Source organism: Patiria miniata, unplaced genomic scaffold (genome assembly GCF_015706575.1).
Source record: "Patiria miniata isolate m_02_andy unplaced genomic scaffold, ASM1570657v1 HiC_scaffold_24, whole genome shotgun sequence".
Classification (NCBI taxonomy): Eukaryota; Metazoa; Echinodermata; class Asteroidea; order Valvatida; family Asterinidae; genus Patiria; species Patiria miniata.
In genome coordinates, this window is record NW_024037063.1 from 590,872 (window position 1) to 706,393 (window position 115,522).

The 115,522-nt window shown below is 41.7% G+C and overlaps 5 protein-coding genes across 9 annotated transcripts; 4 read left to right on the plus strand and 1 right to left on the minus strand.

The window, feature by feature from the left end:
* The first annotated feature begins 9,843 nt into the window (after nucleotides 1-9,843).
* LOC119731790 lies at nucleotides 9,844-11,118 on the plus strand. Its single transcript, XM_038205063.1, has one exon. The coding sequence runs from the start codon at nucleotides 9,844-9,846 to the stop codon at nucleotides 11,116-11,118; it is 1,275 nt and encodes a 424-aa protein (XP_038060991.1).
* Nucleotides 11,119-16,238: 5,120 nt separating this feature from the next.
* LOC119732483 lies at nucleotides 16,239-33,698 on the minus strand. The gene is made up of 8 exons (XM_038206011.1): nucleotides 33,261-33,698; nucleotides 27,302-27,536; nucleotides 25,043-25,201; nucleotides 24,368-24,591; nucleotides 22,752-23,420; nucleotides 22,435-22,589; nucleotides 21,662-21,875; nucleotides 16,239-18,802 (listed from the first exon to the last, which is right to left on the minus strand). Exons 2-8 carry the CDS (start codon nucleotides 27,519-27,521, stop codon nucleotides 18,236-18,238), a joined length of 2,208 nt encoding a protein of 735 aa, XP_038061939.1. The 5' UTR covers nucleotides 27,522-27,536; nucleotides 33,261-33,698; the 3' UTR covers nucleotides 16,239-18,235.
* Nucleotides 33,699-45,909: 12,211 nt separating this feature from the next.
* Nucleotides 45,910-83,485, plus strand: LOC119732427 (adhesion G protein-coupled receptor L4-like). Of its 5 annotated transcripts, none has more exons than XM_038205939.1 (25): nucleotides 45,910-46,067; nucleotides 50,963-51,040; nucleotides 63,377-63,496; nucleotides 64,816-65,133; nucleotides 65,491-65,850; nucleotides 66,018-66,074; nucleotides 66,634-66,771; nucleotides 68,135-68,259; nucleotides 68,754-68,981; nucleotides 70,221-70,431; nucleotides 70,922-71,071; nucleotides 71,299-71,365; nucleotides 71,972-72,134; nucleotides 72,739-72,788; nucleotides 73,579-73,702; nucleotides 74,407-74,516; nucleotides 75,709-75,808; nucleotides 76,543-76,705; nucleotides 77,495-77,561; nucleotides 78,126-78,186; nucleotides 78,735-78,820; nucleotides 79,817-79,943; nucleotides 81,400-81,556; nucleotides 82,487-82,773; nucleotides 83,274-83,485. In XM_038205939.1, the coding sequence occupies exons 2-25, from the start codon at nucleotides 50,989-50,991 to the stop codon at nucleotides 83,352-83,354; spliced, it is 3,402 nt and encodes a 1,133-aa protein (XP_038061867.1). In that variant the 5' UTR covers nucleotides 45,910-46,067; nucleotides 50,963-50,988; the 3' UTR covers nucleotides 83,355-83,485. The 5 variants fall into 5 exon arrangements, with proteins under 5 accessions (XP_038061867.1, XP_038061866.1, XP_038061869.1 ...); XM_038205938.1 differs by having other exon boundaries at nucleotides 45,912-46,067; nucleotides 82,484-82,773; nucleotides 83,274-83,484; XM_038205941.1 differs by lacking the exons at nucleotides 45,910-46,067; nucleotides 50,963-51,040; nucleotides 63,377-63,496 and adding an exon at nucleotides 63,569-63,697 and having other exon boundaries at nucleotides 82,484-82,773; nucleotides 83,274-83,483.
* A 3,655-nt stretch (nucleotides 83,486-87,140) lies between these two features.
* LOC119731683 (ubiquitin-conjugating enzyme E2-17 kDa) lies at nucleotides 87,141-97,807 on the plus strand. The gene is made up of 6 exons (XM_038204890.1): nucleotides 87,141-87,295; nucleotides 88,693-88,756; nucleotides 91,280-91,311; nucleotides 92,087-92,164; nucleotides 93,373-93,478; nucleotides 93,938-97,807. Exons 1-6 carry the CDS (start codon nucleotides 87,272-87,274, stop codon nucleotides 94,075-94,077), a joined length of 444 nt encoding a protein of 147 aa, XP_038060818.1. The 5' UTR covers nucleotides 87,141-87,271; the 3' UTR covers nucleotides 94,078-97,807.
* A 592-nt stretch (nucleotides 97,808-98,399) lies between these two features.
* On the plus strand, nucleotides 98,400-110,571 carry LOC119731682 (kelch-like protein 2). The gene is made up of 12 exons (XM_038204889.1): nucleotides 98,400-98,520; nucleotides 101,255-101,377; nucleotides 102,129-102,357; nucleotides 103,348-103,523; nucleotides 104,118-104,214; nucleotides 104,402-104,668; nucleotides 105,647-105,764; nucleotides 106,532-106,729; nucleotides 107,515-107,616; nucleotides 108,401-108,529; nucleotides 109,000-109,140; nucleotides 110,086-110,571. Exons 2-12 carry the CDS (start codon nucleotides 101,283-101,285, stop codon nucleotides 110,256-110,258), a joined length of 1,725 nt encoding a protein of 574 aa, XP_038060817.1. The 5' UTR covers nucleotides 98,400-98,520; nucleotides 101,255-101,282; the 3' UTR covers nucleotides 110,259-110,571.
* The last annotated feature ends 4,951 nt before the right edge of the window (nucleotides 110,572-115,522 follow it).

A 115,522-nucleotide genomic window follows, 5' to 3' on the forward strand; every position in this document is an offset into this window, starting at 1 on the left:
CATTGAATTTTCCCGGCGCCTAGCGCCCTCCGGAAACATTTTCGCTGCGCGACAACCCCTGGTCTCGAAGCTAAAAAGTCATAAAAGCTCGGGTTGCGAAATAAATTTTTTTAAAGGCTATCGCGGAAAAAGTCGAGGGGGGCGGATTCCGTCCCCCCCCCGGCCCTTTTAGGGTTAAATTTCGTGAGAAACCGTCAACAAATAAAAAATTCTTTCTAGAAAGGGCGCACCGCATGCAAAGACGTACGTACGCACGCCGTAAAATATTCGTTCAATAGAGGGCGCGCCACATAAATAGTGGTCTCAACAGCGCATCAACACGGATGCTGCACAATTGAACGAAAACTGAACAAACTCGTTTCCGATGAACTATTCAAGAAATACAAAATGGATTAAATTGAAATTTCGTGCAATTAGTTTTCACGATGTGTAGCATAAGTAGTTCGAATGGCGTGAGAAACCGTGGAGCTATAAATATAATATGATCGTAACAATCTAGTGTTTTAAACGTTAAGAATCCATGTTGACTTCCATTGGGATTGTATTTGTCGCGATTTAAACCCTGTATTGTTACGGTCATAATAGCTTGATTAATTGACTTTTTTTTATAAAATTAAATCTTTTGATGTCAAACATCATGACAAATAAGTGTACGAAAATTCATTTTAATGGAATGCGTATTTCTTGAGTTATTGGCCCAATATCGAGTTTGGTGGTGGAGATCGAGACCACTATAATGACTATAGTGGCTTTTTATTTGCAAAGGAGTGTATTAATTTCATGAGAAACCATCAAACAATAAAAAAGAGCATACCCGAAACAAATATAATATTTAAATGTGAAAACTACAAACCAAATGAAAAATGAAAGTCAACGTCCATGGAAAAGTAATAATACACTCGTTGTTTGAGCAATAACCCGAGCTCACCAGATCCAGAACACAATTTTTTTTGGGGGGGGGGCAAAAAAAAAAATGTGTCCCCCAAAAAGTGGGTCAAAAAAATTACGGGGTAGTGTTCGGGGTCCGAAAAACCTTTGGATTCTAGATGCTCTGTGGTGCGATCTGAGACAATTATTTCTGACCACTTTAACCAATGTTTTTGGAGATAAAAATGATGGTGTACTCATTGCCTGCCTTTATTGCGGCGTCACATAAAAAAAAAATGGTTTCGTTTTGAATGGGGCCATGGACCCCTATGACTTACTTTTAAAGTTGGTATATGGCCTACGTGCTAAATTTTCTAGCTTGCTTTTGCAGGCCTTTATATTCAGTTTAAATATTTGATTTTAAATGGCGCGCTGCGGTTCAGATATTTCGCTCACTAGTCAGATCGAATTAGGAGCGTCCCGCTATTATTTCCAAAGCTGAAATTAATTAATTGATTGCTTGTCATAGGCCGATTTTTTTTTTAGTGCGATGTCTCATTAGAAAGCTCATTAAACTAATGTAATGCTAGAAAATTATCAACTCAGTTTGAAAAATTATCCTTCAAGATTCCATCCCCAAAAACCACGTATACACTAACTTTGTAAATAAATATCAAAATCTCAAAATGTCCGATGAACCTCCTCACTTTTTCACTGTGGTACTACATGTCAAAATTATGTCATATTTTTTTATTCTTAATTAAATAACCATGTTGTTTATCAATGGAATTCAACTAAACGTTCATATCATGTCGACAAGGCACGACAAATCATTGTATGGGGGAGAGTTTCATCAGCTTTTTTTTTCGAGAGGGTAAGATTTAACGCTTTACGAAAAAATACTCCCTTTCAGAGTCGAAACAGCACCGCAGGAGACGGCGGCGGAAGGCGCGTGCTGCGGCCGAAAGCTTCTAAACAAAATGCAGGGTCACCCCCGATGTCATAGCACACCAACTCGATCATGTGTTGCGCGAAACGATAGAGGAGGTGCAGGCACTGATCCAGGGGTGAGGGGTGTTTTGGGTCAACCCCGCCCCCCCGCCCCCCCCCCCCGGTACCGCCTTTTGATTTTCGGAGGCCAAGACTAGTGTCCGGAGAAAAACCTTGTCTACAGTTCAGATTTTTTTTGCCGATGAACCCCGCCCGCCCTGCAAAAATTCCTGGATCCGCCCGTGGTGGGGTTTGGCGGGGGGGGGGGGGGGGGTTCAGGTCCGTCAGATCATCAGGCCCGTCAAATACATAATAACCGCTGCAGAATAGCTTTACTTTTTTGTGTCATAGCAGGGGAGGGATTCGACCCCCCAAAACCTCCTCTGGATCCGCGCCTGCATGTAACTGACAGTAAAAAGCAAGTCGGTAAAACTAAAAGCCCCATGTACATGTAATGGTTTTCCCCCCCAATTCAATCCTTAATGTACATTCTTGTACCACTTGACTTTGCTTTTCATTTTGTATTTCCAGTTGTAATGGTGATGGGGTTTTTTTTCTTGCGTTTTTTCCCCTATTTTGCGAATTACTATATTTGTTGGGAATGTTCACAATTAAAGAAACGTTATTGAAAGATGTAAATAATGTTTATATTACAATGTACACCTTTATTTTTTTCCCCCGGTATCATATGGCGTCAATTGGAAATTGCGCCATTAAAGGAAACATGCAGTCCAAAATTTTCATAACGTATTTTATTTTATATATACATTCATTTATGTGTATTAAATGTGAAATAAAAGCAGAACTGGTTCTGGTGTACGTTTAGTGTGGTAATTTGCCGTCCAAAATTGAACCCCCCCCCCTTTTTGATTTTCGCGGCAACTCCAAATGAGGGCGCTGTTCATGACATAAACAAAGGCAGAGAAATCCAGGGCCCGTAAATGACGTCTGGGTACGAGACGGATTAGCGAAGCTACTGTGCTGTGTGTATGTGCAGCCGCCGCGTACCCGTACGTGGCATTATAAAATTATGCACACGTACGAATGTGTCTACATGGGATATGTACAGTACACGTGGACGTGCCACGGTGCCACCGTTGTCGAATGAACACGACGACCGTCATGACCGTAAAAGTTCCGAAGACCGTCCTCTTCTTTCCTTAGCGAATCCGATGAAAATGGTACAGATTCGTCCGATTCGAATCGGAGTTCTAATGATTCAGACACTGACTCGATGTTTCTTTAGGGGCATGCCCAAGTTGCTGTACAGACCAGCATCAAAGCACGACGGCTCAAAGTGCAGCGCAGAGGGCAGCGAACTCATTGGGCCCGGACCACTTTGCTCTGGTATTTACCTTCACTTTGGCTCTCCAAATGCTCCGATATTTCGGATTTACTGGAAATGAAGGCTTACTCCATCCTTGGTAGTTTTGCTACACCCAGCAGCCACACACCTTGTCGGCATGGCCGAAAATCGGGTGTTATTTCTCCTCGATTCCGAACGAAACACCAGAAAAACTTTCAGTGCCGCAATGTATATGTACATGTATTATGAAGCACGCCGCAATGCCGGTGCCCCCGCGAAGTTTTATGTTAATGAAGCTTCCCTTTGTGGGGCGGAGTAGTTTGACCAAACATGTTCACAAATTATTTTCCCCCATTTATCTTAGAAAATAAACACCGCCATACACAAAATATTGTTAAGAACATCATCCTTTATTGATTTAAGCAAAAAAAATGCAATCAAAAATTTATTTCATGTTCCCTTTAATAATGGTAGTCATATTGATCGAACAAAACTCCTTTTTAATCATAGTCAATTATGATTCATTGATTCATGACATAGACCTCTGTTTTCTTTTTCAAAACTACCGTACATCTGCCGAGCAGATGTAAAAATCAAACTAAACCAAAGTATAAAAGATGGAGGATTAAAAAAAAAATCAAAAAGTTATGTGCTAGTCAAGCTTTCAGGGATCGGTCTGAGCCATAACAATGCCCCAGCCAATCCCTTAGTTCTCTTCCGGGATCTCGGCGTTCCCGACCAATACACACTTCCTTCCCTATCCATCCATGTAACCCCGGAGGGCCAGGCACCATGTAAAAGCAAAGAGCTAAGGGAGGAACAGGGCGGCACCCTAAGCCCTGATCCTCCGAGTGGACCACATGCCCTGAACCTGTACGAAGGCGCCAACCTGGAACTCGCGGACAGTACCAGCAGCAGTGCTTACCGATTAAGCTAAGGTACCGTTGGTATTTTACGACGGGAAATTAAACATCTTATAATGACTGAACGAGTGCGATTAAAACCAAAAAATGCCCCGAGGGGATTCGAACCCGTGCCCCGCGAGAAGCGTGGACAACGAATCTAACCACTAGGCCATTCGGCTTTCTTAGAAACGTGGAACATTGGTGGGTCCATCTGTTTAGGCTCCATGGACGAAGTTGACATTTCGGACAATAATGAGCCCACTGTTTTCATTGCTTTGGGAAAGCATCGCCAGTACGTTTCGTTACGCAACAATGAAAACTATTATTATGTAGGCCTTTTTTGAAAAAGACATCAGGCGTGCAGGGGCGGATCCAGGTTTTTGGCGGGGTTTTCATGCTAAGCAAACAACAGCTTCATTCTAATCACGAGCAATAGGCCTATACATCACGTGGAGTTTTGGTAACCTGCTTTTTATAAGCCAGACTTTTTTTGTGCTGAGCAAATGTTTATGCTTAGCAGCCCCATGAAATTGGGCCCAGGTCTCGGCGGAGGTTTGCTATAAATTTGATGACAATATTTTCCGCTTATAGAAGTAGCAGTTTCAAGACATTGGGCCCTGGTTGTCAGCAGCCACCGTGAATCTGTTGTCTTCGATCACCACAGATCATTCATCGGCGGACCCTACATAGGCCTAATCTCTTTCCCTCGAATAAGACAGTCTTGCCCATCTCTCGTGAGTCTCCTGCACGGTGGTGCGAGAAAGGCCCCACTAGCGCTGATTGCGTCTCCTCGCTAACTGACAACCCAATCATCTCCATGCATAGTTTTATCGTCTGGACTCCGGCTAGACTAGACTCAGACACTCAACCCCCTTCTCGGTGTCATTACCACGATTCTCATTAGCCTAATATAGGCCTACTACTGGGAGTGGGGACATGACTGCATAGCACACCCGGTTGGTCTTCTTCTGTCCTGGCCAAACGGTTTGAAGGAATATATAAATGTTCTTACAAATATCTGTACGGTAGTGGGATAAGTTCACACATAATGTAAAATGTAAGATAATCATTACTGTCAACCAGTTACAAAATCAATTTGGGAGGTAAGAAGGTATAGGCCTAGGCCTACGGTTGCCTTGATTATTTTGGGTCGTTAATTTTTAGGTTTCTTTTGGGAGGGTTTTTTTTTGGTCACGTTTCTTTGATTATTGTAAAGTAATTCTATCAGATATAATGTCTTTTATAAATTGAGCGTGGAATTTAAAAGCCATTACTTTTGATGTTCTAAAAATGCGTCTATATAAATAATGCTTGAGAAAGCTTAATCACGCAAATTTTGAAATCCCGTGTTATACTTCAATGCATCTTACGCGTCTTTATCTACGGGCTTACCCTCTAAATACAAGATGTGTGTGTTTTTTTTTACTAAGTCTCGAATAACATTATATTTCTTAAGTTTTAGATTTGGTTGAGGGGATAGCGGTTCCCTGACAAAATGAGTCATAAAAAATACATAGGCCTGGGGCCCGACACTCAACAACCCCAACGTCCAAACCAGACGTTTCATCTTACCTCTGGTACCAAAAATACACCAAATGCTTCTCACTGGGTTACATATTCAGAAGATTGTAGGGCCCAATGTTTCCATATTTTGGTTACATTTTATGACATTCTTGGTACATTTTACGGCACCTTTAAATAAGCAATATGCTTGAGAACATGGTCTATACAAAAAGGCACTGCACAGTTTTCGCAAAAAAAAGTGAATAAACAAAAAGAATCTGTTAAAACAATTTACGGAAAATTATGCTTGCCAATTCAATTTGCGGTTTTATAACTCATAGCCCTTTACCGTCTGCTATACGATTGTGTTTGCATTGAATTATTTAATTACCCCAAACTAAAAGCCCTGTTATTCGGTATACGTTATGGCCTATATTCGTTGTTCTGCGAGTATTTCCTCGTGGAGACGATGACAAAGAAGATGATGATGACGGTGACAAGTACAATTTCTTCACTTTGGAGACAGGGAGAGTTTGACGAGGCAGAACCGAGGCAGCAGATGGCACTGGGACGGAGATGAATCCCTCAGCGCCATTAGTCCTGACACTCCACCTCGACCCATCAATTAGGGGGCCCCGCAGCCGCGCTGGCCCCCTCGCCCCCCGGTCGTGAGTCTGGTCCGGACGCGCTTGCTTCACCCACCGTATACCCTGCAGCGCCCGTCCGTCAACCGCGCACAACACACGCCGCGCGCACTCGAGCAGACTATACCCCGTAATTAGAGCCAACATATGCTGCGGTAATGCACTGGCGGTCGGTCGGCCGACTCGGAGCTAGTTAGCGGCGATCCCGGCATATGCTGTGTCATCTTGAGCAACCCCTCTGCTTATACGGCATTGTGTCGATTTTTCCAGTCTCACGTCGCTTGTCGAGCTATACTTTAAACTGAAGTTCAATCACGATTTCTGCTGATTTGACACAGTTAGTTGCCTGGGATTGACCGGAAAGGTCACTCGTTGTATTGAAAAGAATCTCTTCTCATCTGATGTGAAAATACAAGCCAATTTGGAGGGCTTAGCTTTCAATCAGTTGTGCATGTTTAGCGAGAGTCATTCTGAAATTCAACTCATCTTTGGCGAAACATATACTAACGGTGAAAGTGCAAGGACAAATCAAAGACGTGAAACGCAGCAGGTTCAAAACCCAGGAAATTATTAAATTAAAAGAAAAAGTCGGTTACGGGCAAATTCCGTGCATTACAACGTGTAAGGTATACCCTACAGGCTCTGAACATTAATTCGTAAGGTAGGCTACAGAGCAAAGGCTCGGCAGATTAGTTTGCATAAATATATTTTCGTTGCAAAAAGGAATACAAAATGTACAATTTTTGCCGATTGCATTTTTGTTCCACTGCCAAAATTATCGCATGTAGGCCTAGTTTGCCGAAACCGACATATTTCAGTCACTCTCAACCATCATTTAAATGAAAGGTTTTTTGATTGGACGTCAAATTGTCATCTCAAACGCGGTTAACAAGGCACGATCTGATTGGTTGAGGTCAAACATTTATAAGATGGCGACGGCGCACGCGCGTGTTGACGGCCGGCCGACGACAAAAACGCAAAACTAATCCCCCGCCCGGAGACCCGCTCTAAACCCCTCTCTTTTTTTGACGCGTAGTGAAGTGCATGCAATATCGTCTGACACTGATAGCACGGATTCACTTTGTATAAAGGAAGCATATAGGCCCCCAAACCAATCATCAGTTACGGAGATGAAAGCTTGAGGGCACGGTGCACTCAGCTGGCAGACCGATAAAAGCTAGCAGCGGATTCTCCAGCACTGACAATCTGTTCGTACCGGCCGCTGGAGTTGGACTATCTATCAGTTCATCACTGCTCGACGTCCGCGTGGCACCGTATTTGGCGGGAAATAATGCGATCGTTAGCATACATTTTCAGCTACATAGTTTCCTGAAACGGCAGTGGAAATTGTACCAATCGACTGGAAAAGTATGCCGAGCAGCAATAATCTTCAGCCAATCTGTAGCCAACACTGACAAGGTTGAAGAGGAGATTGCGAAAAGGCATCGCCACAAAATCGCATTTTTTTCACGTCAATTGGTGTTGGGAAAATGTCCAAGGGAGAAATAGGCCTACATACGAGTTTGAGCTTCTGAAGTGCCCTTGTTTTGAAGAGTTTGTGCGCCGTTAAAAAGGTACCAAGGATTTCGTCATTGGAACTCGATTGATTATTACTTGCCATCGACATCCGCCAACTCCTGTGCTGAATGTTACACGGATGTCTTCATTGCATAAAGCGATTTTAAACAGTGATCGCATTTCCGACGGTAAGTTACACTTGAAAAAGTTGAAAATTATTACTGCACAATGATAAGAAAAGACGAATACGTCTTTGTATTAAGGACTCGAAAGGACAACATCTGCAGTTGATATGCGCTGGCGCTTGCATGTTTCTTTCAAAAAATATGTTATAAGATAAGAGCAAACGTTGAGTCTGAAAGTATACTGCTCCTTGGCCCAACTCCTTTTCCTCGCGTCTGGAAAGGGACCGTCGATTTATATGATGTAATTGAACAATGATGTATTGTTATTCAATTCCTGATGAATAACGACCTTTGCTCTGACGTATTGGAAACAAAATCATTATCAAGGAACATATTTACATGAAATGGATTGACTGAATTTTAAAGGGAATATACAACATTATTTTGCTTTTGCTGTAATTTTCAGAAACGGATAGATTTGGGGGCCAGTATTTTACAGCAAATGTTTTATACACTGACCTGTTTAAAATTGTGTGTTCCTAGATACTGGGGAAAGGGGAACAATATGCTGTTCTTGTAGTCCTGACCCTACTTCAGACAAAACGAGGCAATTTATAGATGTCGGGGAATTGTCAGGTCAGGGAACAAGACTAGCTGGCTTGCTAATTTCAAAGGATGCTTGAGACTATTATTCGCTTACATTCAAGTAAGGTATTTTCATAATGATTCGGTAGTTTTGTTTTTGATGTTTGCAAATGTTGTATATTACCTTTATTTGACAATACCATTTTAAATTTGGTTTTAAAATGTATTTTTTTATACAAAAAATAAGATTGTCATATTATTATTACGACGTAATCAGTTATAATTTTCAGACGATGAAAAATGAAACACGCTACGGGTGTCCCGTATAGGCTGAATTAACTATTAATATGTCATCGCCACACGAGGCGGTATGAGTTCCGACTTGACACTCGCACAACATGTGGTAGGTGGCGAAACGCGCCCAACCGTTACGCCGTATACGCCTCTCTTTTTTCCTTGCGATAGCGGATGGTACATTATAGTGGATGTCAGGGGGGCTAAACGCGTTTTCATCACTGTCTCATTAATTAATTACGTGTAGATGGTGCGGGCATAGTTGTAGTCATGTTTTGTGCTGGGCTACTGCATTGATGGATTTGAACAGTCTGCACGAGGCGGTATTGTCGGGCGAGTATTTCACATCTTCAGTTTGAAGAGAGACGTCGTACCCTGTCATAACAACTCAACAACAGAAATAACTCAACAGCAGAACACGACAGCGTAGAACGGTGAAAAAAGAAGGTCACAGTTAAGGTACCGGTGTATGGATGCAAAAAGCGGGAAAAACTGCAAAACCGCGCCGACACGGCACGTTTTTGATATTTCACAAACACCGTCCAATTTAAATAGACCATTACCATGTTGCAGCTATCTTGATTTTTCCCATTCACATCAACGTAACCAAAGCGAGGCTGAAAGGAAAAATAGTCTGGTTCCCTTTTGCACAAGAAAAACATCATTCAGTACTGTTATTGCATGGACACAGGGAACATGACTGAAATGGTGGTAGCATGATAAAGGTATAATGTGAGCACTCGTAACAACGGAAAAGAGTGCAGATGTTTCGAAATGAATTATATCTTGGCTACCATAAATGTACTTCTTCAAAATTCGTTACCAGCTTTGGTAAGGTTGGTGCCAGCAGACTGTATCTTTTCTGTTTGGCGCCACCAATTGTTTCCGTAGGGATTCAGTTTGAGAGTTTGAGACTTGAAATCTTAATCACCATCAGTTTGAATTGTTTGTTGTTGTTTTTTTTCTTTTGCAGATCTAACTTTTGATGAGCCGGTTGATCAATAACACGGACAAAATAAATGAGGCCTGGGCATCGTATCAAACATTTTGTTCGGATTACGGATATGAAGCATCGCTTTTTGATGGACTAGGAGTAGGAAGGAGCCATGGAGTTTGCACTGAGAAGTCAAAAAGCTAGAAGTGCATCCAATTTTGATCCAATGGCTAACAAGCCTACGGAAGCGGAGACTTTCTATTCAAATCACATGATAGCGAGACCACTGGCGCTTAAAAGCAAGGAGTATATCGAAACGTCCACAAATCGCTCGGAAGGTGAGGGATCTCCAGGGGAGGCGTGGACAGCGGGCGGACATCGGTTGCCAAAGAAACTCCGCACCGGCCGAGCGCCAGAAATGCATTCTACAAATTCTCACAGAATTACTCCGGGCTTGGAATCGTTCGGAAGCGGGGCAACCGACCCCGGAAAACGAAACAACCTTGTTTCCCTGCCAAGTAAAAGGCAGATGAATGATTCTCGCGGTGTGAGCAGTCCGCAATTAACGACCTCTGCCGTCGGTTCTGGCGACCCCCTGAAAGCGCCCCCTGCCGGCCAAGCCTATGCAATGCCAGCCCAGGTCTCGGGAAAACGCAGCGCATTTCGGGAAGTGCCCAAACGTCACAAGATGCCTGCCCAGGGCCCACAGACATGCGCAAACGCAACACAGCTGAGACCACGTGATGGGAGAGCGTCACAAGTGGAGAGGCTTAGAAATGACTTTAATTTCTCCAGATCGGAAATGGCAGTGTCCAAGCAGTTTGTACCTAATCAGCCGTTCTATGACACTCAACACTTACTAACAATGCATTCTGCATCCAGCATACCTCACCAACACTGCAGCGGGATGGCACGCGGCAAGGAATCCCCTGCATCATCTTTTCATCCCCTGAATCGTCGGCCACCAGTGGCGGATTTCCAAAACCACGCACCAGGGTGTGACCTGCTGAAAAATATGAAAAGCAACTCGGGTCTGTGCAAGGAAACATTTGCCATGCAGTTTGGCTCCTTTCAAAATGGCGCCCACGCCGAGCAGTTTTCTCCCTTGCCGTTCGCATGGCAGCAGCCGCTGGTGCCCACCAGTGTTTTACCGCTGTCACCCAGCGTGCCCGGTCGTCAGTACGACAATTGGTGCGCCAAGTGTAACGCCAGTTTCCGGATGACCAGCGATCTGGTGTACCACATGAGGACGCAGCACAAGCGGTCCTCGGACGGGATCCCCAGAGGGGGCGCTGCAAACACCTCGTCCACATCCGGGATATCGGCTGACGGTTTTCGCGGGAAGCGAGCCGAAGAGAAGCTCAAGTGTGAGCGTTGCGGTGAGACCTTCCGAGAGCGCCACCATTTGACGAGGCACATGACATCCCACAACTCGGATCATGAATAGAGAAGAAGAGACAACGACGACCATTGGCAATCATTGTGGATCACGTGTCCACGAACTAACCAATCGGTTAACAATTTCATAATCTCTGTTTTCAGTTTTACTTGAAACCTCTGAACCTCAGATTTGTCTAAGGACTCTATGTCAATGTCTCAATGCAAGATATATGGATGTGTTAGAAAAAATGGGATGATTGACGGCCCGCGTATCAAAAATGTCTGTAGACGTTGTTTGGTGTTTTCTAAAGGGTAATTGTACAATCGTGCACACGCTGTGAAAGAACTGGTTGAAATAAAAATATTATTAGATGGATTTGAGAATTATTTTCCAGATTTTCTTTTCTGTAGGTGCACTGTGACAGCCTTTACCCCTAACACTCAGTGGCGTAACTACTGGGAGGGGCGGGACCTCCCCCCCCCCCCCTTCAGTGCCCCTTGAAAAATGTGTGCACCCCAGGTGGCCCTCCCTCCCCCGGAACTTTAACCTACTAATACGCCACTGATTACACTCCTCTTAAGTGCCAGTTTTCACATTAACAAGGTCTCGTGTAAAACGTTTTGTAAGAGAGCTGAAGCAATGGACGTGTTAAGGGCAAGTGAGTTCGATCAAGGACTTATATGCCCTAGTTAACCATAGTTCGACTAACTCTGATAGAACGCACGCTAGTCTACGATGATTAGACTATAGTCTAGTCGACTATTCAGGACCAGCCTACCACGGCTGATGGCTGGTTATCAATAGCAAGTTTTTTTCATAGCATAGTGCAGAGGGGACAACTACATGTAGGGCCTATCAACAAAAATGGCGGAACTTAAAACCAAAAACTGTGAGTGCTAAATTTAATTGTCATTGAATAGTTTTCCATGTTAGTTTACGATTCTGTCACTTTTGTCACCGTTGTACAATAGTAATGGCAATTATGCAAGGTGTCCTAATAACTACACACTCGTATTATTTTTGTAAATAAACAGAGCGTCAAGTGTTCAAAAATTCTTTATCCGATGTGCGACCGCCATTTACTCACGGTCGTTGACATGGCAATAGTTCGACAAGAGCCGTTCGCACTTCAACTTCTGTGCGCATGTGCTAAGTACGTCAACCATTTAGTCCTTGATCGAACTTGCCAAATTTAGCGTTAACCATTAGTCCTTTATTGAACTTGCCCGGGCTAATTTGGCGTTTGTAGGCCTTCGGTACAGCGCCCCCTTTCTGACTCGCCAGCAAAAAACACGCGCCTGACAAGTGGAATAGCGTCCTCTTTTGTCAAGAAATAAAAGGAAACTGCCCGAATTTGTTTACTTGAAGAATCGGTGCACCCTATAATCGGCGAGTTCAAGAATTCCACATCAAGCCTTACCAAAATCCCTTGCGGTCGAGAACATTGAATCTAAACCTATAAAGTTCTCACACAATTACAACCCCCCCCCACGACAAAAGTGTTAAGTCGCCAATTTATATAAACCCCTAAAATATGTCAACACCATTGTAACAATCATTTGAACATGTAATTAAAGACATAATTGTGGTCGAGAAACCGAGTTAATATTGTCGCCCTGATATAACAGACTTCCTTTACTCGATCGTCGTCGGTCGGAAGTCGAATTCCCCCTTGGCCGTGTGCAGCAGGCGACACCACAGACCGCGGGCTAGGCCCGGCCTGCCGACAGCTTGTCATCACATCGTTGACACAACTTTTTAACAGCTAAAGGTGAGCCCCCAAACACCCAATTATAAGCAATATTCAGACCCCTAAACCGCAGGTATTTTATCAGGGCAAATATGAATTACACAAGGGAGTTGGTCGATAGCATAATATTTACGAGATCGAGAACGCTAGATAAACCACAAGGACGACTTTATCCGCAACCGAAAATGGTTTCCGACCGGAACTGTGAATATCTCTAACTCGCAAAACAAACAGAAAACCTTTTGGGAGGGTTGACATTTTTCTTTTAGGAAAATAAGTGATAGTATTATCACATTAAACGTTTATTAATTTTCAGAGCTGAAAGTATACGGCTGTTTGACGAACAGTTTTCTTTAGATAAACGTCATTCAATAGCTGAAGAGTTCTTCTCATCATGGCATCAAAAATGTTGTGGCAAGCAAACGACTTTGACTTTTTATGGCATTTTCAAAGAAATAAGTTGCTTTATACAACTCTTTCCTTGTTGCACCAAAACGCCGTTCGAAAATAATGAGAAGAACATGGAGTTTTAGGCTGAGTGGCGAGCGAATTCATTTTACTTTCCACGGTTAAAAAAATTTTTTTAAAGCATATTTTGACAGGTGCCAAAAAACCACGAATTTTCAGTCCCAAATTTGCCCTCTTCAGACTTATAGAGCACAACTATCATGAAACTGTTGTTGTACAGGGTGCTGCAAAAAGAAGGAAACCCACTTTTGACAGCAATTTTCACCTACTTGTTGAGCATATTAAAAAAAAAAAATTCAATTTAATGGTATTTAAATATCAATCTTTAAACATAAGTGCCGAAAAATTTATTGCAAATGCATATTTTGTCTCTGAGAATAGTTGAAAAAATTCAATTGCCAAACATGTTTGTCCACGGACGGCGTTATTCCATCCACTTGACTTAGCTCCGGAGCTTCAGTTTAAGACAAAAAAAACACTACACTAGACTTTAACACACGTGGACAACAGTGATTTTGGTGACTTGTATTCAAATTAGCATAATAACACTATTCTTGCGATTTTTGTAAAGATTTTTTTTGTACCACATAGGCTTATATGGTTGAAGAGCTGTACTTCACTACATTATAATAAAAAAAAATCAAATAAGTTAAGTAAGTAGGTTAAAATTCCCGTCAAAAGTGGGTATCCTTCTTTTTGCACCGCCCTGTTAAATCGAAAGAAAGATTTAGAACTGGGACATCTCTTTGGAAGGGCTAATTTTTTTTATCCGCCCTCGATTTCACGCGAGCTCTCGTATAACTCCAAGTTTTACCACAACAACACGGTTTCTTGTTGCGTGCTATGTTGTAAAAGCAAGTATTTGGGTCGAAGCGACACTTTTACGAGGTTTCGCCACACCGTAAATTTCTCACTTGGTTTTTTTTCCGGAGGAAGGAAATCAAAATCAGAACATGCCCAAAAGACAAAACCCACCAGTGTACGATGGTGGAATTATTATGGTCGTGATTGATCGACTTGCTGACACTTATGTCCCAAATCGGTCATTAGAGTGCTGAAAATAAACCCAACAATTTATGTTTGGCCTTGGGGTTCCAAAAACAATGGTCGTGCTTTAAACAAACAAGCTTGGCTTAGATTTCTTTTTTTGGGGGGGGGGGGGGACCTACAAGTCCATGTTAGCCCATCCTTAAATCACACTAGACTAATGTGTCAATTTAGAATAGTCAGTCAGCCATTACGGCGGATAGTTGCAGAAATTGTGCGTTTGATGATACAAGCATGGCATTTGGAAGTTGGTACACAGTCAGAATATGTTTTCTGAAAGATATTTGGCTATAGGGTCATCGCAGATTTGCCCTTTGACAAAATATTGGTAAAATACCAAGCACTGTTGTACCTCTGCCTTGAATACTGTATTTTCATTGGCCTAGAACGTTCATAAAAAATCATGGCACACTCCCTGTGGGATATCACGTACGGTACGTGATATCCCTATGTGCTTTGACTTTGTACGCAGTGGCGTCGCCAAGGGGGGGCCAGGGGGGGCACGTGCCCCCCCTGGAAAACCTAGTGCCCCCCCCGAGTGCCCCCCCATCTGAGATTTGGGTTGGTAAAAAAATATATATATATTTTGTTATATTCAACTCCCATCATCTGAGTTGGTTTTTCATAAGGACAAAGAAGCACAGTAATTCGTATTTTCTTCAAATGAGCTGCAAATGTGGCACCATTTTGCATCTAGCCCATCCTCCGTATGCGAAAATTTTCCAAAGGGGAGGGGGGGCACCCCCTCCCCTTAGACCCCTCCCCCAGGACGGCGATCCGTATCCACCTAAGTGCCCCCCCCCCCCCCATCAAATGCTGGTGCCCCCCCTGTGCCCCCCCAGACTGAAAAGTCTGGTGACGCCGCTGTTTGTACGTAAGGTACGTACGGTGTGAAACGCTTGTATCTGCTTGGTACCCACGCTATTTTCACCATATTTTCACGCATGAGTGGGAGCAGCGAATTGGCAGACGATCAGCTGTTTCGAGCACGCGACATGCATGTGAGCAGTGACGTTCGAGTGTCATGATGTTGTGTTTACTGCTTTTTGTTTTCGTGATTTTTACATGAAAATTCGAAGAATGCAAGACAGAGGTAAAACAAAACAACTGTTGACTGCTGTGATGTGGAATATGACGTTTTGAACACCCTCGGGGCACATAATCACCCTCGGCTTCGTCTCGGGTGCTGTGCGCCCCTTTCTCGGTGTTCAAAACGTCATATCCCACATCACAGCAGTCAACAATTGTTACATGGCGACCATTTTCAAAATGGCTGCCATTACTTGTTATTCAATCTAACTTTTGTCACTAGACAAATCTGCGCTGGCCCTATTATATAGCCAAATAGGTTTCTTAAAACACACTCTGACTGTGTGCCAAATGTACGTGCTTGTATCATCAACGGTACAATTCTATTTCACCTATTCGCCCCACTGGTAAGTGGTATTCCCTAACGTGGCGCACTTCCACGTTTCCCCGACTTTCCACATTCAGTTTTGCCAAACTTCTTTGTTGAGAAACTTCAAATTCATTCCGAGTAAAATAATGGTACTACATGTATTACCTTTATAATGTTTGCTGTTGAACCTTTGTGAAAAAATTCAGTGTCTTGAAATTTAGTCCGAAATTCAAAAACGGTGGAGTCCGCAAATTGGACACAAAATCGGCTGAGTGATCCCTAAGGTGGCGCACTTGAATAAATCCCGGCAAATCCGAAGTTTGTAACGGGTAGATAAACTCAAGATTTATGAACAGGAATAAATTGCATTTTGCTCTAGCAAGGCGTGCTAATCAAAGCGAAAAATCAAAGTGCGCCACGTTAGGGGCCGCGCAATGTTAGGGTACATCAACAATATGGTCCTACCAACACACGACCAACACAAAGAAACCATTGCCACACTCACACAATTTCAATGTCGCCCATATTTTCCTTTAAAAGGTATATTATAATACACAAGCCTTGTATAGTCACATAATAAATTACAAAATTATTTAATTAAGATAATAATGACATTCATAATTCCTTAAAAAAAAGAATTCATATAAATACAGGTACTGAAAGATAGTGTGTCGTGTAATGAAACAGAGAGCTTTAATCTATATACATGTACATTGTTTTAAATAGTCTCGCCTTCAAGGCGTTCTTTTTTTACTACGAAGCAGAACGAACACTACTGCGTATACGTGATTTTCATTGGAAAAATCGTATTTTACATAAAATATAAATATATTGCAATAAATCATCGCTAAAAAAAACAATTCACAATACCGTCTGGGCGATTTCAGTTTTATGATAAAGCGTTTTTTCCCTATCTCAGTCAGCGGTTTAAAAAGGTGCTCTTGAGATGAAGTTTAAGCTGTACAAGACTCAAAACATTGAGCTGAATACGGAGTAATTTCAATCAGTTACTGTTTAGTTAAGACTTCATAAAGACTTCAAATCTCTTAACAACATTAACGTAAACGATACTCTACTGTGCTTCAAAGAAGTGGTCCATTGATGGGCGGAGCGTAATATTAAATCGCTTGATGGGTGGTCAAAGTGTGGAACAATTTCAGAACTTGTTTTATTTGAATGAGTGTAATGCGCTTATTCCCCAAACTGGGTCGACTTGTTGTTGTTATTATTCACATTTTGACATAACTTGTATGTTTAAATGTATGCTCTTATCAATTTAGTGCCAAGTACGAATTTCAAAAACTTGTTCCCAGTCCTCTCACAAAAGCGTCATGACCAAAGACACGCGAACCGCCACCGATGAAAGACGGCCAAAAATCTTTCAATAGGTTAGCCAACCACGACCTGAAATAATTACGTTGGAACTCGGGAGAAAAACAGTCTCGAGGCGCGACAGTAGTACCGTCGCCTATACGCGTCACACGATGACAGATTTTTGCCACTGGACAAGCAAGTTCTTACAAGTTCTTAGTAGGCGGCTCGCCGAACCTCATGCAGGCCTACTCCCCGGCAATTTTAGGGAGCGGCGCGGTATTACTTCGAGCAACGCCGCTACAACTGCTCCTTATACACAACACCCATAGCACTGTTACGGGGAGGGTCAGGGGGACACACGGCGGAGATTTTGTTTGGGTAACCCGGCCCGGGTGTAAGCCTATCGCCAAAAAATAAATGATGGTAATTACAAGTGGCGGTTAGCGTTAGCACACTTAAAACAATTTGGTGCTTCTATTTAGGGGTTGGTGAGTTCGGCTAGACATGTGGGTGGAGAGTGGAACTTAAGTTAAACAATCTATTTTCCGCACCCGTGGTCATTGAAATGTGCGGGAAACCGCCATAATGGCTTAATAGAAGTAAATGCAACATTAAACTGGTTTCAAGAATGATTAATTATGACCGAAATAAAATGTGGGTCGAGGTAGCTTGCTAGCACGTGTGCCCAAGCAGAGGAGTAGTATGCAGTGATACCGTGACACATTATGCGGTAGTAAAGCTTGAAGGTCTGGTACCCTTTACACACTAAGGAACTAGAGTTGACAGCCGATTGCCCTGCATAATCATATTGACTGGTAAAGGATCATTTTGGTTAGAAGAACAAGTATCTGTGGTCGGGCACCAACGATTTGTTTTTGTTAAAACACGCTGCCTGAACTGGCTCTCATATTGTACATCAGCACACGAATAATTACACTCGTCCTGATGTTCAGAGGGTGCCCGTCGAAGGGCAGACGCAATATAAAGGCAGCCTTTATATACACGATGTTTTTGTTTAATTGTCTCAATAATGACCTTCAGTTTCTGTCTCAATATAGTTCTATCCCCTGCAGAAAAAAATTAAATGCCTTGGGGCTTTGGTAAAGTGATTTCAAAGTTTCTCAGCTCAATCGGATACTAGGAGTTGTGACCCAGCCGGTTGCACTGTGCACCACCTGTACAGGCCCCTACAATGCAACTCTTTGTTACCGGCTGACGTCACCGTCAGATTGCTGGGACCGTGAATCCCTCGCAACAGCCACCTCTGTCCTCTCTACAGTGATTTCGCCGGCCTCCAGCACCCGACTGCTGTTTGGTGGTGGAGTTGACGGCCGTGGCTGCGTGACGATCACGTCCGTGCTGCCACATCCTCCGGACGAGCAACGGCAAATGTGGGGCGAGTCCTTGGCGGCGTCTTGCAAATCACCAGTCGACGAGTTGTCCTCAGTCGGCCTTTCCCTCTCAGTCGACCTGTCCCGCCCCCGACTCCTCCCATGCCCCGCCCCCTCCTCCGACTCCTCCGACATCCTCTGCAGATGGAAGTCATCAAAGCCGCATTTTCGGGTGAACTCGTTGTCGAACGTACCGTCGCGGTTGAAAAGCGTGTAGACGCGCCTCCACTTGTCCAAGTAAGGATAGAGCCTCTCCACCCTGTTGAAGCTCAAAAAGTTGTTCTTGCTCCAGTGGGGCCGCGCCCGGTACTTGGTGAACAGAAAATCCTCCAATTTCTTGTGGAATTCGTCAATGCCGTATGCACCAGGCAGAAAAGGCACCTGTACGTACACATGAAAAAAATATCATCAAAATTATCATCGACTTTTTCGTCCATTTTTTTTTTGACTTTTTACAATGGCAATCACGATTTTTGTCTACGAATAACAGAGCAATGCGCAGCCCCTGCTCTTGCAGCCAAGTGTAGTTGAAAATACCCTGATGAGTTTTCAACTATGCGTTTCTCTTTTGTTTGAAATTTTCTGACAGGTGTTTCTTTATCCCAACATTTAACTCTTGTCGATCATGTTGCACATTACTGTAAACTTTTGATAGCTCATTCTTAACCCTTGCAACTATGGGCAGCAAACAAAAGTGGCACTATTATGCATTAATCTGTACTATTATAATTTATTATCTTAACCCTGTTCTCAACAAAAGTGTACTTTCATTTTTATAGCCTTGTTCAGCTTTGAAGTTCCGCAAGGCCATGTTATAAGTTTTGTCATGAAATTTTGGCTCAAAAATTATTGCTGGAGCGTGCAGAGGGCGTATTCACATGGGACATTTTCTGGGACACACAGTGCTTGGGGGAAAAAGTGCTTGGCGGACGGGAAGCGGCAGAAAAGCAAAGGAGAGTTGTTTTGCCGTGCGCGCACGGAAGGGAAAAGTGTTCTGATACGGCCATCGGGCCATCTCACGCAAGAAGTTCACCGATGATTTTCGTTTGGGTGTTGGGAGATAGGCCTATACCACCATCACGGGGTCAATATGTCAGGTGCCGGGGCCTGGCCACCACGGAGCGGGTTGTCGCCCCGAGCCGCGCCCCGCGCTGCCCCGGCTGGCGAACGTGCCCAACGCCGCTTTTTCGGTTCCCCTCGACTAGCACCGAATTTCAACCAGCCGCGTCCGTAATTTGGGGAAACAAACTCCGGCCGGTTGGGGACGGAAACAAGCGCTCTTAAAAAGCCCGAAGGCAGGACCGGGACCGGCAGAAACCGTGTCATTATCGAGGTTTTCCCTCTTGTTCATGATCCTGAGATATGCCGTCATTATTATTATTGGATGACAGTTGTGTTGTCCCAATATTCGGCTGATCGTTAGTTATAGGTGTATTATTTGTCCACGTTAGTGCAATGCACTTGTGCATGTTTGGTTTAACCGAAGCCAGTCCAGGTGCGCCACTGACCCTATTCCAAGATTCTAGCACAGGTCAAATTGGGACTGGTAGCCGGCAATGCCTGTATTTATAAAGGTCAGCGCAGATGTCCAGCGCAGACAGGTACCCGACTATTTTTTTCACTGGTTACTTTCCCTGTGCCAATATCAGGCCATCAAGCGCAACCAACACAGTTCGCAATTTCGACATAAGAATGGTTGGGTACCAGGGAAATATTACGTCAGTCGCCACTAACTGCCAACCGCATTGTAAAGCAATTTTGGTCAAGTACCCTGAAGCAAATTTCAACGTGCACCTTGACCGTTAACTAAATTACCTTTGCCATTACCACTGAATATTATTCTTTTGTGAAAATACCTTAAATGGTAATCATTTTTACTTGGCATGCCCTTTGGGTACACATAAACAATCCAGATTTATTTTCCAGCAAAAATCTCGATTCACAAACGTTTCATAACCACGAACAATTTTGTGTGATTTTAATTTTTTTTTCCAGATTTGTATCCAGAACTTCCCAAACGGAACTTCTTTCTGCAAGTGGCCTGCAAGAGACTTAGTGAACCGATCGCATAGCTGGTAGGCACATTTCTTTTTCAGTCTTTTGTCCGTGAAGCTTGCAAGTTGTGCTGATTGTTGGATCATTTTTTTTAAGGAAACAAAGTAATCCGACGCAGTACGGCTGTCATAACTTTTCAAAGTCCATCTGGCAATACATTGTTTAATCCGCGACCCTGAACATGGGAACACAACTCAGCCACCAAAAATAACAATTATTCCGAGATTTTTTTCTCTCTCTCCGATAGCATTCCACGGTCACTTATTGTCAAATTAGGCGACAACTCCAAAGTTAACTCGCGTCGACAGATCCCATCAGTGGGCGCATTAAGGCTTAAACGAAGCCAGGGCTGGCTCGACGCCTGTCCGTTTAGCCCCAGCCGTACCCATACTCGCCCTACAGGCCCAGCCGACGCACCAAAATTGAATCACAAGAGATTTTTTTTTGATTTGGTCATAAACTGCGACAATAACACTCGGAATCGACTCGGTGCAGCTGATCAACCCAAGGCCCTAATGGAGCCAAATCGCCCCCAACTGGGCGCTTTTGACTCGCTTGCACGTCTTCATTTACACGCTCACACCACATCAGACTTGAGCCTCGGACCGTGTATAAACTCTTCGTTTCCTCAAGAAAATTTGGGTGTGATTTCCCTTGGGATGGCGGTAAGGCAACACCGATACGGCTCGTCGGGATGTGCAAAAGTGCAAGTGAAATCGAGGGCTCTTAAATATTCTGTTGCCTTAATACAGGTGTCAGATTGTCACAAAGGAGGGAAAAATACGCGTACCTGCGATTCGCAAAAGGAGAATTACGACATCTCAAAACCAGAGTATTGAGTATATCGTGCCAAGTTTCACGCATACGATAAACCTAGAAAATTTTAAGTTTGGAAAATTTACGAGTTTGAAGTTGTGCTACTTTTTTTTAAACAGAGTAGGCCCCCTATATTATTTTGGTTTCTACAATTGAGTATTTAATTCAACACAACTAGAATTGGGATAAAGTGCAATTGAACAATGTGGGATTTTCTCATTACTCATCAGGGCACAGGCGTGTACATGTACATGACTACATCATACCCAAAGAGCACGAAGAAAGAAATCATAAAAATCACCTTCATTTTTTTCTCAGTGGAAACTGATACTTTCTTGAACTTAGAGTTTGTGGATCACCGTAACTTACCTCGATGTAGCAGTACCGGTCGCAGAGACCCCCGTCCGGTGTGTGCCGGTTGGCCGGGCTCATGTACAAGTCGTCCGCCTTGACCATACGCACGTAGATGGGCAGAAGCGTGTAGGTCTGGTACAACTTGCCGTACTCCTGAAGTACTCTGACTATGTCTGCCAGGGCCGCGTCAAGATCTTCCAGTGGGATGCAGTACTCGGCAGTCTTGATACTGTGAGAGAAGCAATTTGTCTTCAATACTAAGACTTCGGCTTGGTTTGCTTTGACCTAATGTGCCGAAGTTTTGCTCTCGATTCGTCGCGACGACACAGGACGATTTCAATCATACGTTACTTTATTCAGGACTAAAGGTCTACATTTCAACCGTCTTTTTTTTTTCGAAATTCACTCAAGATGCATAATTAAAAAAAAGAAAACATATCAAAAAACAAACAAGTAGCAACGTGTTAATTTTATAACTAATTTACAAGTAAGGATAGATATACAGAGCCATTTCTTAAAACGCAAACGTCAACCCAACAAAATCTATCAACAGCGAATTGTTCTAGAATGTAGTTGATTATAGCACAGAAAGCATGGACACTTTGTTATGGCTGATGGATTCTAGAGGATTTAACAGCTAGGCTTCTCTCTCAGCTGTATAGTTGGATTCTGTGGGATCCAGCAAGGTAGCTCGTGCTATTCCAAAGGCTGTTAAGAGGTAGCTCGTGCTATTCCAAAGGCTGTTAAGAGATATAAAACATCGGAACACTGAATCATTTTATACTTACTGTAGGTTTCCGTTGGTGAAGGTGAGCACGTTGTACCATTTCTGGATGTAGGGCGCATCTCGGGCGAACTGATGCAGTCCGCAGTCCGCGAACCACGGGATGAAAGACGGTAGGCAATGAGCTCCCAGCTGCAGGCACGAGGCAGAACAGTCTGTCTGCAAGGAAAACCAGAACATTTCATTTTTCCTTTCTAGTACTTTTGTCTTTCTATGAGTTATATAATCCTCGTAAATGTGATGTCATTGGAAAGTCAAGTTAGGGAAGTGGTGCCTTCTTTGCTCTCCATCTCTGTAACTCGGCTCCAGAATTGGACTTACCTGAACGATCTGGCAGGCACTCTGCCCCCGACATCCCGTGCACGCGCAGCACTGGAAGTTGAGGCAGCAATCGCACTGGCAGCTGCCCGTGGACTCCGTCCTCTCCCCCGACAAGTAGACGCTCTTCAGCACGGTCCGGCTCGGATCCTCTCGACTCCGCCTCGGAAACGGGTTGACGAAGAACGAGAAGTACTTCCCCTGGCCGGCAGACATGCTCTTCACCGTCTCCGGTATCCTGAAGACCGGCTTCTGGTCTCGACACGAATCCGTTGGTATCGATTCCCCAGCCTCAGAGTTCGTGCTGTAAGTTGTCGGTTTGAAACCCCCGGTAGTGGTGGTAGAGACGGGGGCTTGCGTGATCGGTCTCGAGTCGGCAGTAATCGATTCCGGCCAGTCCATCTCGATATAGTGTCTGGTTTCTCGGATGTTGTAGACGGGGACGCAGGTCAGCGTGACCGAGTAGATGACTCCGAGGGAGCCGAAGCCCACGGCGGCGGCACGGAACACGTCGGTGCTGTGAATGTCCAACACAGGGTCGCCGTACTTGGCAGCTTCAACCCGCCGACGTACCGTCTCGAAATCTTCGTCTATTTCCCCTTCTCGGGGTATCCTGACCCGCACCTCAATTCCCCCACAGATAATCATGTGAAGCTCGGCTACAAAGTTAGACTGCGGGGAAAAAAACACAAACAAAATACTTCAACTATTGAAAAAGTCTTCAAAAAGAAGAGGAAAATGTGGCCGCAATCATTTGACCTATAAAACTGATTCCTAGGTCACTCACAACATACATCATAAAACTGCTCCGTGCACGACATATAGATCATGTTGTCATCTGCAAAAACGATTATTGACGAATTGTGTTCTAGAAAAGAACAAGCTGGAAATCAACAAAAGAAGGAAAAGCCTGTGTACATCCAAATAAACATCCCATCAATCATGCTGAAAGAATATAGAGTTCCCTAAAACGGTGTCAGAGTTGAATCAAAAAATGATATCACGGTGGAGAAATCATAATGTTTGTTCCCCCCTTCGTCCTTTCCTCTGAGAGTTTGCCTCGCCGTGGATGATAATCCATCACAGGCCCCGTGAATTACGGGGCCGGTTCAAACTTTGGCAAAGACACGTACACGAACCGACCGCCCATGCAAGGTAAGGGCTACGCCGGGTCAGGTCCTCGAAGAATTGGAGAACACCCAGCAACGCCGGGCAAAAAAATCCTTCGGACTTGGTTCCAGGGCTCGATTAGATCAAGAAAGCACAGGGGATTTTGTTCGCTGCCTAACCTTGAATTTGGATGCCCTTGAGATTCCGAGTCACGGTAATGTTAGACTGCTCTAGGCAGTGTAGAGAGCACTACTTAATAGCATTAAAATACGTGATGAAATGCATTGAAATGAAATTAAAATTAATGTAAGAACGAATGCGTTTTCGGTTATGGTCTCCTTTTAACCCAGAGCCTTATGCAGTTATGTCCCTCGTTGGGGCACAATCGACCTTGGCACAGTAAACTGAAGAAAACAAACAAGTTTAGACAGCGTGTGATTTAACATTTGCAGTGTGGCAACACAAATCGAGAATTTTATGACAGAATTCATTACAAAACTAAATCTTACCATAGTGGGATAGTCCTGTCCCGTACCGTGCGTGGACGTGCTGATGATGCCGGCAATCGTCTGGCCGGCGTAGTTGCCCATGCACGGCAGGCTCATGCCGTAATCCTCGTCGATCACGCGGACAAAGTCGTGGAGTTTCATACCTCCCTGGACCTCGATGTGGAACAGGGAACCGTCCTCTGTCTGCTTCTCGACCCGAAGAATCTGGTTGAGTGCCGTCATGTCTGGTGATGGTGTCCAAACAAAAAGTCAACTTAGTCAGTCCTGAGTTTTCGGCAGCTTTGTAGACGATGCAGGCCCTACTTGGAATTGATCGGCAAGTGCATCATAAGTTCGGGCACAAGTTAATCACAAGTCAGAGTTTGAAAATGTAATAAGCAGTTGGTTACTCTGACTTGTTGCCAAAATGTACAGTAGCTGATATACGGGGTATTAAACCACCTTCTTGGGCCGCAAAAAAGGAAAATCGTACAGAAAAACACAAGAAGTGCCTGCTAAACCACCCCTCCCCCTTCATCCAAGCACGAAATCTGCCCTGATAAAACATCAAAAAATTGGATTCGTCATTTCATAACTGTGACCCCGATGAAGTCTATAGATAAAGATAATGACCCAACCGTGACCCAAATTAATTAGAAATAACTTTGACCTTTGAGCCAGAGATGGTGTACTCACCTATCAGGACATCCCTGACGTTGGTCAGTTTGGACCAAGAGGAGCCCGTGCCCACGGCCCGGACCTTCAGGTCATTCTTCTGGGCAAAGTGGACAACAGCCGCGATCTGTTGGACGGCGTTCAGGCCCTGTTTCAGCTCGACTTTGTCCAGTTTCATCCCTAAAAATTTATCATTAAAAAAAAAATGGTACAAGATTGTGAATAGGAGTCTCAGGCACCGTTTCTGACCGAAATGAGGGGAATTGAGGAGATATGTTTTAGAAGAATTTCAGAAGATAATTAAAATTTAATTAGATTTTTTGATGTCTTTTTATTATAAACAAATTTGGGGAAGATATGAGCAAATTAGCTTATCTCTGTTTTGTGAGGAGGAATGAAACTTGTAGATCTCAGAAAATATACCTTGGGTTAAATTATTATCGAAACGTGCTGTTCTATTAAGTGTTTTTTGTTAGCCGTCTAATTGTGCACAACATTTTCAACTAACATGATGAAAAACCGAATTCACCCCTTACAGCTCATTGAAGTTTGTCAAAGTATATTACAAATTCATTTATTTATAACATGCTTACACACACACAAACATCAATTTTGCCAACAAATTCCTCTGAAATTGACTTCTTGCAGTGCCTAATGAGACGTCCCGACCTTGGCTGTGCAAGTTTTGGGGTATCGAGTTTGGAATCTTTTCATATTTCGTCAATGAGTTGGCATTCATATCGCCTGGAGGCGAATCCAGCGAGTTCCAGCGTCGTGTCCTCATCACCGCAAAGGGTTAGAGGGGCCTTGAGGCTCGAAACGCCCCGCGTAATGGGCCAGCAAAATCGGGTCCGGGACAAGGTTACTTGGACTTTTTTCTTTCTTATCTTTCTCTCTCTCCCAGTTAACAACTTGACAGAGAGTCACGATAGAAAAAGTGCAGGCACTTTTGTTGTCCTTGTGCCGAGCGTTTAGCCCGACGAAACGATCACCCCGAGGGAACACTCAAGTCTTTTCACGCAGGGGTTTGGATTAGCACCTGTACTTGAACAAATTGTTGGTAAATTTAGAAATCTCAGCCGACGACCGAAAAAGAATAAAAAAGAAGCGATGCGGGCGCTGAAATAGCATCTGGCTTTTCGTTCAACGCTGTGTGGCATTTAACATTTTTATCCCTTCACGACACTATACAAATACCAAGTATATACGTGATGGGCAACTGCACTATTTTAAAACATTCCAAAGTCTGAAGGATTCCCGGGGGATGAAGAGCAAGATTTTCATGTTGTATTCTTTCCTCTTAAAAGGGCTGGTGAGACTACAAAAACCACGGCGCACCCATCAGGTACCCATGCTTTGCCTCTTTGGGCCCGCAGTGGTTCACTGCACTGTCTTGCCGGTGATTAAGACGCAATGATGGGGTTGATAGCGAGAGAGCCCTTCGGCCATGGCTGGGTGGTTGTCTAGGGGTGCCGCACGCGATGCGGTATACTCTTTTCGTCTCATCTCTGATCTGTCAGTCTTGCAATCCCTTTCCCCCGACCCGTTATCGTCATCGCTCACCCTCCATTCCCACCCCAAGAATACTTCAACAAAACCCCAACAGAGTTCTTCCTTCTTTTTCCCCCCTTTTTCACAATCTGTCTGAAAGTTTCTGTAGTGATTTATCACGCATGCCTTCCCTGGCCCAGAACAGAGATGTACCGAGTTGTGACGCCAGCGGCTGCCGATCCCGTGAACATCTCGAGCGAAGGATTCACTGGATCTTTTGGCCACCCACTTCAGAAACCATGCCCTTTTCCTGATCTTGTTGTCCCACGGGTTACCAACGAAACATATGCTCGGCAATAAACTAACATTAAGGGCTTACAACTTGCATTTCAGAACATTCCCATACAGATCTCCCGAGATTATCTTATACTAAAATTTAACTACCTTAAAAGCAAGTCGGGCCGGGCTACACCACCCATGCAATGTCTTTTACATTGCCCCAACGGACTCACAAACAGTTGGTTTTTGTCCATTATCACCCCAACCAAACTACAAGGTACAAAAGTGGATAAAATTAAATAAAAACCCACTTCATAAAATGTTTGCCTGACAAGTTTGGATGCGGATGAGTGTTACAGACCTGTCATCAACTTGAAACGCATTTTCTATGAGTGGGGTAAATCGCCATAACTATAACCGAACCGAATCTCGGCAGTTTAAATATTCGAATTCCGAGGAGATTCCGACCGGAAAATGAAATAAATTGATATTGAACAAAAAATCACTCACCCCTGATCATGTTCCTTTTGACTGGAGTGTTGGTGGGCTTGAAGTAGTCCACCAAGGGTTCCACGGTCTCGGTGCCGTCGTAGTTGTAGAAGACCTTACGGTCGCCGTAAGAGCAGCTCCGGATGCAGGGGAAGACGGCCTGGTGGCAGGGTCGCAAGCCGAAGCAGCAGTCGACCATACTGCAGGCGCTGGCCAGGCCCTGGTAGATGGACTTCAACATGGTGGTGGTATATACCTTAAACAAAATCAAGAGGAATCGTATCAAGCTCTGACAAATTTAGCGTTGTTGATTGTTTGGTTACAAAACCAGCTTTTTAAGGCATGCCTTTTGGAGTTGGGGACATAGGTTCTTAATTATTAGTCAGTCGTTGAAGCTACCTCTCTATGATAAACTGGGAGGCTGGTAACTTCCGCGAGCTGACTCGGTGTATTTACTATTTATGATTTGGTATTTGGCTGCGTTACAGAACTGATGATGCAACCAACGCCAGTTCAGGATGTACCGTGCATGCCATTAATCATGAACACAGTCGTCATAATGGGCGTCCTCTACCTCTCGAAATGATTCAATTTTCAAAAATAAATCATACTGTTTGGCTTTGTCCGTGTTGTGCTAAACATCACGTCAGCCGGAATCGGGTAGCCGGCAGTACGATATCATTTTGACGGCATTAAATCCCGAGGGAACGACTCATTCCTCTAACAGGAAAAAAAACAAGGAAGTACTCATGCTGCCAAAAAAAAGTGACCTATAAAAAAGTATGCAAAGAAACTCGTTTTTCTATAAAAATAGAACAGTTTTGGATTTTTTAATACACGTTTTTCTTGTGATTGCGCCCTCTATCTACCAAACTAAACACTTTGTTTTCCAGTAGATTCCATAATATCGTACCCGTGATACAATTTCTGAAAGTACCAAAGCAAATATATAAAAGTGAGACTTATAATCATCGCCTGACTTGGTGATAATATCATCAGCACTAAATTTTCATTCATTTTTTTCAGAGCAGAATATAAACAGACATCGTGGTATAGTGTGTTCCACATCACGAACACAAACTCATCATCAAAGACATGACCATGCACCACCTCGATATCTTTTCCCGCCAAATTCTTCCAAAGTTCCAGAGCCCCGCGTCTCCGGCACATTTATTTCGAAGCCCCTGATTTTTTTTGTTTCGGTGGTGTTTCCACAACAGCCGTATGGCCCAACTCCAGTTACCGTTAAAGTGCAAGGGACCCTCCCAGGGCTCCCATATCGCCGGGAGCTGGGCCAAGCTGGCTTGACATTGAACCGGCTTTGTTGCCGCTATCACGTTTCTTCCCCTTCTCTTTCTCTGTCAGTATACGGTGCTCTCAGAGAGATCAAAGCGTGAGTGTGCAAGAAAGTAAACCGGCGTCGTGTGTGTGTGGAGTTTCATCCGGGCACCGCAACGATCAGCCCTCCGTCCATATATTATCATTACCCTAGGCAATACAGTAATACTACTATAGCACGCATGTGACATGTACACGGCCCTGTCATGGTAAGACTGAGAAAGCAAAAAAATGATTTCATCTGCCGACTTGTTTGGACAGCGTTAAAAGGCTGCAGTCACCTGCACTGTCTCAGCTTTGCCATCAAAACCAACTCTCGATACGCCATACCAACACGGGCCAACCAGCATTCTCAGTTTCGGAATTATGGGGGGAAAATATACAAGCGTCAGCCTTTTTATTCCAGTGAAATTACGAGTGCAATAAATGAAACGAGTCTCTGTAAAATGACTGTTACGAAACATCAAAGATGTTTTTGCAAAGTCTCTGTTGTGGCTACAGCCTTGAATTATCAGATCGCGCATTGCAGACATGGAACAAAATGTACGGAATTACATAAAGCCTTGTATACAGAAAATAGCATTTCCATATGTCTACCATACACAGCTTTTGTGGTGCGTGTACATACCTGCGCCTTATACCAAGTTGACACACTATGTTCACGTCCAACCACGGGTGTATAGAACTTCCTAGACTTCCTACAAGAACGACGAAACGCTTGCTTCTAGTCGGAAGTGCTCAGCGAACCCAGTGTCGAAATGCGAGCAGTCTGTGGAGTCCACCAACTATCACGAAATACTCACACTCACACCGCCCCCGTTTTATCAATGTCCCATTTCAATTCATCCGAAGCATCGCTTCCGATATGTATTAAGTAGCTTTGGAATTCCGGGGGCACATAGATTAACTCCGGCGAGAAGAATTCAAATAAGTTACAGATATCGGTTGTAATCCGGATTTAAGCCCCAGACGGATAATCTGGTCGGATGGGGGGCGGCTGGCGTATAGCATACACCGCGCACGAGGCTCTTGCGTGGGCCATACAGACCAGTGGGTCTTACAAAGTCTAGTTTCGGGGCCAATTTTTGACTGCCTTTGGTATTTCGGTGATGGCTCTCCCACTGTGAAACTCAGTTAATTCTTAAAATTGTCTGAAGAATGTTCGTTGTTTTTCTTCTCCTAGAGAATGGATCAGAGCTTAAACACGTAACTTATCGAACTAGAAACTTCCTTCGTATTAATAACCAGACACAAAAGTCACGTGCATAGAGTACGAACGTTTGGAAAAGACGATGAAGCTCAGCAGTCGTCATTTAGTAGCAGAAACATATAATGTTACTCTAGCAGTTCGTCATCAATTCATAGTACAAGTTGAGAAAAGTATTTGTTAGCTTATCGAGAACATCTAACACAGTGATGAACGCTCACAGCACGTTTACCTTTTCCAAAGTAAAGGACAGTTACGAACTTAGACATTACTTTTCAGCGAGCATGATAATTTTCAAGAAAAGTAATTATGCACGCGCCATTTCATAATCTCTTACTATATAGGCTCCATCTCAATCTACAGAACTTTCCAAATAAATAGAATTTTATTGTGTACGTGCAAAAAAAATGACATTCGCCTATTGTGTAATCACACTTCACAGTGTGGTCGGAATAAGCGTAACCATTGATTGATTCAATTCTGTGATATCTGAATATCTCTGATTGAGTTCATCTGTTCGAGCTTGCACAGACCGAACTCATCATGTCAGGTCTAATCTGGGACAGGTTTCGACCTTCGTACTTTCCCAGTATAACTGCATCACCGGAAACGCAGCCATGATGCGGTCACGGTCCGACAATTAAAGGAGGAGGAAAACTCAAGACTTTTGGGGGGAGAGCTCAAGGGACAGGCTGTCACACTTTGTGGCGTAAAAGAAATTGAATCTTCATTATAAATGACAAATCCTCCTAGTCTGTTTGCGGTCGTTGGGTTGGTATTTCAAGATGTCTGAAGTGTTGGTTGTTAAGGCTATTAGCCTAGTGCTTGGTTTGATCTTCACACCAAGGGGGTTCGAATCCCTACCGAGATAGATTTGGAGTGAAACTATCACATTTATCAATAAAATGTGGTAAGTTGAGGGATTTAAGAAGACAAAACAAACTACAACAAGTTATATAGTTTGTGTACTAGAAAATATATCAGCATCATCATCAACATCATCATGACCACTTGGAGTACCGTATATTACTAAGCACATTCATCACACAATGAAAACAATTCAATTTCTTTCATAATCATATCTAAGTTATGGGTGAGTGATAGCCCCGAATTTCTGTCTTTTTGGGCACATTATAGAAAGTCTAGCTTTGGTGCTTACGCTGCCGAAAACAGGCGCAGTGTTAAATTGTACACCACGTGGTATCTACAATGAACAACGTGACAGGTACGGGTAAGTTATAAGGAATAAATTGTATGTAGTTTTCGCAGTGTAATACCTTACAACTAAGGAGACGTCTGGGACCCCGTCAAAGCCTGCTGTCACACTGAGCCTCTAACACCAGCCCCCAAACGTCACTCTTCATTGCGAAACCTTCTCGTGTCATAAAATAACTCCAAATTTCAATGACAAGTATTAAAGAGAAGCCATTACGACACAAAATGCTCGTAATTGACAGCTGCATCGGGGCGGAAGACCACGGGATTTTCCCTGCGTCGCCGTCTCGTATCATGTCGCCTCACATCGAGCGTAAACGAGTCACTTGTTCCCCGCTTGATCCCTCTTTTCAAAGGTAATGTATCCCCTCTTTCGGTGATAAAGAGATTGAGAAAAAAAGAGGGTTCTTTACTTTGAACAGGAGAGCAAACCGGATTACACCGGTTAGTTTTTAAGTATCCATGCGCTTTTAAAGATCCAGACTTTTTTTGTGGCAAAACTTTGGAGACATCAATTTGACTTGGTATCGATTGCCGTAAATGGATTTCTCTACGCTAAAACCTATTCAGTGGGATATAAGCATAGAATTAGGAATACGATCTCAGGACTACAAATTATACCACGGGTGAGCTGTCAATCACCTCATAAGATACTTTGGCTCACCATTCTAGCTTACACTCGAGTATTATATCATGGTATATGACTCAACTATTGCATAATTCCATACAGCCAGCGTAAATGAAATTCGGGGAAAGCTTTAAGATAGGAGTGGTATATATTTTTTTCTTTGGGGAATTTCCTCCCTTCCCATAGCCAACGGCGAACATTTTCTGTACTTAAGACGGTAGCCCAGAATGTTGAGATGTAGGCCATAGTGCACTGATTTTGCAAATGTGAGAATTTATAAATTGCCAATAATAATGTTCCACATAACTGAAAAGGAGTTTCGGTGATAACAGAATTCCACGTCACCGACTGTTGCAATTAAAGGGCCCATTTACATGAAATGTACTTGTAATAATGTTTTTTCTGAAAATTTCTACTCCTCTCAAATGTATGAAAACTATTTGACATCCGTTGTTGGTTTATCTTATTGAAAAATCCACTGCTTTAAACATTTAGATTTTTTCCTGACAAATTAGGGCGCTGTCGCACTGATGTCACTTCAGGAAGACACTGTTCAGTTTAGGGTTTTTCTGTTCAATTTGTGAGCCAAAATTTGCTCATATAAAACATTTGTGAGAAACTTTGCTCATTGGCCCACTGTCACGTACTGAAACAACAGTAAATCACAAGAGACAAGAAATTTTACGACTACAAAACATCCAAAATTCTGGCAAATTTTGGTGCTGAAATAGCTGTAATATTGAGGTTTCCGCCTGAAATGACATCAGACTTTTGCTCATGAATATGCAAATTTTTATTAGCATAAAACCCAAAAGGCACCAATGAATGCCCTTAAAAATGGTAAAATGAAAATTGAAAATCCGGTTAGATAGGACACAAGGCGCGTTTACAAATACAAGGACTGCATTTTAAAAACTACATTACATGGGCCCTTTTGAAATAAGATGGATTACATAATTTAGTGGCATAGGGAATAGGGGAATTGCATTCTAAAAGTCTTGAAAAAGATGAGCATTGCTCAGAGACATGTCAAAATACAGTGCGTACGGGTTTCTTTCTCTTCTGTGAGAGATTTAAAGAATCGATAAACTCTGGATAAGAAAAGTCAACTTGTCCCATCAAAGACTGCTTAATGCGATGACAAGGGCGTTAAGGCGATCAACGGAGGAAGTGTTTCATTTTTCTCTGAGGGCCGACCGGCGGGCCTGGCTAGCGCTGCCTGGCGGGGTGGGAAGGACACCCAGCCACGCTGGAATAATAGCACTTTTATAACAGGCAAGTCGGTCTTTTTTATTTTGACTATATAACACCGAGTCAACTGTTAATTGTGGCAGACAACAAGCACCGCTCGGCTGGGGATCCGACCATCATCAACGGGTTAAAATGATTAAGAAACCGGTCCACAACCGCGCCCCGCATGCTCTAACCTCGGAGTAAGTATCAAGGATGACAAATATCAACTCCGTTTCTACTTACACAACTCATGGAGGAATAAGAACACATGTGCGGTTTTACAAGACACTATAAGATGGTCGTATAGAAATTATTATGGACTTAAAAATATATTATTAGGCTCAGCTGGAAGTGCTTACCACGCAGTGTGTGTAGAGAGAACTTCGATGGTGTCGTCGGGGTCTTGAGCTCCGCCGTGGAAAAGTGCGATCTCTCCCACTGAATCCGCGAGTATTTCCCGCTGAGAAGTTTCTCCGATGAGGCAAAAAAACAGTTCAATAAACCCGCTCTTTGTTATCAGGACGAACTTGAAGTCACGAGTCACATTACGCGAGCGCACTCCACACTTAATACGAGAAGACGGTGTTTTATCGTTCACGTGTGTCTCACATGTAATAACAACACACACTGTACTATAGCAGGGTATTTGTTTTTGGCACGAGAGCCTGACTTTTAGACGTGCTACTCCGACCTCGTCACTTGAGAATCTGAAGACTGGCCTCGAACGTCTTAGGTTTATATATCCCAGTAGCGCTAGCCTAGTGCGTGTCAACCGCTCGTGTGTCCCGAGTTGTTTTGGTGACGTCACCTCAGTTGTCAGGCAAAATTCTTCTTACTACAGGCCCGCGTGCGTTTTGTGTTTGCACAAGATCAGCGGCCAGTCCATACTTGGTTTGGGGGAAACTTCTTACTGTGAAATTGGAGTCCACTTTTGTTCTGTTCGCAATTAAATTCGAGAGTTTTCTTTTAAGGAAGGGGGTCGATTGCCAGATTTCTTTCACCTTTATACTCCCATTTTCTGGTTTAGAATCTTTCTTCCAATTTTCGGACTTGGTATTTTACATGTTTGCTAAACGGTAAAATTGTTATTCTTGAAAGTTCTGTTCAAAGTGAAAGTGCTGGAATGAATAATGTTTTCTGAATAAGGAAGTGGTGAGATCACAACAAATAGGGGATTTCCACTTGTAACAAGCCAAATGTATGTAGTAGGTCAACATTTAGTTTTCACGGCATAATGAGATAATTCAACATTTCAAGCCTCATTGAGAAAATCAAGAGTTGACTTGTATTTTTTTTTTGCACGACCCATCAAATGAACCATATAAATATCTCCTCAAGCCAAAATGACAATGGTCCATTGTAAAAAAGGTAGACTTTTTGGAAAAAGTATCATTTGCAGTTACAAGCGGCAAGACATTTTAAGTGATTTCAGTCTACCGATTTCGGGAGCGGCCAGTCTGGGGTTGGAATGATTACTTTGTGGCCGCGGCGGGTTTTTGGTCTCAATTTGCCGCGAGCAAATTCGAGGTAGGTGTTTGGTGGCCAGAACTTTTTTCTCAAAGGTTGTCTGTACTTGTGTGGGTCATCATCATTTTGAAGTTCCCGCTAACATAAACAAAGGAGTGGGGAAAGTCACAACACAGTCATATCACTGTATTTTATACTGCAGTGACCAATGCTGAGTCATAGACCCCGGTATATGCGGGGTTTCCCTGATGCTATTTTCTTCTTCCGTGCCTAAATCGACGCTCCAGCATCCGGAGACGATAAAAACTCATCGGAAGTGCAAGAAAACCTCAGCACCCAACCCACAGAACATTCTTGCCAACTTTTTTTTCAAAACTGACTACACTTCCTGACAAATTTTCCGACAAATTTTGGAAAAATTTCGGTCCGATGAATCGACAAATTGGAGGTATAATTTTCTTGTGAACTTGGGTTAGTAAACTGAAAAGGAAAAAAGTGCGAAATTGTTGCTCAACATCTTGACCAACTTGGTCAAAATGTTTGAGCAACATTTCTCCAAGAGTTGATAAAAGTTTACTCGAGTCGACCAAGATTTGAAGACATATTGATACCAGTTGTCGGATAGAACATAGAGCATAGAACAACATTGCCCCACATTATGTTACCAATTTTTTTACGATGATAGTTGATAATTGTTTTATTCGTCCCGGCGTTTGACTTTTAGGTCTAAAAACCGCGGCTGAAATCTCGTTTGATTGGCAAATGACTAATTGTTTTATGGCGACTTCAGTTTCCTCAAACTGATGGCCAATTAACTGGGAGAGGTCTGCCGACCATGCAAGACTAATTGCGGTGTTTGATGGAGGGGTGATGAGTCACTCAGCCCACTGTCCCGTAAGGGTATAGGGTGTCCCCCGTGCCTTGTATTACTTCCAAGGAATCGGCTAAAAATCTTCGTTCGGCCCGGCTTCGCAAGGTCGTCTAGCCACCACCCACTTAGTGAAAACAGTTAGCAAAAAGGAAAGTTTCTCCCTAAATTTAGATTTGTAACATCGACCTTGCTCTGTGTGTGACTCAGTTTAGTAAACGATTTATTTGGAGTAAACAGAAAATGCGATGCAGATGTCTCGCGCACGTTTACGCTGTGTGGTGCGAAGATGATGTTTACTTGTACCACTTCCTGTGTGAATGCAAAGACCAATGGCGTTTCGTAATCTGTTGGTATCATTAGACCAATGGCGTTTCGTAATCTGTTGGTTCGATGTATCATTGACTTTGATGTAAAAAGTATAATTGCTTGAGATGGATATTTGTGGCGAGATGAAGTAAATTTAAAAATGCATGCCCTATATATGGGATCCCTGTTGCCATCATTTACCGACGTAATTATGCTCGGTACTTTTCAGAAGATTTTTTTAAAAACGAAAATAATCTTTCACTTAATTTTTCAAATGTAATAAATTTTATTTGTAAATGGATCTAATTAATAGGGAGGACTTGAGGGGACTCTTTTCTGAATGGGGAACTTATATTTCTTCAAAATAATTTTTAAAAACCCTCATGTTTGATCGTCCCCAAATTTTGAGCCGGGTCATGTTTGATTGTCACCAAATTTTGAGCTGGGCAGGAAGGGGGAGGGGACAGGCTTCGAGCGGGGATTGGGAGTGCTTCCATCCCGCAAGGTTATTAATGAGGTGTTTTATAAACAGTCCTGTGGTTCAAGCGGTACATTGGGAGACGAAATCGACTTTAAAAACATTGCAAATCAGAACATTCAGTAGTTTGATCTTAAAAATTTAAAAACTAGGGCTGTTTTCTTGTTCTATGGTACATGTATAAACATACAAAAAATGGTAAAACATAAAATTTCCATTATAATTTTTTTCGGGGGTGCTCAGGCTTAAAATTGAAGTATCCAAAATAAATGTCTCTGAAAGGTTTCGTTATCATTGAATCATAAAAGTCAAGGGTCGATTTTTATAATTATTGGAAACAAAAAAATCTGTTTCCAGATTCTGTTTATTCCAATTTTTTTCTCTCTCTTCTGCGAGGCGGCCTTTGTTCCTCCACAAACGCAAGGAATCGGAAGTCCCATTGTCAACAGAGACCCACTAGATCAACAATCAGTGCAAGACCGCAGTATTGACTATTTAATCCGTTTGGGGATTAACCGGATCAAAGCGGCCCACCGATCCGGGGCAGATTTACCCAGAGGATTATCCCCCGGCTTTGCGCCAGCGCAATTCGTGCACGGGATATATGCCTGTCGTGTTCTCTTTCTTGTGGTGAACCAAAATTATGTCTTCGTCAAGTCGCGGAGATCGGATGCTTGAAAAAAAAACCGTGAGACGAGAATTATTTTATGGTTTCCCTTACAACGGAGTGTAAGCAGGCGTGAAAAAGGACTAAATGCGAATTATGACCAATTAAAACTTCCGGTTATATCCGTTTGTTATATCCGTTTGTGTATTAAGAATGACTATGTAGGCCTACGTGTCGGAATGCGGAACCAAGTTGCTGTGGGCGGGGTTGTTAGCATCTAAAAGAGGGAGGCTATTGCAATGGATTGGTGGAAAGATAAAATAAGCAAAACGAATCATACAAAGTGGATTGATTTTATTTGAGGCAAAAAGAAACAACTTTATTGAAATACAGTCATATATCGAAAGTTGAAAGTCCACGAGTACATGTTTTAAATGGGGTTTATAGGATTTTGGTTCAAAGTCTACCCAAAAGGTAGAGTTTATTAAAAGGCGTCCACCATATCTACTGTTTGTCATCATCTGAAATGCTCAAAGCGTTTCACAGAGGATTTTAACTCGTTTTGGAAATGTTTCGAAAATCTCGCAATCGGTATCCCAGTACTTTAAGAACAAATTGTCAGTGTAAAGTATAGGCCATTAGTACTGATTGCTTTGAAAACCGTCGGTCACCCCCCCCCCCTCCCCCCCGCCAAAAATAAAATAATTAGGCCTTTCAACCAGTGGCGGTTTGAATCCCCTCCCTCCATCCTCCTCAAAACTCACTGCCGTTGACCACGGTTCTGTCGACGAAGCCTTGAAATTTTAACTCAAACTTTTTAACCCAAATTCATTTCTGTTCTGATCGTATCCAACCCTGCAAAGGGGCTGGCATAAAAATATAAAAATTCACAAAAACTGTCACAATACACTCAAATCAACTTTGTTCTGATAACACAAACAAGAAATTTGAACACCTGTACACCACTCCCCCTCCCTCAAAACACCCCCCCCCCTAAAAAAAAAAGACCCCGTGGTGTCACAGATCGGTAATCGTCACCGTGCCGAACCGCCAGCCCTCAGCCGGGTCTCTTTTGCTGGAATACCGCCGTGCCGCCCAAGCCGACACGCTGTGCGTTAATTGCTCCGTGTTGCATACCGTCACGCACCAGTCTCCCAATAACACACTCTCAGACGGTTCAAAAAAAATCTGACAGCCGGCCATCACGTCCCCAAGTTCATGTCTAAATAGTCCATAGTCGGTGGTTTTGGTTATATATCGACGGGTTTTTGTCTAGACGAAGTAGGTCACTCATAGGACTCCATGTTTGCTTTCATGTCAAGCTCCAAAGAAGCATAGCTATACAAAGCAAGAATGTAAGCAATCATGTTCCAAATTGCATCAATTATACAATTGTCAAAGTATCACCACATTGTTTAAAGCATCAGTCATCTTTTAAGCTTCTTCTTTTAAATGCTGTAAAGCAAGCATTTGTTCATACTGAAGAATGCGATTAGGGCCTATTGGTTGAAAAGCTGGACAAAACAATGTAGGTGAAGGAAAGGTGCGGCAGAGACCATTCCTCATTTTTCTAGAGCTGATGCTGAACTCACGGGGGAAAAATGCTATAAAAAACACAGGAAATAGTTGACCAGCGAAAACTGGTTACCTTTCAAAATGCCACGTGTTGTGAATACTGCTTTTGACTGGTTCCCGGCTGATTTCTCCTGAGGACATACAATTTGCTGATGGATATTGTCTGCCAGGTATCATTGGCTTTTTGTGATGATGGACAGTTGGACACAATGAGAGGGCGCTATTTGTTTGTGTTAAAATCTGTTGTATATTCGGCCAAATTTAAGCAAACTATAACATGGCGCCCTCCTACGCCATGTCACACAAAGGCTAATGGATTTGAACCCAAGACCAAACCAACAAAATTCGACAACGGATGATCCAGGCGGGGGATCGGGGGGGGGGGGGCAACGGGGGTCATGCCCCCCCCCCCCCCCCAACATGACGTCGGCAGCCACTGCGTAGACCTACACCACCCACAAAACTCAACGAACGCAATACATCCCCCCTCCCTTGCTTTTCATATTAAATTTGGGGCGGAAAACAAATTTGTCCACCCAAAAAATTGTGTTCTGGATCCGGCTTTGTTATCGACATGAAGTGAAGTGCGCTATAAAATTGATTCGGTTGTTTTTTTTTCGATCCATTTTGGTCAAATCAGAAGCACTCTTAAAACAGTCTTTAGAGAGAAACTATTCACGGCGGCCTCAAAAATTGATACTTATACCCATCGATTACGCAATCCAAGTTTTGAGTTCGCACGATCCTTGCTGCAAACTTCCGTTCTTCGCCTCAGATGTATCGCGATTATATACTTTTTGGCCGAGCTGGCCGCAGGATGATTTTTTTTCCCGTCAAAAGAAAAAAGAACTCTCCTTTACTTGGTCCTTATACTCCCTGTTTATCCCGTTATCAAATAACCGGCAATCACATCGACTTGTTAGTTTTCGGGCGTTAATTACTCGTCCTTGTTCGCATACAACGAACGCGAAGTTATAAGTCAGTTTGCGGTGGGATCAGAGGAAGTGCACTTTTTCGGCTTCTACTAAAAGGATTTGTGAAACTTGGTTATGCAATGTATGCATGTGCAAAACCAGCAGATGGTTGCTAGACCAGTAAAAAAAAAACCGTCATAGACCTGAGTGATAATACTTCCGCCCACTTCCACAAATTATGAAAAATACTCACTCCAAGGTGTTTAAGACACACATCAAATTAAAGCTTATTTCATCGTTTTTCATTTTCTGTTCAATTTTTTTTTTGGGGGGGGGGTTAACTGATGACTTTTGGGAGAAAATTCCATCCAAAGATGATCACCCCTAAAAGTATAGTCCTGAAGGCTGAAGCCCATTGCCATTTTGAAAAGGATACAAACCATTGCAAACAGTTGTAGGGCCTAATTCTATCCGAATTTCACAGAAATACGAGCTCGCAGTCCTCTGCACGGCTTCCACCCTTCTTCTTTTTTTTTTTAACCCTAAAGTTCATGGCCCACAAAATGCTCTGATACCCGAGAATTTGAGGGCGTGCAAATCGTGTTTTGGCCGGCGTAGGTAATTTCGGGCAGTGTGCCTTTTTGGAAGCCTCGAAGAATTTGGAAATTGTCTTGCAAAATAAACTGAAAATATAGACTGATGTTTTAATTATAATTTAATCCCAAGTCAAAGTAATCAGGGAGTGAACAATGACAAAGGAACGCCTTAAAATTTGGTCAAAGGTCTTTCAGAATAACTCCTGTCTCTTTTGCATTTATTTGTTTGGGGGGGGGGGGGGTTGGAGAATAGTTTCTCATTTGACTTGGTAGTGCATGGATGCCTTGCGACTGACTTGTGATTGGCTTGTGATTGGCTTGTGATTGGCTTGTGATTGGCTTGTGATTGGCATGTGACTGGATTGTGATTGGCTTGGCATAACTTGATAACTTACCCTGATAAGATATGATACGAATCATGTCAAACATTGCCATTGAGAGTGATGTGAACCACGCTTTAATATACCGAGTATGAGATAGCCCAGTCCTGGAACCAAAAACAAGTATCACGGTTACTGTAATTGTTTTTAAATTATGATGCAATATTTTGATAATATTATACACCGATTCGTTTCATGAACTTTTCAACTTCAAAGGGGTCTCCATTCGCACTGATGCCTCGCCGAGTTCAACTAAAGATGATTGTCAAATTGCCACGATCGCGATGGAAATCATCTGGCCTATTTAATAAGTCGCATTTTGTGTAAAGATTACCTCATGTTTTGCTTGAAAAAAAATCCTCGCCCAATTTGGCGCTGGATCTAAGGCTAAGAAAGCTTGATTTCACGAATTGACTGTGCGAAAAAGGCTATGATGTATAGGCTACATTTTACGCTCCAATTCTCCATGACAGGAGCAGAGTTATAGCATGAATCTCATCAAACTGAAACAATAGATTTACTGAGCTATTGTTTTCGCGACCTTTGCGCTCTCGCAGTCTGGGCTAATGGCAAATCGGGCTATGGGCTCGGGAACTCGAGACGTTTCCCGTCCGTCGAAATCTTTGATACAGCCGCCCACGTTTTGTAATAAATCTGCGGATGATTGGACTATTACACTGCGGTATTATCAGGCCGACTTCTCCGATGGCGCAAGAGTTGATCTTGAGCCAGAAAGTTTGTTTACCTCCTTTTATTAAACAAAGCGGGATCTGTGTCGTATTGTCACAATGAATTGAGGTGATTCTTCAAGTGAAAACAGTGGATTTGATGCATCGAATGAAGATGAGCATGTTAGTATACGACATGATGATCACATTTCGCACAAACCTTTTTTTAAAAGTAATGTACAACATTTAAAAACATCCAAAAACAAAACTACCAAATTTTTATGAAATACCTTACTTGACTGTAAATGAATATAAGTCTCAAGCATCTTGTGAAATCATGGCACCTGGTGTGCTGTCATTTTCAAGAAAAGTGGGACTTTTTGTATCAATTTCCAACGATGGTCGGCCGACCATCGTTGAAAAAAAAAACACCCGATTTTTGCTTCCAATACTGCCCCATTTTACCAAATTTAGTTAGTCCACATTTTGTTTGCGTGCAATCGGTTACACATCCGTGAACGGGTGCAAGCCAGCTAGTCTGGTTCCCTGACCCGACATATTCCCCTACGTCTATAAATGTCGGAGAACCAACCTATATAAAGAACAGCATTTGTTTCTTCTTTTTTCCAGCATCCATGAACACAAAACTTTCAGCAGGTCAGTGTAACAATGTTTGCTATAAAATACTTACCCCTAAATCCATCCATTTCTGAACATTACAGCAAACGCAAGGTTGTATATTACTTTAAGTTCGGTTCCCCGTGCTCTTCAACAAACACGATTTTTTTTGTATTAATAAATTTTCAACCTGTAGGCCTATGCTTAATTCCACCCCCCCCCCTTTTTCGGTCGGAAAGGGTTTTTGTTTTGGACACATATAGATCCGATTTTGGAGCAGACTGGCTCCCGATCAATACATTATCGACGCTGATTGTTGGGCGGGAACCAGCCTAACCCGCAAGAACAGTATTGTCTGGCAGCCAATGATTCGAAATTTTAGGCCCAATCCAATAACTAAACATGGACCATTTTTTTTTTATTTCGGTCGATGTCTCACTCAAAAGTGAGTAACGTTTGTACTATTGCTGCAGAAAAATAGCAACTTACAAAAGGCATCTATCTAGATGAAAATCAAAAAAAGCACCGTCAACCACTTTAACTTTTTTTCCTTAAAAGAGAAATGAAAACGTCTTCCACACCGTCTTTTTTTCTTAAACCGCGGTGCATGGTAACTTGTTGGCCTACAATGATAGTGGTGTAATGATTAATGATTAATGAAATACAGGAAATGGTGTTCACATGTACATTTCAACCGAGTGTAGTGTACTTATATTGTGACTTGCTTAATATCGGCCTCACACTTAAGTATGTTCCCAATTTTTCACAAAGAAGCCGCCAGCGCTAATAGCAAGAATTGCAAACAAAGCAACTGCTACGCACACTAATCACTCCGCGCTCACTTCTAAATAATGAATCTTATTACAAGCTATTTTCTCACCCTCAAAAAAAAAAACACGATTACTCCAAAACAAGCCACAACATTTGGGGAGCTTGAGACTTTTCAAAGTGAGCCGCGCTCTCGAAGACCATGTTTGTGGACTTAGCCAACCCAAAGGAAGTCCTTCGCACTTTTTTGGTGGTTTCGCGCTTCTTTTTTTGCGGGCAAGTCTCCGGGCGCCTGAAGACTGTACCGGCGGAAGGGAAGGGAACGAGACGGTAGACGGCGGGGCCGGCGCGGCGCGGGAGGGGACAAGAGAGAAGAGGACTCCGATATTTCGCCTGAGGAGGATAAACACCGGAGTGCGGTATTTGTACAGGAAAAGTAAATTTATATTCTCGCGGTGCACGCATGGTAGAACTCTTCACTTTTGGGGGATTTTTTTTTGGAGGTTGGCGCAGAAAACATGAAGACATGTTCAAGGGTGTGGTCTGGATTCGTGATGTTTGCTAACAACAGCCATAGTCAATTATTAACAGCAGAATAGACGAACATATCAGGGAAGCCGGGATGATCTCGAACTCTCTGGCCCCGGTTCGAATCCAGCCAATTGGCCGGCATCTAGATAACTCCCGTCTCTAAAAAAGTAAACAGTTTCTTCATTGCCCTCTGAGTGAACCAGCCTTCTTCATGCCTGATAGTTACAGTGCATTGGACACTTATGAGGAATCCTAAATTTTATTCGAAAAGGTAACAATACTCCTTATTAAACCATTTTTTTTTAAAAGACCGACGAATTATAACTGATTGCACAGTGGCAGTGGCGTAACCAAGAGGGTATCTGCCTCCCCCAGTCCCCACTTCCAGGCCTCCCCAAATGGGCAACTGTGTTCCCCAACTAAGCCGGAATATTTCCGCTGGAGGAAAAACCCACTAGGCCTACTGCGTATAGTTTGATTATAGGTCCATAAAGCTTCTTCATTTTCATGAAGTGTTAAATCAGCGACTGTCCAAGAGTCCATCTACCTTTGTTGGCGTGTTGCCAAGTGGTCTTCCTCCCCACAGGAACCACACAGCGGACGATGGGGAATACAACCCCTCCCCAAACCCAAACCCAACCCCATCCCAAAGTAAGGTGAAGCCATCGATGTACGACCGGCCGGCCAACGGTACTTGCGCTTCCTCCAATCCTCCCCCGCCTTTCGTCTAACGAAACAAAATGTTTACATGAATCATCGTTCAGCCGAGTCTCTTATCGATTTCTGCTGCTCAGCCTCAGATTTCAGCATGCAAGATGGGGGCGGGGTTAACGGGACGCCCCCAAAAATCAGCTGCGAAAAAAACAAAAAACAAATTGTGTGAACTTTTTCCGACTGTGCCACTTCACACATGCCGAACCGTCTCTCTTCTCTCCACAATTTACAAAGGAAAGTTGAAACGCAGAACTGAATTTGAAATAGTGCCATTAGTTGTTGTTTAGCTCTATCAGTGTTTGATCAACACAAGACTACTTTTATGTGCTCAACACCGCCCTCAATCCACTAACTTGGCGTGAGGGCGCCCTTCATTGAGACCGACACAAAAAAACGTGGCCATTAGTCGCTTTTATACTGAAAAGCGCTCCAATAATTATTTTTAATATTTAGCAAAATTGTCGCAATGCTTGTTGTTGGTTTTTTTTGGCATGAAACACTACTGGTTACCAGCAAAGCAGAAAAAATAAAAAAATGTTGCACAATTAATTTCTGGCTCTTTGCGAGAACAACGAACTATAATAGGCCTAAACAAGTTCATTGTTCTTGCAAAGTCTCGTGGGCTGTTTTGGTCACATTTCTTGTCTCAAATGTTAAATGTTCTCGGAAAGACGAAGACGCAAAGATGAATCACATTGATACATTTTTTAAAATGATATAACCCCGGAGCTCCTATTAGTTAACAAATAACAGGAAACTAGGATGTTTGTTCCTTCCCTCGTGATGTCAGAGTCAAATTCCCGAGTGAATTATTGAGGTATGGTTTGCCAAAATCCGGCCGTTATGGTCTGGTTTTCCGCGAGCCGTGTGCCAGACTACACGCACGCCCAGAGATATTTTGTATATAGTTGAAAGGTTGATTGTTTTTCCGCCGGAAAACAGGGTATCACATGAAAAACGGGGGGGTTTCGTCTTAATATCAACAGACATCATCCCACATACAAAACACAAGTCGATTTATGAACAGAAAAACAATGGTTCATTTCAGAGAAAACGGCTGAATGACCAAACAACTAAGACTGTTTGTTGCCCGCGATGTCTTGGCGACAACACCGGTGTGATGTGACGGAACTGAGCGTGTCGACGTCACACGCTTGCCCGGGGTTCATGTGACGATGAACGGTATAATCCCTGGGGTCGGGACACGGAACCCTGGAATCTTCAACACAAGTCCATATCAGTTACAATCCTTTGCGTAATACGGCGGAGCTACTGTCAATAAATCATTTTTCAGACAGTGATTTTTCTCTCTCCTCGTTATAAGAGTGGCAACGCGGGTAAATATTTTGGTAAACGTACACGTACACGGAAAAGAGTCAATATTTTGGCATGGAGTCTGAAATATTTAAGGAGACGACGCGTCCTGCTTCGGAAGGGAAGTAAAATGAAAATTTGGGGTACTGAGATTTGAGGTTTTAAAAGAAGCATGAACAACACCCGTACGCCAACAAAACCTTTCTCGATACGACTGTCATAAATCAGGGGAAAATATATAATACTCAAACATATCGGTAGAGGGCGTTCTCCCATGTTACCGTACTTGGAATGGATGGAAGGCCGAATTATTTCCCGACCTGCGAACAACGGCTTTAAAGTTCTGTAAATTTGTCTTGTTTTGCGGATTTCATTGCAATTTGTTTTTCCTAACAACAACAAAAACAATGGTTAAAAATAATGAGTTTTAATTAAGATTCGGTGATTAGGCCTAGTGATCAATGAATAATACGAAAAATATTCTATGAACAGCTGCAGAGATAGGTCACAATTAATGAAAATAAAATAATAACAGTTGGCGTTCCTTCTTATTCCTCCATGCTTGACCTATCCCCCACATTGCTTTGCTTTTTTCTATTACAATGTGTCAAAAAAACAGTACATTGTGATATTGAAGCTCAAGGTAAGATGACATCATAAATGAATTGTTAAAAACAATTGACACAGTACACAGTGAGTGACTTCGGAAAGAGACGTGAACCCAGCCAGCAGCCAGCAAAATCTCTCCCCAAAATACCTTAAAAGCGAAACTGTGCAATACTTTTTAGTTGTATTTTGAATTCAGTACAAACAATGTATGTTCCCTATCATACAATTAGCACCGCTATCGAATATATGCCATCCACGTCAGAAACATGAGAGGCGCGTTGCCCTTACCACGCCAGGCAGAAAATCGATTGGATCCAACCGAATTCTCGCCGGTCCCATCGCACGGAGATTGCAATCCTCGACAGATAGATTCCGAGTGGAGGAAATAATATACTGCTTGATGATGCAGGCAGCAGGAGCAGCTGCGACCACGTGACCTTTCAGCCGAGCTAAAAATAGCCAGGTGCGAGTACCTTGTGCGGATAATGACATGCATGAGAGATGCAGCCAGCCCATACCAATAACGTGTGATTGCTGCTAGTACGGGCGAGCCCTGCACGCAGAGCATATGTACAGCCGCCAAACGCAGTGATGCTTGGGTTGAGTGATGCTGCAAAACACGCCACATGAGTGTACATCATCATTTTCCATTTTCAGCAATCATCATCATCATCATCATTCTGTATACACGGATGCGCTGGAAGCCATTAGCTAGACGAGCCAATCTACATCTATGCTAAACACTGGCAGGTGAGTATAAAATGTTGTCTTTACGATTAGCCATGTGTATGATATCCTGAGTGGTGTCAACATTGATGGAGGAATTTATCGAAGGAGACTGCCATTATCGCACGCAGCGGGTTGCGAAAATGTGTATAGGCCAAGTATTTATAAACACTGCCAATTTCTGTCGCAGGAATTACAAAATAAATAAATTACATAATGATACACATACAAACACCAGACAGAAGAATTGCATTTCTGTGAAAAGCAAGACACATCGTTATTAAAAAGGGTCAGCATTTTTATTACATGAATGTGATATAATTAATAACATTAGATAACTATGGTGATCTAATTATGCCACCTACACATTCATGGACATTTCAGTGAGAGACTGGATAAAACCGACACAGACTTGACAGATGAAATCGTAAATTCCATGCGAATTTAAGAGAATCGGCTGTTTTTAGGGTATGAAATATGAGCCATTATGTTTAGGCAATTCCAGTGGTGGATTGGTATTAAAGCAAAGGCTTTGAACGCAGTTTGATATAAGCATTATAAAGATATAAATGAAATACACAAAAATATTGTTATATCCAACCAGAGCAGAAAAATACTTCCTAATAAAATTGTTTATTTTATTAAATCATCATAGTCATCATCATAACTGTTCGTACATTAACATTCATTCCATCACATTATGCATTCAGATCACGAAAATTAACAATCCTGCGAGAATGTAATGATTTATTTATTTGTTTTTTCCACTGAAAAATCAATGAAATAGAATTTCACTGGTTTGTATTGATTATATATACCTATAACATATTGCAACATTCGTTATTTATATAAAGAAAGAAACAGTTTTCAAATTTGTGTAAGGATATTTTTGATAGATATCTTTTCCATGTGCTCAGAGCGTGGCTTTTCAAACCTAAATATTTCTACCATCTCAAACATTCTGACATGATTTTCCCCCCTTTTTTCGGGCATTATTTCTGCTACTTTTCACTGCTCTTATTGTAAGCATTTGTACAGTTTGTTCCAATATGAATTCTGCTTGTAAAACGAACTGGTGTACAGAGCGCTTTGGAGGTTTATTCAAATGCGGTATGTGATATTAAAAACTGAGAAGACATGATTAAATTGAGTTCGAATTATGGCTCATTACTTCTTTTTTCCCGAATTGTATAGATTATTAAATTGTTATACAGGGTGATAAAAAAAAACCTGCAATAATGCAATGGATCCATCTTTTTTTCGAAACCAAGTTAAAGTTTTTTTATTTTAATTTTTAAGCATGACATATTCGTTCAGTAACCTTCTGTGAAAAAAATGAAGTTAATTGCATTTACCGTTTGTCTTTTGTGAACCTTTTTACTGCGGTACCCGATTTACGTTTTTGTCCACGAGGCATCAGAATTTTGCATAAGAGCGGAAACGGTGCAATAACGACAAGTTAGAGACAACACAGATTTATAAGCGACTGAACCTTAGCGCCAAGCTTTATTTTTCTGTTTCACTTCTTTGTGTTTATGCAACGTTTCTCTGGGCTATACCGTAGTTACTGTGTCCTTCATTGTTCACACAATCGCAGCTCTGCCCTCGACTTGGCAACTCTGCAAGGCAATGCATGTCTCAGCTCTAGACCTCATGGAAAGAACGGCTCTGGGGACACATTTTGCAATTTTTAGACGCCTCGTGGACAAAAACGTAAATCGGTAAAAAAAAAGTTCACAAGAGACAAACGGTAAATGCGATTAACTTCATTTTTTTCACACAAGGTTACTAACAAATATGTTATTGTTACAAAGTTTTAAAAATTCAAAATTTTCAAGTAATTTGATCCTTAACATGGTCTCTAAACAAAGGGTGGTGGCGCCCTTCCCTCCTGTCGGCAGACTGCCAACAGACACTATCATGCTGCACGGACGCTTCAGTACAGTCGGGGTTTTTTTTGGGGGGGGGGAGGGTTGGTCAGTTATAATTCTCAGGGTCTTCATCGACATGCAGCATGCGGTGGCCGAAGTGTAAATTTTCTTAACTAAAGGCAAAATTCCCGATAGCAATGACACTTAAGTGAATGAACTAATTCACTGAGTCAAAACAAATCCAAACCGTTTCCTGATAAAGAAACGATGACGGTGGTCGGGCCGTGCGAAGAGCGCATGTGCGCGCAGGCGCGTTGGTTTCATTTCCAACCAATAAAATCATTGCGCATGCTCACGCGTGCGTATTAAGCATCGAGGGTAAATTCAGGGAATTTTTTTTTTGCCTGTAACGAAGTACTAAAAAAAAAAAAAAGCCGACCCACTCAGACGTGTTGCTAATTTGATTTCGGTGGACGTTTTGCCCGTGGGAAACGGAATACATCGCGTGGTTAATTTCCAAGCGACAGAAATTCAGCTGCCCGATGAAATGAAAACAGTAAGGGAAAAAAAGTGAATTTTTTTTTCGAGTCCAGAGAAGCATGAGATGTCGACGCAGGAATTCGCCCGGGGCGAAATCATCTGATATCCTGTTTTCGTTGTGAGATCATCTTGCATATTTTTGGCAAACCTTAAAGTATTATACTGAATCACTGCATGCCTCATTTATAATCAGGCGAACGTGATGTGTACATGCATTTTTGGTTTGATTTAAATCTGTAAATTGTTTTAGTTTGAAATTTTTTTTCGTTAATGAAATGTCTGCCATGATTAAATTATAAGGCTAAGTTAAAATAAACCTAGAATAAACTAAATGAGCATGATCTAAAAAAAAATAATAATAACATGTCCTGGAAGTTTCACATTAGCATCTGACATTCAAATGCCTTGACATTCACAATTTGCATAATCTACACACACACAAATTAGTTGTAAAAAAACACACACACACACATATGTTTATGGTGTAAATCGAGGATTTGTTATTGTTTCTCATCATCGACCTTTTGTTCACACTTTAACTTTTTTGCAACAGCTCCCATTGGTTTTGTACACGTTTTCTAATCGAGGACGTCCTCGTTTTGACTCCTGTCCTCAATTACATAAGGCCTGTTTCACATGTGTGTCCTCGATTTACACCATAAACAAACCCACACATACACAGGTTTTTTATGGTGTAAATCGAGGATTGTATATTGTTCCTCACCATCGATCTTTTGTTTATACTCTTTAACTTTTTTGGCAACAGCTCCCATTGGTTTTGTACACGTTTTCTAATCGAGGACGTCCTCGATTTGACTCCTGTCCTCAATTACTCGATGATGCTTCACATGTGTGTCCTCGAATTACACCATACACATGCACCCATACACACCCATGCCAACATTACATACCTATGGGGTGGACATACCTTTGTATTCGTGTAGTTAAGAAAAACTCATTTTACTTGCACTGTGAACACCTTTTCAACCCAATTTTTTTAATCACGATTTCTTGAGTGTTTCTCTTCATTTTGCGACCAATAAATCTTACCCAAAAGAGCCTCTAAACCTGTTTTCCAGAGAGGGTAAAACCATGTGTGGACCTGGCTTAGTCCACAGAAGGTTCACACAACCCGCATCGTGTGGACCTGTTTTGTTTTCAGGTCCGCACAAAGATGGCAAGGTTGGCACTCACAAACACAATGCAAGATGGCCGATTTCAGGATTTACTCGTTAGCTGCTTTTGTTTTTCTCCGATAACCTAGCTTTACACATCAGAAAACTAATTGATTGAGTCGGTCAAACTTGAAAGATACAAGTCAGATTCCATTTCCCGTCTGCCGTCACTGTTATCGAATTAGAAATTCTCTGTGCTCGGTAGCAGTCATTGAAAAACATGTCCAGCAGAAAATCTGTCCGACTCGAGAGCCGAGTAAATTTGATAAATGAAAAGGGCATCCGCGTCTGTTATAAATGCCAGCGCTGCTTGTTCCGTATACGTCATGGAGTGCTTGCTACGAACCGTACTTTTACTTGAAGAAAAACATTTAAAACTCCATTTTTTTAATAATAATTATATATATTTAATATTTTTCATTGAACATTCTGTGAATTATAATGTTTTGGCAAATTAGTTCTACAGCTTTTGCCGATTTTTCATTGAACATTCTGTGAATTATAATGTTTTGGCAAATTAGTTCTACAGCTTTTGCCGATTAACTTTTTTGAGAATATTATCCAAAAATATCCATGGAACACTCGTTATTTTTTTAAACTTCGCATGCGCTTTAGAGACAGGGGATGATTGACCATTCCGATATACACGTATCAGATATATTTTTAAAGGCACTTTACACTCAAAGGGCCCTCTAGTGACAGCCTGCAGATAGTTTAAAGCAAAAAAAAAATCCAGTTTTTAGTATCGATATTCCTTTCATTTCTGGCGAATATAGCAAACGATTTGATCATGCCACAATTTCAGTGTCTATACAACCGAGTCGGGGAAAGAAAAAAATAGTACATGTAGTTTGCAGTCGAGAATGTAAAGGGGAGAGGGGGTTGCAACCCTCCCCTCCGGCCTCCCCTCCCCCTCACCCTACCCCCCCCCCCCTCCCCCACCCCACCCCACCCCCGTCCAGCCGCTGACTAATGTTATGATACCGTCATGGGGCCAAAAATAAACATGGAATGGTAAAGTCCCTACATATATTCTCAAAATGCATTGTCTAATTATATCAAATTTTTCCGGGGGCATGCCCTCGGACCCCCTAGCAGGGGGTGCCTTCATCACTCACCCCCACCCTTTATATCACCCCCCCCCCCTTAATATCACCACCATCACCCACCCACCCCCGCCCCCTTTTCCGAAAGCTATAGGCCTAGATCCACCCGTGTTTTGGTTTATATGCAGCATACTTCGTTTCGTCATGCCATAGTAAGATTTTTTTTTCTCCCGTTTTGAGCAATGATTCTAATAACTGATAATTAATTGACATATTGCTTTCGACAGGTCGAACCAGATTTGGAAAAATCACCATGGCTAGTTGGGCGCTATTTCTACTGGCTGCTCTACCGTTTGCATATTGTGGTGAGTGTACAGTATAGGCCTATAACAATATTATAGTTCTATTTTACGGTGATTTGAATAGGCATGCCATATTATAATGTGGTTGGGGGATATAATATAGTTTGCTTTCAAGGTGTAACATCCAACAATAAAAAAAAAAACAATCACCGATTTAATCATTGATCGCCAGCGACCATAAAATAGTCGGCCGACCATCGCATCTCATCGCGTCTCATTCACTATTATGAAACATTTGACATATAATGAGAAAAAAAAATGTAAATGCACAATATAATATGAAGGTCTATACAGCAGCGTTAAGATTTTAGTGTAAATTGCCGCGCTGTGATCCACAGACCTGCACTGATGGAGAATGCTGACAAAATGATAACATGCATTTTCCCATCAAAATGGCCAGTGTGTTTACCGTGCAAACACCGTACCCGTCTTCGTTGCCCTTGATGAAGGCGACATACTAATTACAAGGCGCGACTCGTTTTTTTGCATTAAATACATCGACTCGTCCTCACACATACCCGAGACTAATGCTCACGAGTGAAGCCAAATGGAAAATGCTTGCGCCACGGTATGTACACAATTGCCTGGGTCTAAGGGGGTGCAGACCAGTAAATAGGCCCAAAATTGCCCAACACGCGGGCCAAATCAAGATTTGTATGCCCAGATTTTTTTTGCTATTGGAGCAATTTGTGGGCCATGAACTTGAAGGTTTAAAAAAAAAAAAAAAGATGAGTGGACGCCGTGCACAGGACTGCGAGCTCGTGTTTCTGTGAAATTCGGATGAAATTGGGCCCTAAAATTGCTCTTTTTTGCAATGGAGCGCGGGCATCATTTTCAAAATGGCGATTGGCAACAGGACTTCATGTACTTTTAGGGGTGATCGTCTTTGGATAGAAGTTTCTCCCAAAAGTCATCGGATTACCACCAAAAATTTAAAGAGAATCTAAAAGATGGTGGAATAAGCTTTAATGTGATGGGGGTTTTAAACACCTCGGAGAGTTACGATTATGTTTTAACAACTTTTGGAAGTGCGCGTAATTATCACTGATATGGGAATCTTCACCTATAGGGGCTGAATGTCAAAAATGGCCCGTGCGAAATATAGTCTGGTGACCAGACAAAAGATTCTGAAGATTAATGTCAGAATAGTGAATTTTACATACATGATGCAAAATATATTTTATATATATAATTTCTGTATAGAAAAAAAGTTTCGTATACTTTCAAACGCCTCTATTATGTTAATTATTCTGAAAAATTAACATTCGAATGATATTCTCAATAATTAACATTCGAATGAAGGGATCAGGAACCGTACCAAGTCATTAAGGCCCCGCCCACTGCGCAAGTGCGCAACGTCACGTGCGCCTTCCAATGCTATACGCACGTCAGAATTTGATCGCGGCTGTGATTGGTCCAAAACAGCACGGGGCGGGGCTTAGTGGATCAGTGCAATGTGTTACGAAGTTGCGTTTTCGGCTGTAGGCCTATGAACAGTATAAGTTCCCTGTTATGTCGAAATATAACTCAATACCAAACAAAAGGAGTGAAAGTGAGAACAAAATCCCCACGTGCGCCTTTTAAAGCAATACGCATGTCGGAATTTGATTACGGCTGTGATTGGTCCGAAACAGCACGGAGCTATGGCGTGTCAAACGTTGCAATATTCAATATTTTGCAATATATATGTTGGATGTTCAATATGTGTTTGTTATCTTTTACATTTATGTGCGATGTTCAATAAAAGTGTGCGATATTTTTCATTATTTGCGCGATGTTAAATATATTTGTGCGATGTTTTACAATATATGTGCGATGTTTTTAGCAAAATTGGGCAAAATCAGATGTTTCTGAAAAATTTCAGATGTAAGGGGGTTAACCTTGCTTTTTTAGCAAAGTTGGGCAAATTTGAATGTGCATGAAAAATTTCAAATTGTTAAGGGTTAACCTTGCATTTTTTTGCAAAATACGGCAAAACCAGGTGTTCATAAAAAAATATCAGATTGTAAAGGGTTCACTTCGCATTTTAAGCAAAATTGGGAAAAATCAGATTTGTATGAAAAATCAAAAATTGTAAGGGGTTAACCTTTGCCCAATGAGGGAAAAATCAGATGTTTCTGGAAAATTGCAGATTGAAAGGGGTAAACCTTGCATTTTAAGCAAAATTGGGCAAAATGAGATTTTTATGAAAAATCTCAAATTGTCAGTGGTTAACCTTGCATATATTAGCAAAATTGGGCAAAATCAGATGTTTCTGAAAAAATCCGATGTAAGGAATTAACCTTACTTCTTCTTTTTTCGTGAAATTTGGCATAGTTAGATATTAATGAAAAATCTCAAATTGTAAGGGGTGAACCTTGTATTTTTAGCGAAATTGGGCAAAATCAGATCGTTCTGGAAAATTTCAGATCGTAAGGGGTTAACCTTGCTTTTTTAGAGATATTTGGCAAAATAAGATGAGATTGAAACATTTCAAACTGTAAGGGGTTAATCTTGCTTTTTTTGTAAAATTGGGCAAATTTAAATGTTTATGAACAATTTAAAATTGTCAGTGGTTAACCGTGCATTTTTTAGCAAAATAGGGCTAAATCAGATGTTTCTGGAAAATTTCAGATGTAAGGGATTATCCTTGCTTTTTTAGTGAAATTTGGCATAGTTAGATATTTATGAAAAATCTCAAATTGTAAGGGGTGAACCTTGTATTTTTAGCGAAATTGGGCAAAATCAGATCGTTCTGGAAAATTTCAGATTGTAAGGGGTTAACCTTGCTGTTTTAGTAATATTTGGCAAAATAAGATGTGAATGAAAAATTTCAAATTGTAAGGGGTTCACCTTGCTTTTTTAGTAAAATTGGGCAAATTTAAATGTTTATGAAAAATCTCAAACTGTAAAGGGTGAACCTTGAAATTTTTCATACACATCTTATTTTGCCAAATTTTACTACAAAAGCAAGGTTAACCCCTTACAATCTGAAATTTTCCAGAAAGATCTGATTTTACCCAATTTTCCCTAAAAAAGGCAAGATTAACCACTTACAATTTGAAATTTTTCATAAACATCTAAATTTTACTAAAAATGCAAGGTTAACCCCTTACAAGCTGCAATTTTCCAGAAACATCTGATTTTTCCCAATTTTGCTAAAATGTAAGGTTAACCCTTTGCAAACTGTTAAATCAATACATGAAGTGTCCCATTTGACTTTTTTAAAACAAATTATTTTTCCAGTTTTTAGGGAAAAGGAATGTTCTCTTTTTCCTTTCTCTTTTGTTGTTGCTATATTTTGCGAATTAAATCATTTGTATGGAATGCTCATAGTCAATCACAGAATATTTCACACATAGGGGCCTAGATTATATTTTTTTTAATTTAATAGAGACGCATTGATCGTGCTATCATATACCATTCTATTATTAGCCCTATTTTGCTAAAAAATGCACGGTTAACCACTGACAATTTTAAATTGTTCATAAACATTTAAATGTTCCCAATTTTACTAAAAAAGCAAGGTTGACACCTTACAACTTGAAATTTTTCATACACATCTTATTTTGCCAAATTTTACTACAAAAGCAAGGTTAACCCCTTACAATCTGAAATTTTCCAGAAAGATCTGATTTTGCCCAATTTTCCCTAAAAAAGGCAAGATTAACCACTTACAATTTGAAATTTTTCATAAACATCTAAATTGTACTAAAAATGCAAGGTTAACCCCTTACAAGCTGCAATTTTCCAGAAACATCTGATTTTTCCCAATTTTGCTAAAATGTAAGGTTAACCCTTTGCAAACTGTTAAATCAATACATGAAGTGTCCCATTTGACTTTTTTAAAACAAATTATTTTTCCAGTTTTTAGGGTAAAGGAATGTTCTCTTTTTCCTTTCTCTTTTGTTGTTGCTATATTTTGCGAATTAAATCATTTGTATGGAATGCTCATAGTCAATCACAGAATATTTCACACATAGGGGCCTAGATTATATTTTTTAAATTTAATAGAGACGCATTGATCGTGCTATCATATACCATTCTATTACTATTGCGAATTACTGTATTTTTTGGAATGTTCACAATTAAAAACACGTTATTTGAAAGATGTATAGATAATATATATATTACAATGTACATCTTTATTCTTTCCCGGTATAATTGATGGCGTTTCTTACGTCAATTGGCAATCGCGTCATTATATAATGATAGTCAAATTGATCAAACGAAACTCCGTTTTGATTATAGTCAATTATGAAATATTCATTGATTTATGACATACACCTTTGTTTCAATTTTGATACTACCCGTAGACCTGCCGAGCAGCTGTAGATATCAAACTAAACCAAAGTATAAAAGATAGAGGGTAAAAAAAAATCAAAAAGTTATGTGCTAGTCAAGCTTTCAGGGATCGGTCTGAGCCATAACAATGCCCCAGCCGATCCCTTAGTTCTCTTCCGGGGTCTCGGCGTCCCCGACCAATACACACTTCCTTCCCTATCCATCCATATAACCCCGGAGGGCCAGGCACCATGTAAAAGCAAAGAGCTAAGGGAGGAACAGGGCGGCCCCTAAGCCCTGATCCTCCGAGTGGACCACATGCCCTGAACCTGTACGAAGGCGCCAACCTGGAACTCGCGGACAGTACCAGCAGCAGTGCTTACCGATTAAGCTAAGGTACTGTTGGTACTTTACGACGGGAAATTAAATCTCTTATAGTGAATAATTGAACTCATACGTTAAAAACCAAAAAGACACCAGCGGGATTCGAACCCGGGACCCCGCTAACCGTGGACGACGAATCGTAACCGCTCGGCCAATTCGTTACCTTAGAATTTTCCTTAAACTGAGAAAAGTTGTCTTTATAGGTGAGCAAACGCGCCAGGAAGATTACTGGGTCCATTTGCTTTACCTTAATGGGTAAAAACAAGTCGATATAATGAGCCCAGTTTGTTTGGTTTGTTAGGAAGCTGCATAACACAGCCTATTGTGCAAAACAGTCGTGTGCTAGGCGGTTCATTACGCAACAATGAACACCGCAATTGTGTATTTTCAAAAGGCAGACGCGTAGATTTCTACTCTTTGTATCTGGGCACATATAGATTCTCACCTCCCTCTGCAGCTATTGTCGAAGAACATCGCACATTTAATGCAAAAAAAAATCAAACATAATATTGAAAACATCGCACATATATATCGTCAAAAACATCGCACATATATATCGTCAAAAACATCGCACATATATATCGTCAAAAACATCGCACATATAAATTGAAAATCGCATATAAATGTAAAACATCGCACACATATATTGAACATCGCACATTATATTGTAAAACATCGCACAAATATATTAAACATCGCGCAAATAATGAAAAATATCGCACACTTATATTGAACATCGCACATAAAATGTAAAAGATAACAAACACATATTGAACATCCAACATTTATATTGCAAAATATTGAATATTGCAACGTTTGACACGCCATACGGAGCGGGGCTTAGTGGATCAGTCCACTGAAATCGAAGGTCGTTGTGGCGAAGTTGCATTTTCGGCTGTCTCTATGAACAGTATAAGTTCCCTAATATGTCGAAATAAAATTCAATACCAGATTAAAGGAGTGAAAGTGAGAAAAAATCCCCAGATGTTCGTAGGCAGACCTATTTCCCTTTGTCACTTCCTCATATTCTGTAAAACAACACCCACAGCTATAGTTTTACTCTCCAAGCAAATATCAGGTCATGTGTCCTTTGAGTTTTTCGAACTTCCTCGACACAGTGCAGGTACGTGGATTTCGCAATATGCTTTGGGCGGTCAGGCAAGAAAGATGCGAAACTGAAAAACAGAAAACTTCTCAATTTAAAAAGAACAGTTTAGATTAAGTCACACATCAAATTCAAGCTTTATCTTTCACTCTCTGTTCTTTTTTGTTGCCTCCGAAGAAGTCCTTGCTAAGGATGAAATGTCAGACCACTTTATTGTTTTGCCTAGTATTTGTATATTTCATGTCAGTCCAGTCAGTGAGCAGTTTGCAGCAGCTGAATTCATGTTCATGTTTTCCCTTTTATATATCCAATGGCTTATGGTTATTTCCCGCCAAAAGTGTTCGCCCCTTAAGTTAGTTCTAATCGCCACTTTGAAAAGAGATCCCTCCGCTGAATTGCAAAGTTATTGATCCAATTCCATTCAGCTTAAAGGGAATGTGCAACATTTGCTGTTGCTGCAGTTTTCAGAAATAAATGAATTTGGACGATAATTATATTAGGCTATAGCAAATCTTGTTAAACTGACTTGTTTCATGTTTTGGGCTTGTAGTTGTAGGTGCAGGAAAAACATAGAAAACCAATCATGTTCTTGTAGTCTGGTTCCCTGACCCAACTTAAGATAAAACAGAGCAATTTGTAGACTTCGGGGAATTGTAAGGTCAAAGAATCAGTCTAGCAGGCTTGTACCCATTCACAGGTGTGTAATCAATTGCAAAGAAAATACGGAAAAGCTAAATATGAAAAGCTAGGAGCAGTTTTTGAAAAAAGCCAGTTTTTTTCCAACGCTGGTTGGCCGACCAGCGTTGGAAAAATACAGTTTTTCTTAAAAATGTCAGCACATCAGGAGCCACGATTTTACAGGATGCTTTAGACTGTCATTCCCTAACAATTCAGTAAGGTATTGCTGGATAATTTGATCATTTCGTTTTTTGATGTTTGCAAATGTTGTATCTTCCCTTTAAACTAAGTTATGTTGAGATCAGAGCTGAGACTCTTAAGTTTTGCAAACCCTCAAGTGTAGGGGCCTCGAAGCCGAGCGGTTAGAGCGTGGAGCTACGGAGTGGAAGGTTGGTGGTTCGAATTCCATTCAGACCAAAAATTGGAAAACTCTCTCCGACGACCCAACAGTAAAATTGGTATACCTGATTCGTTCAGGCAAGGTAAGATGACGAGATGAGAGGATTGGGCACCCGTCCGCCACTCGGACGCCGCGCCCAAGACACAGTGGAACTCTAACATCCCACTGCCCCTACGGCCAGTAATGGCTATGGGACCTTTTCCTTTTGTACCAAGTGCATGAGAAATTGGCTGCATGCGTGCAGATCGTGATTAGGCCGGTAGGCAGCTCTGTGCATCTTTACTGGCCTGAAGTTTCAAGCCGTTGCCTGGCGTGGCTCAATGACTGCAAGTTCGATCTCTTCCCCAGCCTGAGCTGGTGGGCTGGTTCCCGCCGCATTTCGCCGCCGGTCATCGCCAGGACGGTGGCAAAGGCGACCTGGTGCCCGTCCGACGAGCTCGCGGAAAGTCTGTACCACGGCTGCCCGATAGTCACCGTTGGTGGCGCTGTACACCAGCGTGTTCACGGAGCTGTTGAGCTGGCGAAAGGTGACAACACACAGGGCCAAATCGAAGAGACGCCTCTCGTACCTGATAAATTCAACCACAGAAAGCTGAAGACTTAATATAAGAATAATCACGATTTCGTACGCGATTTCCATTGCATTAAGTACGAAGAAGATAGCAGTGTTGACGATCAGCATACGAACAACGGGCCGAAGCTGAGAGGGGCTGGTTTGTGAACCGTCGGCCAGCTTTTGATGACGAAGCTTTATCTTGATGACGATGGCCACATAAGACGAAACAGTGATAGTAAAAGTGGCCAGGTAGAAGATTAAGAAGAAGATCGCATAGGCCTTTATGTTGATATCTTGGTCCAATGTGGCGGAGGTTGTAATAAAGACTGCACAGAAAACCGCCGCCAGAACCCAGAGTCCGGCCGATATCTTGGCTGCCCGTGTCTTGGTGGCTTTTGCCCGGTGCGTTAGCGGTGCGAGCACGGCTGACAGTCGCTCAACCGCCACGGCGGTCACGAAGCTGAACGAGGCAATGTTGGCCGTAGACACGAGCGATCGAACCACATCTAAAACGAATGGTTCAACATCCTTGGTGTTGATCCACGATACAGACAAACCCAGAGCGAGGAAGAAAGTGTCGGCAACTGCCAGGTTGGCCAAGTAGACGTTGATGATCGTGCGCATGGATTTCACGCGGACGGCCACAACGACGAAAACCACGTTCAACAGGATTCCTACCGGCGAGAGGATCTTACCAATATAATCGTCTATGTCCGCAATCTTTCTGGTGTACGCGCCGAAATCATCCAACAGTTGCCCGTAGTCTGTTGTCAGTCCGTCGCCATCTCTGTCTGTTTGATTCATCGACATTTTGCCTTGATGATGTCTGTACTGTACCACAGTAGTTTTGACCATACTTTGATTGATATACAATGTAGGCCTATACTTATAGACTACTTCATCATGAGATGACCGAAAGAAAAACATAAATTAGGGGAAGTAACTTCTCATTAAATGTGAAGGTCACAACAGTTTTGAAGATCGGTAATTTTTCTTTCTCTTTTTTGGTAAGCGTGTGAACGGGGGGAAGATCGGGCCTGCAGTATAATGCTCCCGGTCGAATCATGCCGAACTTTTCTGGACATGTTTCACAATCTGTTTCGTTTGTACTGAGCTAAACTTGTATGTGGTTTACATGCAGAATTGACCTGCCTATATTTTTTTATGAGTGCTTGATTAAGATTTGGGGAATTCCAAATAAAACTTTCACTTCACTCTTGTACTTATTTTCATCATGTGATAATTATTATAATTACCATTTCGGTGCATGATTAAGTTGGTTTGGCTCATATGTGCACTGTGCGACGAAAGGCAAAGCTTCAAACTCTTTGTCAAAATGCACTTTTATGATATTTTATTTTTGCCACAAAGTTGGTTTCTACATGTATATTCGTACCTATTCGGTTAGCATTCGCAATTATATCCAAAGTTGTAAGGAATAGCTCATTGAGCAAAAAAGAGCCTATTGATTTACGCTTTTGTTTACACTTCAAAACGTCCCGGGTCAGAATTGACCCGGAAAAGGGTCATGTGGGGCCTGACCCTTTTTCGGGTCAAAAATGACACTTTTCTTGGACAAAATTACACTGTGTGACTCGGTTTCCGGGTTATTTTGACCCGGAAAGTCTCATTTTTGACCCGCAAAAGGGTAATTTTTGAGCCGGAAAAGGGTCAGGCCCCACATGACCCTTTTCCGGGTCAAATCTGACCCGGGACTTTTTAGAGGGTAATACAACTGGAAAAACAATCTCGCTAACATTAAGGCTATACATCATTTCTTTTTCTTTTTAAAGGAGAATCATCAAATTTAAAGCGCATTCTGTTTGGATAAAAAGTCTTGTTATGTCACGAGGTATCAAACGTATAGTACATACAGCATCAGAAATAAGGTATAAGTAACCATCGCTACAAACGTGTTATTTTGTCAGTCACGTTTCGATTAAAACAAACGACAGCGAAGGATTATTCTCCGGTTATTGACATATTTATTTTGTTTGGCCACTTGAAGAGAAACTATAATGCAAGTATTATACACACACAAAAACTCGATTTATTGTGTATGACTATAATGCTGTACAAGACCGTTCGATGATCGTTAAAAAAAAGTTTTACAGGTGTACAATATTCCCTGGCAAACTTCACGAAATCAGTGGCGTATCCAGCGGGGATGGGAGCAACTCAAACGCCTGAGGCCTTTCCCCTTTTTTTGCTAATGAAGTGAAAGCGTCCTCTTTATGTTTTATTACGAACGGAAAGAAAAGGGGTTCACTTTTTCGGGGGTAAAATGTCAATTTTGCCCCCACCTTCCGACTCCAAACCTGGATAAGCCACTCTCCCAAAACAATCCCTGCATTCAAACCACTGTTCAAAAACAGGAGAGAATCGTACTTTAATTGCCTGATTAAAGTCCAAGACATCTTCATATATATATATTGCGATAATAATGCCTTGATCTGCGACAATCGAAGATTGAAATGCAGATGGCGTCGCTGCGAACTTGGTGTACGGTTTCAATGTTCGCAGTTGGCGCCTGCGACTCATTTCCGACCTGTCCTTGTGCAGTTTCCGGTGTATCTGCGACAGGTTTCCGACACAATTCATGTGCGACCAATACTTGTCTGCGACGGGTGGCCGGATTCCTCGGAGTCAATTCCAACTTGACCGCTACTTGTCCCTGGCATAACTGCGACTGGCTTCGGGCACGTCTACGATTGCTTTCCGGAGTGTCTGCGATTTGTGTCTGGCTTGTCTGCAACCGGATTCTGACAAGTTTATGGCTTTTCAACTTGTCTGTGACTGCTTTCCGTCCAGTCTTTGACTCGTCAGGATATCTATGGTTCTTGAAGAGCTCCAGGCGGTGGGCTGTCTACGAATTCTTCCTCCTCTTCCTGTGGTCGAAGATTGTCCTCGGCTGGCTTGGGAGATGATTCTGACGGTGGTACAGGCCTAACGATGGCCAACTCGACCTGCCCGCAAGCAACGCGTGGCCGGGAAGGGGCACTCTCAACTCGGCGGCAGGAACGGGTGCGACACGGCCAGGACAAAGTCTCCACCACCGCTGCTCGATAATCGCTATTGGTAACTGAGTACAAGAGGGTGTTCGTGGAACAGTTAATCAAACGCAAGATGAACATGGCTGTTTCTACGCCCAAGCTGGCCAAAGCAAATTCAATGTTATCATCCGCAAACCCGTGGCCAGTCAATATGACAGCTGTCATCACAGCTACAGTGACAACAGCAGAGTTTAACAGAAAGAAAACGATAGTGTTGATGGCCAACATTGTGACAACCTTCTGTGTTCGTCGCTTATTGTTCTGTACATTAGCGGGGTCGGTTGGGTGACGTAGCTTGTGGAACAAGCAGACATACGATATCAAAGTCACTACAAAGGTGACTATGAAGATGGCCCGAAAAGACCATTTAAAAGTGTCAATGACCGTGTCGGTGTTGTCTGGGATGGTTATAATTACGATTGTTAAAATCAACCACCAGGCAACAGCAAAGGCCCAGAGCCCGGCCGAAATCTTGGCAGCTCGCGTCTTGCTGCTTCTGGCCCTGAATCTGATGGGGTGGCGCACGGCGGACAATCTTTCCAGAGCCACGGTGGTCACGAAGCAGTACGATGCGACACTCAGGGAAGAGGCAAGGGCGCCGACCACTTTCGAGATGTCCGGGTTCCACGATGAATAGATCAAAGCTCTTGTCATAGCAACAATGAGGTACCCGGTGTCAGCCACCGCCAGGTTGGACAGATAGACGTTGATGATCGTGCGCATGGACGTCACTCGAAAAACGACGAGGAGGAAAAGAGCGTTCAAGACAATACCGAACAGTGGAATGATCTGTTGAGTTAAACGCCAAATATCATCGTTTTGTTTAGCAGCGTTGTATAAGGCGTTCCGAAATTCGTTTTCTCTTTGAGTTAGTCCATGGGTTTTGGTGGTAACATCAACATCCTCCATTTTCTGTTATAAATTAAAATCACTGTGGTAAGATTTGAGAACGTATAAGGCTGCTGTCTGTTTATGAAGTGCACAAATGACCAAGTCTTCTTTCCAATTAAGTTTGCACTCAGATGCGAAACCTTCTCAATCAAAACGAAAACTCATGACTGTCCTATAGTTCCCTTATCTATCAAAATCGGCTGATGATACGTAAAAGCGAACTTGATCTATGAAGTGTAACACTAAGCATTTTGAAAACAACTTTCAAACAGATAAATACGTTTTAGAATCGACATGACTGTGAGCTCTCAATGGATTACTGTAAATCCTCTGTTTTACATTCTCTTTCGATGTGGAAGACAATATAGTACGTGAGGAACTTTCCCAGCACCTTTTCCTAGTACACAAATCGCAGTCACAGAACGTGCGTTTCTGAAAGAAAAGGGCCAGCGGAAACTGTTACCCCCCCCCCCGAAAAAAAATCTTTCAGAAAACTTTAATGTAGTTTAACTTTAATTGCGTTGTGTCTGTATATTTAGATGGATTTATAAATCGCATGACTTGCAAGTTCTTCAGTCGGTTCGAAGTTGATTTGACGGAGCGGAGTGTGGCTTGAAAAAAAAGTGGGCGTGGTTTATATTTTTGGAACGGTTTGGAAAGTACCAAACTATAACCTGTTAATCCGAAGCAATCTTATTGCTGAAAATATCGAGCAATCCAAGAACCACGTCGTTAATGCCGACTCTTCTGTTTATCCTGCTCCTCATTAAAGTTACACAACTTGAGGAAGACGACGGCGGCGCAATGTTCCAAAATGAACACGCCCCAACGCAAGCCCCGACCAATCATATTGCTTGCCTCTAGTCACTGGCGCCGGATAACAGAATCTTAACATTGATTGGGTGGCCAGTTTGATACATTTAATCGACCGCTCAATATTTTACATTTCCCCTTACATCAGACATTAGTGGGAAAATGAATCCATACGAATTTTACCTTCCAACTTCAGGTCATTTCAGTGGACAGTGTAATCCAAATTTCTACAAGACCCCAATATGTTTGAACACACCTGGCGCTTACTTCTGCGAGTGTGGTGCTGGATTTGAGTGGAACAGCAAGCAGTGCATTGGTACGTATGATAAGTCCCATCGGTTTTGTTTCTTCAAGGACCGTATTGTAAGTGCATCTCCATTACATTTAGTCTTATTATTTTAATCAGCGCTATTTTGGTAGACGTCCGTCTTTGTTTACATGCGGTGCGCCCTCTAGTGTCCAATGGCAACTAGTAATATGGCGGCGCCCACACGGTAGATTATATATTTCATAAAATGTGTGTGACTTTGCTCTTAATTGAGTTCAGTGCATTAATTTTTTTATGATTTTATCTTGTGGGGTTTTTTTTCTTCTATTTTGGGCGTCTGCAACCTGATGAAAGAGACTTTTATTTCGGCATGGCCCTCTCTAGATTTCGATTTCGGTCCCATATTTTTTGGGCATTTTGCGACCAGACAAATGACTGATCACTCATGTCACTGCTGATCAGTCCCTGTGATAAGTCTGGTTCCGGTCCCGGGCCCCCGACATAATCACTTATGATGGGGGCAGAGATCAGTCTAGTATTATAAAGTACTTGTTGTATGGGCCTATGTACAAGAACTGAATTACAAGCTCCAAATGTGGCCCAGATTTGTCTAGACTGCCGTGTAAGTTGTAAAGTTGTAGCCCCATAAATGTTGCTGAAATACTGGACTTCCTCCGTATATTCAGCCACACTGCTACATTATCCATAGGCCCTATGTGTGGACACCCCCCCCCCCCCTTGCTAACTTGCTAAGGGAGCACAAAATCAAATCAAGATTGAAATTATTTTATCATTTTATAATCACCTTAAGTATTCTATGCTGAATAATACTTAATAGCGAAAAAACCCTGTTGAATTCATTACCTTCAGTAGTCCGAGTAACTTGGACCCAACTTATCGCCTTTTTTAACATTTGGACATGGTCTGGCGATATTGCCAGACCATGTCCAAATGTTAAAAAAGGCGATAAGTTATCGCCTTTTTTAACATTTGGACATGGTCTGGCGATATCGCCAGACCATGTCCAAATGTTAAAAAAGGCGATAAGTTGGATCCAAGTTACTCGGACTAACCTTCAGAGGTTTAGTTATCTTATACTTTCGGGTTCAATTCATTCGAATTTCTGCTGCCATTGTTCACGAAAGCAGCATGCTGCAATGACGTCATGGGTTGTGATAATCGCGCCCTCGCTGAGCTTGCGCCAAATTTTGGCAAAGTGCATCAGTGCGGCTGTTGTCTGTCGTTCAATTCTGGTCAAAACTGCATGCATGTGGCGCACTTCAGACCAATACATGTAAACATGTTTTGATGTAAACACATGTTGGCTGATCCTCCCCTCCCCCCACTCCATCCTCCACCCATTGTAGCCCAATCTGTGGACTCGCGTCTCGAGTACAGCGATGCAGAGGCAGACAGCTATGCCGTGCTGCTGGGCAAAAACTTCCCCTCCCTGGAGGCTTTCACAGTCGGGCTGTGGATGCGGCTCAGCTCGGCCAACTACGATGGGCGGAACGGCACGGTCCTGGCTTACGGCTTCCCAAGCAAGAACAGCGAGGAGCTGTGGATCAGCATCGGTGCGAGTTTCTTCGCGATGCGCATTCGGGGAAAGGAGTTGGGCGTGCGGCTGAAGCCCAGCTTGGCCCTTGACAGATGGGTGCACGTTGTCTGCACGTGGACGTCAGACGGTAATGAAAAACACTAGATTACCATAATCCCATAATAAGGGATGTATCATCAGCATTGACATTTAGATTGTCAAAAATGACCTTTTGGGGAGGGGGGGGGAAATGAATAATCATTAAAATGAATAATCAGTATCTTTACACCACTTTACAAACATATAAACAACAAAATTGTCATTCTAACTTGTTTCTCTGATAATAACCCTTCGTATGAAAACTGTAAACATTTGTCTTGACACTTCTCTACGAGAGGCGTTTTGGAGAGAAAAAATATATTTCGACAAAATCGCAGTTTTCCATGTGCGTTAATGTAATGTTATAGCAGTGGTAGTATGAAAGAAGTTTTGGGTTTGCATACAGGTGGTGTTTGGTCGTTGTTCGTCGACGGACGCCAGGCGCACACGTCGGATGGCCTGGCTCCCGGCAAGACAATCCGTGCAGGCGGACGACTGGAGATCGGCGTCCGTCGCAAGCGCGACTTCGGCCCCGGCCGCAGCTCCGACAGCGGCGCGGCGGTCAACACCACGTTCGACCACAGCGTCTCGTTCAAGGGCGACATCAGCTACTTCAACATGTGGAGGGGCGTGTTAGGGGCGGACCACATCGCGGACATGCACGGGGACTGCACGTTCACGTACTGCGGCGACGTGACGGAGTGGGTAGACTTCCGGACGGGAACCAGGGGGGAGCTCAAGCTGCGATGGCCGTCGGGAGTCTTCGGTAAATTGGGCGTACTTTTATGGAACTGCTAAGCAAAACAATTTGCCAAGAAGGTTTATGCGCTGAGCAGAAGCAAACTAAGAGCCACTCCCAAGCAGGGTGCTTGGCAAGAGTTTTAAGCGTGTAAGGTTTGAACCTTTTTTAACTTGTTTTTTTTCTTGTTTCAGAGACATGCATTCGGGATAAACCTCAAGGCTGTGATGCTTATTGCACTGGAACCATTGGTAAGCTGCATCTCCTCATAAATATGTATGAGGTGTGATTTTCATTGATGTTTGATTTTTGTTTGATCATCCACAAAAATGCCAGCAATGTCTGCAATAGTTTACAGAGGATTAATAAGCAATTTTGACTTCCCTGATGCCGTTGGCATGTCTTGTCCAATGGAAAGGCTGCATTTACATGTACTCATAAATATGTATGAGGTGTTATTGATTATATTTGATTATTTTTGGTCATCGATTTATTTTCGGTCCGCAAATGCCAGCATGAGTTTGTGGACAGTTAAGCCATTTTGACGTCCCTGATGCATTGGCATGTCTTGACCAATGGAAAAGCTGCATTTGCTCATAAATATGTATGAGGTGTAATTATCATTGATATCTGATTTTGTTTGGTCATCAAAAGGTCCGCAGTGCCATCATGAGTTTGCAGCGGGTTAATAAGAGATTTTAAATTCCCTGATGCATTGGCATGCCTTGACCAATTGGAAAGCTGCATTTGGCTCATAAATATGCAAGAGTTGAAATGATCATCAGTGTTTGATTTGACATTCGTGAATAGGTCCGCAATGCCAGCAGGAGTTTTCAGAGAATATAGAGTGGCCCCGGACCCCAGTTGGCGAAGATGCCTCCATGCCTTGCCCCGGGGATACCAGCGCAACGCTGAACGACGACACGGATGCAGACCAAGACGCAGACAGTAAGTGAACTCTTGTCAGGAGGTTTCTTGAGATTTGGTGATGAGAGTGAGGAAACATAGAGTCCTGCCCACTTTTACTTTACTGCTCAAACGGATAAAATTAAAGGGCCCATGCAATATATTTCCTTACTGCAATCCTTGAAAATGTATGTTTGTGTCTCCTTGAAACTGCATGTTTGTGTCTCCTTGACCTTATTTTCAATTTCCAATTTGCCATTTTCAAGGGTATTTTCCTGCCTTTTTGGTTTTTATGCTAATGCAAATTTCCATTTTCCTGAGCAAAAGTATGAGGTCATTTCAGGCAGAAACCTCCATGTTGCAGCTATTTCAGCACCAAAACTTGACAGAATTTTGGATATTTTGCCGTTGTAAATTTCCTTTTCTTTGTTGATTCGTTTTTTGTCAGTACATGACAGTAGGCCAGTGAGCAAACTTTTCTCACAAATGTTTTCAATGAACAAATTTTTGTTTTCGTAAGTTAAACAGAAAACCCCTAAACTGAACAGTGTCTTCCTGAAATGACATCACAGCAACAGCACCCTTAGTTGTCCGGAAATGAGTGAAAAATGCAAAATGTTTGAAGAATTGCAAATTTCAGTAAAATTAACCAAAAAGGGATGTCATATGGTTTTCATACCTTTAAGAGGAGCAGAAATTTGTACAAAATATGTTCTTCAGAAAAATTCATCTAATGAACCCTTTAAGTAAATCTGATAAAATTGACGGTGATTGCTATAAATATATCATCTTGGTGGAACTACCTGAGGAAAATTGGGGCAAAAGGTTTTGCATTTCTTGGAGCCCTCTAAGAATGTGTCTTTGCGTCTAATTTTGTAAACGTTTAGCAATTATTTTATGAACCGTTTACACATTTAGCAATTTCACAAAGGCTGACGTGTTTCCATTTGTATATATCAGCAGATTGGCGTGATTGTTGTGACATGATAAATCAACAATATTTAACGTAATAAATAGCGGGCAGTCATTGAAAAAGTAAAAACTTAACTACGTGTACCCGAATGTAATCAAGTACCGCAGTGCTTCTAAGGTTTCGTAAATTAAATTCTTTCGAAAACATCGTTTGTTGTTTTTGCTATGTATGTTAAGCTCAAAGAAAGATCGCGTGAACGTAGGTCAGTTTTCCATAATTCTGGTTTCGTTTAAACGTTTTGGAAAATTTTTAAACGGATTTTGATTTTTTTTGTTTAAACGTTTGGACGTGTAAATGGTACAGAGCCCTCCCACATTCCTTTGGCCCATCCTACAAAATTAATCCCACCATGATCGTCCTCAAATTGTTGCCACAAGCACTAATCTGTGCCATTAATTTTATTTGCTCATTCAACTGATCTTTCATAAACAGTACCGCAAGGCAGTCGCACTTGCCTTGGAGATGGCATCGTGGGGGAGGAGTCAGATGATCTTCTGTGGGGGGAGGCAGACGTGACCGAGTGTCTGTCTGAAGATGTCCGACTCTTACAGCTCAAGGTAAAATTCCAGAAAAACGTCGGATTAGTCTATGGAAACTTGTGCAAAGTACCCCTTCAATGGTGTACGTCACGCGTGCTGCATAGCTACTTGTTACTACCCTGATAGTTTGAAAATTATCCAATAAATGATGCATAATTGCTTTGTAAAGATGTACGAGAAGTAATAATAATTGCTGGGAATGGGTCATTAGGGAGACTTTCCCATAGACTTGTGCACAAAATTGTTCAAACTTCAATGTGCCCTAACCCAATATTCCCTTCTCCTTTTTCCACGAATTTCGGTACGTTTACTTATAAGACCACGAGCAACACATTAAACCTTATTGCGACAGTAAAATTTTGCCTCTAAAGGGGGCTGTGCCATTAGGGAGACAGTTATGTGTCTCCCTAATGACCGGTGGCTCCATATTATCGAAGAAATTACGATAACGTGTCTCCCTAATGGTACATTTAGTAATTTAATTCAATTTACTTTCTTCTTTTTTTGCAAAGATTGAGAGCCTTCACAGCAACATCTCCAGAGGCCTGGCGTACAATAGCTCCACGATCTCGGCTCTTTTAGAGGAACTACACCGCAATGCTGTCCAGTACCGGTCCAATCCGGCCGACATAACGGCCGACATCTACGGGGTTCAGACGCTAATCAAGATCCAAAACTCCACGCTGAGTCTTGACGCACTGGGTTACCCTAGCAGAGAGGAAATCTTGCACTTTGCTACGGTAATACTGTCTCCCGGTCTTAACTCCGTTTTCGTAGTCTAACAGGTTTTTGGTAAAAACAAACTGTATTGAGGTCTTTGGTTGACCATGCAGTAGTCTTGTGGCATAACTATTGAAAGATTGTATCATGGACTTGATACCATGTGTTTATTTGCATTTTAGTTAATCATAAATTTGGAACTCTTTATTCATGGTATTGAGAATTCCAGATTGTACTGGGTGAGTCAGAATGATCTGGACCGAATTTAAAGAAAATAGTAAAAAATATGTAGCAATTATCAAAAGGATAGGCTGGTAGTTTGGACATATTTAGTGAAAGTTTCATGTATATCCGTTGTACCATTGTGAAGAAAAGCGCTAGCAAAGAACACACGCTAAAAAAAACACTCTGAGCATGCGTTAAAAACCGCTTGTTTCATATCATACAGTTAGATATTTCTGTAAGAGAATGTTGACTGATGTTGAGCTGGAGTCTCCAACGTTAGGGACCCAAATGTCAGGTAAAGCCGAAATGGAGACGACATTGTGTTTTGGAATACTCCTAGTTAACCATCGTCAGATTTAAAATAGAAAATGCAAAGCAAAGTGCGTTCCTCGTACGATCCGAGTGCATACTTTTAATAGGCACAGGTTTTTAAAATGCAAGCAATGAATATATGAATTCCTCCCGTTTTGGTCACGTGACATGGTGGCTACCTGACCTAATGATCGTCAGAAATAGTCAGAACCTTTTGGTCTGGGAACCAGACTATGTGCAACATTGGGGTGCTTCAAAGCACTGTGTATTTATAATGATAAATACCCATTATTATTATTAAGGCCAAAAAAAAAATATTCGGTCTCTGGTCAGACCAAAGTTCCAGAATTGACGCGGCCACGCGGCTTTTTTTTTTCTTCAAGCTTGGATTGTACAGACAAGGTGGGTACTATTTTGCTTTTTTGGTGTCTTCATGTACATTGGTGTCCTCCTTAATTTGCCTTGGTGCTTTCGATCATTTGCCTTGGTGCAATTTCCCATTCCTTGGCGCTCTTTGGTAAAAAAAAATGAGGAGGTGCGGAAATAGAGGGCGCTGTTGGAGCTACCGCGGAACATTTTGGGAAAAAAAAAGATCGACGCGCATGATTAAAATTGACGCGCGCGCTGACCAGAGACCGACTTATTTTTTTTTTTGGCCTAACAGTGCAGGCATACCCTACTGTACAACGGTGACAAACGTTTTACCTCGTATTTTTGCCCAGGTTGTTTGCAACATCTTTGACATCATATTGGACGAGCGGAACAACCCAGCCTGGCGCGGCACCGCCCCCCGCGGGGCGGGGGCCATGCGCGTCATTCACGCCGTGCACGATTTCACCGATTTGATGGCCACTAGCCTCCTCTTGCACATGGGTACCGGCGAGTCGGCAACCGACGACAGTTCCATGTGGACGCACACTGGTTCTAGTTTCGGTAAGAAGGTTATTGGGTTAAACTGGAGACCTGCAGGGGCCAATTTCACGGCGCTGCTAAGCACAAAAAATTGCTAAGCACTAGAAAAAGTTTGGCTTATTGAAGCAGGTTACCAGCCAAAACTCCATGTGATGTATATTGCTCGTGATTAGCATTCAGCTGTTGTTTGCTATAGTATGAACAAATCACGTGGAGTTTTAGCTGGTTAACTTCTTTTAAAAGCCAGGCTTTTTTTTGTGCTAAACAAATTTTTTGTGCTTAGCAGCGCCGTGAAATTGGGCCATGGCCTCATGTACCCAGATGAAAATTCCAGTTGAAACCAAATTCAACTGGTTTCAACTGGTTTCAGCTGGAACTAGTTGAACTGAAAAAGTGGTGGTGGTGCCTGGTTTTGAACTGGTTTAACTGGTATTTGAACTGGCTTAACTTGTTTTGAACTGGTATAACTGAATGAAGAAAAATAATTTATTCCCTTTTATGTTTACCCCAGCATTTCACGCGCGAGTTGTGCAGCCAGAGAACTTTGAAGGGTTAGTGTTACCAGACAGCTCCCCTGCAATGGCCTCCCTGAATGACGATAACGGATACGTGGATCTGCCCGAGACGCTGTTTGAAGAAATGCCCGAAAATGGCTGGCCAGGTATTACACAAGCAATACACTGATGTTATTGTTAAAGAGTCGTAATCAAGTCATAGCAAATCATGATCAATCGCAAGTCAATTCCAAGCCGTCACAAGTCAGTCACGTGACCTCTTGCAGACATCAAACCACTTGCCAGGGATTTGTTCGATTAAGTTTCATGTTCATTGTCTTTTCCGTGGAGCCAAATAAAATGTGAGTACCTTCCCCCCTTTTTTTTGCTGCAGAGAATGTCGTCATTACCTACACCAGGTACAACTCCACTTTGCCGGAGTATCTTCCCAATCACCCAGAGTAAGTGTGCAAGTTTGTCTCTCACTTGGCCCTTTTCTTACCACACTGCTTATTGACTTGGCTTTATTGTCAAGGATTGCATTTATAAAATGGGGCATGTGTGGTCTAGCGGTAGAGCATAGGATTAGAGTAGAGCAGAGCACATGATCGTGAGATCGTGGGTTCGAGTCTCGCCGTGGCCATGCGTGTTGTGCCCTTGTGTAAGGCGCTTTACCTCGATTACTCCTCTCAGCCCAGGTGTTAAATGGGTACCAGCATTATTCAATGCTGGGAAGGTAACAGACTGGCTGTGGAGATCCCCCACAGCAGCGTTTCATGGACTCGAGTCTGGCCCAATCGCTTCGAAACAGAGATGGGCACTCCATTCCTGTGAACACAGGTTCATCCCATTTACCCTTTAAAAATAACATTGCATGGGCCCTTTAAGAAGCAAATTTGGGTGGTGAGCAAAAATATCCGTCACAAAGCATTCAACTTAAAACCTGTGTTACTAAGAAATATATACCTTGCTTAGCAGCTTTGCCCAGCAATTTGTACTAAGAAGCAAAATGAAATTGGCTAAGGGTCAAGAAGAGTAAATTTCAGTGTCACATCTTCCATCTTCAGGCCGGTCGTCGTCAACTTCTACCGCGACAAAGCCAAGGAGCATCTGCACAAGGAGGACAATGTCAACTCTGTCGTCATAGCGACCAGGGTGCATCTGAAAGATAACGGCATCGTCTTCTCCAACACGTCCGACCCGATCAGCTACGTCATGAAATACAAAATGGTGAGTGCATTGAATCCACATAATTATACCAAAATAAGGCTGCGTGTATGTTTCGTTTGCATTACAAAATGTTAACAAATCTGTGTAGTTAAAGTGCGTTACAGTGGTGTGTATTACTACCGGTAGTACAGGAACCGGGTACCCTATTGAAGTAAAACACGGGAAGAAACCCAACCCCTGAATTCAATTCCCAACAGTTGTCTGTAGGGCTCGATAGCTTTAAGGTAAAAACTGCAACTTTTGCTAGCGTCATCTGTTGCACGTTAAAATGCACATAAACATGAAATCTGTTTTGGTTTTATCAAGTAGCCTTGTTTTCATTTTGAAAAATCCTCAAAAATGGCATTCAAAATTTTCTATTTCATTTGTCTGAGAAGTTACTAAGTAATTTGTGAAGTTGGCTACGGGTACTCGATTCCATAATGTGGAACCGGTTCCTGACATCAGCAGTCGGGTACTCGGGTACCCGGTTCCGACGCACACCCCTAGCGTGTTAGATGCTATGGGAATTGTCCTGTTTTCTGTATTTTGTTTTAAAGAAGAATTAACAAGAAAATATTCATATTTTGTTTTTATGGTTTTTTTTGGTTTTGTTTGTTTGCAGACGCTGAATATCTCCAACCCAGAATGTGTGACTCTCGTGACAAATCCAAAGTAAGTAGCCAAAGATCAAGCACGAATTGTGAACTGCTAGCCGTCAGAAAAAAATTGTTTTGTAGTAAAGTCATTTTCCAGGTCCACAATTTTGCACAGAGTCTGAGCAACGTCCATATCAGAATTTTAAATAATCTGAAATATCAAAAATCCAATATTGAGAATATTTGATATATCGATTATCCCATGTAAATGTTAAAGAACATAAAGATGACACTTTGTTAAAAAAACAACAAAAAAAATCTTAAGTCCCAATTTTCCACGGCTTTCTCCGGAGCATATTGCTTGAACTTTTTAAAACAAATCTCTGCACTGAGAATTTGTCCAGAACGGGCGGTTTCTTTTGAGCTTTTACATTGGGGAGACCGCAAATTCCAGCGAACGCAGAGCACAAAGTGACGCCACTTGACGTTTTGCGATGTTTTTATTTTGAGTCACTAGCACAAGTTGCCGCCAAGTTTTATTTCATTATACAGCAAACACAAAGTAAAACCACAAACGGGAGATTTATTTTGACGATAATCTGGCATATTTTTTATATTTCCGATATGATTCCTAAATTTCCGAAAATGGTGATATTTCGATATGATAAAAAAAATTGCTATCGGCATATCGATATCAAAATAATATCGATTAATGGCGTAATATCTGTATCGACAGTGCTTAACGGAGTCCATAGGCTTACCTACACAACAGACACAAAAATGGACTGAAAATGCACTTATTGAAACAGCAGATTTTAGAGCAATAGTTTCAGTTGTTTGTGTTTCTTGACATTTTGTCTTAATAGTCCACACGACTGGGCGTGGACCGGGAGTGGTTGCGAGGTGACGGAGAGTGACAGCGAGCACGCTCAGTGTAGCTGCAGCCATCTTGGCATCTTTGCGGTCACCACGGACATGTACGACGTCAACGTGAGTTCACGTCGGTCGTTTATTAAAGGCCGCGGAAACTTATCAATGGTCTTACAGAGATTATCTAAGATTAATAGAATTACCAGCTCTGGAGAACTTGAAAAAGATTATTGAATGCCAATTGTGTGTGTACATTTTTGGTTTCAATTTATTTCTGTTGGTTGTGATAACTGCTAAATGTTCTGAACTTGGGGGAGAAAATGGGATTTTGGGGTCAAATGAAAATGTTGATTATTCGGATGGCCCTATTTCCATGATGCGGCTGGGTAAGCTTGTGTAGGACCGTAACTACTAAGCGAGAGTATTTCAGCCAAAATCAGCTGTCTTTATAAGCTTGGTCATACATGGTGAATATACAAAACTGTTAGCTGACAAAAAGAATAGGGGTGGTGATTTTTGGAAGAACACCCTTTCTACTTTTCAAACGCAATTTCTCTTAAGAGTTTAAACAAATCCCAGGAATGTGGGGATTTTGTTTCCTAAATTTTTCCTCAAATTGGTTTAGATCATTGATAAGAAAAATGTGCAAAGACTGCAAATATTTCTTGAGATCTCCAAAGGACCCCTCTCTACTCTTGACTCCCTCTGCCCTGCCCCAGCTCAATCCCCACCCTTGACACTTCCTCGGGTCATTGAGAATGTCCCAAATTTTAAGCTCGGCTTCTTATTTGGTGTACTCCATTTTCGTTTTTGCATTTTGTCAGTGGGACCCCGGCGAGCCGCCTCATTTCTACCTGACGGTTGCTTCTTACATCGGCATCCTTGTCTCCCTGAGTCTCTTCACCACCTCCATGGCAGTCTTCATTTACCTTAGGTACAAGAGAGCATCGAGACAGTTCTTTCTTAAGGGTTGTTAAATTTGGCCTGTCCTAGAGTACTATGCCACTGTTTGGAATTCTGGTGTGTCTATTGTTATTATTATTATTATTAATTATTTCTGGTAATGAAACCAACGATTCCTTAAAAGCGCCCTAGGCACTGTAGCTCGCAAGCCTGATAAAAAAAAACCTGTAGAAAGAAGACAATCGAGAAGAAATTACAGTTTTAGAGGTGGGAGGAAAACCACATAAGAATATTCTGGGGAAAACCCACGGAATCAGGCAGGGACTGAAAACCCAATCCACATATTGGTCCACGTTGGATTGGAACCCGGGTCACAGCGGTGGAAGGCAAGGAAAGTACAGCAACGCCAGCCTGACTCCCCCAGTCTGAACAAAATTTAAAAACTTTAGAAGTGTGCATGCCACCTAGTGTTAGCGACTTGCCACAGATCATAAGAGCAAGCCTTAAAACAGTGCAACTTGGCTACACTATCCGATCATAGGAGCAAATTCTGTGCCAAATGCTTATACCAAAATATTACTTTCCCCCAACTCAAACTTAAAGGGTCCGTGCGATGAATTTTTCTTAGGAACACATTTCTTGCAATTTTCTACACCTCTTAAATGTATGAAAACTATTTGACATCCCTGTTTGGTTAATTTATTTAAAAAGTGCACTTCTTTAATTTTTTGTTTTTTAAAAATGCCATGGTTTTCCGGACAACTGAGGGTGCTGTTGCTGTGATGTCATTTCAGGAAGACACTGAACAGTTTAGGGTTTTTCTGTTCAAATTGTGAACCCAAAATTTGCTCATTGAAAACGTTAGTGAGAAAGGGTTGTTTATTGGCTTACTGTCATGTACTTTATACACAATGAGGCATCAAAGAAAAGAAAATTTATGACGGCAAAATATCCAAAATTTGGGCAACTTTTTTGTGCCTAAATAGCTGTAATATTGAGGTTTCTGCCCGATTGACGTCACAGTCACTAGAAACCAAAAAGGCACCAAAATGCCCTCAAAAATGGCAAAACGAAAATTGAACATGAGGTTAAATGGGACACAAAGGTGTATTTTCAAGGATAGCATTAAAAATTACATTGCGTGGGCCTTTATGAGACTCGTTCAAGGTTGACTGATTAACTGACGTGTTTTCAATGCTCTTCAATTGTCATTCCCTTCTCAGGTGCGAAACTGACACGGTGGCTGTGCATCGTAACCTGGGCATAGCGATGATTTGTCTCCAGTTGTGCTATTTTATTGGGATCACACGTGATGAAAACGAGGTGATTTACCCCTTTGTCATAAAATTTGTAAAAAAAAAAAAAAACGGATGTAGTAGTTCATTTTACAGTTATTAATTGGGTTTTAGGAGGAACTTATTTCACATTTCATCTGCTCAAGATGTCAACGTTGCAGTGCAATTTATCTAGTATTTCAAATTGGATGTAGCAGATGACTTGAGACATTTGAGGTCAAAGGTCATCTAGGGGTCAAATGAGGTCGTTGCTGATTTTGATTAGGCACACTGAAAAGTGTGCTTACTAACTTACTGTATAAATACTGCCACCATGACAAGGAGATCGCGCATGTTTAACTTACAGTAATTTTTTTTCACTTATATGCCATAAAAATTTGACCGAAAACAAAAACTATTAAGTTTTGGAAAGCTTGGAATTTCCCCATTTTTTTGTTACTTCTCAGTTGCATGCCTGGTGTAGTAAGGCTTGTTGCATAATAGTCTTATTTCAAGAAATGTGAAATCTCTTCCCCCCCCCCCATTCTATGCAGGCCCTAGGAATGCCACCAGTAGAGCATGCTCTCAAACGATCCATTCACAAGAGGAGACTAGCAATTTGAAGCTAGTCTCCTTGCGTGAGTGAATCAATTGACAGCGCCCTCTGCCGGCAACTTTCCTAGAGCAGGCATGCATAAGGGCAGCAACACCTTTAAAAGTACATCTTGAATTAAGACTAATTTCACAGTCTTATTTGTCCTCTCTGTCTCTTGTACTTTCAAGACTGTCTGCAAAGTCTTTGCCATTGCCATCCATTTCTTTGTCCTGTCTACGTTTGCGTGGATCTGCAACGAGGCATTCAACTTGTACATGGAGGTGGTCAATTCCATCCACGCTGACACGCAGCCGCAGGGCAATATGCTCCGATACTACATCATTGGATATGGTATATAAACAGTTTTCCAGAAAATATAAATCTGATATTTTTTTTTTACGACAAAGTCTGTTTTGTTTTTTTCTGAATTAAAAAAACACTGAGTACATGTACACTCAAACTCTGTTGGGTCTTCCGAATATATTCCCTGTGAAATCTCGGCTTTAAAGCTGATTTCAGCTTCTTTTGTTTCTTGGATTTCAGCTTTTTTCCCTCACTTGCTGTGTACAAAAGTATAGGAGATTTCCAAAGTTTTTTACACCTTTTTTCAGCTGTTTTCTGCTAATTTTATCGGTGGTCGCTCACACCCCTGTATTTTGCATTGACATGTGCAATAATAATATGCAATGATATAATATGCATTAATACTATTGAAATTGGAATTGTGATACTCTGAATTCAAAATTTGAAACTGGCGATCTGTTACATAATGTTGGGCTATTTTTTCTTCTTCTTTTATATGTCTGATTGGGAATTTATGTAATTTGAGTTGTAGATTTGCTTCGTGTTCAAATTAATGTTGCAAAATATGATTAGGGTATGTATTGACCCTAACTCCCCAGCCTAATTTACTAGGAACCATACCCATTCTGGCAAATTCCAACACCCACATGGGAGATTGTACACACGCACTGTTGGACTTAGTTTCTGGAGGTACGCCAACCCCAGTGTAAAAGACCATCTGTTTAGGGGTACTGTACCTATCCCAACAGATTTAAACACAAACCTGCTGTTGAACTTTGATGGGTTGAGTTCGGTTAGGGTTAAAAATAACTTCTTTTTTAAACTCTATTTCTACAGTGTTTCCAGCAGTTCTCGTGGGTGCTGTGGTCAAGATCAAGTGGGACACCTATTTCTCGCCAGACGTGTGAGTGCAGTTGTGAGGGGGGACTAGCAGAGCTGCCAACTCTCCCTGATTCTGCAGAAAGTTCCCTGAAAATAAACCAATCTTTCCATAATCTGATGAACAAATTTGAAAATCTCCCTGATATGGAAACTTTTTCCCTATTATGTTGAATGTAATTCTAAATATGTCCCTGATTGTTGTACAAAATCTCCCTGCTTGCAAGATGCAAATGTTGGCAGCTCTGGGGGAGGCGGAAATTTTACAAAATATTGGAAGACGGAAAGAATCATGTAGAATTCTGCAAATGTTTTTGTTTGACTGACTCACTCCCCGACTCCCCGATTGACTCACTCCCTGACTCCCCGACTGACTCGCCAACTGACTCGCCGACTGACTAACCGACTGACTCACTGACTGACGTCATTTGATGCGAACTAGTTAAAGGTGACATTCTGATTAATAAAATATCCATGATAAAAAAGACACGTCTCAAGTGGCTGCAGGACTGATCAAGTAGATGCTAGTGTCGATTCCAGATTATAATTTTTTTGAAATGTCTTTTGAACTGTTCATTCTTTTTCACAGATGTATTCTTGACACCAACCATATATGGTTTTTGATCGGCCCCGCTGGCGGACTGTGGGCGGTAAGATTTGATTTGTGAAAATCCAAAAAAATGCCAAGTTTATTTATCAGTTTATTAGGGGTCATCGAAAGCCCTGCTTGTTTCTGTTGGTTTCCATGTGTGTATGGTTTTGTGTATGTAACTGTTACTGCAATAAGCGAGTTCGTATTGGACAATTTTTTTTCCAGGATAACAGCGGCAGATAAATTTACACAAGGCTACGGGGGACGTGGTAACCAAATCTGCATTCTCTGCAATTATCGCGCAATCGAAACTTTCATTCACACAAAAAATTTGACACACAAGATACCTAAAAACACTTCGCTGTCCAAATTTTTTTGCAAAATGTTATACTTCAGAACACGATGATCTCTTCAATTTTGCTGGTACCCCGCTATGCTTTTTCACACATACGATGAAATTTTTTTCCCGAAAAAAAAATCGGCAAATCTTGATGTGCACGTGGGCAGTTTGAAGACTGAACTCGCATATTGAGACTTGTTGCTACAAAGACAATGTTTTGATAAACGAGAAATGATAAAACTGTTCGATTTTTTTCTTTCTTTTAGGTGACAGTTTTTGTACTCGTCTACACGGGCAAAGCGATCATGGAAAGTTCCTATTCCAAAGATCGGGAGGCCAACAAAGTCACCGGGTGAGTAAATTATACAAATACTTTCGCAAGAACGTGTGCGCCAAGTGTACGACCAGCGTTGCGTCATGGATGCGCATGTAAACGTCACCGAAATATGCATTGGCAACACACGTGCAACTGCTGGCTTGCCATGTAGCGTGAAGATGCAAAATGTTACAAGATGATAAGGAAGTTTTATCAGAGGTCTTTTTAACTACTGTCGCAATCAATCAGCTTGAGAGGATTATCTCATTAAAAAAGGAGTATTTGTCAACTTTTTAAAAAGGTTCGCATACAGAGATTCTATTTTACACCTACTTCAACACAAACGGGAATGCGAAGTTAGTGTTCGCTAACTTGGCGTACTTCGACGTTTTCCCCAACGTTCCTTATGCAGTGTTGCCAAAAACTTCTTCAAATTCATTCAATTAAATACTGGCACTGTTACCTTAAAAAGGCTTGCTGTTTTATCTTTTGTGAACAATTTCAGTGTTATTAAATTTAGTCCGAAATTCAGAAACGGTGGCGTCTGAAAATCGGGCACAAAATCGGCTGAGTGTTCCCTAATGTGGCGCACTTATATAAATCTCAGACAATCCCAAGTTAACATTTAAGAATTTATTCAAAGTTAATAAATTCTGATAAACCATTATTATGTCTAACTACAAACCCAACTAGAAGTCTGCAAGAAAATTATTTCCATATTTTTGGGCGCATTTTCAAAGGGTCCACTGTGCACTTCGAAATAAAATCGGAAAATCACCCCAAAATATATATCTCTGCTAACTTTGTAACGGGTAAATAAACTCACGATTTATAAATGGGAATGTTTAGAGCTTAATGAAATTTCACCTACTGTGAAATTTCAGGTAAAACTCGTGCTCTAGCAAGGGGATAGAGGCGAACAATAAAAGTGCGCTACGTTAAGGGCTGCCAACGTTAGGGTTCATCAGCAATACCCCTTTAGCAAAACGTGTAGTTTAACTTCTCTATTTCTGGAATCTCTTCTATCGTCAGGAACCACTGCAAGGGCTGTTGGATTCAGAGCGTCTTGATGCTGATTGCCTGGGCTTTCGCTATCACCTCCATCTTGATGTACAGTGTCATCCCGCAGATACTTTTTGCCATGTTCAACATCTTACAGGTTAAACATTAAAGGGAATATACATCATTTGCTTTTGCTGTAATTTTCAGAAATGGATGGAATTGGGGGGTTGGAAATATATAGCAAATATAGTTACACTGACTTTTTTGAGGTTTTGGGTTCGAAAATGCTATAAAAACCAAGAAAAACAATCATTTTCCTGTAGTCTGGTTCCCTGACTCCATTTAAGAAGAAACAGAGCAGTTTACATATATTGGGGAATTGTAAGGTCAGGGAACCAGTCTCGCTGGCTTGTACCCGTTCATAGGTGTGTAATCGATTGCAAACAAGTGCAATGGTCAACTGGGGCCAGTATTTGAAAAAAAGCCAGTTTTTTTCCAACGCTGATCGGCCGATCAGCGTTGGAAATTGATACAAAAATACCACTTTTCTTGAAAATGACAGTATACCAGGTGCCATGATTTTACAGGATGCTTTACACTGTCATTCACTAACAGTCCAGCAAGGTATTTCAAAATGATTTGGTAGTTTTATTTTTTGATGTTTGCACAGAACGCCGTCACTGAGGAAGTTTTGTGGATAATCCGAAAGATTAGGCCCAAATACAATCTAAAACACGTGAATAAATAGTGATAATACAAATTTGGAAAAGGACATAATGCTCAAGGGCGTCAATCGCTTCTCAAAAGTGGGGGCGCATACCTTGATTAGCACTAATGCGAGCGCGAAATGCGAAGCCTTAATGGCATGAGGTTTTGTGCCCTCTTAAGGGCCCCGAAAAACGTTGGATTCTAAATGTCTGTGGTGCAATCTGAGGTAATTTCTCACCACAAAAACCAATTTTTTTTTTAGCAAAAGATCACCTTTTAAACATCATTTTTCGAGTTTGGAGTCATTGAATCAGCTATTCTGAGCTATAGAATCATCGTAATAGGCAATAATTTTTATTCAGGGACGAAAAAGTGGAGGGGGGACAAATGATGATATTCCCCCACTTTAAAAAGTGGGGAGGTCTTGTTCCCCCCGTCCCCCACCGATTGACGCCACCGATTGACGCCCATGATAATGCTAATATCAAATCTAAATGCTGCCGCCTTTGTAAGGCATCCCAACAATGCTCCCTGGTATAGAGTTCCAGACGTGAATAGCTGCCGGCCAGTTATGTGATGCGCCTGAGTAGGACTGGGAATGCAGTTTTGTAATTTTTGAAATCTACTGAGATGTAAATCACTTGGCATTTACTCAGAGTAGGTGCTCACAGTTGATCATTATAAAGTGTCTTGCCCAAGGATACAATTGTCGTGGTTAGATTCGAACCCACACTCCTGAAGTCTATGCCGCTACAATCCACTTAGTAGAAATAATAATATTTCATGCCTTGGAACCTGGATAAACACAGCTATGATAATTTATCTGCAGACATTACTTATGTATGTCTGTATTTAGCTTTGGCGCCTGAATTTTTCCATAATGTTTTTGTTTTTGTCAATGATAGGGGGCGTTCTTCTTCGTCTTTTTCTGCGTACTGAACGGCGAGGTGGTGGAGATCTTGGCCGAGCGTCGTTCCACGCTTGGCCTGACAGTGTCCCCCAGCATTCCCCGCTCCACCAAGTACAGCGTGTACCGACGCTACGTACCCATCAAAGCATTAGGTAACCAACAACTGCTGAAATGTTGAGTTAATATCCTGTCTCAATTCATATCCGGGATGAGTTTCCGACAAGTTTGCCGACAGTGTCATTGGATATAAGTTGCAGGATTCTAAACGACTTCCTTGCAATCTTCCCGCAATGAAGTTGCCAGTATTGCTAAGTCAAGCATGTTTCTCCGAAACATGTCCGGGACAAATGCAGAGCTTCTTCCAGACAAAGTGAATGATTCTACCCGCAACTTGTCCGGAACTCGTCCCAGATATGAGTTGATACGGGCCCTAACCGCGTTCTCTTTCTCACTAATTCTCCACCAAAATAACCTTCAGTCCCAATTACACAAGATAATGAATCTGTTCGGTATTCCCTAGTGTATTCCGTTTTATATATCTATATATGCATATCCAATGAAAATCATCTCCTATCACATAATTCACAGTGCTCGTTTCATCCCTATATACATATAATTTGTTTTTAGTTTGTTTTTATATCATCAATATATATATTTTATAATGATTCTTTTTGATCATATTTGTGTGTATATATATATATATATATTTTTTAATAATTGTATAATATTTTTTAACCAGTCCTGTAATTGGCGGTTTGTTCTGCTGTTGGATGTGGATAATAAATAAATAAATAAATAAATAAATAAGGAAAGTGGTAACCAAATTTTCAATTTGTAAGTTTCCATGCAGTCAAAAAAGAATGGAAACAAAGTTAGCACGTCATTCAGATAAACTAAAAAGTACTTTACAACTTGCTGCATTCCAAAGCACTGTAGGTTATATGTGATGTGCCCAGAAGTCCCGCAAAATCTTGCCTGTTTTTTAGGTCAGCTTGCATGCTCCATTGTCTCTTTAGCAAGACAGCTTTAAGTCCTAGAATTGACCATGGCCTCTCTGCCCTGAACATTCCACCTCTCAGCAGGGAGTGGCAAGAGGCGCGGCCAGCCCGCCGCCCAACCCCAACCGATGGCCGACACCCCGGCCAGCCCCAAGGAAGTCCAGCGTCAGCGCCAGCCATGCCTGCCGTCCTCCAGCGCAGGCGAGGCCTCGCCGGACCTGCGCAACGAGGAGATGATGGGGGTCAAGGGCCACCGCTTCCTGGCCGGTGGCGGTGGGGGCAGCTCGGGGCCGGACTCCCCGCTGATCGGGGTTGGAAGCGGCCAGCTGCCAAGGAAGTTCAAGGGGAGGAGAAGCAAAGCTGAGGAAACGGTGAGCGCTGCTTTTGATAATTTGTTTATTTGAAAAAAACACACAAATAAAGGAAAACACTGCTGCAAACTGACTTGTTGGTTGGTTGGTTCGGTCCCGTCATGACTGGCAGCTCGTGACCGGTTTAAAGCCGGCCAAGAAGCTGGACACGATAATGGCCTGAACCCAAGGCAAGGGCCATTATCCGCGACAAGGCCCCTAGTTGGTTTTAAACAGTTCTCTAAAACTGGCCAAGCACATATTTATCCACTTACTATAATTTCCTTTAATTGCTTTCTCCATGTAATACTGGAAATACAAAAAAAAAATTACTCAAAATCAAGATTTAAGTAAATCACTCTGAAACTGTGGTGTTTATCTGTAATAAGTATTATAAGGATTATCAGTTTTCTCTTGTAGTCCATAATATCTATCATATAATGTATTTGGGTTGTGTTCTTGTAAATTTCGTGCTGATTCAGTTATTTTCACGATTTTTTTTTTTTTTTTTCCCTCTTCAGAGCATGGATGTGATTGCCATTCGTCCACCCAGCGATACATTTCCCGAGATCGATACGGGTGATATTGTCACGACAGTCTAATTACACCAGGGTTTCCAGTTCAAGACCTTTTTGGTCTTTATGCTAATGAAAATTTAGTTATGACTTAACTGAGGGAATAATAATTTGGGAGGCTAATTATCCTTACTCGCAGCTGGTATGCTGAATTGCGAAGGACGTGGCTACAACGTGGTCGGGCAGCTGGCACGTAAAGGCGCCTATGGCTGCCGGCCACATCAACCCATATATGACCACGGAGCACAGCCTGAGATCGAAAGTGTTTGATTTTTCCGGAGGGAGGAAAACCGGAGGGCCCGGAGAAAAACCCTCGTGGCACAGGAGAGAACCAATGCACAACTCTACTCACATGCGATCCGCGGCCAGGATTCGAACTGTGGTCACCTTGGTTAGAGGCGAGCGCTTTACGCACAAGCCACCCATGCCACTGTTAATATCAAAACTGTAAAATTTACAGTTTTGGTGTTTTTTTTTATTGTCTCGTATTCTTACGTTTGGCTACTTTATATCTTTTGTAAGGTTGCGGTCATTGTTTAATAGAACAACTTTTATCTTAGCTGCGATGTGAAGACATTGCACTGTTGAAACACTGAATAATGTAATTTTCAATCCGAGAGTGGTACCCAGCCCCTCTGAGCATGGCTGCTGTGTACTGTCTTCCTTGTCTGTAGCACCAGTCTAAATGTCGCTGGTCCATTTGTAGCCATAGATGAGTGCTTTCTAGAACTTTCATGGGAATATCTGTAAAATGTGTTCAATACAATAGTGATATCGGTAGTGATTAATAACATGTATTGAAAGACATGGAGTACCAAAGTGAATACGTCACACACACAAAATGTGTGTAAAAGACATTAGCGCGTGATTAAGCCCGTGAACCAACACGCGCGCGTACTCCATTCGTTTGCACTACACTTTCTGGTTCTAAATGACGTCACACTTCGGTACTACATAACATTGCCATAATAATGTCTGGTGTTGCAGGTAGTTGCAGTGACTTACAACTGTACAAGTAAAATGTTTTCCTTAAATTAAACCATCTGTGTTTTCACTTCTAGCTGAATAAATTCCCCCCCCCCCAAAAAAAAATTGAAATTGAAAAGAATTTTATCTTTCTCAAGAACAATTACAAGGAATGTAAAAATGTAACAACAATTTTTTAAAAAAAGAATGTCCAAAAATAGTCAGTTCTCATGAATTGATTTGTTAAAACAAACTGTGCGCCCCTCTAAAACTACTGTTTCTTTTTCTTCAAAACTAAAACAATAAGCCTCTGTACTGATGACGTCACACTTTGTTTACGTGTGTGCTTTCCTATGGTACTCAGTGGACCGTGGGCCCCCACTGGCTCCATAGGAAAGTGCACATGTAAACAAAGTGGACGTCATCATGGAGGCTTATTTTCTGCCATGTTTTCATTTTCCAAATTTCAGATTGTCTATCCGATCAGACTTTAAAATTTAACCGGCCCATGATTCAGTTTTGTAAAAACAAAAAAAAGTGACTACAGGCTTAGTATTTTTACAGAAATAGACCAAAAACAAAATGGCTGAAAATAAATTTCTATTGAATAAAAAAAATGCATAAATGTATAATATTATCCTGAGCATTTTATAGGCTGCAACTGTTTACATAGAATAGTAACGTAGATACTTTTATAAAAATAAATAATACATGTGTAACGTTATGTGACCTAACATTTTAAAGAAATAATATTTATGAGATTAGCTGTACTGTAATAAAGATAGCTGTTTTAAAAAAGCAATGTATTTTTTATTTTTTTGAGTGTTCAAACTACGCATTGAAATGTAAAAATGTTGTAGTTTCACGATTCATGTAGTAGTTTTAACTCTGTATAAATTGACTTACATGGACTTAGAATAAAATGTGCAATAATACTTGAGCGTAATTGTATGAACAACAATCTCTTGATTTGTGTTTCTTTTACAGGGATTCGTTAGCGGCTATAGAGTAATAATTTCGGCCAGATATTTTCCATTTAATTAACCCCAACACCGTATGAATTTTTGCCGAAATCTGATCTTGTTATGAATCTCGGCAGCACATTCTCGATCGATTTTTGATAAAAATATCAGTTATTTCTGGTAACGTGACAATGAATTCCTCAGTAGTGTATGCCGGTTTCGTGTGCGAGGGGAGCAGAACGGGTGATTTTTTTTCAGAAAGAGTGACCCCAATTTTCGTCCTGGCTATCATACCAACAAAAACCTCCCCTTAAAAAGCGAGCCCCCCCCCCCGTCCGCCTCTATGACGGTAACGCCACTGAACAACGCCCTAATAATTGCTTCCCGGTAGTTTTCATCACTCGTACAAAAATGACAATATTATAAGCGGGCAGGGTTTGTGAGTGTGTTATGGGCGAAGGGGAGGGGGCCGGCGCAGCTGTGTAGGCCTGGCGCGGTTGACCAACGTTGGACAAACGAACTAAGCTATTTCCATGAATTAATTATTACTGTATTTATCTTAAATCTAATTGGTTAATTTTTGTTTTGTTTCTTAAGGTTTCTTCGTTTACTGATACTTTTTGTTTATTGCACGGTAACCTTTAAACACGTGACGCAATGGGGTGTTGAAAATTTTGCGCCTTGGCCTTTTGGTACGGTAGTATCTTAAGTTCGTCATAGCGCCCTCTTTTGGTGGTTCATGCTACCTCAGGCCTCCTGATAAAACTAAAGCCAGTTGAGTAAAACTGGCCACTCGATCATTGATCGTGTGAACACTTATTTACACAATGAGGGTTCAGTCATGGGTATTTCTGGAATGAACAATTCTTTTTACAGAAAAAAATTGTTAGTCGAGAATATTCATCTGTCCTAATATTTTGCGTTGTTGCTCAATACCTCAATTATACGAGTCATGCTCGATGGACCGAAAAAACATGACGTCATGGAAATATGCGCTCAACGTTAGGAACGATATGAATATTCAACAGAAGATACACGGATCTTTCGCGCATTGCGGTGTCACGTGAAAATCCGACTCCTATGAAAATCAGACTCCTTTTCCCTATTATTGGGTAATCCCTCGCACGTGACAGGTCACTCGCCCATGATCCTAAAAATAGCATATTATCGTATTTACGCATGCGCACTACTACCAATGAGTCTATATTTCATGGAGTCGGATATTCACGCTACACCTGAATCATTTGACGATGAACCAATCCATGGGTATATACCGGTGTCCCTAGAATCGATATTAAAAGAATCGATCTTTTCCGGTGAAGAAATTGTCAGACCACATATTATTTGCTGGTCAATGTTCTTGATTTTTTCAAATTCGAATATCATATTTTCTCCTAAGTTTTTGTCAGTTTCATATTTGAGTTGTGCCCCGATTTGACATAAAATAAATAAAACTTTTATTTAGAAGCTCTCTTGCAAAACACAAGAGGTCTTATAATTGCTAATTTATCTTTTCAAAAGCTTCCAGCTAATAGAAGCGGTTCTTTTGATCTGCACAAAATCTTTAAGTTTTCCAACAACTCAATCAAGCAACCGACCTTTTAAAATTAGTCCAATCCAAGTGATAGAAAAATATATTTATCAAATTTGAAATAAATTTAGCAAATGGCGTGGCGTTCTGAAATCAATCCTAACAAAAACTACCCAAAACAAACAAAACAAGAACGACCAAACATAAGCAAAATAACATTAAAAAAATAAACAAAACCCCACAATTTTCTTTCCGTGCAATTCATAAAAATAAAATTTCAAACCATGAATTTCGATACCGAGACACTGAAACTGACGTTTTCGGATACCCCAGATATCGAATAATTGAGATCGATTCTACGAATTCGCGAGTGGCATGCTAAAAAAAAACGAGCTAAAGAAAAAGGCAAAAAGAAGGAAGTCGATCTCGTCATTGTTTAGAATCTCTGAATTCTTCTACAAATAAACGAACACACTTACACAGATATGGCGTTAAAGAGAATAAATAAGGTAATGATTTCATGTTACTTATTTTTGAAATGATTGTTGTAATGTGTGTCAAATTTTTCTCGGATTTTGTCGACCATCGCCAAAACCCGGCACGACAATTGACCGACATGACCGAATGGTTTGTGCATATGACGACGTCGTTATTCATCATCGTGTGCCCGCCCTATTCACATAACACACGTCGTTTGTATTCCGAGAATTGTCAGTTATTTCCCCCATGTTGTAACGTATTTTCAACAACAACGTTTCTTGTTCATTTTTTAATTTTCTTTTTCACTTATTTTTGTCATGTCTAGCATGTCTAGTCATTCTAGATCAGATGACATTTAGACCTAGGGCCCTAGTTAATATAATAATAATATTTTTTTCTATTTTTTTTTAGTCATGACTCGACGTGTCGTAATGACAGTCATCACCACCATACACTGCCTTATACACTGCCTTTTAAGTTAAACATTGTCACTAAGTTCACTGTATATAATGTGCATTGTCAATGTCATGTAATTTTGTACAACACTTGAAATAATCAAACACAGTAACTGACAGTCAGACAGTGCATGTTTCATTGTTTGGGGATAAATATTATGGAAAGTTGATATAAAAAAAGAAAACATTCCTTAACAACAGATTTTAGCTGAACAAAAACAGCTTAACTTGAAATTATATACATTTTCAGTTAATTATTTAAATTAAACAGTAGTACTTTCATTGTTTGTTTTTTTAATTCTTAGGGAATAGAGTTCTTTCGTAACAGCTACATGTACGCAGCCATTCTTTAACCCTAACCTCCCCAACTCCATCAAAATCCACCCCCCCCCTCCCAATTTTGGTGGATTTGGTGGGACTTTGTCCTGCAGTCCTGGTTTGACTAAATATTGATGGAGTATGATGGACTTGGCCTGGAGGCCTAAACCAAAGCAAGCATTAAGAAGCAGTGTGATTGATGGATTTTGGTGGACTTGGTCCAGTACTTAGTAAAAGACTTAGGGATTTGGGGTAATCTAAATCAAGTGCAAATCGTTTGATGAATTTTCTAGATCTTTTGATCTAAAGCCAAAATTAAGGGCTTACATAACTGAAAAATGACAAACAAAACCATCCTAAACTGAAGCAGAGACAAGAATATAGTCAAACATGTTATGATGGAACATTGAAAAACACATGTATCTTTGTTTATAGATTCCAAAATCATGGCAAATAGCACTTTTTTTTCTCCACATGACAGTGTCGACTTTCAAAAGATATTGAAAGAACGTAGGTACACATGTAGACCAATTCATGGATACCACCATCTTTGTACACATGGTAATCTGAAAGGACATTTCAATTGAAACGCATAACATCCCATCATGCCATTGTAACCCTTGCAACAATTCATTGTCTTTTTTCTCTTTTAGGAACTTCAAGATTTAGGGCGAGACCCACCAGCCCAGTGTTCAGCAGGTCCAGTAGGAGACGACAGTAAGATTTGAATAGTTCTCCTCCCCTCCTCCCCCATCATGGGGTTTCATGCATAATCAAAAAAAAATGCTAAGCAGAAAAGATCTTTAAGCAGAAATCACTCGGAGTACCAGTCACAACCAATGTACATCACATGGCATTTTTTTGGCCGGTAACCTGTTTTTGCTAAGTAGAAATGTACTGCACTTAGCACATTCCCATGCTTGGCAGCTCTGTTACATTAATAGCTCGAGGTAGTACAGGGTGAGTAAAAAAAACCAAGGAAACCCAAATAGTGCCCCCTATTTTGTAAAGACTTCTGCATGTAGCGCTTTCCCGATATATAAAAGTCCAATTAATAAGCTTTCTTTTAGTGAAAGAATTATTCAAATCTGGAATTTTGAACACAAACACTGTTTTTTAACCTTGTCGATGGATCACAATAAAGGTAAGTGATATTTCAGCAAAACGAAAAGTATTCACATTATATTCAAAAATATCACATATCCATTTTTACTGAAATATCACGTAACTTAAATGTGATCTAAGGACAAGGTTAATAAACAGTGTTTGTATTCAAAATTCCATAACTCGGAAAGTACATGAGCGATTTAAATGATTCTTTCACTAAAAGAAAGCTTATTAAGGCCAAAAAAAATAATAAGACGGTCTCTGGTCAGCGCGCGCGTCGATTTTAATCATGCGCGTCGATCTTTGTTTTTTTTCAAAATGTTCCGCGGTAGCTCCAACAGCGCCCTCTATTTCCGCACCTCCTCAATTTTTTTTACCAAAGAGCACCAAGGAATGGGAAATTGCACCAAGGCAGATGATCGAAAGCACCAAGGCAAATTATGGAGGACACCAATGTACATGAGGACATCAAAAAAGCAAAATAGTACCCCACCTTGTCTGTACAATCCAAGCTTGAAGAACAACAAAAAAAAAGCCAAAAAAAAAAAAAAAGCTGCGTGGCCATGTCAATTCCGGAACTTTGGTCTGACCAGAGACCAAATATTTTTTTTTTTTTGGCCTAACCCTAACTGAACTCAACCAAACAAAGCCCAACAGCAGGTGTTGTTGAAATATGTTAGAATGGGTACAGTACCCCCAAACTGATGGTCTTTTACATTGGGCTTGGCATATCTCCAGAAACTAAGTCCAACAGTGTGTGTGTGTACGATTTCCCATGTGGGTGTTGGAATTTGCGAGGTTGGGTACGGTTCCTAGTAAATTATATGCTAGGGAGTTTGGAGTTAGGGTTAATTGGGCTTTCATATCCTGGATTTGGAAAACACTACATGTACATGCAGAAATTCTTTAAAAAATTGGGGGTGCCATTTGGTTTTTTTTTTTTGGTTTTTTTTTACTCACCCTGTGCAGTAAGATTCCTTGACACTTCAAGTGTGAAGCAATTTCCATGTGTCAAAGTCAAGGCCGTTATTGAAGGAAACTCCGGCTAAGCGTGGATGTAGGGCAGGAAATGACCCACTAATTCCCCTTATTGACAACCTTTTAACTGTTTTCCTTGTTCGTAAAGCCTTAAATGTCAAGTTTGGTCAGATAGCAGCGCTAAGCACGATGGTGATGCAGTGTGCAAACTCTGTGTCCGCTTTCAAATACGCTGCTACTTGTACATTGAACTTCACAGCAATTATCATTGTGGATATACGCGGGGAAAAATAGGTTGCATGTATACGTGTATGTGTACATGTACATGTAGCAGTGTTTGAACATGTGGCTATTTATAGATCTTCATTCGTAGAAATGTTTGTCTAGATACAGTTTTTCTCACATTGACATACATGTACTTTAACCCTCCTACTGTTTGAACAGTCACAGACAGTCATTCCGCTTCCCCTGCCATGCCTTTTACACAGGCTAGTAGTCAAGCAAGCACTCTGACTAGTCAAATTCAGTCAGAGAAAAGCAGGCAACTGGTAGCCACAGTTGTCTTATCAATCGCCTACAGTCAAAGCATGCATGTTGTTTTACCAAGTTACATAAACATGTAGGCTGGGAGCTCTTAACTGTTGAAAACAGTCACTTGATTGATTTTTGACTGAAAGGACAACTTGGCTCAGAATGTATGTTTGCATAGGAGGGTTAATAAAAAAAAAAGGAGTTCAGTTAGGCCAAAAAAATAAAATACTCGGTCTCTGGTCAGCGCGCGCGTCGATTTTAATCATGCGCGTCAACCTTTTTTTTTTTTCAAATTAACACGGAAGCTACAACAGCGCCCTCTATTGCTGCGCCTCCTCAAATATTTGTACCAAGGAGCACCAAGGAATGGGGAAATCGCATCACGGCAAATGATAAAGGGCACCAAGGCAAATTATGGAGGACACCAATGTATAATGAGGACACAAAAATGCAAAATAGTACCCACCTTGTCTGTACAATACAAGCTTGAAAAAAAAAAGCCACCAAAAAAAAAAAAAACCGCGTCGCCGCATCAATTCCAGAACTTCGGTCTGACCACAGACTGACTATTTTTTTTTTGGGCCTTATGGAAACTAAATGAATGTTTCTTTTTTCTGTTGACAGTGTTTCACTGGCAGGCAACTATAATGGGTCCAGTGAGTATTCCCCATTTGTCTTTTATGATTTAAGTAATAATCTATTCTGTATCATGAAGTTTGCAGTGAAAGGTCAACGGATTTGAAATGTGATTGACAATCGGGTTCGTTACTGTGACGTCACTTCAGTTTAAACCATGCCCACTGCACATTAAGTAGCATTGAAACCTTTGGAACTGGAATTTAACGCGCTTGAGTGTTTAGCTTGTAATCAGTTGTGCATGCGTGTGTTTGACAACGTCACTAACGAACCGGATAGTCACTGAAAAGGCCGGCCTTTTTTTTGTATTTTCCTCTGTAGACCGTACTCAGTTGACCGGGGTAGGTTTTCTTTCGTAAATTCATTCGTTCATATCAATAAAGTACGGCGTGGAATGATCATGGAATCGAGTCCAGAGATTTAAGCGCTGATCAGTTTCTGGCTGTCATCAACAAGTTCAATTGTCTCATGATTTTTCTGCCCGAATATGATCATTATACACCCATCTCAGATTCGGAAACCAGAATTTCTAAATTTTATTTTGAACTTAGAATAAAAGGTGTTTTGAAAGTGGGCTTGAAATTGTAGTAACTTATGTCATTTTGTATTTGTGTTGTTTTTTTGTATGATACATTGAATATAATAGTCGCAGGAAATCCTTGTGGTCAAGTGGGAAGGTTAACCTGAAATTTGAGGCCGGAAATATATTGTGTTTACTTTCGTTTTAGTTGTTCATGTAATTGTAGATGATTAAACTGACGATTTATTATTCTCCATTGTGTTTTTTCTCCGTAGCCTGACAGTTCTTATCAAGGTGGTGTGTTTTTCCTGACCATACACTTTCCTACAGATTATCCCTTCAAACCACCCAAGGTGAGCGTTTTAACCCTAACGTACCTGAATCCATCAAAATCCACACCCCTGGTTTGGAGGATTTCGGCGGAATCGGGATACCTCCATATTGAAGCAGTTGGGGGATTTTGATGGATTCAGGACAGCAAGCCTAGCGGTGCTGTGCAGGATTTTGATGGATTCAGGATGCCTGCATATTTAGCGCTTAGGGGACTTTGATGGATTCAGGATCTCAACAGATTTACTCCCGGCTAAGTGGTGGATTCTGATGGACTGATAGGCCACCTACATTTTTTTTGCATGGCAAAATTGATGGATTTTGGCAGATTCAGGATTTTTTTTAGTAAAAATACCCAAGGGTTTAGGGTTAACAAACTACTGTCACAGTAAGAATTGGACTGTTCTGGATCTGGCCATAAAGCCCCGCCCACTCAGTAGGTTTGGCAACAAGACATACGCCTCTCCACTATCACATGTTCCAACCACATCCATCGTATTGAACTTTGATTGGATGTTTGGATGGGCAGTCACGGCTGTGATTAGTCAAACATTATGAAGGGCGGAGCTTCAAGAGTTTAAGTTTGTAGTTTTGAGGAGAAATCAATTAAAAGTAGAGTACGTCATTTGTGAATTTTGTTTTCATTAGAAGCAACAAAAGTACTCAAAATCTAAAGAAGGGTGCTTATAACAACTAACCTGATGAAGTTTTAGCTCAGTGAATGCTGTATAGTCCGAGAAAACAATATTCTAGTATCGCGATTTTGATTCAAAAGTTGCAGAGTCATGTTTTAAATTACGCCTAAAATCAGTGTTCAGTCCTTCTGATTTGAAAATCACAGGCGTGTGGAAAAAGGCACACCTGGATTTTTCTAGCGTGTGGTTTTTCTAGGTGTGTGATTTTCTAGGTGTGTGATTCTGCGGTCCAGGCCTCCAGGAAAGTTCAGGTGTGCAATTATTCACACTTCTCGGGAAGCTTTTAGGCGTGCGATGGCGTTGGGGTGCGATCACACAGCTCAAATCAGAACAAGTCTGGGACATGTTCTCATTCAGCGGATTGCAGCTACACGATGTCGCGCACCGAACCGATGAATTTTCGCATAATTCACGCAATACACGCAGTAGCTAGTGCAATCGTGAGTGGAGACACCATCTACTGTTAATACATGCAGTTCATATCCCTTTCAACAGAACTCGCTTCCCTTTTTTCGTCCCTCTATTTCCCCCATCAGGTGGCCTTTACAACAAAAATTTACCATCCAAACATTAACAGCAATGGAAGCATCTGTCTAGACATCTTAAGGTCACAGTGGTCGCCTGCGCTCACAATCTCAAAAGGTAAGCCTCTGTTTTTGTTTCTTGAAGGGGGGGAGGACTTAAATTCCTCTTGGCAGAAGTGTCATCGATTACAAACAAAATGTGGACTAACTAAATTTGGTAAATTGGGGGCATTTTTTGAAGAAAAAAATCGATGGTCGGCCGACCATAGTTGGAAAATTGATACAAAAAGTCAACTTTTCGTGAAAATGACAGCACACCAGGTGCCATGATTTCACAGGATGCTTGAGACTATTATTCACTCACAGTCAATTTTGGTAGTTTTGCTTTTTTTTGATGTTTGCAAATGTTGTGCATTACCTTTAACGAAAGATCAAGACCGGCTAGATTTAGGGAACGAAGTCCAAATCCACTCCACTGAGACGAAGGTTGGTCTTTAGTACAGACGGTCACCGATATACCCTCCAAATAATTTGTGCTCTTTTTTTCTAACTTCTTTGTTTTCATCTTCTCCGCCAGTGTTACTGTCAATCTGCTCGCTCCTCAATGATCCCAATCCAGACGACCCACTGGTGCCCGACATAGCCCGTATCTACAAGTCCGATAGAGGAAAATACAACGAAACGGCCAAGGAATGGACGAGAAAATACGCCATGTGATCAAACCCTCCCTATCCCTAAGAGAGAAAAAAAAACACCCACACACAAAATTAATAAACGAATCACTGAAGATCTCTGTATCATCAGATGAGAAAAATAAATTCCCCGAGTGTAAGCTGGACAGATCGGGAAGTAGTGAGTTTTGGGTAGTCTTGATATTCTCACAACTTGTTCCCCCCTTACCATTTTGAAACCCCACCCCTTTTTTGGGTAATTGTCGTCTTGTGGGGGAAGGGTTGTCGTTTTTTGTTACAGACACTCGAGTGTTTACTTAATTTGATTTTTTTTATGGTTTATCATTCGCAAGGTCATTTATAAAACATATCGTAGAAATCCAAAACTTTTCACACGTGACTGGAAAAAAAAAATTTGAAACACCGAATTGTTAAATAAAGATAATTGTGGTTCATAAACATATGTTTTTGGTAACTTCGGTGGAGTCACTTCTGATATTCAAATGTAAAATATTACCGTTTGGAGCCGAAATTGTTCAGGTAAGGAATTCTAGTTGAGTAAGGGAGGAAAATGATCTAAATTCCACCATTTTGAACCCTTTTTTTTTTTTTTCTAAATAGCCTTGTTGAACGAATTTGCTGTTTTTGTTTTTTGGTGTGTCAATTTTTTTTGTACGTGACAGCACTAATGCTTCAAGCATACGTCGTCGTTTCTCTCCCCTTCGCCCCCCACCCCTGCTCCCCGACCATCGTTTACACACCTCAATGGCCAGGAACAGAAACCTTCCCCGCAGCTTGTAGAAACTTTTCTGTCCTGACTTTTCCTGGCTTTCTCTCCAAGACCAATGTTTTGTAGAAGATAGGGAATCTTTTGAGTTGTACAGTAGGTACCGTAAAAAAAAAAAATTTAAAAAAAATTGTGTTGATACAGGAAGCATCAGTTGTGTAAAAGGCAAATCTATCGTAATGGACACAGAATCCTTGTTAGGTTGTGGACGGTTAGATGCGGGAAGTTTTTAAGGAAATTGGGGTCGTTGCTCGTAATCCACACATCACATGGTTCAGTGGAGGAAAAAAAAAAAATTATGCAATCTGAAGACTGTTTTTTCAAACTGATACCATTCCTTATTTAAGTACCAGTACCTCATTTCTACTTCTGTTACGATGGATTTGGTCTGTGCGTGTCTCGTATGTGTAATGTGCATAATGGCTTCTCACTGTTCCTACCTATTGTTCTTAGAAATCCTGGTTTGAAGTATTTCCATGGTGCCATTTCATTTGTAATCAATCTGGGGTGGGTTTTTTTTTAATGACACTTTGTAATTTAGTGGAAAGACTAATTTTCCACCAAAAAAAATGAAAAAGAATACGCTTATAATAACATCTGGTACATGCACACTAATTCGATGTCATTTTTTACAAATTATTGTAAAATTGAGGTAGCGGCCATCTTGGTGTAGTTCCTCGAATGCTTTATTAAGATAACTTGTGTTGAGTCATTGGAACATGGGCACCAACCTATTTTCCATACGTTTTTTTTGTTTCTATTGTTTTCCATAATCCGACGTGCATAAAAGCCAAACTTACTGCTGTTACATTAAAATAGACCTTTTTGCTTCAAAACCATGCAATTTCTCAAGCAAGTCTAAGCACCAGTATTGGATTCAGTTCTCTTTGGGGAAAAAAAACATTGTGAATTCCACAGAATTCCACGGTGAACCCAGAAATCACATTTGTAAAATTGTACATGTTTGTTTTGATGTAAGTTTTAAGTAACTCACACTTATACACGAGCTTGGACCCTTGCAGCAATGGTCTTTGTGTAGTTTGACCTAAAAAAAAAAAAGTTGCAAGCAAAAACCTAGCTCAGCTTGACTTAAACCCTAACCACCCCAACATTTCAAAATCCAACTGCATGTCTTGTTGGAATCTGTTGGAGTGAGTACTGCACTAGCAAACTGATTATGCTTTACATGGGTTCAGGCATACCACCATAATCAGAGTCCAACAGTTGGGTGTTGAGTTAACCATATCGTCACCGACACCACGAAGGAACACCCAAGTCCAGTGTTACTTCGTGAAAACCGCTACGTGACCAATTTTGGTTTCACGAAGTAACAACCAAGTGTGCATGAATAAATCAGACACTGGCGTGAACAATTTCCGTTTTCACAAAGTTACAAAACTGTTACGGAAATACAATTTGGGTAAAGACGTTTTAAAACGTTTTGATAGGAATGTCATTAATCCGTATTCTTGTGGGATTACAGAAAAATTCAATGAAAGGCCTTTAAACTCGTGAAATAAAGATGGGTGTTACTTCGTGAAAACGAAACTGTTCCGAGTGAGCACATAGTGTACTTGGGTGTAACTTCGTGAAAACGAAAATCACTCGGTTCTGTAAAAAAAACGCATGCGTAGCACGCACTCGAGTCCACTCGGGTGTGACTTCCTGGTGTCGTTGACGATATGGTGTTGGATTTTGCCAGACTGAGGAGGTTCATGCCAAATCACTCAAGGGGTTAGGGTTGATCCTGCAGATACTCACTACCCACGTCGAGAAATCCACTTTTAAATTTTGGCACGCTTTTAGTAAATTGCTTGTAATCCTCCAGCTTGATTTTGACTTTTACACTGAACTCTGTAATTGTGAATATACCTAATTTGCATATTGTTAACGAACCCAATGACCTGGGTCTTGTCAATATCCTAGTCCTCTTGTTTACTCGCTTTAGATTATACACTAGTGCACATGAGTCCAGATTAACAGGAAATAAATGTTTATCATGTAAAAAAAAACTTGGAGAAAAAAGTTTGTTGATATTTTCTTTCTTTTTCAAAATCTCTCGCATTATTTCCCAGAGTAGAAGGTGACATATTGCCCACACAGTACAAACTTCCTCAGGTTTGGTTCCCAGACTTGTTAGCCTTGCTGATGCTGCAGACACGATATCAGTGACCAGACTAATTACTCGGGTTGGCAGCCATAATGAAAAGCGTGTGGGTCAACCTCGTCCCCAGGGTGTTGAGCAGTACGCGCCCACCATTACCTGCTCACTATTGGAAACTACATGTAGGTTGAAATTAAAGTAAGCCCTTGGGACGAGGTTGCATGTGGGTGTCTTCATGAGCCTGATGTAGTATGTGAAAATCACTTAATTTTTTTTTACAGAATTTACTTTGGGAGAGGCTATGAAACAATAATCAATCTCTTTTGTAAAGAAATTGCTTTAAAAACTGCATAAGCTTTAAATTTGAACATTCATTAGGTGTTGGGAGACGATCAGACGAGTGTTATGTGGAGAGTTTTGTTTTGAGAGTCATGTTTAAAAAAAATGGTTGTAGTCCCTGAACCTTTCTGATAAAATTACTATTATTGTAAATCTTATTTTGTAACTAGTGATCATATATACCAGAACAAAACAAAAACATTCTCTGAAAGTTTCTGATGTGTTTTTTTTCCCTGATGGCTAACACTAGAGCTTATCTTTTCGAATAATTCTGTGCATTTGAGACAAATGTAGGTACATGCACTTCAATGCTGTATTTATTTTTAAGGAAAAAACCATTGTCATGATGTCTTAATCTCCAAAGATTTTGACCCCCTACAACAAAGAATTATTTTATTTTTTTGTTTTTCCCTCTTTCGATTAAGCTACAATGTTTAATGGTCCTTGTCCCCATCTTTAGCAAAAGCCCAGGTTTAGTTTTGTTATTGCTGTTTACATGTTTCAACCAATGTTGTTTGTGCCATGTACGGGTTGGTAAACACCGATTAAACTTGGAAGCTTCTGGATAAACATAATTGTCATCCACAACATTGATTTAATAGCCTTTTTTTTTGGTGTCTTTCGTCATTGTTTAATTAGAGGCAGCTTAATTTTACGACTGGAAACCTCATTATTAGCTACTAAAGGCACAATTTTCTATCTCCTAATATGAAAAATGTTGCCACCTCTAAAACTGGGTCTCATTTTTGCTGACTTTATTGTATACTTTTATTTGGTGGGGGGGGGGGGCAACTTTTAGGCCTAATTTTCCATCATTCAGTTTCTGAACCTTTTGCTATTTTTGTAGTGGACTTCATTTTTTTTTGGGGGGGGGGTTATTTCCCATTACCCCCCCCCCCCCCAACACCCACATATTAGGGTGCTACGGCCTCCCCTCCATTGCAGGAAAAATTAACAATTTACACACAAGCCGGAATTGACACTGACTACAGTTTGAAAGAAGCTCAACTTGAAAAAGTGATGTATTTTTGCTGCATTGCATAATTTCCTTGACAAAAAATCTCACCGCAAGAGGGCGTTGTCATGCCGTCTCATTATAGTCTGGTACCTTTTTAATGCCGTCGCGCTTGCAATGTAGTGCAACGAGTAATTTGCCCCGAATCGATCAGGAACCAGCCAAGTGTCAAATGATGGGGAATCTCCGGAGTGAAAATGGTTCTGGAAACGAGTGATAAAATTGGCCAGATTTACATCGTTTGGTAAGTAAAATTATTTGATCAATTGACACATTAGAATTTTGAGTACCTTGAAAAGAAGGGTACAACTATAGAATGCAGGGCCACTTTACTCTACATCCGCGCCTCCGTACGGCTGCGTGGAGGCGTGGAACCGCAGTCGACCTACCTCTGAAAATCGATCGTGGAGTCGTGGAGCCGCAGAGAATTGCGCCCTCTATCGGTGCGCGTCTCTGCGACTCTGCGACTCCGCGACTCCGCGCCTCCACCACTGAGAGACAGTGCCCCGTCGCCCTCCCCCCCTTCCTAATTTGCGCGCCCAATTAAAGCGACTCTGCGACTCCCCGACTCCGCGCCTCCGCGACTCCAGACAGTGCCCCGTCGCCCTCCCCCCCCTTCCTAATTGGCCCGCCCAATTAAAGTGACTCTGCGACTCCCCGACTCCGCGCCTCCGCGACTCCAGACAGTGCCCCGTCGCCCTCCCCCCTTCCTAATTGGCCCGCCCAATTAAAGTGACTCTGCGACTCCCCGACTCCGCGCCTCCGCGACTCCAGACAGTGCCCCGTCGCCCTCCCCCCCCCCTTCCTAATTGGCCCGCCCAATTAAAGTGACTCTGCGACTCCCCGACTCCGCGCCTCCGCGACTCCAGACAGTGCCCCGTCGCCCTCCCCCCCCTTCCTAATTGGCCCGCCCAATTAAAGTGACTCTGCGACTCCCCGACTCCGCGCCTCCGCGACTCCAGACAGTGCCCCGTCGCCCTCCCCCCCCCTTCCTAATTGGCCCGCCCAATTAAAGTGACTCTGCGACTCCCCGACTCCGCGCCTCCGCGACTCCAGACAGTGCCCTGTCGCCCTCCTCCCCCTTCCTAATTGGCCCGCCCAATTAAAATGGATATGGATGCTTCGTTCTCAAAAAGATTCCGCCGAGAATTGCGCCCTCTATCGGTGCGCGTCTCTGCGACTCCGCGACTCCGCGCCAGGCCTCCGCCACTGCGGCCACTCCAGTGCCCCGCGTCTCCGCGATTCTGCGACTCCAAGACTCCGCGCCTCCGCCGCTCCAGACAGTGCCCCCAACACATTTACAAGCACGTCCTCCCTTCCGATCCTTCATGAGAAGCTTTGAAGACAAGTGCAGTGCATTCCTTCGCTGTACTTAGCACTTTTTGCAGGTTTGCATATCTATTACTCCTATTCCATCCACGCCTCCAGGCAAAATAAAAAACCTTGCTTCGGCGTGGCCCTGCATTCTATAGTTGCTCCAAAAGAAGGAAGTGTAATGATATAATCTAGAAAGAAAAGTCCGGATGAAATGCTACCCTTCCTAGAATTCTCGATGTTGAATTTGTCTTTTTTTTTACCAGTTGACTGAGCCGGTTGCGGTTGGGGGTGGGGCCGGGGGGATGGGGGGGGGGGGAGAAAACATGTTGCAACCTGATGCCACTTTTTCTTCATATATCTCTATTTCCAGAACTGGTTAATCCTTACTTTTAGGACACCTCTATTTTTTACGAGTTCTGTTCAAAACTGACTTTTGCAGATGACTGTCCAGTACCAAAGTGACTTTTGCAGGCTAAAGCAGTCTTTTTTTCTTCATATAAACTCATGTTAGTTGTAATTTTGAAAGCACTTTCAAAGAAAATGTGACTGTCCTACCTTTTTTCGCAGTCAGACGTGCATGTTGTAGTTCTCACACGCATGAAAGCCCTACATAATGAAAACCCGATGCTGATTGGCTGCTAAAAAAAATAAATAAGAATGTTTATTTTTTATCAGCCAATCAGCATCAAGCTTTCATCGCATTGAGCTTTTGGGTTTGCCATCTTGGTTTTTGAGTCTGTTTTCTGGTTGTCACTGTCGTCTTTTACGGGCCCCTTAATTTCCCTCATAAATCAAAGCCCTGCCCTCTCTCCACAAAATTAAACCTGCTGATATTCAAGAAGGTGTCATTGCCAATTGTTCAAATGTGCCAAGAAATATCATAATGTCAATTTTGAGTGTCATTTAGTCAACTGTTTTTGGTGAGTCTTTACCTTCCTATATAGGAACGGGGTCCTAAAAGTAAGGATTACCCAGAACTGTAAGGTTTTTTACACACCTTACAGAAAGACCAATTGAAAGTGCTGTAGAAAAAAATTCTCAATTTGGGTGAGTGGGTTGAAATTCCTCAAATGTCATTGTCAATGTCAAACAAAAATGTGAAATTTACCAGAATTTACCAGACGCACTCGGCCGTCTGTCATCGTTTGCCGTCGACTGAGGGCGCTTTAATTCTCTTGACCAGCCACAGGGTGGCTTTCATTCTGAGAGTGTCCCCGTGCCTCACGCGATGAAATGAAAGCCAATTCACTAAAATATCCAAATAAATGGCCACGATATATAGCCCCACTTGTGTGGCCTTGGTATTGCTGCACTGTACGTTAGGCCACACGTCTGGTTTCCCAACTTACTGAGGAGTTTAGTCCAAACACTGGCGCATATGGACTCCAGAAAGATGCTAAATTTCTTGAAAAATTTGAAGAAAGATTATCTAATCTAACGGAGGGCAAAAGATGAGAAATAATAGAATGCAACCATATACACTGGTATGTAAAAAAAAATGTCAAAAAGGGAGCGCCAGTGTTTGGAATATACTCCTCAGTAGTACTGGAGCACCTGGCGTGTGGCCAGAGATACAGCACAGCGATATCCCGGCCACACTAGTGGGGCTAGCCACTATAGTGCACTTATGATTTCGTTTGTTTGGATGGAATCCTATCCAGAAAGTCAGAGTGCTTCACTGTAGCAGCCATGGAGGACATGGAATTGCTTCCCATCGACCCTCCGCCCTATCGCAATCTACTCCACACCCAGAGAGCGTTTGATCTCCTCAACGATTTCAGAAAGTACGTATGCATTTGCAGGGCCATAGATAAAGGGAATATATACAACATTTGCTTTTGCTGTAATTATCACAAATGGATAGATTAGGGGGTTGGTATTTTATATACTAAATATTGTTACACTGACCTGTTTAAAGTTTTGTGTTCATGGAAGTTGGAAAAACCAAGAACAAAATGCTGTTCTTGTAGTCTTGTTCACTGACCCTAGGAAATTGTCAGGTCAGGAAACGCTTGCACCCGTTTAGGCCCAAAAACCTGTTACTACCTTTAACCCCTTACTACACGCAGACACCTTTATATGATCGTACACACAAAAAATTGCCCCCCCCCCAAAAAAAATATATTTTCCCCCCTACCTACCTAGCCTATTTTCAAATGTCATGTAATCGGAGGCAGATTTGTTTTGGGCCTTATGAATGTGTAATTGATTGCAAACAAAATATGAACTAATTAAATTTTGTAAAGTGGGGACAGTATTTGAAAAAGTCGGTTATCTTCCAACGATTGTCGGCTGACCATCATTGGAAATTCATAAAAAAAAAATCCACTTTTCTTGGAAATGACAGCACACCAGTGACATGATTTCACAGGATGCTTGAGTATATTATTCACTTACAGTCAAGTAAGATATTTCACCATTATTTTCAACTTTTTTTTATGTTTTGCAAATGTATATTGCCTTTAAAACTCATTTCCTGAGATCTGACCATATATAAATACACTGTCGTCCTCCCGCCACCTTTGTTTTATTCAGGCAAAATATACTGTGTGATGTGACGCTGGAAGCGGAGGGGGTGGAGCTTCCCGCCCACCGTGTGGTCCTGGCGGCCTGCAGTCCCTACTTCTCGGCCATGTTCACCAGCGAGCTCTCTGAGTGCCGCGCCCAGAAGATCATCCTGCAGGAGATTGACGGCAGCGCCCTCGCGCTGCTCCTGGACTTCGTCTACACATCGGAGATACAGGTGACCGAGGAAAATGTCCAGGTGAGGGATTTTTGTCGGCCCTAATCCTGCCAAACGTTACACAGTGCATCAGGTGTAAAAGTCTGTGGGGCCTTGCTGCACTGAGCCAGCAACACCAGTGCATAAATGGCCAGTGCTGAAACAATGAGAGCTAGTCCCATTGAACAATGCCACAGTTGTATCCTGCTGCGTTCGGTGACCACCAACTCTGAGGTAGTTTGGCCTTGTGATTTTTGGCCTGATGGATCTTGCTGCACTGGGCAGGCTTGTCATTTTGACAGGTGTTGCATGTTGCTGTGTTTAGCAGGGTTTCTAGCCAAAATACCCTGGAGTGTTTGGGTTGAACTACCCACATGTATTACTTTGTCATTATCATTGTAATGTCAATGAGGGAATATGAATACTTGTGTTTTTAAACACTATGCTTAAGACTGGTTAGAGTCTGGGTTATTATCAGCATCCAGACTCCAACCGGTCTTAAATACAGTGTTTAATACCAGCCGAGCACATGTTTATTCCCATTCATAAATACCTTTTCAATCAGAAAATCAAAGCTTTTCGGGTCCAAAAAGTCAAAACAAGTCAAAATTATAAATTTCCAACGATTTTGTTCAACGATTTTACTTTTTTCGAAACACCCCTCTAGGTACATGTATGTTATGGTAAGGCCCTCTTGCGAGTAGCCGTAAACAACTCCTTATATTGAGATTGGCGTGCGTAATGTTGGCGCAGAACGCAGCTGTGCCGGTGTGGTGTGAATTTAGGACTATGAAATACTGACCCACTGGTAGTATTGCCCATGCCTACATGAGGATTGTGAACGTTCAACCAATAAAACAGTAAAAGGTACCGGATTTCATAGGAGTCAAAATTTCATGTGACACTGAAAAAGTGTTTACGACCAGCCAGCCGGTCTTTATCAACCGTTTAAAACTGGCCACGTGACGGGCTCTCGACCAATAGGGATGGGTAAACTGTCTGAGGTATTTATGAATATTGTTTTTCTACCAGACCCTCTTGCCAGCAGCTAGTCTCCTGCAGCTCATTGATGTCCGCAGTGCATGCTGCGACTTCCTACAGAAGCAGCTGCACCCGACCAACTGCCTGGGCATCAGGGCGTTTGCCGACATGCACTCCTGCAATGAGCTCTATCACTACGCACAGAACTACACCATGCAGCACTTCAGGTAATGATCACGGGTAATTCTGGTTTGTGATTGGTCAGTGGCTGTTTGGCATATCAAGCTCTTCTATTTTGTGATTGGTCAGTGGTCACTTGGCAACAAGCTGTTCTATTTTGTGATAGGTCAATGGCTATTTGGCATCAAGCTCTTCTATTTTGTGATTGGCCAGTGGCCATTTGACAACAAGCTCTTCTATGTTGTGATTGATCAGTGGCTATTTGACAACAAGCTGTTCTTTTTTGTGATTGGTCAATGGCTGTTTGGCAACTAGCTGTTCTAGTTTGTTATTGGGTATTGGCATTTTTGGCACAAAGCAGTTTTATTTTGTTGTTGGTCAGTGGTTATAAAACAAGAAGAGGTTCTGTTTGGTGGTTGGCCAGTAACCGTTTTACAGTTCCACACTAACCAGTAAGATATGTTGTTTGATAAAGACACAACATGCATATTCATGCCATTTAACACAACGCATTAGAATGAGTACCGTAATTGAGTTAATCAGCTGTAATTGTGTCATAAATTTTGTGTTTATCAGATACAAGTGTGCTGATTGTGTACACAGAATGCTGATTGATAAATGAGTTGTTTTTTCTTCCGCAGTGCTGTTGTCCACAGCGATGAGTTCACAGCGTTATCCGCAGATCAAGTCAGTGATCTTATCAGCAGCGATCACCTGACTGTACCCACAGAAGAAGAGGTGAGGAAAATCATGAATAATCATGAACCAATCTGCAAATGTCATTGGTCAGTCTCACATAACATCATGGTTGCCTGCAGATCAAAGTACATGAAATTTCACTGTGTATTGGCCTGACATCCCTTATAGCATGCTCACCATATGGAAATTAGTCAAAAAGTCTGATTTTTTTTCTTCTCTTTGTCAGGTGTTTGAGGCAGTGGTAGGCTGGGTCAACAGCGACCCGTCGAACCGCTGCGACTACATGCCGCGCCTGGTGGAGCACGTGCGGCTGCCGCTGCTCTCGCGAGACTACCTGGTGCAGCGTGTGGAGGAGGAGCCGCTCATCAAGACCAGCAGCAGCTGTAAGGATTACCTGATAGAGGCCATGAAGTACCACCTGCTGGCCAAGGAGCAGAGAGCGCTCATCAAGAACCCTAGGACGAAGCCCAGGACGCCCATTGGACTGCCAAAGGTTGGAGGCAAATTCAGGATATTCTTGTTAAAGATGTACCGTCAATGCTTTTTTTCAGGTTTCACCCACCATAAAAGCTTGCTTTTCTAAATTTCAATTTTTCAGCAATATAAAATTTGATTTTAACCCTTACTCTCTGAGGGTAGTTTACTGCATGTCAGTTGGTTATGCCAATGCCCTCCAGCTGCAGTATATTGGCAGATAAACTATCTTGACAGTGAAGGCTCCAATTGGCAGGAGTTGGAGGCCCTGGAGGGTGCCTGATACTGACCAGCTGGGGGCACTCACTTTGTTATCAGAGGACTCTCATTGTTCTCTGTGGCATGTATTGGAGTGCCTGTCCAGTTACCCTTGAAATGACATGGCAGATATTGGAGGGCCATGCAAAAAACATAGGAGATTTTCTTGAGGCACATATTGGCATGCGTTGGAGGGTCAAGTAGGGTAAGGGTTAAAGGTGATTGAATGGTGGTGTGCATTTATTGGTAGTACAGGAACCGGGTACCCTATTGAAGTATAACATGGGTACCTGAGTACCCGTTAAATAAACCCAACCCACGACCCCAGAAGTTGTCTGAAGGGTTTTATAGCTTTTACAGTGTAAACTGCAACTTTCGCGAGCGTCATCAGTCACGCGTAAAATTGCACATAACGTGAAATCTGTTTTTGGTCTTCCATGTAGCCTGGTTTTCATTTCGAAATTCCCCACAAATGGCATTCAAAACCTTTCTTTTTCATCGTCTGAGAAGTTACTAAGTATTTTGTAAAGTTGGTCACAGCCTGACAGTAATTTCTTTTTGACTCTCAAAATGTAGACACTCAAAATAGGGGGAAAAGTAGGGGTTTCTGTTTCATTAAAATGAAACTGAAGTTAAAAATTCATCAGGAGAAATAAATGTTGAAGAGTACAGACAGTACATCTTTAACAAGGAGTGTGATTTGTTACTTATCATGATCAATTTGTTGTGATCCTTCTAGCTGATGCTTGTGGTGGGTGGTCAAGCCCCCAAGGCCATCCGTAGCGTCGAGGTGTACGACTTCAAGGAGGAGAAGTGGTCCCAGGCTGCCGAGATGCCATCCAGACGCTGCAGGGCAGGTGGGTTCACAGTCTTCAATCCAGAGTTGTGATCAAGTCTTAAAAAGTTGTCACAAGTCATCACAAGTTAATCACAAGTCATCACAAGTTAATCACAGGACATCACAAGTTATCGCAAATCATCAAAATTACATGTCAATCCAAAGACATCATAAGTCCATCACAAGTCGTCACAAGTCAATCACAGATGATGCAGGACATACGATGTCACAAACCATCACAAGACATCACAAGCCATCACAAGTCTTGACAAGTCAATCACAATTCAATTACAAGTCAATCACAAGTCATTTAAAGTGATTACAAGTCGTCCCAAGCCAGCTAAGGCAATCCCAAGACATCACAAGTCAATCACAAGTCCCGAAGTCCCTCGTAAGTTGACATCACAAGACTTAATTCTTGTGAACTCAAGTTTAATGACTGGTGTGAACTGTGAAAGGTATTCCTTTGTCATTGACCATCTTCTGTTACTTGTGACATGAATGACTGATTGAGAATTCCATACCCATATGGCATGGAACATGCATGACCAATTTTCTTCAGACTGTAAGCAAATGAAAAGCATCTTAGCCGAACAACGCATGAGCATGGGCATATTATGGCAGCAGTGCTGCTCAAATGTCCATCATCTCTCTTTATATTTTACCCTTGAGGTGGCGTTTCATCAAAGTTCGTAGGCAATGCTATGAGAAATATAAAATTAAACTCTCTTCATTCAAAACTTGTGAGAATCTGGTCCTTACCATCTTTCAAACGTTCCTGTCCAGGTATTGCGGTACTCAACGGTCTGGTCTACGCTGTTGGCGGCTTCAACGGTTCCCTGCGCGTGAGAACCGTGGACGTGTATGACCCAACCAGGAACATGTGGTCCTCGGTGGCTTCCATGGAGGCGCGACGGAGCACGCTGGGCGTGGCCGTGCTGAACAACCGCATCTACGCAGTGGGAGGTTTTGACGGGACTACAGGTACATTTCAAATCTGACTATGAGAAAAGACTTTACCTATCACGTGTAGTACCAGTACTGCGTCGTACTACATTGTTTTTATTCTCGGATTTATCCATAAAACTGTACAGTACTGGGGCAATCACTAGTCATTGTCCATATAGAGCTACACCCCTAAGCCAGTTAAAGGGAATATACATCATTTGCTTTTGCTGTAATTTTCAGAAATGGATGGAATTGGGGGGTTGGAAATATATAGCAAATATAGTTACACTGACTTTTTTTCAGGTTTTGGGTTCGAAAATGCTATAAAAACCAAGAAAAACAGTCATTTTCCTGTAGTCTGGTTCCCCCTGACTCCATATAAGAAGAAACAGAGCAGTTTACATACATTGGGGAATGGTAAGGTCAGGGAACCAGTCTAGCTGGCTTGTACCCGTTCGTAGGTGTGTAATCGATTGCAAACAAGTGCGATGGTCGATTGGGGCCAGTATTTGAAAAAAAAGCCAGTTTTTTCCAACGCTGGTCGGCCGACCAGCGTTGGAAATTGATACAAAAATACCACTTTTCTTGAAAATGACAGTATACCAGGTGCCATGATTTTACAGGATGCTTTACACTGTCATTCACTAACAGTCCAGCAAGGTATTTCAAAATGATTTGGTAGTTTTATTTTTTGATGTTTGCAAATGTTGTATTTTCCCTTTATTTAAAGATGGTCCACTTTCAAGAATCAAACACTGTTTACAGTGATGTGTAATATTTCAGTGTGATGTTTCCTACCCATTACTGACAATTTCTTGCAGGGCTGAGTAGCGTTGAGGCCTATGACCCTAAGGTGAATGAGTGGCGATCGGTGGCGTGTATGAACACAAGAAGGAGCAGTGTTGGAGTAGCTGTACTCAATGGTAAGATTACACAAGTTCCAGGTGAAAGCAAATTCGAACCTTGCCGACTCTTGAATCAACTCCCTGCGCAGGTAACCTTTCAGTGATGAAAATGACAGTGTGCCGATATTGAAGGACATCATAGCTGTGGTGCTTCACAAGTGTACTCCAGCGAGATTCGAACCTAAGACCTCCAGCTTACTTGTAAAGATGCCTTCCCTGGTAAAGGGTGCGATATTTTGTACTATTGAGCAGTAGGTTGTGGGTTTGAGTACGTTCTTGAACTAAGTTCACAAGCTCTTGCGGAAAGTAGAGTACATATGCTCATAAAAGTTGCATCAGTGTACCATAGGTCAAAAGCTATCATCCCCTCTACACTTTAAAGTACAAAGAGTGTATGTGTGTGTGTTCACAAGTTGATTATTCATGTCCAAGAAGCAGGCGAGTTGCCCGGGAAGCCACCTCCCCTGCATATTGGGCGAGGGAAAGCCTCGTAAGAAAATATTTCCTTGTAGTGCACAACTTAAAGCTCCCTCTAAAACCAAGACAGATTTTCAAACTGGACAGAACTGTCTAAAGCAGGCATGCAACTTTTCGTCGGATCTGCTGATTTCCTCGTTTTTTACTTCTCACAAATGCCATTACAAATTGAAAAACACTGTTCAAAGTCTTGTATGGTTTGGAATTTCCTCGGTTTTTCTGAATTCCCAGTTGCATGCCTGCTAAAGGTACCATCATGCAAATTATAATCAAATGGTTTCCTTTTTTCTTTGTTTTATGATAAAGTTTTTTTCAATTTTCACAGATTATCTGTACGCGGTCGGCGGGTACGACGGTGCGTCCAGACATTGCTTGAGTTCCGTGGAACGCTACGACCCTATCAAAGATGAGTGGTCACCGGTTAAAGAAATGAACACCAGGCGGAGTGGAGCAGGTATCCAAAAAGAATTTGTTTTATGTTTTATTTTCAACAATGAATTCGATTTTCGCCCTATTGTACAAGCAGAGTGAAAATTAAGGGATACAGTAAGGATCAAGCTATGTAAATTACAGAAGCAATGCTGACTGCATACTTAGAATATGAAGTATTTAGTAATTGCAATTCACAAATTTAACAATATTTACAAAAATTCCTTAAAAAAAGAAAATGACAGCAAAAGTTGCAGTTAACACTGTTAAGCTATAGAGCTCTTTAGACAACTTCCGGGATTTTAATTTTGGGTTTCTTTTATGGGTGACCGTGTACCCGTGTTTTACTTCAATAGGCTACACAGAAGATTACCTAACAGGAATTTGAAGTGTGGGTGCTAACTCAATGGGCAAGGGTAGTTTTTGCAGAACTTTTGCACGGTTGTGAAGTGCGGAAGACTAGGAGGGTTAATTTTTACCTTACCTAACTTGCAGGTGTAGGCGTTGTGGACGGCATGCTGTATGCCGTGGGCGGACACGACGGCCCCATGGTGCGCAAGAGCGTGGAGATGTACAACCCAGACACCAACGAATGGACGTGTGTGGGTGATATGACCCATTGCAGGAGGAATGCTGGTCAGTCAGTTAGCGTGTCTGTCTGTTTGTCTTGTTCACTAGCTGTCATTCTTTTGTTTGTTACCGTCAGTCACTTATATGTGGATAATAGCTAACATATATTTGTGACCCTCCAACCACATAAAATACATATAATCTTCAATCGATCCTGACTGGTCGATCCAGGGCAACAACAATGTGATATACCTAATCGCACTGTCTGTATCGCACTCTGCGTATTGTGCTATTCTAAGATATGAGTGACATTCCAGCTGCATGCGCTAAACCACTAAAAGGTTCGTGTAAAGTGTGCTAGTTCCAACTTTACTGTGTGTCAAGTTTGCTTGAAGATAAATTTGTTACCGCGCTCGCCATATGTAGTGCGTCTGTGTACCACATACTTCGCCCTCGTGTTATGTGGGACACAGATGCACTACATTATTCCATGTTCCACTCATGATCATGGGATAACTAATAGAATATTGATGAAAACTTGTGTCAATAAATTAGGACAAGTGATGAATGTGTACTCCAAATTTCAATCAGATTGCTTTTATAGAAATGTGTGTTGCTGAGGAGTTCGTTTGGAAAACGTTAACGACAAATTTCTCAATTTTTAAAATTTTTCGAGTTCATAAAATTGGGAAATGAAAATACCTATAACTTTGTCAGATTTTTTCCGAATCCTGTATCCTATTTATCATTGGAAAGCTTATTCAATGACCTTTCCAATGACCCCGAAATCCCACTTTTCAAAAATTCCAAGTGACTGGTTTTGTGCAGGATTGTCACATTTGTCTTTCCAAAAAATTAATTAAGGTAGTGAGCCTGACACTGCAATCCTCACAAAATCTTTCTCAAATGTCAAATGTTCTACTGAACTTGTGCCACAGAATCTACGCAATTCCATGTGAACAGGAATTGTGATCTCCAAGTAATTCCGCAATGGACTTTCCCCTTTTGTAGGCGTGGCAGCCGTCAACACCCTCCTGTACGTGGTGGGCGGCGACGATGGCTCGGCCAACCTCTCCTCGGTGGAGTGCTACGACTCGCGGGCCGACGCCTGGGTGGTCCTGCCGTCCTGCATGACCACGGTCCGCAGCTACTCGGGCGTGGCCATCATCGACAAGCCCACATGACATGAGGAGGGCGCCCCCAGTGGCAACCCAGAGCAAGGGGCCCGCGGCAACGACAGAGACACGGAGTTCCACATCCAGTGGGGTTACTGGTGAAAAAACACCCGAGGGCGCTGTGACCATTGAACCCGGGGCTAACGTCAAGGACCGTGGACCTATGTCATGGAGATGCTAAGCTTGGAAATGGTGCTAAGCGCAAAACTTGTAGCAAAAACTGGTAACCGGCCAGATTGCCATTAGAATGCTTATTACTTAAGACTGGTTCCCAGCCAATTGCTGCTTACCACAAAAATCTGCAAAGCAACATTTCTTCAAAGAACCAGCCATAAGTGAATACACAATGCATGACATTTGTTAGGCGTTCTGGCAGAATGAGACAGAAGTGGGCACAGGTCTAAGTCAAAAAAAAATTCAAAAACCAAATGGGGAGTGACATTTTTTTCTTCATTTTTCAGATTTATATATATTTGTAATCTTTGATATGTCTGCTACACATGTTTTAAAGCAATAGTATAAAAATCGTGGAATAAAAGTGTTTTTTTAACAATTTCATGCTGGGATTATTTTGACAAAAACGGAATGAGGCGCGGGATTACTTTTCACTCGACCTCAAGCCAGGCGGGTTGAAGCCATCACCCTCGGGCAGCACCCTCATATTTCCGGCCTCTTTTGCTGTGAGTGGGTCACTGACAGATGTTTCTGGCCTAGCTCCCTGCGTGTTTATCGGTCATTCCTTCTGAATACCGCAAAACTTTTGCGTGAATACACGGTCTCCAGCGCGAACTGGTTAAGGGAAAACAATTGGCATCTTTCATTTTCGCGACTACAAAACTAGAAATTTATGTAAAAGCCTTTTGTTTTTTCATTACTTTACTTTTGACATTTCTATAAATACAACGTTTAAACAGCCATATCTTGTCAACGGAATGTCCGATTGAACTGCAACAAACAGTATTGTAAGGAGGATTTGAATCTCTATCCCAATACCCGCCAAAAACCCTCATTCAACATCTGCTCAGTTCTGTCTTATTTTGCCAGAGCGCCTCACATTTGTTCCGGTAACCCATTTATGCTGAACAATTGTTTTGGTGCTTAGCATAGTTTTCTGCTTAAGCATGTTTTAGAAATTGGTCCCAAGCATTTCCGAGGCTTCCGTCTAGTGAAGACGACAGAATCCTGTACATTCGATCGTCAGATTTATTTAATTATTTTATTTATTTGTTAATTTTAAAACTCAAAAACAGCAAGGTAGTTACCGCCAAGTTCAACGTAAGCAATCAAACTCAGAAATAAACAGCCACCTTTTATATGTAAGTTATCACAGTCCCTTTAGACGTGATTGCAACATCACATCAAACTTAATTAGTGATGAGCTGTGTGGAGCTGTGATGATATAATTTCAATACCTTGAATATTTAAAGGATCGTCTGAATAAGTGTCGTATACACCAGGGTGTTGTTACTGTGACTCCTGCAAATGTACCTTCAGGGAGACACGTTGTCATAAAAAGTACACCTTGGGAGAAAAGGTAGAGTAGGGAGACATTCAATATCTCCCTGAGGCAAAAATAAAAACTAATTGTCGGTCTCTGGTCAGACCAAAGTTCCGGAAGTGATGCGGTTTTTGTTTTTGGGGTTTTTGGTGTTTTTTTTTTTATTTTTAAGCTTGGATTGTACAGACAAGGTGGGTACTTTTTGTGTCCTCATATACCTTGGTGTCTTCCATCATTTGCCTTGGTGCCCTTCCCCATTCCTTGATATGAAAATTTGAGGCGGTGCGGCAATGGAGGGCACTGTTGTAGCTACTGCGGAAAATTTGAAGAAAAAAAAGATTGACACGCATGATCAAAATCAACGTGCGCTGACCAGGACCGACAATTTTTTTTTTGGCCTAATGTTTCAACTACTTTTTCTAGGCAAATTTTAAGATGGCAAATAGGCTAAATCGATTCCTTGTGATGCATTGATGCAAAAAACAAATTTACAAAGTTTGGTGAGGGTGGGATAAGGTTGGGATCATTAAAGTCATGGTTTTTTTTGCAAGTCTATGGGAATGTCTCCCGGAGGTACCATTTCCAGTAATTTATAATAATTGTAATAATTTTAACAATTTTATTTTTTTGGGGGGAAGAAAAGATGTCTGTAGAAAAACACAAATTTTTAGTGCAATTAAGGAGTGTGGTGACACGTAGCATGCCCTACCTGTTTTGTGCACGGCAGAGAGTAGTTGACCTTTGACTGGTTCCAATGCGCCCTAAAGATCTGTTAAACGCATTCCAGCACTGATGACTACCAGTGAAGGTCACTGTGTGCTCTGCCAACCACCAGAGGGCCAGAACATGCAAACAGCAGTTGAAAAACTGGGCCCAATAAGATGGGACTGTAAAACAAACTATTGCTTAGCAAATGTTATATGCTTAGCCAGAGTTAACGGAGAACCGGTCACTATCAGTATTTATGCAATGCCTTAATAAATCCCCGTCATCTGATTGGTCGGTCATTGATCACATGTCATTGAATTATTAGTCCAAACCCACGGCCCGGCCGCACCGCAAAAATAGGCGTTCTGTTCTGCGGTAAATAAAAGTTTCGTTATTGCATGGTCACACAATTGGTGAATTTGACCAGTCAGATGACGAGGATTTATTCAGGTGTTGTATAACAAAAAATGATGAATGTTTCACACTTGTGCAGTTGAAATAATAATTTCATTAGGTGACTAATGGAATGTTCCATTCCGCTCGGCTTCGCTTCGTGGAATGGAACATTCTATCTGTTAACTCATGAAATTATTCTTACCATTGCACTCGTAAACATTCATTATTTGTATACCATTGCAGGACATTTTTTCCTGTTAACAAGCTTTTTCTAAGCAACTTTTTCTGTGCTTAACATGCTGAACAGCTCCACGAAATAGGCTTGGTTTCTATCAGTATTTTTTAAAAGGATACCGTTGTGTGATAGCGTAGGTTATTAGTGTTACTCTTAACCAACAAAATATTGTCCGAAATTTGTACTTTTTTAAAAATCGTACTTGTGCTTACAAGGTGCTATATTTTTGTTTTCTTGTTTGAAAAAAAAAAGTGATTTTTAAGACATTTTAGCTTGTGACCGTAGAGCTATGTTAACTCACTGAAGTGGCTAGGATAAGACTTGTGCGCCTATCATGTGCAGCTGAAAAGACTTCAGATCATTTGAATTGACGGAAGTGAGATGAAAGACTGTTGCTTCTTCTGTTTTGAAAAAAGAACCAGTTATTTTATCATGCTTCTACATGCACTGAAGTGTTCAGTGCCAAGCCAGGAACACAAATGAAGATATGCCAATTTGCCAAAGGACGTATAATGTTTTGAGCTTTATTTTCCATTATTTAGTGAACGAACAATGGCGCACCGTTATGCTTAACTTCAGATAGTGCTCTCATGATTTAACTTAGCTCTGTGCCTGTTTGTCAGTGCATCTGTCTGTCTTTCTGTTTGTTTGTTTGTTTGTCTGCTTGGTTGTCTGTATCAGACAGTCATCGCTGAACGGTGCATTTATAATTGATAAGCACATTATTTTGACAAATGTGTCCATTACTTGAAACATTAAGAAGCTACACTCAAAACAATACAAGCCACTCTGTTGAGCGGAGAGACACTTGTGTTTAGTTCCCGACTCTTAAATGCAAACATAAATCTTTTTGTTCTTGCAAAATGAGACAGAACTGGGCATAGTCGTAGTGGAGAAAAATGCAAAAACACGAAAGGAAATTATTGCGTTGTGTTTTTTTTTTGGGAGCTTCAAATGGCCTCTGCGTGTGCGGGAGGGCGACATGGTCTTGTGTACACGCATAGGTTGAAGCGCTATCCAGTCAGTATAATACTATAGAGATCAGTGGTTGGAGCATGCAGTTTGAGATTGGAACATGCGCAGTGGGCGGGCTTAATGGTTTTGTGTTTCCATTTTTAAAAGATTTGTTTTTAAAGTAACTTTCAAACAAAATTATGTAGATGTTGCCTCTTACAAAGCTAACACATCAATTGGCCACGAAGGTAGGGGTGGCCTCACAGTGGCGTAGCCAGAGGGGGAGGCTACGCCCCCCATATAAAAATTGTCTACCCCAGCCACTCCCCCCCCCCCCCCCCCCCTTACTGGAAATTTGTTAGTCCTATAAGTGACCATGTTAACATGTTTAAAAAGAAACTGGGTGCCCCCAAACTGTAAAATCACGCCCCCCACCCTCTTTCCACCCCACCCCCTTGCCACCCCACCCCCCACTCGCCCCCCGATGGTGAGAACCCTGGCTACGCTGCTGTGTCCTCATGACAGTGTTTTTATGCAAAAGAATTAGCAGCTAATTTGACACATTTTAGATACACCGAATGAATTGGGCAGATGTCTTATACACTTTGTGCATTAATACTATTGAGGGCCTCTTTATACACCCATTGATAACACATTGGTGAGTGGACTCTGTTGGTCATAAGAAGTTTTTTTTTATACTAGGCAAAATTCAGCGGAATACCAAGTCACAAGCAATATACATTGCATGGCATTTTTGGCTGGTAACCTGTTTTTGCTAAGTAAGCATTTCTGTGCTTAATTTGTTGAGCTCAGCCACTCCGTGACATATTGGCCGTCATTCTTGAATATTTTGTGATCATGTGGAACTCTCTGGTACTTAGGGACAGAAATTAATGTATGAGGTAATATTAAGTCATCCTTTGTCACCCTCATAATAATATAAAATCCCTCTGTTTGGATGTTAATGTGTACATTTAACCTGTATATCACTTGTATAAAGAAAAATAAAAAACTTTGAAATTGCGCTTAAACTGAATGTATTTGTGTAAACTTCTATTGAATTAGGTGTATATATGTTGGGGGAGATATACTAGTGGAGAAAATTTTGTACGGAGTAATATGCGTGATAATTATTGGGTCATTATATTTAAAACCTTATTTTGTTTATAAATTTACACATGTATTAATTTTCAGAAGATGGAAATTAATTTGCTCCATCCATTTCACTATTGCTTTTTCTTTCTAGTTTTCAAAACAGATGTAGTCTTAAATAGTTTGTTAACCCCCCCCCCCCCCAAACCCTACTTTGTCATGCCCACTAGTACTTCTGGTGTTCCGGATGCAGAGGCGGGGAAGTGATATTGAGAAGTAATATTGAGATAACTATATAGCACCCCCCAGCACCCCTCCCCCTCCCCAATGAAATTCACCCCCTCCCAAGTAACCCCACCCCCTCCCACTTTGTTGTGCCCACTACTTCTG

What these genes read in the sequence shown, in the direction of transcription:
- LOC119732483 (XM_038206011.1), bottom strand. Translation starts at nt 27,521, where the DNA reads ATGTTGAAGTCCATCTACCAGGGCCTGGCCAGCGCCTGCAGTATGGTC. An exon ending in GTGCCTGCCAGATCGTTCAG is followed by an intron (nt 22,590 to 22,751) that starts GTAAGTCCAATT and finishes TTTTCCTTGCAG; the next exon opens with ACAGACTGTTCTGCCTCGTG. An exon ending in TTCACCAACGGAAACCTACA is followed by an intron (nt 21,876 to 22,434) that starts GTAAGTATAAAA and finishes CTTCTCTCACAG; the next exon opens with TATCAAGACTGCCGAGTACT.
- LOC119731790 (XM_038205063.1), top strand. Translation starts at nt 9,844, where the DNA reads ATGGAGTTTGCACTGAGAAGTCAAAAAGCTAGAAGTGCATCCAATTTT.
- LOC119732427 (XM_038205938.1), top strand. Translation starts at nt 50,989, where the DNA reads ATGGCTAGTTGGGCGCTATTTCTACTGGCTGCTCTACCGTTTGCATAT. An exon ending in AAATCTTGCACTTTGCTACG is followed by an intron (nt 68,982 to 70,220) that starts GTAATACTGTCT and finishes ATTTTTGCCCAG; the next exon opens with GTTGTTTGCAACATCTTTGA. An exon ending in ACGTCATGAAATACAAAATG is followed by an intron (nt 72,135 to 72,738) that starts GTGAGTGCATTG and finishes GTTTGTTTGCAG; the next exon opens with ACGCTGAATATCTCCAACCC.
- LOC119731683 (XM_038204890.1), top strand. Translation starts at nt 87,272, where the DNA reads ATGGCGTTAAAGAGAATAAATAAG. An exon ending in CGTTAAAGAGAATAAATAAG is followed by an intron (nt 87,296 to 88,692) that starts GTAATGATTTCA and finishes TTTCTCTTTTAG; the next exon opens with GAACTTCAAGATTTAGGGCG. An exon ending in AGGCAACTATAATGGGTCCA is followed by an intron (nt 91,312 to 92,086) that starts GTGAGTATTCCC and finishes TTTTCTCCGTAG; the next exon opens with CCTGACAGTTCTTATCAAGG.
- LOC119731682 (XM_038204889.1), top strand. Translation starts at nt 101,283, where the DNA reads ATGGAGGACATGGAATTGCTTCCCATCGACCCTCCGCCCTATCGCAAT. An exon ending in AGGTTTTGACGGGACTACAG is followed by an intron (nt 106,730 to 107,514) that starts GTACATTTCAAA and finishes AATTTCTTGCAG; the next exon opens with GGCTGAGTAGCGTTGAGGCC. An exon ending in CCATTGCAGGAGGAATGCTG is followed by an intron (nt 109,141 to 110,085) that starts GTCAGTCAGTTA and finishes CCCCTTTTGTAG; the next exon opens with GCGTGGCAGCCGTCAACACC.